Raw genomic sequence first — 133,658 nt, forward strand, 5'->3', positions numbered from 1 at the left:
AAGCGCTTACTATGTGCCAAGCACTGTTCTAAGCGCTGGGGGAATGCAAGGTGATCAGGTTGTCCCACGTGGGGCTCAGAGTTTTATTCCCCATTTTACAGATGAGGTCACCGAGGCACCAAGAAGTGAAGTGACTTGCCCCAAGTCACAGGGCTGGCAAGAGGCGGAGCGGGATTCGAACCCGTGACCTCTGACTCCCCAGCCCGGGCTCTTTCCACCGAGCCCCGCGGCTTCTTCCTTCCCTTGCCGACAGGGGAGGGGGGCGGGGCTCAGCCCTCCGGCCGCTTCTCGTAGCCTCCTGTCACTCAAGGAGGAAGAGCGGCGTAGGTCCCGCCCTTCTTGCCCGTTGACCAATAGGGATGCAGGACGCGGCCCCCGCCTCGCCCAATGAGGCGCTAGGGGTTCGGGGCTGGCCAATAGAAGAGGAGGGGGCGGGGCTTGTGGGGCGCAAGCGCGGTGCGGGGAGGCCGGGGTGGAGGGGCGCGCGCGCGGGGTGGCGGTCGGTGGCGGGTCGTCGTCGGGCCGTCGAGTTTCCGCGGCGCCGCTTCGTGGGCCTCGTCGTTGTCCCCCCCGCCATGTTCCTCACCCGCTCCGAGTACGACAGGTGAGTGCGGCGGGGCCGGGCCGGGCCGGGCCGGGGGTGGGGGGCGGTTGGGCCGCCTCACGCCGCCGCCGGGCCCCGGGCAGGCCCAGGCCCGGGCCCGTCGAGGAGGTGGCCGCCGTGCGCATGCGCACGAGCACGAGCTGCTGAGTCACCGGCGGGAAGGGGCGGGGCCTCGCCCGCCATCCATTCCCCCCCCCCCTTACTCAGCGCTTCGTAATGTTGGGGTTTGTTAAGCGCTTACTCTGTGCAGAGCACTGTTCTAAGCGCTGGGGGAGAGACGGGGTCATCAGGTGGTCCCACATGAGGCTCGCAGTCCCATTTTAATAAGAATAATAAATAATGTTGGTATTTGATAAGTGCTTACTCTGTGCAGAGCACTGTTCTAAGCGCTGGGGGAGATGCTGGGTCATCAGGTGGTCCCACGTGAGGCTCCCAGTTAATCCCCATTTTAATAATCATAATCATGTTGGTATTTGTTAAGCGTTTACTTTGTGCAGAGCACTGTTCTAAGCGCTGGGGGAGAGACAGGGTCATCAGGTGGTCGCACGTGAGGCTCCCAGTCAACCCCCATTTTAATAATCATAATCAAGTGGGTATTTGTTAAGCGCTTACTCTGTGCAGAGCGCTGTTCTAAGCGCTGGGGGAGAGACAGGGTCAGCGGGTTGTCCCACATGAGGCTCGCAGTCCCATTTTAATAATAATAAATAATGTTGGTATTTGATAAGTGCTTACTCTGTGCGGAGCACTGTTCTAAGCGCTGAGGGGGATTCAGGGTAGTTAGGTTGTCCCACGTGAGGCTCACAGTCTTCAACCCCATTTTACAGATCAGGCAACTGAGGCCCAGGGAAGTGAAGTGACTTGCCCACACTCACACAGCTGTCAAGTGATAATAATAATGTTAGTATTTGTTAAGCGCTTACTATGTGCCGAGCACTGTTCTGAGCGCTGGGGTAGACACGGGAATCAGGTTGTCCCACGTGGGGCTCACAGTCTTAATCCCCATTTTACAGATGAGGTAACTGAGGTACAGAGAAGTTAAGTGGCTTGCCCACAGTCACACAGATGCAAAGTGGCAGAGCTGGGATTCGAACTCATGACCTCTGACTCCAAAGCCCATGCTCTTTCCACTGAGCCACGCTGCTTCTCTAAGTGGCAGAGGCGGAATTCGAACCCGTGACCTTTGACTCTCAATAATAATAATGATGGCATTTGTTAAGCGCTTACAATGTGCCAAGCACTGTTCTAAGCGCTGGAGGGTTACAAGGTGATCAGGTTGTTCCACATGGGGCTCACAGTCTTCATCCCCATTTTACAGATGAGGTCACTGAGGCACAGAGGAGTGATTTGCTCAAAGTCACACAGTTCCCAAGTGGCAGAGCCAGGATTAGAACCCACAACCTCCGACTCCCACGTGGGACAACCTGATTACCTTGTATCTACCCCAGTGGTTAGAAAAGTGCTTGGCACATGGGAAGTGCTTAACAAATACCAATATTATTAAGTGCTCACTGTGTGCCAGGCTGGGGTAGATACAAGGTAATCAGGTTGTTCCCCCGTGGGGTCCACTGTCTTCATCCCCACCTCCTTATCGCCTTCCTTCATCTCCCTCAATAATGGTGGTATTTGTGAAGCGCTTATTCTGTGCCAGACACTGTTCTAAGTGCTGGGATAGATATAAGCTAATCAGGTTGCCCCACGCGGGCTCACAGTCTTCATCCCCACATCCTTATTTCCTCCCTTCGCCGCCTTCTTAATAGTGGTGGTATTTGTTAAGCGCTTACTCTGTGCCAGGCACTGTGTGCCAGCCCTGGGGTAGACAGAGAAGCAGCGTGGCTCAGTGGAAAGAGCATGGGCTTGGGAGTCAGAGGTCATGAGTTCGAATCCCAGCTCTGCCACTTGTCAGCTGTGTGACTGTGGGCGAGTCACTTAACTTCTCTGTGCCTCAGTTACCTCATCTGGAAAATGGGGATTAACTGTGAGCCTCACGTGGGACAACCTGATTACCCTGTATCTACCCTAGTGCTTAGAACGGTGCTCGGCACATAGTAAGCGCTTAACAAATACCAACATTATTTATTATTATCACGAGAAGCAGCGTGGCGCAGTGGAAAGAGCACGGGCTTTGGAGTCAGGGCTCATGAGTTCAAATCCCAGCTCTGCCACTTGTCGGCTGTGTGACTGTGGGCAAGTCACTTCACTTCTCTGTGCCTAAATTCCCTCATCTGTAAAATGGGGATTAAGACTGTGAGCCCCACGTGGGACAGCCTGATTCCCCTATGTCCACCCCAGCGCTTAGAACAGTGCTCGGCACATAGTAAGCGCTTAACAAATACCAACATTATTATTATTATTATTATTAGAAGAGAAGCAGCGTGGCTCAGTGGAAAGAGCCCTGGCTTGGGAGTCAGAGATCATGGGTTCTAACCCCGGTTTGCCACTTGCCAGCTATGTGACTTTGCACAGGTCACTTAACTTCTCTGTGCCTCAGTTACCTTATCTGTAAAATGGGGATTAAGACCCTGAGGCCTCCCCCCCCCCCCCCACAGTGTGATCACCTTGTATCCCCCCCAGAGCTTAGAAGGGTGCTTCACACATAGTAAGTGCTTAACAAATGCCATTATTATTATTATTACAGATCACAGTCTTAGTCCCCACCTCCTTATTTCCTTCCTTTCCCTCCCTCTTAACAATGATGGTAATTGCTAAGTGTTTACCATGTGCCATGCACTGTTGTGATCTCTGGGGCTCACAGTCTTATTCCCCACCTTCCTATTTCCTCCTTCCCTTCCCTCTTAACAATGATGGTATTTGTTAAGCACTACTATGTGCCCAGCATTGTTCTAAACTCAGGGGTAGATACAAGGTAATCAGGTTGCCCACGTGGGGCTTACAGTCTTAATCCTCACCTTCTTATTGCCTCCCTTTGTTTCCCTCTTAATGATGTCATTTAAGTGCTTACTATGTGCCAGGCACTGTTCTCAGCTCTGGGGTAGATACAAGGTAATCAGGTTGTCCTACCTGGGGCTCACAGTTTTAATCCCCACCTCCTTTTTGCCTCTCTTTGCTTCCTTCTTAACAGTGATGGTATTTGTTAAGCGCTTACTTTGTGCCAGGCACTGTTCTAAGCTCTTGGGTAGATACAAGGTAATCAGGTTGGGGCTCACACTCTTTTACAGTCGAGGCACGGAGAAGTGAAGTGACTTGCCCAAGGTCACAAAGCAGACCACTTGGGGAAGCTGGGATTAGAACCCACGTCTTCTGACTCCCAAGCCCGTGCCACAGGGCCGTGCTGCTTCTCCCTTGCCCCATGCTCAGACCCCAGATTCCTCCCAATCCATCAGTGGCGTTTATTGAACTCTTATTGAGTGCAGAGTACTGTACTGAGCTCTGGAGAGTATACGGTACTTAATAATAACGGTATTCTTTTAAGTGCTTACTATGTTCAGGCGCTGCACTAAGCACTGGGTTGGACGCAGACAAATCGAGTTAGACCCAGTCCCTGTCCCGTGCAGGGCTCACCGTCTCAATTTTACCGTTGAGGTAACTGAGGCACTGGAAAGGGAAGTGACTTGCCCAAGGTCACACAGCAGACTGACGGCGGAGTCGGAATTAGCGCCATCCCTGCCCGCATGGAGTCTATAGTGTAGCAGTTCTGAGGCTATCTGACCTGATTGAGGAGGAGGCATGTAAGTGCCGCTTGGGCAATAGGGTACTTTAAACTGCCCCTTTCCCCAGTAGTCCTCAGCAGTCCCAGAAATGTGAAAAGCGTCACCCGAGCGTGGGTCCTCGTCTGATCGAGACGAGACCGTGAACGTTGGGACCCCAGTCCTTGCAGGCCTCCCCCCCCCACCCGCGCCCCCGGCAAAAAACGATGAAAGATTCCAGGAGATGCTTTGCCCCACCCCATCCTGAGTTCTGATGGAAACTAAAAAATGCAATACTGACCTTGGGACAGGATTTTTAATCGAGCTGACGTAAATACACTTCCTTTTGCCTTGTAACTTAGGGATTTCCCCTAGAATGTAAGCTCTTGGGCAGGGGTTATGGCTACCAACTGTGTTGTCTTGTCCCAGTTGCTTAGTACAGCGCTCTGCACACAGCGCTCAAATATCATTGACTGATTAGGGATTACAGTGATGTGTCAGATTGGAGTATTCTTGTAAATTACTTGAAGTATTTCTGTGTCTGTTTCCTCATCTGGGAAATGGGAAGTGTCCCACTCCCTCTATGTAGACTCTGAGCCCTCCATGGGACCTGATTACCTTGTATCTACCCCAGCCGCTTAGTATAGTACTTAGCATGTAGTAAGCGCTTCACAAGGCTGAATTGTACTTTCCAAGAGCTTAGTACAGTGTTCTGCATACAGTAAACGCTCAATAAATATGATTGAATGAATGAAAGAATACCCCTATTTTTATTCTTATTTTTCTTCTTAAGATGATTTGGCCCAGGAAAGCAAGGTTTGCATTAGGACCTTTTAGGCTTCCAGAGACCCTTCCACTTTGGCACAAAGCAAAGGAGAAGCATATGTTTCTTTAGGAAGTTTGTCCATACAGTATACTAAAGGTTTTGAATTGTATTATATATTCATTGGGTTCACTGCCTTGTCAAAGCTTGCTCTCCTCTTTGATTTTTTTTTTTTAGCACTCTGAACTTTCAGGAATTCAGTACTTTCCAGGATGTTGGGAATAAGCGTATTATAAAGCACTGAGGAGGACGACATAGAGCTATGTTAGGGCTGCATATTGGGATTTCTCTAGGAATGGGTGTGAGAAATTTGTTAATAAGTGATGCCCACGGATGCTCTGACAACCAAGGGAAGAGGCAGGAGAAGAAATATAGAAGTAGACAAGTGGAGGAGGAAGTTTATTAAGAACCGAGCTCAGGACCAGAGTTATTGAGAAATCTTGACCCACCTTCGCCTCCCATTGTCTCATAGTGAGTGAAACTGGTTTCCAGTGTTCTTTTTGTTTTAAGGAAAAAGTACATTGCAAACTGATAACCTGATTTAATATGACAGTACCATGCCTCTGAGAGGGTGATTCATTTTGTCATCTGCTGACTAGTTTCCATTTCATGGTATTTATTGAGCACTTACTGTGTGCGGAATGGTGTATTTAGTGCTTGGGAGAGTACAGTACAACAGAGTTCATTCAGTAGTATTTATTGAGCACTTACTATGTGCAGAGCACTGTACTAAGCGCTTGGAATGTACATGGCAAGCATGTTCCCTGCCCACAAGAAGCTAATAGTCTAAAGGGGGAGACAGGCGTGAATAAATAAAAATATCATGGATATGTAGGTAAGTGGTATTGGGCTGAGTGAGGATGGGGTGATTATTAAGTGCTTAAAGAGTATGAATCCAAGGACATAAGTGATCCATAAGGGAGAGCGAGCTGAGAGAGAGAGAGAGAGGGCTTAAGTGGGGAAGGCCTCTTGGAAGAGATGTCTTTGGCAGAAATTTTTTTTTTTGTTTTTACAGAAGGATGGAGAGAATAATAATAATTGTATTTTTTAAACACTTGCTATAGGCCAGGCACTGTACTAAATGCAGAGGTAATTACAGGGTGATTGAGTTGTACACAGTCCCTGTCCCACATAGAGGTCACAGTCATAATCCCCATTTTACGGATGAGGTAACTGAGGCCCAGAGAAGCAAAGTGACTTGCCCAAGGTCACACAGCAGAAAAGAGGTAGAGCGGGGATTAGAGCCCAGGTCCTTCTGACTCCAGGACTGCTCTCTATCCACTGGGCCACTTGACATCTCTAAACGATGAACATAGTCGTGATGCCCGCTGACCTGCTACCCGTTTTACTAGCTGATGTAGGGGATCCAGTTTATCCTTGTTGGTATCTGACTGAGGGATCTTTGTTTATTGGTCTCTGACCATTCTCCTGTTCTCATATGTTGTTTGTTTGCAGGGGGGTGAACACCTTTTCTCCTGAAGGAAGATTATTTCAGGTGGAATATGCCATTGAAGCCATCAAGGTACAGTAGCGGTTAACGTCATTGACGAGATGTAGCTTGTAATGTAAACTATTGATTTTTTTGTGTGTGTGGGAGGGGATTGTGGAGAGGAGAGATTTAGTCAGCGTAATCGGTGGACTTTGCATTTTCTGAGGAAATAAATGTATCCATGGGTTTGAGGGATACAATCGTCCCAGGATTCTATTTCTTGGTAGACTGGCTGAGCAGCAAAGCATAAATGTCATAACCATTTTGACACTGAACATGACTTCTCCCTTCATTTTAAAAGGTCGTGTGAGCATCAGATAGGGACAACTTTGGGATATCCTGTGGAACTCCCTTGGCCCTTGAAGAAGGGTGTCTTCTCAGTTGGGAGTCGAGTCAGATGAGTTGAGCCTTAAGCTCATCATTTAACTTTTCAGCCTTGGCGGTCTTGTCGGGTAAAATTAATAAGTGTGACATATCACTTGTTAATCTTTAGCTCTGTTGTATGTTGCTCCTTGAGGCCCTACAGAGGAGATGGCGTATGTCACTCCTGGAGGTGCAGCTCACACTGGACTGGGGGCTGTGGTTGCCATGGTAGGCTGGATGGCCACTGTTGCTAGCCAGCCTGGCCCCTTGGGTCAGGAAGTGAAGCCAAGGTGGAGGTTCCACTTTTTAGTAGCCCTTGCCCAACTCTGGGACTAGAAGTGACCCTCTCTCCCCCTCTTCCCCCCCCCCACCTCACCATTTGGGGTGAGCAAAGGGCTCCCTTCAACTCTGTCAGCTCCTCTGGTGCCTGGTGGGCAACTGGACCTAGATGTGGCACCTTTACACCCTCTGCAGGCTGCAGAAGTGTCTGGGGACCTCTTGCACCATGCTGAACTGTGGTCAGCTGGTGGTAATATCTGAGGTATTTAAGTGCTTACTCTGAACTAAGCCCTGAGGCAGATTGAAGATAATCAGGTCAGACACCGTCCCTGTTCCACCTGGGGTTCTTAGTCTAAGTAGGAGGGGGAACAGGTATCTCATCCTCATTTTGCAGATGAGGAAAGTGAGGCCCAGAGAAGTGAAGTGACATGCCCAAGGTCCGACAGCAGGCAAGTGGCCAAACCCAGGTCCTTTGGCTCCCAGGCCTGTGTGCTCTTTCCACTCGGTTATGCTGCCACCGGGGGCCATGGAGGCTGGAGGGGAAAAGGTTTGCTCCTGGAAGCCCCATCTCTTGAATCCCTGCCCTGTAGACCCCATACTCCCTCAGAGTTGCACCCCCAGTTTGCTCCTGCTTTCCAAATGAAAAATTGGCCCTCTCTTTACTCCATACTTCAAAGCTGATGATCCTTGAAACACGGGATAATTAAAGATACTGGTGCTGAAGGATATGTGTGACAATGAAGTGTTCAAACCAAATCACCTCCTCCTGCTTTTCCTCCTACTCATTTTCCTCCTACTCATTTTCCTCCTCTTCCTTTTCCTCCTCCTCCTCTTCCTCCTCCTCCTTTTCCTTCTCCCTTCCCTTCCCTCTTCCTCCTCCTCTTCCTCCTCCTCCCTTGATGCTGTCAGGGAACTGGCCACCTTCCTTTCCATCCCCTTCCTTCCCCAGCTGTACATGGCTCATCTTCCTCATCATCTTCAGGTTTTATTGGGTACCTTACTGAGTTCAGCCCATTGAACTGGACTCTCAGGGCCAGACAGTGAAAGGAGACACGGTTCCTGCCTCCTGCCCTGATGGAGACAGGAAGAGAGTACTCACTGGGAACTGGAGAGAAAATGGTTCTGCTTCCAGTTGTAGCCCTAGGCAGAAATGAATATCTGAGGGAACAGAGGATGGGGGTAAGCAAAAAGCTGACGGGCTTGCCCGGGAGTGTTAAAGGAGGCTAAGCTGTGCTCTGCATGCAGTGAGTGCTCATTAAATACAGTTGACTAACTGAGTTGGCGTGATGTGGCAGGTGGGGACCAATCAAGGAATGCCCACGTTTTCTCTTCTTCCACTGCCTTCTGCATCGTCCTGACTTCCTCCTCTCATTCGTTGCCCCCCGCCAGCCACTTATCCTGACTTTATTTCAGTTATAACGTCTGGTTCCCCCTCTCCCCACCCAGACTGTAAGATCTCTGTGGGCAGAGAATGTGTCTGTTATATTGTTATGCCATATTTTCCCCAGTGCTCACTACAGTGCGTTGCACACAATAAGCTCAATAAATACGGTTGATTGATTGAAGGAGAGAGGTTTCTAGGTGTTTTGAAGCAGGGCCGGGGGCAAGGTTTGACCTCTTCTTGGGGGAGGGGGAGTTGTGTGCAGGGAGTCGGAGCCGCGAGAGCTGAGAGGGAAGTTAAGAAAAGGAGGCAGAGGGTTGGATCAGATGACCTCTTGGGGGCCCAGCAAAGATCCGGAAGCTGATTGAGAAGTAGCGTGGCCTAATAGAAAGGGCACAGGACTGGGAGTCAGGAGTCCTGGGTTCTGATCCCAGCTCTGCCCCCTTGGGCAAGTTACCTAATCTCTGTAGGCCTCAGTTTCCCCATCTGTGAAATGGGGATTAAATACCCATCCTCCAAGCCCACCCTTAGATCGTGAGTCTGCACGGGATGTGAACTGTGTCCTACCTGATTATCTCATATCTATCCCAGTGCTTAATACAGTGCTTGGCACATAGAAAGCCCTTAAATACCACAGTGATGATAACAGTCATCATCGTGGTCATCATTGTTCACAAAGAGTGCCAGCTGGGGTGTTGCCGGCTCACCTCTTCTCCCTATCCTGTCCCCGACAGGAGCAGATCAATCTGACAGCGGCTGGTGAAAAGACAGGGGCTCTTCCTGGTTGTCATGTCCTCCTCGTGCCTGCCTTGACCTCCCTGCTGCTTCTCTCCCCACTCCACACATCACTCCTGCCCTGATTGTTTTTCTAAAATGTCACTCTTCGTAGGTCTCCCCACTTCTCAAAAATCTTCCAATGGCTGATCCATGTCCTCAACAAGTAGAAACTTGGGACCGTCGATTTTCAGGCACTCAGTAGGTGCTTAATAGATACTATTGCTGCGACTACTATCCCTCACATCTACCCATCGCACTCATGTACGTGACCTCCCCGCCTCCTGTTTGTGCTGTATCATTTTTCTACCAAAACGTTGAGGACGTGACACCCCGCTCCTCAAAAAACTCCAGTGGGTACCCGTCCACCTCCACATTAAACAAAAACTCCTCACCATTGGCACTCCCACCTTATTCCCTCCCTTACTCCCTCCTTCTTTACCTCGCTACTCTCCTACAACCCAGCCCTTACACGTCGCTTCTCTAGTGCTGATCTTCTCACCGTCAATCGTGCTGCCGACCCTAGCCCACGTCCGTCCTCTGCCCTAGAACGCCCTCCCTCCTCTAATCCAACAATCAATGACTCTTCCCCGCTTCAAAGCTGCTTCAAAGAAGCGGTGTGGCTCAGTGGAAAGAGCACGGGTTTAGGAGTCAGAAGTTGTGGGTTCTAATCCCGGCTCTGCCACTTGTCAGCTGTGTGACTTTGGGCAAGTTACTTAACTTCTCTGGGCCTCAGTTACCTCACCTGTAAAATGGAGATTAAAGACTGTGAGCCCCACGTGGAACAACCTGAATAGCTTGTTTCGTCCCCAGCGCTTAGAATAGTGCTTGGCACATAGTAAGTGCTTAACAAATACCAACATTATTATTATTATTAAAGGCACATCTCCAAGAGGTCTTCCCAGATTAAGCCCCCCTTTTCCTCTTCTCCCACTCCCTTCTGCATTGCCCTGACGTGCTCCCTTTGTTTTTCCCCCATCCCAGCCCCACTGCACTTATATACCTATCTGTAATTTATTTGTATCGATGTCCGTCTCCCTCCATCTAGACTCTAAGCTTGTTGTGGGCAGGGAATGTGTCTGTTTATTTTTGTATTGTACTCTCCCAAGGGCCTAGTACAGTGATCGGCACACGGTAAGTGGTCCGTAAATAGCATTGAATGAATGAATCGAATGAAAGAGGTCATAAGTGCCGTGGGGTGAATATCAAAGCACTTAAGGGATTCAGACCCAAGCGCAGAGGTGATGCAGAAGGGAGGGCCAGTCCGAGGAGCTGGGGACTTAGTCATGGAAGGGATTCTGCTCCCGTGAGTACTGATTCCAGTGTTCAAAACGGAGTCAATGCTCAATAAAATACTCATGGATACTCAGGGCATTGAGTCGAGGGGCGCAAGCTCACTGCAAGGTGACTTGTCCACACCCTTTCAAAGACAGGACAGGGCCCTGTGCCGTGAGGAGGAGTCTGACATAAGAAAGTTGAGGGGCGGGGAGGGGACGGTTACTTCACTGTCTCCCATAGGGCCTCCGGGCTGGCCACGTCAGCCTCCTCTCATCCACCGGTTGCCCAGCCCACACACTTTGCTCCTCTAATACCAACCTACTCACTGTATCTCGATCTCATCTAGCTTTCTGCCAACCTCTCGCCCACATCCTACCTCTGGCCTGGAACGCCCTCCCTCTTCATATCCGACAGACGATCACTCTCCCCCGCTTCAAAGCCTTCTTGAAAGCACTTCTCCTCCAAGAGGCCTTCCCTGACTAAGCCCTCCTTTCTTCTTCTCCCACTCGCTTCTGCGTCATCCTGACTTGCACCCTTTATCCACCCTCTATACTGTAAGCTCGTTGTGGGCAGGGAATGTGTTTGTCATATTGTTATTTTGTACTCTCCCAAGCGCTTAGTACAGTTCTCTGCACACAGTAAGTGCTCAATAAATATGATTGCCTCACTGAGCCCAACTTGGGTTTTTTACTGTTGTACACTGCCAGGGCCTGGTTCTCAAGGCTGTGGTGAAACTACGGGTTTTGCTATGCTCCCAGATCTTTGTGTGCCCCGTGTAATCCCCCTGCTCCCCGTTTAAGCGACCTTATTTCCAACTGCCACAGTTTCTGAACTGCTTTTCTCTCCTCTGACCTGACTCTTTCGCATCTAGCCCAGCACTTTGTACAGTACTTGGCATAGTGCAATCTCTTAACAGATACCACAATTATATTATTTTTCTTATCACTGTCGCTCCTAATTCCACAGCCTGTCGGGGCAGCTGCCTGGGCTCCAGGCCTTGGTGAACTTCTTTCCGTGGAGCCACACTGGGTTGGGAGCACTTCCTTGCCGCTACCGGATGTGGTGGTGTGCTTGCCCCATAAAAGACAGGCAGTAGAGACCCCGGGCCGTGTCCACCCTGAGGTCCTCAATTCACCGAGTCACCTCTTGGGCTCCCTGGCGTCTAGAGACACCTCAGTTTGGGATTTGACAATTGCTTGGAATCCGGAGTCAGTGGGGAAGAGCAGGCGGAAGATTCCAGTCCTGGCTAATGAGAAAATCCCTGGCCACTTGGAAATGGATGATTTGGACTCTTTGTAGCTCTGGGTGGGGCCACGAGGAGGGCAGGTGGACTCACCTCGGCTGGCCCCGTGAGGCTATTAGTTAGCCTGGGTATCGCCCAGTTGCCGGTAGGCGACCAGAGAGTAGGAGGCCTGGTAGAGATGACTCACTGGAATAGTGTGACGGGAGACAGGGATCCATGGAATTGGGTGAAGGGGCAATGATCAAAGGAAAGGGCCCCTTGTCCGTGCCACCGGAGGGCCTAGGTGATGGTGTCAGGGGGATCGCAAGGGGAGAATGACTGTAGAGTAGGCGATAGAGGGATGGCCTTTTTGGCATTTGGTTTTATAGCAGTATTAACGGAAACCCTGGGTGTTGGAAACTCGGCTTGGAGCCTGTAGTTCCTCTAGACAGGACTTGTGTTTACCAGATCTATTGGACTCTCCTGAGCACTTAATACAGTGTTCTGCACACAGTAAGTGCTCAGTAAATACCACTGATTGATTGCACCTAGAGAGTTAATTAAAAAAACAAAACAGTTGCTGACCTTCAAGAATTAAATAGACTGCAGAGATCCGGCTATAACTAGCAGTTTTTCATCTGTCATTAAAAAATGCAGACAAGCTGAATTCTAATCAGTCCCCAGTGAAATGCCAGTATGCACAGCCAAAGATTGAAATTTCCGTGAACTTCCCTCTTGTTGGGCTGCTAACTTGGTGCCTCTCGAAAGCCTCCCAAGTGGAGACTACCCAGTCTGTAGTTGAAGTGCCAACACGGAAAAGGAACATAAATTGCCCAGGTGGCCCAGCAGATCCGACTTGGACGGAAACCCAGAATCCACAGTGCTTTTTTCCCCCCCAACTGGACATTGGTCTCAGTTTTTCTCTGTCTTTTGCCAGCGAGTCCTTTTAGAGGAAAATACCTTCCTCCTTTACCTAGTGGGTCTAGGTAATGTCAGCAGCGTGGCTCATTGGAAAGAGCACGGGCTTTGGAGTCAGGGCTCATGAGTTCGAATCCCAGCTCTGCCACTTGTCGGCTGTGTGACTGTGGGCAAGTCACTTCACTTCTCTGCGCCTCAGTTCCCTCATCTGTAAAATGGGGTTTAAGACTGTGAGCTCCACGTGGGACAACCTGATTCCCCTATGTCTACCCCAGCGCTTAGAACAGTGCTCGGCACATAGTAAGCGCTTAACAAATACCAACATTATTATTAGGTAGGGGAGGTGAAGCTTTGGTGGGGTTCACCCAATCCCTCTTCCTGTGCAACTTTGTGGTTTTCTTCACTACGGGTCTCTGAGTTGGTCTTTCAGCTCAGGGGAGCTGGGTACCCTGTTTCTGCCACAGCCGGAAGGTGGGAGCAGAGCACTCGTGGAGGCTGTCTTCTCTCTTCCCCCCCACCCGGTGTCCTCAACTATTCATGCGAAACTCCCACCGGGTCAGGGTGAATGGGGGTCGGGGGAGGTCGCCCCTTGGGGTGCCGTTGGAGTTGCTGGCGGTAACCGGGGCGTTCCTGTCTTTAGCTTGGCTCCACAGCCATTGGGATCCAGACGTCAGAGGGGGTGTGCTTGGCAGTGGAGAAGAGGATCACCTCCCCGCTCATGGAACCCAGCAGCATTGAGAAAATCGTCGAGATCGACGCCCACATAGGTAAGGGACCGAGGAAGACTGGCTCGCAGATGGGGTTAGTCTTCCCGAGTCGGCCGGAGGGGGAGGTGTCGTGATCCGAAAACCCTCGCTCCCTCCCACCTCAGGAAGCTCTACGTGGGAAGCCCCGGCTTTCTTGCGGGTGTGGGACAGAAATTCTCCTCCCAGAAAGCCCTGGGTTCCGATGACCAGTTTTCCAGGCGGCAGGCCAGCGGAGCAGAACTGCAGCAGGAGGAGGAGGAAGCAGCAGCTGCAAACACTCGTTGGGTGTTTAACCTACTCCCCAAAGTGCCCTTCTCCCTCAAATTTAGCTCTGGCAGGCGGGAAGGCTGTTGAAATGTGTAAAGACTTGGCCGGGAGCCAGCTCCCCATGGCGGCCGGGTCTTCGTCGGCGCATAATGTTCGCCCTGGACAGCGGCCACCTGCTCCCGGGCTGGAGGCCCGGAACGGGAGGGCAGGGAGACCCACTCCGCCACCCGGGTGCTCTCTCGGCCCCTAGAACTGAGAAACGGCACGAGAACGTGAGCCGAGCAGAGGAGAGGCGGTTTCTGGAGGAGTCGTTTCCCTCCCCACTGCAACCCCCAGCCTTTTTTTGGCCCCTGCTGGCATGATCCCCTCCCCTTAGCTGCTAGAGCCGGTGGTATTACGGGGTGAATAGTGCCACTTATATTTAGCCTGGCATTTCAGTTAGCTACCTAGAGGCAATTTTTTGTGGTGCTCTAGCTATGTCTGAGTAAGGACCGTCACCAGCAGAATGATAATTTGCCTGTATTACAGAAGGGTCTGGTGCCCTGTGGGTTTTCAGACCCCAGAAACATATTTGCCCCCCCCAAAGATGACACCCTCGATACTCCCTCCATTTTCCGGTTAGGGAAACCAGGACCCACAAAGACCCCATGTGCCTCAAGGTCACGCTAATGATTCAGTGATTCTCAGCTCCTCGCCTCTTCTCCCATTTGCCCAGTTACTCCTCGCCAAGAGTATCTTATCTGCGCTCTCTGGGGAAAGTAGCTTATTACTTCTCTGTGGAAGGTTGCACTGTAAGCTGCTTGTGGGCAGAGAACAGGTCCACAGACACCAGAATCTCCCAGGCGCTTAGTATAGGGCTCTGCAGTCATATTAAATTGACCTTACTGTATGCAGAGCATGGTAGAGAAGCAGCAGGGCTCAGTGAAAAGAACATGGGTTTAGGAGTTACGGGTCATGGGTTCTAATCCTGGCTCCGCCACCTGTCAGCCGGGTGACTTTGGGCAAGTCACTTAACTTCTCGGTGCCTCAGGTACCTTATCTGGAAAATGGGGATTAAGCCTCACGTAAATAAATTACAGATACATAGTCTCAGTAAATACCACTGATGGATTGGTTGACTAGAGGGCACCATCTGCAATGGATTGCAGCTCCTTTAGGCTTGGTGTTCTTGCCCGGGATCCCAAACTTCTTGTTTGGAAAGGAGCAACTTCTCAAGGAGCAATGTGGCTTTGTGGTTAGAGCAAGGGCCTAGGAGTCAGAGGACCTGGTTTCTCTGCCACTTTTTTTTAATGGTATTTAAGCTCTTACTGTGTGCCAGGCACTGTACTCAGCACTGGGGTAGATACAAGATAATCAGGTTGGACCCAGTCCATGTCCCATATGGAACTCACCACTTGTCTGCTCTGTGACCTTGGGCAGATTCATTCAGTTGTATTTGAACACTTACTGTGTGCAGAACACTACTAAGCGCTCGGGTAGTACAATTCAGCATTGTGAAGCACTTACTACATGCCAAGTACTATACTAAGCGACTGGGGTAAATACAAGATAATCAAGTCCCGCATAGGGCTCAGAGTCTACCTAGAGAGAATGGGACAATCCCCATTTCCCAGATGAGGAAACTGAGGCACAGAAATGCCTCAGGTAATGTACAAGAATACTACAATGACACATCATTGTAATCCTTAATGAGTCAATCAATGACATTTGAGCACTGTGTGCAGAGTACCATACTAAGCAATTAGGACAATACAACACAGTTGGTAGACTCATCCCCTGCCCATGAGTTTACGATCTAGGGGAAATATCTAAGTTACAAGGCAAAAAGAAGTATATTTATGTCAGCTTGATTTAAAATCCTGCCCCAAGGACGATAATACATTCTTCACTTCTCTGCGCTTCAGTTTCCTCAACTGGAAATGGGGTTCAATACTTAGATTGTAAGCCCCATGAGGGCGGGGATTGTGTCCAAGCCTATTGCCCTGTATCTACCCCAGTGCTTACAACAGTGTCTGACACATAATAAGCGCTTAGCAGATGCTGTTAAAAAAAAATAATAAGGGGTTTGAACAGGGACCTGGGGCCCAGGGAGAGCTTCGGGGCTTCCCTTCCTGAGTTTCCTGAACGGTTGGGGACAGGCCCTCCTCTCCTGTTCGGTTTTGCCAGCTGGAAGAGGGAAAAGGCGGGTCACTTGGCTTGCCTTGGAATTATCAGGTGAGAAACGGCTTCAGGAGTGCCAGGGAGTGAGGGAGGTGGGGAGGAGAATCGTCTGCTGCCATATGCCTTGCCAGCTGTGTTCCGATGTCATGTCTGGTCAGGAACTTACTTCTTGACAGCTGAGCAGCAGCCACTGGATTCGCGATTTGGTTTTTCAGTTATTTGCTACACGGTTTCACGTGAAGGTATTACCTGTCACTTCCAATCTGTCCGGAGGCCCACGGGACTGGCGAAACAGCGGCCGCCGTTCTGTCCCAGATGTGGGAACATTTTGGGCATGGCGAGCTGTGAGGCGACTGGCACAGTGGAGGATTTCACCCCGTCCCCCAATCCCCGCTTCGGGTCACAGTTTTGTCTCTCTCTTGCAGGTTGTGCCATGAGCGGGTTAATAGCTGACGCCAAGACTCTGATTGATAAAGCCAGAGTGGAGACCCAGGTAAAGCGGATTCCAGACAGCCCTCCTGTGTAGCATGCTGCCTGCGGCCCTTTCTGTAGTGCGTGAGATGCATGTCCTGAGGCTCAGTTTGAGCAGAACTCCCCATCATCCCCACCCCATTTAAAAACGCCCCGGACTCGCAGGCCAGCCCAGCTTAATGGAGCATGGTAGATCTGACATTTGCCTGGCTCTGGTTGACAGGGTTCCTTTGGACAAACAGCAGGAATGGCTCACCTCATTCCGGGACAAAATGGGTCTGGTCAACACTGACCCCCAACCCCCCGGGTTTCTGCAGCCAGAGAGAGTCCTCCTTAGGCTGGGAGCCCCATGAGGGGCCTGGACATCATCCGTGACTTTATAATAGTAATAATAATAATTGTGGTATTTGTTAAGTGCTTACTATGTGCCTGGCACTATACTAAGTGCTGGAATAGGTAACAAGATAATAGGGTTGGACACAGTCCATGTCCCGCATAGGGCTCCCAGTCTCAATCCCCATTTTACTTGATTAATTTGATTCCATCCCAGCTCTGAGGAGAGTGGTCAGCCGTTAGTAAGCGCTAAAGAAATTCCGTTCTTAGAAATGAAGTGAATTACAATTAGGCGAAAGGGGGATTGTCTTGCCCCTCCCCGCTGGCCTTCCCAAAAAGCTGTCCTTTACAGCGAGTCGGGCGAGTGGCCCAGAAGTGGCCGGATTTCATCTTTAGCCAGGGTTTCTGTGCTCTTGTTTCCGCCTCGGCAGAGGGGCGGGAGGGCGCTAATAAAGTGGCCGAGCTCAAAGTGGGGAGCCGCTCACAATCAGCGGAGCCCTGGGGGCGACAGACTGCCAGGTGACGGGCAACGAAACGTGCTGCCGAGGAGTCATGGATGCCCCTGTGTTCCCCCTGCCCGGCGGCTGAGCTACAAAACCCAAACCTGGGCAGAGAAAGGCTTTGCTCAGACCCGCAGGGAGCTTCCCAGTCTAATTTGGAAAGTCCAACTCGAACCCCAAGCGACTAGTGTTTTGGTCTCTCAGAGCGGGACACCCAGATTCGGGTCGGGGAGAGACCTTTGGGACCCATCCCCCCCCAAGCTCTGCTTCCTCTCGAGAAATTGGTCCAGAGACCCCGTGGGATCCATTCCCAGAGGTAGGGCTCTCTTTTGCACCCAACTCCTAGAGTCTGGGCTGCGCACACCGCTCTTCCAGCCTTCAGCCTTGGAAAGTACCTGAGGCAGGGAGTTGGGAGAGAACACAACCCTCAGTAACCTACCAGTCCGGCCAAGCCCAATTAGACCCTCCAGGCCTGTCGATTAGACTACAGCCTTGTGTGCCAGTGCAGACAGCCATCTGCTGAATGTCACTAGTGGGGGGAGGGCTCAGATCCCCTCTTTGCACTCCTTTTCCCCCTATCTCTAATCTACTTTAATGTCTGCATCCCTTGTGGACTGTAAGCTCCTTATTATTATTAATGGTATTTAAATGCTTGCTATGTGCCAAGCACTCTTCTGAGCGCTGGGGTAGACACAAGCTAATCAGGTTGGACACAATCCCTGTCCCACGTGGGGCTCACGGTCTTAATCCCCATTTTAAAGATGAGGTAACTGAGGCTCAGAGAAGTTAAGTGACTTGCCCAAGGTCACCCAGCAAACAAGTGGCGGATCCGGGATTAGAACCCAGGTCCTTCTGGCTTCTGGGCCTGTGCTCTACCCACTGGGCCTTGCTGCTTCATGCTACTCCCTGTGATCAAGGATCATGTCTACCAACTCTTGTACTCTAGTCTCCCAAGTGTCTAGTACAGTACTCTCCACACAGTAAGCACTCAGTAAATACCATTGGTTGACAGAGTGAAGAGGGTTAGAAAGTGTTTTCTTTCCCCCTCCCCCCCGTTCCTGGTCCATCTTGACTTCTTCCAACTAACAGTCCCAGATCCTGCGATCTTTGCTCGTGCAACCCTCTCTGTCCTTTCCGTAGAACCACTGGTTCACCTACAACGAGACCATGACGGTGGAGAGCGTGACCCAGGCCGTGTCCAACTTAGCCCTGCAGTTTGGGGAAGAGGACGCGGATCCGGGCGCGATGGTGAGTGGGTCGTCTGGCTCTCCTCCCTGCCTCTCCCCGCCCCCTCCGCCCCTCCCTCGGAGCCCTCCCCATTAAACATCCCTCCTCTCGTTTCAGTCTCGTCCGTTTGGGGTGGCCCTGCTGTTTGGAGGAGTTGATGAGAAAGGACCCCAACTGTAAGTCTCGTGTGTTTGATCGCTTCTCCTGGGACCCCTGCTTGTGGGAAGGGGCGGCCACAGAAAGTAACTTCAGATCCCTTGTGGGACAGGGACTGTTTCCAACCCATAGGTGGACTTGTATCCATTGCGGTGCTTAGTACAGTGCCTGAAACATAGTAAGTGCTTAACAAGTAATAATAATTATGATATTTGTTAAGCACTTACCATGTGCCAAGCACTGTTCTGAGCACTGGGGTAAATATGAGGTAGTGAGTTGTAACTTTTGTGAACCGGGGAAAACACGGTAACCTCCAAACGCTCACCCGCTTTTATTACTGCCATGGTCTTTCTTGCCTTGCTTTCTTCCCTTGCATGCCCCCCCCCACCTCCATAGCCGGGTATAAGGGGAGCCCGATGAAGACGATCCTAATCGACAGAAGGCAGAATCCAGTAGTTAAGAATGAGTTTGGTTAGGATGGCCATTTGAAGTGGAGAAGTTTGTTGGGAAAGATTTTTTCCAATGTCTTGGCTCTCCCAGGTTCCGTGGGTCTGCAAAGGGAATGACCCTGGGGCATATATATACCTCTGGAGATGGAGTGACGGTAGGGGGATGGTTTGAGGAGGGATGGTCTCTCCCCTGGCAGGTGGCAGGGCCTCTGGGACTGTTTTGATGTATTTTTGGGAAGGAGGGAACTTGAGAGGCCTCAGGGTAGAATACCTAAGAAGCAGCAGAGCTCCCCTAGAAAGAGCACAGGCCCAGAAATGAGGACCTGGGTTCTGATCCTGTCTCTGCCACTTGCTTGCTCAATGATCATAGGCAACTCTGTTAACTTCTTTGGGGTTCAGTTTCCTCATCTGTAAAATGAAATTCAATAGCTGTCCTCCATCTTTCTTAGACTTTAAGCCCCATGTGGGACAGTGTCATATCTGCTTATCTTGTGTCTGTCCCAGTGCTTGGCACATAGCATTTGACAAATGCATCAGTGATATAATTGTAAAGCTGCTGATGGGGTAGCTTGATTATCATCTTCAAAGTGTGCTTGGGAAGCTTCCCCTCTGGGAAGTTGTTCGTACCTTCAGTATCATAATAATGTTGGTATTTGTTAAGCGCTTACTATGTGCCGAGCACTGTTCTAAGCGCTGGGGGAGATACAGGGTCATCAGGTTGTCCCACGTGAGGCTCACAGTTAATCCCCATTTTACAGATGAGGTAACTGAGGCACAGAGAAGTTAAGTGACTTGCCCACAGTCACACAGCTGACAAGTGGCAGAGCCGGGAGTCGAACCCATGACCTCTGACTCCGAAGCCCAGGCTCTTTCCACTAAGCCACGCTGCATTATATCATATCATATCATCGCATAGCTTACCTTTAATAACCCTGTATGCTGTAGGCTCGTTGCGGGCAAGGAATGTGAAGCAGCATGGCCCAGTGGATAGAGCACGGGCTTGGGAGTCAGGCGGACCTGAGTTCTAATCCCAGTTCCGCCTCGTGTTTGCTGTGTGACCTTGGGCAAGTCATTTCACTTCCTCTGTGCCTGTTACCTCATCTGTAAAATGGGGTTTAAGACTGTGAGCCTATGTGGGTCAGGGGTTTTGTCCAACCCGATTTGCGTGTATCCACCCAAGCATTCGGTACAGTGGCTGGCACATAATAAGTGCTTAACAAATACCAAAATTATTATTATTTTCTCTGTTATAGTGTGCTCTTCCAAGTCCTTAGTACAGTGGACTGCACATAGTGAATACTCAATAAATTAAATACAATTGATTGTGTCCATAGGTCTTTGGAGAAGTCCTAGTCATCTCCCTGCCAAATGTCTACCATTAGAAGGTCAGCTCCATATGAGCGAGGAACATGACATGTCTTTGTACTTCCTGAGCGCTTAGTACAGTGGCTGCATCCAGTGTGAGCATAGTAAATGCCGTCACTGCCGCCTCCCACTGAGGTTGTTCTCGAGTTTCTGACACCTTCCACTCACTGAGCATCTCTTAGCAGCCTGTGAACCCCAGGCATTATTAAAAATAAAAAATACTAATGATGGTTTTTGTTAAGCACTAAGGTAGATACAGTGCAATCAAATAATACAGCCCCTTCACATGGGGCTCACATCTAAGGAGAAGGGAGAACAGCTATTTAATCCCTCTTTTACAGATGAGGAAACTGAGTCCCAGTGAAATTAAGGGACTTGCCTAAAGTCACAGAGTAAACTAGTGGTGGAGCTGGGATCAGAACGCAAGTCCTCTGTTTCCTAGGCCTCTACGCTTTCTGTTTGGCCACGCTGCTTCCCAAGCCTCTTGTCCTTCCACCTCATGGCTCTCGATCTTCTCCAGGGCGACCCACTCCCCATTTCCACAACACTCCTCCCTCCCCAGGTGAGTGTATTCTAATTTCCTTCCCTTTGTGTGTGGCAGGTTCCATATGGATCCTTCAGGAACCTTCGTACAGTGTGATGCTCGAGCAATCGGTTCTGCCTCGGAGGGCGCCCAGAGCTCCTTGCAGGAGGTTTATCACAAGGTATGGCCTCCTGCCCGGGGTGTATTCTGGCTGCCAGCACCCGACTGTGCTGAGGTCTCTGCAGCGGCTGTAAACCTGGCCACGAATGGGTACAAACAGTTGAGGTGGGAGAATGAACACATCCTACCTCCTCATCTTAAAAGAATCTTCACCTTATCTTCAAGAGAAATGATGAGATTGTAATGTAACTTAAGTGCCCAAAGGATGCTACAAGGCGGTCTGAGGAGGAAGAGCAAGGAAGAGAGAAGTAGGGGAAAGTAGCTGACTAGCCTTATTACTCCAAATGGTGGCCAAGGGATAGTCCTAGATGAGCTTGCAATTGCTGTCGTGGACTCCCCCTGCCAAGTTTCAGAGCGTTGGGGGCCAGAAAGTAGCACCTTGACCATACCGAACTCCCCACCAAAACACGTGCAGACATTCTAGGGGTGATCCCTCGCCTGTGTACCTCTGTTCTTCAGGGACATTTGTGATTTGGATGTTGACTTCAAGTGTCTTAATGCATGTAAGCCCCCTTTCTGCTCAGACCTTCTGGTGGTACATGTAGAGTCCTCTGAGCGCTTAATTTACATTACATTCTTCTCATTTCTCCTTGAAGAGGAGATGGAATTTTTTGGTTTTTTTTTAAGATGAGGTGGTAGGGTGTCTAAATCAGTGGCATTTAATTGAGCACTTATTAATAACAATGTTGGTATTTGTTAAGCTCTTACTCTGTGCAGAGCACTGTTCTAAGCGCTGGGGTAGATACAGGATAATCAGGTTGTCCCACATGAGGCTCACAGTTAATCCCCATTTTACAGATGAGGTAACTGAGGCACAGAGAAGTTAAATGACTTGCCCACAGTCACACAGCTGCCAAGTGGCAGAGCCGACATTCGAACCCATGACCTCTGACCCCCAAGCCCGGACTCTTTCCACTGAGCCACGCTGCTTCTCTGCAGCTGCCCTTATTACTTTGAGGGCACTATATGAAGTGCTCGGGAAGTACAGAATGGAGTGGGTAAATGCAGTCCTTGCCCACAAGGAATTTATATAGTCTACAGAGTGTCAACACATTTGACAGGGAATGCTGGAGGCGAAGGAAAAGGCCTATGGATGAGTTGGTAAAAAAAGAATAAATTTAAAAATCCAGGAAGTCACTGATGGATACGATGCTCTTACGGAAGAAAAAAAACAATCAGCCACCTTGGACTCTTCCTTCAGGCCATTGAGCTTAGATGAGAATGTTCGTTGGCGCTGTGAGTGGAGCAAGAGAGATTGGCTATAGTCAAGTAAACAGGCATTAACCACTCCTCCCCCTCTTTGTTTAAGTCTATGACACTGAAAGAAGCCATCAAATCCTCTCTCATCATTCTCAAGCAAGTAATGGAGGAGAAGTTGAATGCAACTAACATTGAGGTATTGTGATTTGATTCCTCTTATTTATCCCATGAGGAAAGCTCCTTGGTCTGAATGGCTGGGGTTTCTCTGTCTGCACCATCTGGCTCTCAAATGTGAAACGTTGATTACCTGGCAACCGTCTCTCTCCGTTGTGGAGCCTCGTGGAGCTTTTGGGGAACGGTACGTTGCGTTAGTGCAGCCGTTGGGGTGACATCCCTCCTCGGGCTTAGTGACGGGGGTGGGGGTGGGTATACTGTTAGGTTTAAGACGTGGCAATTCCAGGGCAGGTGATGACTGCAAGCAGCTCGTTGGCTGGTGTTTTGGGTAGCGGGCAAAGCTGGTGGCTAGCACCGAAGGGGGGGGCTCTTTGGCTGCCTTATTGGGTGGGGTTCCTGGTTAAAGAGCTAAAGAGCCTTTCAGGCCCGGAAGGAGGCCACCCTAAACCACTCCCTGGGGCACCTATTTTCAGTGTGGGAGGGTGTCCCTCCTTAAGGAACACACACACATACACACACGTCTCACTGCAGTAAATGATCAGTCAGGATGTCTCTCAGTCCACTGGTTCAGCCATTTGATGAAGTCCAGACCCCTTCCTCGCTCCTCTCCCCCCTGCCCCCCCCCCCCCCAAACACATGCACACACACCCTATCACTACCCTTGGAAATCATAGACCTGACCAAGTCCCCGCTTGGGCTTTGTAAAAAGTCCTGATAAAGCCTGTAAGTCTCTCGTCTACAATCATAAGATTGTAAAGTTAGAAAAGCAGGGGAGTCAGAGAACCTGGTTTCTAATCCCAGCTCTGCCACTTTTATTATTTAGGGAATTTACGCTCTTCCTCTGTGCCAGGCACTATATGAGGCGCAGAGAAGTTAAGTGACTTGCCAAGGTCACGCAGCGGGCAAGTGACAGCACTGAGATTAGAACCCAGGTCCTCTGATTCCCAGACCCAAGTTATTTTCTCTAGCCCATGCTGCTTCTTAGCACCTTTCCCTCCCTCCTCCTCCCAGTCTCCTTCACATACACTTCCATTCTCCCATGCTGTTCTTGCCACAGCTATAATGGCTCTATACCCAGGGTTTACGTGTATGTCTGGCCCATAACTTCTGCTTTGGTTAACTGTATGGTTTTTTTAATGAAAAGATAGGACGTTCTGGAGAAAATATATCCATAGAGTCGCTGTGAATTGGAAATGACTCAACCGCATTTGAGGATAATTATGGTTTTTGTGCAGAAAAATCATGGAGTCACATTTCATCATCAGTATTATTAAAGCACTTGGTATATGCAGAACACCTTACTAAGCATTTGAGAGAAATGCTTAGAAGCCAAAGACCCCTTTCCTGCCCTCTCAGGGCTTTCAGTTTATTGGGGGCAACAGGCAGACTTGGAAGTACTGACAAGAAGTGGGAACGGGAGGGAGGACCAGGCTATTACACAGGCTGAGAGAGGTGAATAAGCAAATGGAATATACAGATAGGCTGAGGATAAGTAGAATTCGGAAGGGCCAAAAGTGGGCTGACAGGTTTTGGAAGACTTCTTGGAAGAGGTGGGCTTTTAGAAGGACTTTGAAGGTGACCTGGTCTGGGGAATGGAGTGAACAAGGAGGTAGAGGCAGGAGCAGGTGCAGTTTGCCGAATGTGGGAGGGTCGAAGCGTGAGGTGGTGCGTAGCTGAAGCCTGGGTAAGGAAATGCTGGAGCCGCTCTGCTCTCACCCCACCAGAAAGGAGACACTGGGGAAGGATTTGTGGGGGTGGTGGGAGTGGGGGTGGTCCTCTGCTCAAAAAAAATGGCCACTCTTAAGCTTGACAGACTCTGCGGGTTCTGCAGGCCAGTCAAAGAGTGACTGGTGGATTCATTTCAAAGGAGGTTTGATGAATACATTTATTTTGGAGGCAGAGGGCTATTTTAGGGAAGCCCCGGAGCAGAAGAATGACAGCCTGGAAAAGGCATCCCTCCCTGGGACACAGATCCTGCCACCAGTAAAGAACAGTAAAGAACAGCTGCACCGTCCTCCTCCTTGCTATTCATTGCCCTGACCAGCGGACCGCCCCGCTCCTCCCCCTCCCCTTCAGCTCTCTTTTTAACCCTTTACCTCTTCCCCTTCCACATCAAACAGAACCTCCTTATCATTGGCTTTAAGGCACTCACTCAGTTCGACCCATCCTACCTCACCCCACTGATCTACTACAGCCCAGCCCGCACACTCCATTCCTCTTCTGTAGCACTCGTTTACTCCCTGTCCCCCAATCTCTACTATCTCCCTGCCGACCCCTTTCACGCGTCCTCCCCGTAACCTGGAACTCCCTCGCCTTCCGTATTCACGAGACCACCACTCTTTCCACATTCAAAGCATTAGTAAGGTCACATCTCCAAGAGACCCTCCTCCAATTTAGCCCTCTTTTCCCCGGCTCACTCTCCCTTCTGCGTTCTATATGTACTTGGATCTGTGGCCTTTGGACATTTGACATTCGCCTCATCCCAACCTCACAGCACTTATGAACGTGTCTTTGTATTATATAGTGTAAATGATTCCTATTAATGTCTGTCTCCCCCCACAAGATTGTAAACTCATTATGGGCAGGGAAAGTCTGCTAATTGTGTTGTATTGCACTCTTCCAAGAGGTTAGTATAGTGCTCTACACCTAGTAAGTGCTCAGTAAATACCATTGAGTGACTGACTGATGGATTGATTGATTCCCTTCCAGCTGGCCACTGTGGAGCCTGGCCTGAAATTCCACATGTTCACAAAGGAAGAGCTTGAAGAAGTTATCAAGGACATATGAAGGGAGAGAGTTTCACAGAGGAGTTGACCATTTATCCACAATTTTTATTTCGAGTCCCCGTTCTTTGGAGAAACGCTTCTGGCCGTGCCTGTGTTGTTGTTTTTTTACAAATCTGTGTACATAAGACAGTTCTGAAATAAAAGATGATGATAAAATAAATGTGTTTTGTTACACGCGGTCCGTTCTCTTGTAACGCAGCCTGGGTTTTGGAGCATCTATTAGGAGCTGATCTGATGCTAACTTGCGTGGCTGTCACATTGTCCTGAAAATGGAGATTTAGTACTGCTCTCACGTCGTCGTCCCCCGGGCCCCTCTTCCCATGCGGCCTGTGTGGGCCTGCTCGCCATTTAGGGCCACCGCATGGTGACTGCCCACAAGCGACCACACACTAGCCCAGTGCCCTCGTGCGACTGACAGTTGATAGCACCAGAGCAACCCCCTCTCGAATTTTTCCGCCATCTCCCCTTCCTCAGCCCCTCCTCTCTTTGAAATTCCTTCTTAGGTACGGTACTTATTTGGTCTTGCTGCCTATATACATTAGTGTTTGTAAGGCTGAGTTGTACTCTCCCTAGCACACAGTAAGCACCTTCTTTATGGTATTTGTTAACCTCTTACTACATGCCAGGCACAGTACTAAGGTTTGGGGTAGTTAGAAGACAGTCAGGTTGGACATAGTCCATGTCCTATGTGGGCCTCGCTGTCTTAGTCCACGTTTTATACGTGAGATAACCGAGGCCCAGAGAAGTGAAGTGAGATTTGCTTGAGATCACCCAGCTGACCAGCGGCTGAATCCAAGATTAGAACCCAGGCCCTTCCGACTCTGAAGCCCATACTCTAACCGCTAGCCTGTGCTGCTTCACAAATAGCAGTAGCATCTTTAGAGGATCCCACTTCATCGGGGATTAAAACAAACTGGGAAACGAACATGCGAAGCTTCTCGTTTTGCAAACTCTATGTCGAGTCTTACTGTAATAAATGTGTTCTCTTGGTTTTTCTTTTTTCATTATTCCTTCCTGAGAAATACTGTGGATAGGGCTTTGTGCCAAGCCCTGCACTAAGCCTTGGAGTAGATACAAGTTTATCAGGTTGGACACAGTTCCTGTCTTACATAGGAGTCACAGTGGAAGTAGGAGAAAGAAGAGATACCGAATCTTCATTTTACAGATAAGGAAACTCAATCAGCTCGTCGCCCCAACCTCACTAATCTCCCACTAAAACCCGGCCTGCATGCTTTGCTTCTATTAATGTCAACCTGCTCGCTGTGTTCTGAACCCATTTCTCTGGTCGCAAACCCCTTGCCCACGTCTTCACTCTAGCCTGGAACTCCCTCCTGTGTAATATCAGACGGACCACCACTCTCCCCATCTTCAGAGCCCTACTGAAATCATATCTTCTCCAAGAAGCCTCTCCTGACTGGCCTTTCTTTTCCCCACCCTATTCACCCTCCCTCTGAATGTCCTATGAACTTTACCCCTTAAACATTTTGTTTCTCACCCCTCCTTGGGGCCCACAAAACCTATGTCCCTATATTTATAATCAGTCATATTTACTGATGCTTACTGTGGCAGAGCCCTTGGGAGAGTACAATGTAACAGTTGGGAAACGTCCCCTTGCCCATACAAGCTGCTTCCCTCGTATGTCGTTTAGTTTACTGTCTGTCTCCTCTACTAGACTGTAAACTCCTTGCAGAGTGAGATCATGTCCACCGGCTGTACTGTACTCTTCCAAGCGCTTAATAACAGTGTAATTAGTGTAACTGTGTAATACTAGTTACATTACATTAGTGTAACGGAGTGTAACTGTAGGAATCTCTTGGAAGCAGCGTGGCTCAGTGGAAAAGAGCCTGGGCTTCGGAGTCAGAGGTCATGAGTTCGACTCCCGGCTCTGCCACTTGTCAGCTGTGTGACTGTGGGCAAGTCACTTAACTTCTCTGTGCCTCAGTTACCTCATCTGTAAAATGGGGATTAACTGTGAGCCCCACGTGGGACAGCCTGATTCCCCTATGTCTACCCCAGCGCTTAGAACAGTGCTCTGCACATAGTAAGTGCTTAACAAATACCAACATACCTATCCACAGGCTTATTGCATTAGAGATAGGTGAGAGATTATCTGGGGCCTAGGTGTACCAAGTCAGAAACAAAGAGAGCCTTTGGCAAGGTGTAGCACTTGGTTCCTGTCTGGAAGAGTAGCTAACATTTGAACTACCACTGTTGTAAGAGTAAAGAGTCAGAGGTCATGGGTTCAAATCCCGCCTCAGCCGCTAGTCAGCTGTGTGACTTTGGGCAAGTCACTTAACTTCTCTGTGCCTCAGTTACCTCATCTGTAAGGACTCCTTCCTCTTAGATTGCAGCCATCAGTCAGAACAACCTTCCTACTTTAAAAAGTGTTTCTATTGACTCATTGAAAAATCTTCTATTCTACTTTTTCTTTGGTGATGGTCTGAGACAGCACTGAGGAATTGTCCTGGGGTGCAGTGGGCTTCAGTTAATGGAGTCTTTTTTAATCCAAAGGCCTGACTGTGACTTTATCTCTGGAAAGGGAAGGTGTTTTTATAAGAGAAGTATTTAGGGAAGCAGCGTGCCTCAGTAGAACAAGCACGGGCTTAGGAGTCAGAGGTTATGTGGTTTGAATGCCGGATCTGCCACTTGTCAGCTGTGTGACTGTGGGCAAGTCACTTCACTTCTCTGTGCCTCAGTTCCCTCATCTGTAAAAGGGGGATTAAGACTGTGAGCCTCATGTGGGAGAACCTGATGACCCTGTATCTCCCCAGCGCTTAGAACAATGCTCTGCACATAGGAAGCGCTTAACAAATACCAACATTATTATTATTTGTAAATCTCTTGAGGGTGTAATTGTTGTGAAGGTTTGGTGGATCTTTGACAGACATTTTGATATTCTGTCCGGGATACAGAGTAAAAATCAAATGACAAAAAGATTTTGATATTTTCAAAATGAATATCCTACCTGGGCAAAATTTTTATGGAAATAAAGCTGAATTCTTTGGAATTATTGGTCCGGACATTATCTGTGCATGCTTATGATTGTCCACCAGGTGGCACTGCTTCACAGCGTGCGTCTGAGACAAGACAATGGGCCATTCATTCATTCATTCATTCATTCATCCATCCATCCATCCATCTTTGAGAATCATCCCAACAAAGAAATAATCTTTATATCCTCCGCTAATCACATGATTAGCATCACATGTCTCCTGATCAACTGTCCAGTTAAAGCAGATGAAAATGGATAAAGCAGCGTGGCTCAGTGGAAAGGGGACGGACTGGGGAGTCAGAGGTCATGGGTTCAAATTCCTGCTCAGCCGCTAGTCAGCCGTGTGACTTTGGGCAAGTCACTTAACTTCTCTGTGCCTCCGTTACCTCATCTGTAAAATGAGGATTAAGACTGTGAGCCCCACGTGGGACAACCTGATCAACTTGTATCCTCTCCAGCGCTTAGAACAGTGCTTTGCACAAAGTAAGCGCTTAAATGCCATAATTATTATTATTATCATAAACCTTCAACCCAAATGATTTCACGTGTTGACTATGAAACGGAAGGAATGTTTTAGCCTGTCTATCAGGGGGATGATCTCTTCGAGAAATCAATTTTACCCTGCTCAGGGATTTGAATCAAGGCTTTCCTTTGAAAATTCTCAACGGCGGCCTTCAGATCTCACTACTCCCTGGCCCTACTCTATCTGCTTCAACTTGGCTCAATTCCTTGGTTCCAACGAAGCTTCCCTTTTTTAATAATAATAATTATTATTATTATTATACTAGTTATGTATTTGTTGTGTTTACTATGTGCCAAGCACTGTTCTAAGCACTGGGGTCAAGATCAGGTAATCAGGCTGTCCCACATGAGGTTCATAGTCTTAATCTCCATTTTACAGATGAGGGAACTGAAGCACAGAGGAGGAAGTGGCTTGCCCAAGGTTACATAGCAGGCAAGTGGCAGAGCTGGGATTAGAACCCACGTCTTCTGACTCCCAAGCCCATGCTCCTTCCACTAAGCCATGCTGCTTCTCCCACAGCCACGCTGCTTTTTTTGTAAATTTCTGCCTCTAGATTTCCTCAAGCCTTGACCCAGACTGTATCTGAAATATGGAGTAATCACTCTGCTTCTGTAACATCTCTATCCCAGTCCTGGGAAAATATACTGGTTCTTTAAGACTGTGAGCCCAGCCTGAGACAGCGACTGTGCCTGATCATCTTGTATCTACCCCAGCATTAGCACAGTGCTTGACCTGTCCTAAGTGCTAAGGAAATACTATCATTATCCATCTCACACTGTGGGTTAAGCCCACCTCCTCAAAGCCTTCTGTGATCAATCCTGGCCATTCTAACATCCCGCACACCCACTACTTCATCTCAGATCCTTCTCATAATACACTGCACTTATGTCCTTTTTTCGGGATTCTGGGTTCATCTCGTCTCCCCTAACTGTTGTTCTCCTGGAGAAAAAGGACCGGGGTTTATTCTTAACAGACTCTCAAGGGCCTCAATCCGGCCTTTTGTCCCCGAGAATGTCACATAAGACCTGGTGAGGGGGAGGGCCATCTCCAGTGGGGTAGTTGTGTAGATAGCTTGGAGACACGACTTCTGCTTGAATCCTTTTCTCAAAGGATTTTAGGTGCAAATCCGGGACAGCAACTAGAAAGCATCCTCAATCTGAGGACTTGGTGTCCACTTGCGATCCAGCTTCCTCTTTGTTTTGTTTGTTTTTATGGGATTTGTTAAGTGCTGACTATGTGTCAAGCCCTGTTTTAAGGACTGGGATAGATACAAGTTAATTAGACCGGATACAATCCCCATCCCACATGGGGCTCACAGTCTAAGCATTGTTTCTGGTTTCTTTTTTGCCTTGGGTCTTGGCTGGAATGAACCCGCCTTTCCTAAATCTCTACTGTGAAACTGTCTCAGGATGGAGCAGAACCCTCAGGCCGGGATTATGAGTTCCGACCAGTTTATAGGTTTTAAGTTAAAACAGGAGCCTTCCCTTTCCAAGAGTATGCTAGGTGGCAAAAGGAGGGCGGGGAGAGGAGGGTGAGGGTCAAAGGTCTAGATTGAGCTTCCTCAGTTTTCCAGGCCCTTTTTTCAGTGCAACATTAAAGGCCAGTGCCTCAAGTTTCCTGTTCCCCTCGTGAGGGTATTAGGCCAGACGTTAATTGAAGGTTTTTCCACAGGCCTTTGCGAGGCCGGCGGGAGCTGATCTCTATCTGGAAGCGAAGGGTTGGGCCTAGGCGGCATGTTCCTACCGCGGCATAAAGTGGGTAGCAAAACCTGCAACCCGGGGCACGAGCCAGCAGCTCAACCAGGGTTGTCGGTTTACACTCCCCCGGAGGACGTGTGTGGCAGTGGTCATTCTGAGGTTTGTTTAATTTTGGAAAATGCTTTCCGAGGGCCGGGCTGCCCCTTCCAAGGGATGGAGCGCTCCATCACCTTGCCCCCTCTTACCTCAACTCCCTTTTCTCTTTCTACTGCCCACCCCGCAGGCTCCGCTCCTCTGCCACCCACCTCCTCACAGTTCCCGCCTTCCCACCGTCGACCCCTGGCCCACGATCAAGCGCTGTCCTGGAATGCCCTCCCTCCTCACCTCTGCTAAACTCACTCTCGTCTCCTCTTCAAAGCCCTCCTGAGAGCTCACCTCCTCCAGGAGGCTTTCCCAGACTAAGCCCCCTTTCCCTGTGCTCCTCCTCCCCTCCCTTCACACCCTCTGCTTCTCCCCTTTCCCCTCCCCTCAGCACTGTGCTCATTTGTATATATTATTTATTACCCTATTTATTTTGTTAATGAGGTGGTACATCCCCTTGCTTCTATTTATCTTGATGATGTTGTCTTGTTTTTGTTTTGTCCTGTCTTGCTCTGCTGCCTTTCTCCCCTGTTTGGCCTGTGCTCCCGTCACTGGGCAGGGATGGTCTCTATCTGTTGCCCAGTTGTCCATCCCAAGTGCTTAGTACAGTGCTCTGCACATAGTAAGCGCTCAATAAATACTACTTGTCAGCTGTGTGACTGTGGGCAAGTCGCTTCACTTCTCTGTGCCTCAGTTCCCTCATCTGTAAAATGGGGATGAAGACTGTGAGCCTCATGTGGGACAACCTGATGACCCTGTGTCTCCTCCAGCGCTTAGAACAGTGCTCTGCACATAGTAAGCACTTAACAAATACCAACATTTGAAGCAGCGTGGCTTAGTGGAACGAGCTCAGGCTTGGGAGTCAGAGGTCATGGGTTCTAGTCCCGGCTCTGCCACTTGTCAGCTGTGTGACTGTGGGCGAGTTGCTTCACTTCTCTGGGCCTCAGTTCTCTCATCTGTAAAATGGGGATTAAGGCTGTGAGCCTCATAGGGGACCACCTGATGATCCCGTGTCTCCCTCAGTGCTTGGAACAGTGCTCTGCACATAGCAAGTGCTTAACAAATACCAACATTATTACTATTACGAATGAACGAATGAATTCATTCAATAGTATTTATTGAGTGCTTACTATGTGCAGAGCACTGTACTAAGCGCTTGGAATGGACAAATCGGTGACAGAGAGAGATAGTCCCTGCCCTATGACGGGCTTACAGTCTAATCGAATGAATGAGTGGATGAATGAATAGCTGGATGGATGGATGGATGAATAGCTGGATGGATGGATGGATGAATGAATAGCTGGATGGATGGATGAATGAATGGATGGATGGAAGACTGACTGACTGAATGACAGAATGAATGAATGAATGCCGGCGGGGCTGCGGCCATCGGGCGCCCCCCCGTGAGGAGCTGCGCAGTTAGCGTAACCCCCCAGCGCTAAGTCCCTAAACCTCCGGCAGGGGGCGGGCGGGAGGCCGACTCGTCGATGACCTCACTCCATTCCCACCAATGAGCGGGGAGGAAAAAGCCCCCCTCCACCGCCCCCCCTCCCCCCCCCCGCCGCAGCTCGCGCCGCCGCGTGAGCCGCGAAGACGTTCCAGAGCCCCAAGCGACAGGGGCCGGGGAGGGGGGGCGGGGGGCGGGGCTAGGGGAGAAGGGCGGCGGGCGGAGCCAATGGGAGCGGAGGGGCTCGGCGGGAGCCGGCCAATGGGGGCGGCGCCCGGCGGAGGGGGCGGGGCGGCGAGGAGGCGGGCGGAGGGAGGGGCGGGGTCGGCGGCGTCGGCGTCGGCGTCGGCGGGGCGGACGGCAGGTGTCGGCGGGGATGGAGCGGCGGAGGGGCGGCGGCGGCGGTGTCGGCGGCGGCGGGGGCCCGGGGCCCGGCGTCCTCCCCGCGCTCCCCCTCCGGTGGGCTTGCTGCCTGGGGCTGCTGCTGCTGCTGCCGCCGCCGCCGCCCGGGGCGGGCGCCCGGAGGGGTCTGAGCGCGGGGGAAGGGGAGGGGGCGGCGGGGGCCGGCGGCGGCGGCGGCGGCGGCGGCGGCGGGGGGGGCGGCTGCCGCCCGCTGCGGGGCTTCGAGGCCGGCCTGCTCAACAACACGCACCAGGTCAGTGCGCACCGGACCCGCTCCCCCGGCTCCCCCCCGCGCCCCCCGCTCCAGCCCGGCTCCTCGCCCTAGACGCCTTCTCCCCGGCCGGACAAGGCGGGCGGGAATCCCCTCCTTCCCTCCTTTCTCTCGTCCCTTCCTCCCTCCCTCCTTCCCTCCCCCTTCCTGCCCTCTCTTCCTCCCTCTTTCCTTTCTCTCCCCTCTCTCCCTTTTCTTTCTCCATCATTTCCCCTCCCTTCTCTTTCTCCCTACTTTTCCCTCCCTCTGCCTCCCTTTTCCCTCCCCTGTCTTTCTCCCTTTTTTCCCTCCCTCTTTCTCCCTTTTCTCTCTTCTCTCTTTCTTCCTTCTTTCACCTCTTCTCTCTCCCTTCTTTTCCCTCTTCTCTATTTCTTCCTTCTTTTCCCTGTCTCTTTCTCCCTTTTCCCTCTCCCTCTTTTTCTCCCCATCTTTTCTCCCTTCTTTTCCCTTCTCCTCTTCCCTTCCCTCCCTCTCTCCGCTCCCTTCACTTCCCTTCTCTTCACTCTCCCCCCTTTTCTCCCCTTCTCTCCCCTCCCCTTCTTTCCCTTTTCTTCCCTCTGCTCCCCTTCTCTCTTCCCTCCCCTCCCCTTCTTTCTCTCCCTTCCTTTCCCTCCCCTTTCCTCTCTTCTCTCCCTTACCTTCCCTCCCCTCTCCTCCATTCTCTCCCTTCCCTCCCCTCTTTCTCCTCCCCCCTTCTCTCCCTTCCCTCCCCTCCCTTCTCTCCCTTCTCTTGACTCCCCTCTCTTCTCTCCCTTCCCTTCCTTCTTTTCCCTCCATTCTCTCCCATCTCCTCCCTCCCCTTCCCTTCCTTCTTTTCCCTCCCCTCCTTCCCCCCCTCCCCTTCCCTCTCTTCTCTCCCTTCCCTCCCCTTCTCTCTCTGTCCTCCTCTCTCTTCTATTTCCTCCCCTCCCCTCTCTTCTCTCCCTTCCCTTCCATCTTTTCCCTCCCCTTCTCTACCTTTCTACTCTCTCTTCTCCCCACCCCCCATTCTCTCCCATCTCTTCCCTCCCCTCCCCTCTCTTCTCTCCCTTCCCTTCCTTCTTTTAATAATGTTGGTATTTGTTAAGCGCTTACTATGTGCCGAGCACTGTTCTAAGCGCTGGGGTAGACACAGGGGAATCAGGTGGTCCCACGTGGGGCTCACAGTCTTAATCCCCATTTTACAGATGAGGTAACTGAGGCACAGAGAAGTTAAGAATCCCTCCCCTTCCCTCTCTTCTCTCCCTTCCCTCCCCTCTCTTCTCTCCCTTCCCTCCCCTCTCTTCTCTCCCTTCCCTTCCATCTTTTCCCTCCCCTTCCCTACCTTTCTACTCTCTCTTCTCCCCACCCCCCATTCTCTCCCATCTCTTCCCTTCCCTCCCCTCTCTTCTCTCCCTTCCCTTCCTTCTTTTCCCTCCCCTCCCCTTCCCTCTCTACTCTCCCTTCCCTCCCCTTCTCTCTCTTCCCTCCCCTCCATTCTCTCCCTCTCTTCCCTCCCCTCTCTTCTCTCCCTTCCCTTCCCTTCCCTTCTTTCTTTTCCCTCACCTCCCCTCTCTTCACCTGCCTCCCCCCCGCTTCCCTCCTCTCCCCCTTTACCCATCCAATTCCCTGCTCATCATCCATCAGCCCCCATTGGCAACACCTTCCTTGGGGAAATCATCCATTACGGCCTTGTTCTTCTCCAGCCCCTGAACCCTTAAGGACTTCGCTGCCCTTCCCTCAACACACTAGTCTACTCCTTTTCCATGGCATCACACTCACACTTCTCCAACCCTGGGTCCAAGGGGCACTCCCCACCCCGTTCCTATTGCCACCCCACCCCCTTTCCTTCTCCATTCCTCCTCCCCCACAGTCGTTCTTCCTTTTCTTTCTCCCCCATGCTCAATCCTCCTCCCACTTTCTCCTTTCACCGCTCCCCGGCCCAACGCACACACTCCAAACATTTGGGTTTCCAGGGAAAAGAGCTCCTGCAACCCACAGGAGACTTAGATGGTAGCCTCCAGTAGCAGATACCAAATTCTTTACCAAGCCACCCTGCCTTCCCCCCAACCCTCGTTTCACCCCTCTGCTCTTTGCTCTCCTTAATAGCCCCCTTCAAAGAATGTGGTGGAGAATGAGATGATGGCAACATACCAAGACGGTTGGGCTTTAACACTTTGTGTTTTATCATCAAACTGTGTCTGAGGGACTTTCTATTTTACCTTGTGTCTGTCTCTTTCTCCTTTTTTCTACTTCACCTTAGCTTTTAGACTGCACTCTTCTCCTTCCTTCTTGCATCTGTTCTCACCCCTTTCCTGGCATAAGCGGGAGAGCGGGGGCTAATGGAAAGTTGTGAGGAATGGAATCTCGAATGAAAATAGCTGTCAGAGTTGCAGAGTTCAATAGCCTCTGTTTGTACCTTGCAGTGCTTCTTATTAAAAAGAAAAAAAAGTTACTACTTCTGCCTGCCTAAGTGCCCAGAGGGCTGTTAAGTATGCATCTGCTCATTATTTGAAGTAGCTTTTAAAGTCCGTTTTTAGAAGTTGGAGGGAGAAAAGCTTCTTCGTGTTATGATGATGGTCCCCTTGGCACCATTCATCTTCATTGGAGCCCTCTTTGAAATCCTGGAGGTCTTGACTTGCATGCCCCAAGTCCTGATGTTTGCTTGCTTGCTATTCCATTTATCGAATGGATTATGAATGGAATATAGAATATGCAGGGCACTGTACTGTATACAACGGGGAAGAAACACTGAACCCGGGGAAGAAACACGATTCCCACATCCGCCAACAAGCCTTCCCTCGCTAACTTATCCACACTCCAAGTCGTGTCAACCCAGCGGCTGCCTCTTGCACTTAGAAATAGATACCCATCCTCAGCATCTGTATGTATGTTTTGAGTGAGCGTTGTGTTTTTTCTGACTTCCCTGTAAATATTTTTATCCTGCTGGATTGTCAACTCCCTGAGGGCAGAAATCATAACGACTAATTTTATTGCACTTCTCCAAGCACATAATACAGTGCTGTCCACACAGTCGGGTGCTCAGTAAATACTTTTGCGGTCTGTCTCCCCTGTTACTGTATAAGAAGTAATCATAGTACTATTTAGGTGTTTACTGTGTTCAAAGCACTGAATTAAGTGCTGGGCAGAAGTGAGAATTAGAGCCATCCCTAGCTCCCAAGGGCTCACAGGAGGGCTCCTGTTGTATCTTGCCAAGCACTCTGTACTGTGCCTGGTGCCCAATAGAGCCCGATAAACATCAATCAGTGGTATTTACTGAGTGCTTACTGTTTGAAGAGCACAGTACTAAGCACTTGGGAGAGTACAGTTCAACCAAAATGGTAGATACATTTCCTGCCCACAGAGGAGCTAACAGTCCAGAGGAGGAGAGAGACAATAATATGAATTACAGGTATAAGTGCTGTGAGGCTGAGGGTGGGGTGGATATCAAGTACTTAAGGTGCATATATGATGCAGATGGGAGAGAGAATAGGGAAAATGGAGATGTAGGGAAGACCTCTTGGAGGAGATGTAATTTTAATAAGGTTTTGAAAATGGGGAGAGTGAAGGAGGGGAGGGGGTTCTAGGCCAGAGAGAGGACCTGGGCAAGGGGTGGGTGGTGAGATAGATGAAATCGAGGTTCAGTGAGTAGGTTGGTGTTAGAGGAGTGAAGTAAGTGGGCCGATTGTAATAGCAAATCAGCTAGGTAAGGAAGGAGAGAGAGAGAGAGCTGATTGCTTTAAAGCCAATGGTAAGGACTTTCTGTTTAATGTGGAGGTGGGTGAGCAAACGCTGGAAGTTCTTGAGGAGTCGGGAGATGTCGACTGAACAGTTTTTTTAGGGAATTGATCCGGCCAGTTTAGTGAAGTGTGGACAGGAGGCAGGTAGGTCAGTGAGAAGCCTGATGCACTAGTCAAGGTAGGCTGTCACAAGTGCTTGGATCAGCAGAGTAGCAGTTGGGATGGAGAGGAAAGGGCGGATTTTGGAGGTGTTGCAAAGGTAGAAGAAGCTGCAGGATTTGGTGACAGATTGAATATGTGGGTTGAAGAGAAAGATGAGTTGAGGAAATTGCCAGGATTATGAACTTCAGAGTCAGGGTGACTTGAGAGTCGGGTGTTGTCTTGAATGAGACATGGCCCTTAACTCACAGGGACTTCAGATTTCATTCATTCATTCATTCAGTCATTTATTAAGCGCTTACTGTATGCAGACCACTGTACTTAGCGCTTGAAAAGTACAATTCGGCAACAGATGGAAACAATCCCTTTCCAACAACAGGCTCACAGTCTAGAAGGGGGAGACAGACATCAAAACAAAACGAGTGGACAGGCATCAGTAACATCAAAATAGATAAATAGAATTATAGATATATATGCATCATGAATAAAATAAATGGAATAATAAATAGGTACAAATATACACAAGTGCTGTGGGACGGAGAAGGGGGTAGAGCAGAGGGAGGGAGTAGGGGTGATGGAGAGGGGAGAAGGGGCAGAGCGGGAAGGGGACAGCCACCTAGGGAAAGAATTTTGGAGTAAATAAAGCTCAATAGCAACAACAAAATCAGCAATCCATTGCTCCTGGGAGGGAGGAGTGCCTAGATTCTGAGTCACTGCTTCAGTGATTTGTCCTTGGTACAAACTCACCATTTTTCTAGCACTCAAACAGTTGAGAAGGCAGCTCTCACCTCTTTGCTTGCTCTCCGCTCCACTGGAGCATGGGACTCTAAGCTTTGCTGCAGTGGAGCAGTGTAGGGAGGGACCTCAGGCAATGGAGAATCTCCCCCAAGCCCCTGCCAGCATCTCACCCTCCTTTTTATTTTTATTTTAAAAATATTTTTAATGGTATTAAATGCTTTCTGTCAGGCACAGTACTAAGCGCTGGGGTTGATACAAGTTAATCAGGTTGGACACAGTTCATGTCCCACATGGGGCTCATAACTTTTATTCACCTCACCCTCAGCGTCACAGCACTTTACAAGGGCAGGGATGGTCTCTATCTGTTGCCAAATTGTACATTCCAAGCGCTTAGTGCTCTGCACATGGTAAGTGCTCAATAAATACTGTTGAATGAATAAAGATCCATAATGTTTTTTAATGTCTGTCTCCCACTCCAGGTTGTCAGCTCCTTGTGGACAGGAAAGGTGTCTCCCAACTCTGTTATTTTGTCCTCTCCCAACTGCTTAATATGCTGTGCATGAAGTAAGCACTTAACAGATAGCAGTGATTGTTTGGCAGGGGCCTGGACCCGCCTCAGCTCCTGTTGGACTTCTTGACATAACCGTGAAACCTGGCAACCTGAAGTGGAAGGTGGTGCTTGGGAATTCTTTGGGGATCCATTATCTCAACTTAGAAATCAACAAAGACTCCTTAGGTTGTCCAGTTTCTTTGCCCACGGGGCAAGTTTTCTCAGCCTGAGTAAGAGCAGGCCCAAACCAGTCACACAGAGTCTGTTTATTTCAGATGCCATTGCCCGCGAGTCTATGTACATCGCTCTGTACATTTTAGATTTCATTTCTACAGGATTTTCCCTCAGAATCCCTTCTTGCCCCATTCCCCTTCCTCATATCCCCGGGGCGGGCGGGCAGACCTTTGTCTCAGATAGAACAAGTTCTCTGAGTAGTTAGTGCTCCCATTTTTTCATTCATTCATTAATTCAATTGCATTTATTGAGCACTTTCTGTGTGTAGAGCATTGTACTAAGCGCTTGGGAGTTTACAATACAGCATTAAACAGGCACATTTCCTGCCCGCTAGGAGCTTAGAGTTGGGTGGGGGTGGAGAAGTTTACAGTTTGAGGAAGGGAGGGGATTCTGTAACCCGCAAACCCTAAACCCAAGTAACCCCAAATAATCATCTCTCTCTCTTCATTTCATGCCCATCCTTTGTCCTGCAATTGGCTCCGTCCTGGCTGGATAATGCATAGGGTGACCTGCAGCATTTGGGTGGTATGTGTGATCCAGGCGACCCCTCTCAGTAGCCAGGGCAAGTAACAGCCTGGGTTGTGATGACTGATCTGAGGGAAAATTGACCTGTTCCTAAACCTTGTGTGTCTCCCTTCCTCTGAATGCACAGAGCACTCCAACCGGAAATGAAAGAGGGGCAGCGGTGCCAATCAGAAATGATATGTGTGAACCAGAAACCTGGGCTTCAGGGGTGGCCAGGTGCAATTTATGGAATCACAGATGGCTTTCCCAATGTCGCCAAGTTCCTGAGAGCCAAGTTGGGGCTCAGCAGGGGAGAAACTATGTGGCCTAGTGGAAAGAGCCTGGGCCTAGGAGGCAGAGGAGCTGGATTCTGATCCCAGCTCTGACACTTGTCTGATGTGTGACCTCAGGCAAGTCACTTAACCTATCCGTGCCTCAGTTTCCTCCTCTGTAAAATGGGGATTCAGTACATGTTCTACCTCCTGCTTACTCTGAGCCCCATGAAGGACGGGGACTGTTCGACCGGATTAACTTGTATCTACTCCACTGCTAAGTACAATACTTGGGACATGTAAATGCTTAAATACCACTACTGTCGTTATTATTATTATAAGAGCAGGGAGGCAGTAAGTCCCAGGATGTAGGATAGACAGCTAGGGAGATTTGAGAAGTCCTCAGGGACCAATTTCAAATCCTTCTTTCAGGTGAGGGCTGCTGATGAGAGTAGCTTTATATCCCTGAATTTTGCCTCATTTTAGACATTTTAGACACCTCCAGCGGTGTCTTTCCCAGGTGACCATTCCAACATCAAACCTTGCTAGTTAGTTTCCTCCACCGGCAGAGACTCCCTAACCTCCCTGACCAAAACTGCATAAGAATATTTCCTTTTCCCATCTCCTGTTTTCAGTACCATCTGGGCGAATGATGGTTCCAGGCAGCTTTTCGTTTCCAAAATAAATTTGGAGGTTAAACCATTAAGAACTGTGATCTCCCCCTCCCAGTGCGGTCACCCAGCACTTCGCAAGTTCACTAGGAAGCTAGGAGACACCGCAGTGGCTCTCCGGGCAGAAAACAAGTTGAGACCCACAAATTCTGAGTCCCTCCTGATCTTCTGATACCCTCCAGCCTGCCACAGAGCATTCCTTTTTCATTTCATTTTTGGGGGGTGGGGGAGCGGGGGGAATTTGGTAAGAGCTTACTGTGAGCCAGGCATAGTACCAAGAGCTGGGGAAGGTACAAGATAATTAGATTGGACACAGTCCGTGTCCCGCATGGGGCTCCCAGTGTTAATCCCCATTTTACAGATGAGGTAACTGAGGTGCAGAGAGTAAAGTGACTTGCCCAAGATCACACAGCAGACAAGTGGAAACCTTTGGAGCAATACTTTCAGCGCCAACAATCGGGCAGCCGATTTTAGGAGGCTGCTGCTGAGAGTTCTTTCCCTCCCCCACCTAGTGCATCTTCTCTCCAGCATCACTGAGCCCTTTGGCATTTAGCCGTGTGTTTTTCAGGCCAGATGGTTGGTTTTTTTTTTTCCATCCACTGCTTCATTGTTTTGCTGTTTAGTAAGCATCCTTGTTCTCCTTTTATTTTTGAATGGTATTTAAGCACTTACTATGTGCCATGCACTGTTCTAAGCCCTGGGGAGATACAAGCTAATCAGGTTGGACCCAGTATTAGTCCCACATGGGGCTCTCAGTCTTAATCCCCATTTTACCGATAGGGAACCGAGGCATAGAAAGTTAGTTGCCCCAGGTCATGCAGCAGACAAGCGGCAGAGCTGGGATTCGAACCCAGGTTGTTCTGACTCCCAGGCCTGTGCTATCTCCACTAGGCCACGTTGCTTCTCCTCTGTCAAGGAATTTCCCTGGAAAATGAAGCCATTGTGGGTGGCCTTTTGAAAAGTAGAGGTGATACCGTTGTACCTAATTCTCCTTCAGGCCCACTTTCCGGACTGGTTAGATAGGGTCCTCGAAGTGGTTTGATTTTCACTGTATTTTTGAAGTGTTTGCCATGTGAAGGGCACTGTAAATAAGGGAAAGAATACATGGGTGGAAATTTTGTCTGGCTTCTAGCCAAGAGTTGATGTGTGATAGACTTGCCTGTTTTGCTTTTCAATGTTTGAAGATGGAGAATATTGAATTAAATGGAATTGAAGTGCGTCGGTTCTTTGGTGCTTCGTGAGGCAGCAGGTGCGGAATAATAGCAGGGCTGCAGGAGAGCAGCTTTTCATCTGAAGTCCCAAATGCTTTGCAGCTAAGTAATATGGCCCACTTTTGTAGCCGAAGGGAGAGCAAATGCTATCCAGAGAGAGGGTTCTTACCCAGGAGTCCATTGATTTAGTGGTTCAGGAGGATGGAACCCCGAGCGCCAGGCTTTCTTCTCCAACCTGGATTGGAACATCTCGTGACTTATCTGCCATGGGCAAAAACAAAATGATCTGAAACCAGGAAAATGAAGTAAACACCCACCAAGGTGTTTATTTCCCAGAGTTTTAACATGTTACCTGCTGTGTGTTTTTGTTTTGTATTAAGCACTTACTATGTGACAGGCACTGTTCTGAGCACTGGGGTAGATGCAAACTAATCAGGTTGGACACAGTCCATGTCTCACCTGGGGCTCACAGTCTTAACCCCCATTTTACAAGTAATAATAATAATAATAATGATGTTTCTTCAGCACTTATTATGTGTCAAACACTGTTCTAAGTGCAGGGTTAGGTACAGTCCCTGTCCCACACGGGGCTCACAGTCTTCAAACCCATTTTATAGATGAGGTAACTGAGGCAAAGAGAAGTGAAGTGACTTGCCCAAGTCCACACAGCAGACAAGTGGCGGAGCCGGGATTGCATCCACTCAGCCATGCTGCTTATTATTATTTTTTAATCTGTTAGAAAAACCAAATCTTCAGGGCTTTTTAAAGAATCAAGACCTACCCTGTGTCATGTAGGAGTCTCTTATGAAACCTCCCAATTATTTTCCCTGAGTTTTCAATTCTCAATCAGCGATATTATTGAAGGCTACTGTAGGACACCATATTAAGCACTTGGGAGAGTACAATAAGATTTAGTTGACCTGATCCCTGCCCTCAAGCTTAAAATCAAGTGGATTTATACGCATGATTTCCTTCTGGAGAAAACTTTCCTATCCTCTCTTGGTCTTTTTACCTTTCCATTTACTGTGGGTACAAGCATTATGTTTTTTATTGATCACCTTTTCCAATTGGTTGTAAAAATCTCTTGTTTTCTCTTGTTGGAAATGAGACCCATATGATTTTTTTTTTCCTGTCTAGGTAGTTTTGGGAAGCTTTCTAGAGTTAAGTGTATCAAAGGAGGAAAGAGTGGGAAAGAGAGTGGAAACCTGGGTTACTTGGCTTAAGTTAGAAGTTTATTTTAAAGACATTAAGAAAGTTTGGGGGGGGAATACTGGGAAAGGTCTTTGCCCCAGAAGTGCCACAGAAAAACTCTGCCAGCCCTGGGCCGCCGCCTCGTGACTCATAAAACGTATGAGATCTGAGCTCATGGTAGATCCTGTCATGTCTGGCTTCATTAAGGAATGAAAGTCTAGGACTCCAGTTTCCAGGGAGTTGCATTAATGTAACTAATAGCCGTGATGATGATAGAGAGCCAGAGAGCCACAAGTGACCAAAAAAACAACAACCCAAACAACCCCGATAATTCCAAAAAGGGATCCATTTTTGAAGGTCTGCCAATTTGGTGTTTAAAACCTCCCCCTACTTCCTCCTTCCATTCCCTATCAGACCTACCCTCCGTCCAGCTATTCCTTCCCCCTGGCCTTTGCTCCCTGCCCCCTGAACGCATCCCTCCCACCTCTGAGGAATTAATTGGCCCGTTGGCTCAGCCTGGAATTCCCCTCCCCCACTGCTTCCTTCAAACCTCATCCCTCCCCCTTCTTCAAAATTGTATTAAAGCTCCGATTCCTCCAAGAAGTCTTCCCTGGCCCCATGGACTTCAGTAATCCCCAAATAGAAGCTCTGGAAATCGTCTTTGTATATTTTGTCTGTGTCTCTTTTTGGGAGGGTTTATGTGCTCCAATGTGCCTCGGGTTTCTTTTTGTGTGTGTATGTTAGTGTCTAAGAGATTTTAAACTCGCTGAGAGAAGGGAAGATGCCTAATTAATCCTTTATAACTCTTCAGAGTGCTGTAACGTGCCCAGTACCGTACTAGGTGCCTAAATCGGCTCCCCGTGAGTCCAGCAGAGTGACCGTCAGTGTAGTGAAGATCACATCCTCTTACTCTCTCCCCTGTGCTCAGCCTCTCCTTTGGGCTACCCCAGTGCTTGGGACAGTTTCTCCCTCCCTGCCCAAATGGCCACTGTGACCATCAACTGAGTGCCCAGCACGTCGTCAGCTGGCATCAGTTTATTATTGTTTATTTCAGGAGCCACGTTGGATGGTTCGTGACAGCGCTCCCTTCTGCCCACTCTTGGGGCAGGTATCGACCTCCATTTTACAGGGAAGTAGGGGTGCTAATGAGACTCACCCGAGGCCCCAGTCGTCGGAGAGAGGGACTCAGTAGCCTTCCATACTCCCCTCTTGCACTCAGACTATCGAACCATCTCCTTAAAGCCTGCCAGATGTAATTATAGCGTTGAGCAACTGCTGATTTTCTCCGTCCCTCCCTGCTCCTTCCTCCTCTTTCACACACAAGGACTTCTCCAAAACCATCAAAGTCCTTGGTTTCTAAAGTAAACAGGCCTTGCGGAGAAGCTATGTTTGGCGTCCCAGCCCCGAGAAGAATGCTTGTGATTGTTTGCCGGTGCTGGCAGGGTAGAGAGCCAGTCAGTCAGGGACTGAATGTCCCTTTTGGAGGCTTGAGGGACCAGTGGCCCTTTGCTTTTTATTAGGATGGATCACTGGCCCTCTGTGGGCCAGAACACCACTGTCTTCTGAAGTGTCCTTGGACCTCCTCCCTATCCTTTTTATTCTAGGGTTTAGCCTGTCCACCAGCCCAGGTTGTTCTCCTGAATTCTCTAAGCTTTTTCTCTTAAGATGTGGCTCAATCCCCATTCTTTTGTCTGAGAAATGGGAATTTCTGCCCAGTTATCAGATCTACTCTGTTGAGTGAAGGACTTCTGGTTCAGGAGGCCAGTGTGGCTCCTAAAGTCTTTGCTGTGGGTTAATAGTGCTGTGTGGGTAAACAGCCAGGGTCCCTGCAGGACTTCTCTCTGGGATTCTAGCTGAGAGCATGTCTGTTTATTATATCGTATCCTCCCAAGCGCAGACTACAATGCTCTGCACACAGTAAGCGCTCAATAAATGTGATTGAATGAATGAATGAATTTACTTTCTGGGGAGTGACTTCTCGTGTGGTGCGTTAGGGAAACAGCTTGGCTTAGGGGTAAGAGCATGGGTCTGGCTCAGAGGACCAAGGTTCTAATCCTGACCCCTCCCCTTGCCTGCTATGTGACCCGAGGCAAGTCACTTCACCTCTCTGTCCCTCAGTTTCCTCATCTGTAAAAATGGGGATTCAATATCTGTTCTCCTTTCCGTGTAGATCGTAGGCCCCATGTTCATTCATTCAGTCGTTTTTTTAGTCCTTTCTGTGTGCAGAGCACTGTACTAAGCGCTTGGAAAGTACAGTTCATGTGGGACAGGGACTGTGTCCAACCTGGTTATGTTCTATCTACCTCAGTGCAATACTTGACACATAATCAGTGCTTACCAAATACCATCATTGTTATTATTATTATTATTATCTTTGTTATTAATAAGCAAGGTGCACCAGTGGATTTAATGTTGTCTAGGATAAGTACTAGGATCTCATGAAGGTGAAGCTTGGTGCTTAGTAGATCAGTAGTTTTAACTGAGTGCCTCCTTGGTATAGAACACTTGGGAGAGTCTAATAAAATCAGTCAATGCTGAGCTAGGCAGGGATATATACACTAAAATAAATTGTAGATAGGAGGAAGTAATAGAGAATAAAGATATGTGCCAAAATGCTGAGGTTGTGAGAACCCAAGGGTTTCTTTGTTGTGTAAGTTCAGAAGCCACAGTTTTCAAGGGCGGGGATGTAGGTCAGGGAGATGAGAGATGAATCAGGGAAGGCCTCTTGGAGGAGATGGGTTTCCAGAAGGGCCTTGAACATGAGAAGCGGCGTGGCGCAGTGGAAAGAGCATGGGCTTTGGAGTCAGGGCTCATGAGTTCAAATCCCAGCTCTGCCACTTGTCAGCTGTGTGACTGTGGGCAAGTCACTTAACTTCTCTGTGCCTCAGTTCCCTCATCTGTAAAATGGGGATTAAGACTGTGAGCCTCACGTGGGACAACCTGATTCCCCTGTGTTTACCCCAGCGCTTAGAATAGTGCTCTGCACATAGTAAGCGCTTAACAAATACCAACATTATTATTATTATTATTATTATTATGGGGTGAGCGGTGGTCTGCCGGGTGTGAAGAGGGAGTTCTGGGCAGAAGGGAGGGTGAGAGCAAGAGGTTGGTGGTGGGAGAGATAAGAATGAGGCACAGTGAGTAGAGTAGGTTGACTGGAGAGGAACAAAGCTCACAAACAGGCAGAGAGGGAGGAGAGCAAGGGTGAGTAGTGGGGAGAAGAGAGCTGGAGAGCGCTTTTAAAATAGTTTCTGCTTGTTGGGACAAGGAAAGGGCAACTATTGGAGGTATTTTTGAGGAGCAGGGAAACAGGTGTAGAGTGATGTTTCAGAAAAATGGTCTGGAAGCAGAATGAAATATAGACAGGGGAGGGTGGGAGGCAGAGGTGCCTATGCTCGCCCTAGTTTTTTAAAAATGGTATTTAAGAGATTATCAAGTGTTTTTTGCACTGTACTAAGTGCTGGGAAAGATAGAAGGTAATCAGGTTGGACACGGTCCCACATGGGGCTGAGAGTCTTAATCCCCGTTTTACACGAGGTAACAGGTCCAGAGAAGTGAAGTGACTTGCCCACGGTCCCACAGCGGACAACTGGCAGAGAGCTAGGATTAGAACCCAGCTCCTTCTGGCTCCTAGGCTTGTGCTCTATCCATTAAGCCATTCTGCTTCTAGCTTGTTGATTGTTAGAGACTCTTCTTAGATGGTTAGATCTTGTAGTGAGCAAGTTGGGTATACGAGTGAGGGTAGAGTGTTTCATAGGACAGGCTTGCTTGAGCTGAAAACTGTGGGCCAAACCTGACCGGGCTTGAGCTCCCAAGGACAGGGTACATGTAGAGGTCGTCAGAGGCTGGCCAGTCCTCTGGAGCAGGATTTACCACGGGAGGGGGGTGGGGAGTGGGGAGGAGAGTGAACCCTCTCTCCCTCATTGATGGTCTGCTCTCACATAACGTGAAAGTGAGTGGGGTGTATGGAGGGCCTTGAATCCCCGGGAACTTTTAGGGTAGGTACTTCCATGACTTGGATTTATCATATTGGTTCATACCCACTCTCCTGTTGCTCATGCACCAGGAGGCAAGCTAAGAAATCCAGGAATTTGCAGAGCTTCTTGGTCTGAGTGGTTTTGAAAATTCCAATTCATTGTCCAGGTGGATGTTGTCCCAGGTACTTTAAAGAGTAAAATACAACAGAGTTGGCAGACCTGTTCCCTGCCCACAAGGAGCCTGCAGTCTAGTAGAGGAGCTTTTCACCTAACTTTGCTTTTCCAGTGTCCTTTTTAGTAAAGAGGGAATAATTGAGGTTGATACAGAACTGGCAGTCTATTGCCCAGCTTTCTGAATTTGAACCAAGGTGCATTTTCTCATTCACTTATTTGCTCTCCAGGTGAATTTTCAGAAAGAGATGGATTCTACCTCATAATCAACCAGTGGCATTTATCTAGAGCTTACTGTGTGCAGTGTGATATACTAAGATCTTGGGAGAGTACAGTGTAACAGAATTGGCAGTCATCTTCCCTGCTTCAAAAATAGGGATTTGACTTGTTCATCAGATGGTTCTTCATTTAGCCCATGTCCTCCCTCTGCCTAGAACTCCCTCCCGCTTCATATCCGAAAGATCGACCACTGCTCTGCCCAGCTTCAGTTCATTCATTCATTCAATCATATTTATTGAGCACAGAGTGTGTGCAAAACACTGTACTAAGTGCTTGGGAGAGTACAACAACAAACAGACACATTCTCTGTCCACAATTAGCTCACAATCTAGAGGGGGAGACAGACATTAATATACATAAATAAATTAGACATGTATACATAGGTGCTGTGGGGCTGGGAGGGAGGATGAATGAAGGGAGCAAGTCAGGGTGACGCAGAAGGGAGTGGGAGAAAAGAAGAGGACTTAGGGAAGGCTTCTTGGAGGAGATGTGCCTTTAAGGCTTTGAAGTGGATTTTGGGCTATCATTCAGTTGGGTTTATTGAGCACCTGTGTGTGCAGAGCACTGTACTAAGTGCCCGGAAAGTACAATAAAGAGAGACAATCCCTCCTCACAATGGGCTTACACTCCAGAGGGGGGAATGATCCCCAGTGATCTCAAAATGGACCCCTTAAAATCTCCAGGGTTCTGAGGCAGTTGTCCCCAGACGAAATGTAAATGCCACCTCTGTGCGTGATTGTCCCCAAAGGTTTCTGGGACTTGTGGTCTCAGTAAATGGACAGGAGTTTCCTTGTGTAATGGCTAGTGGTGATGGGGCAATTGCTGTTTCCAGCTGGCCCAAGATGGTTGGGGAGTGGGTTATCCCATCCCCGGGGCCTCAGGCCAGGACCAGCCCAGTGTCGGGCTCTGTCAGGAAGTGTGTGGGTGTGTGGGCGGTCCGTTAGTTTCCGCTCCCGATGGCCAAGCGCTAGGGCCAGGCTGGTTGCCCGTGTTGCCTACACGCGGGTTTAGAATCAATGACTTAACACCGATGTCGTAAGACATCGGGCTGCCGGCTCTTTGAGTCAAAAAGCCTTTTCTGGGCATTATTTGCGTCTGCCCACCTCATGAGAATACGTCCCCTAGGTTGAAAGGTTCCTGTCAGTGTCTTCGGCTGTTCAGAGGGCAACTATCCACCTGTGATCCTGTTCCCTGTATAGTGATAATATTCACCCAGCTGTTCTCTGAGAGAACCTGAATTTCAAGTTAGTAGAGGCGATCAGTCAGTCCTTTCCGGGGCCAAAGGGAGCTGAATGTCTGCAAAAGCTTTAGGCTGCCCAGCTTGGTTCCCAGTTTGCTCAGCCGCTCACCCCCAGAAAAGGGTATGGCCCATCAGCGAGATGAGAAGGGCAGCTTCTCCCCTCAGCCGATCTGTTTTATTTTGTTTAAAGCCCGGTAGCTCGGGCCATGTTTTAAGGGAGGAGAGGTCCTGGCCTGGTCTTGGCAGGATCAAGGGCTGTTGTCAGTCCAGGAGCAAACACTCCCTCCCTGTGTAATTATAGGAACAGCTTTGTCTGGAGAGGTCCCCGCCTCGCCCCGCTGACATCAGCACCGGGGAGTCTGAGGGCGTTCACGATAGCAACTAGCAACCGGCTTGCCAGCCATCTCCCGGTGGTGAGAATCCGCAATTATGAAGCAGGCAGAGTCTATCCTGCTTCTTCCCCTTTACTTTCTTTCAGTGAAAATCGCTCCATTTTGGCTTCTGTGGCATTTTCCCTCTGCCGTTCGTTGCCACCTACGTCCCGCTCGGCAGTGGGTGGGTGCAAAGCGAAGAAAGGGCCGAGTTCCCCGGGTTCTCGTACCAGAGGGAACAAAGCGATCATCCCTCACCTTCAGGGATTTGGGTGCTGGCAAAGAATGTGTCTTTGCACAGGGTCGAACACCGTCTTTTTTTAGATGTTTTCCCACTCATAGGGTGTACTGGGTTAATGCTCTCTTGTGCTATTTCAGAGGTAAATCACATAATGATTTTATGCTTTTTTTCCTCCATAAAGAAGTCCACAGGGAAAATGAAACCCTTGCCTTTATTATTATTAATAATAATGATAATAATGGTATTTAAGCACTTACATGCCAAGCGCTGTACTAAGCACTGAGGAAAATACAAGATAATGAGCTCCCCACAAGGGGCTCTGAGTCCTATTAGGAGGGACAGCAGGTATTGAGTCCCGATTTTGCAGCTGAGGGAACTGAGGCACCGAGAATTTAAGTGACTTGGCCAAGGTCACACAGCGAGGTGCATGACGGAGCTGGGATTACAACTCAAGTTCTCTGACTCCCAGGCCCTGGCTCTTTCCACTAGGCCTCACTACATCTCTACAAGTTCAAGTGGTAGTTGGCCAAAGTGATTTCTTTCTACAGTCAGAAGGACCTGGGTTCTATTCCCAGCTCTGCCAGATGTCTGCTGTGTGACCTTGGGCAAGTCACTTAACTTATCTGGACCTCACTTGCCTCATCTGTAAAATGTCAATTGAGAGTGAGTCCCAAGTGGGACAGGAGCTGAGTCCAACCTGATTAACCTGTATCTACCCCAACACTTAGAACAGTGCTTGGCACATAGTAAGCGCTTAACAAGTATCATTATTATTATTGTTCCCTCAAACATTGTTTGTTATCATCGTTGGAGATATAACAGTGGTCTGGGTGGACTAGCAACTGGTATGACCCAGGATGGTATACTTTATTTTCTTTCCTTTACCCTGATCTGGTACAACTTAGTAGGTTTCCCCGCTTGACTGCCTGTGTTCCTGCATTTCTGAACCCAACAGCTATTAATGCAGATTTACTTGTTTTGATGTCTGTCTCCCCGCTTGAAGACTGGAAGCCTGTTGTTGGCAGGGATTGTCTCTATTTGTTGCTGAATTGTACTTTCCAAGCTTTCAGTACAGTGCTCTGCACACAGTAAGTGCTCAGTAAATACCATTGAATGGCTCAGTAAAGGGAATGGGAATTAATGAGTCACTCAAGTCTCTCAATCTTAGAACAGTGCCTGGCACATAGTAAGTGCTTAACAAATACCATTATTATTAATTATTTTCTTTAAGGAAGACATTTCTCCCAGCATAGTCTGAATCCTCCTAATTTTTCACTCACGCCACACAACTCAGGACGGTAAGTTGTGATGCCACAAATTTGGTATTAAGCTCTCGCTCTAGAAGCAAGAATGGGGAAGTGGACAAGGAGAGAAAATATTTGACTTCAACCAATAACTGCTGATCTTAAGCAAATAAGGAGAAGGTGGAACGTCAACTGCACTATATCGTTTTTCAGGCTACCTATAATGAGAGACATCTAAAACTCTCGGGGACGAGGTTGAGGAGCGTATTAAAGGAAATCTCTCCTAACAGGCTGTCTCCCCCTTCCTCCCCCTCCCCCGGCCCATTCCTCCACTTCTGGGCTGACAGCATGCTGCAGGCAGTTCACTTGTGGCCCCTGAACAAATTCTTCTCTACTGGAATATAAATGTCGGGTTTCTAATGAACGTCACCCATGTATTTAGTAGTCCCTATTCTGTAAGTGAAATGAATAAGAGAAAAAGAGAGCTGTGACCCCAGAGATCTCTCCGGGCCAGCTTTCCTTTCTTCCTTCTGGTTCCAGGGTTACGCTTTTCATTTCCTCCTTCTGAATTCCTTGCTTTGTATTTCAGGGGTGGGGGAGGGGCTCCCTTGACTGTCTTTAATAGGAGATAAGACCTCCTTCCTCTTCTCCCACCCCCAAACCTCTTTTCATTTGCCTTTTGGACCCGAGTCTTCCAGGTTCCATTTCTGTGACTGCCAACTCTTAGCATAAAATGGAATTGTTCTTGAGGAATTCCTGGTATCTGGGGTCTCCTTTAATACTCAACCACATTCAAGCTGAAATGCACCCTTAATCACTCAATCACTGGCATTTATTGAGCGATTACTGTGTGCAGAACACTGTACAAAGCCCTTGGGAGAATACATTACAGCAGAGTTGGTAGACATGTTCCTTGCCCACAAAAATCTTAATCAGTGATATTTGTTGAGCACTTACTATGTGCAGAACACAACTGTACTAAGCACTTGGAAGGGTATAATTCGGCAACAATCTGATATTCGCCCCATCTTGACCCCCACAGCACTTATGTACAGAAATTTAAATTATGCATCATCAAGTACTTATTTAATCAGATTGATGTGTATCTCTCCTTCTAAATGGTATGCTCATTATGAGCAGGGAAAGTTTCTGCTAATTCTGTTTTATCATTACTCTCCCAAATGCTTAGTAAAGTGCTCTGCACATAGTAAGTGCTCAGTGAATACTATTGATTGATTTGAACAGAGGTGGTAGACCTCTTCCCTGCCCTCATGGAGCTTAAGGTCTAGAGGGGGAGACACATTAATACAAATAAATCATTTCTAATATATAATTTATAGAAATATACATAAGTCCTGTGGGATGACCATCAGATATCCCAAGGTCACAGATCCCAGCGCATAGACAACAAAAAAGGGAAGGGAGCCTGGGGGAAAGAGGGCTTAATCAGAAAGACCTCTTGGAGGAGATGTAACCTTATAGAGACTCTGATGGTGGAGAGAGCGGTGGTCTGGCAGATACGGAGGGGAGAGGGAGTCCCGGGTCTGAGGGACGTCGTGGGAAAGAAGTCACCAGTGAGAGAGATGAACAGTGAGTAAGCTGGTGTAAGAGGAGCGAAGTGTGTAGACTGGACAGTAGTATCATCGGTGAGGTAGGAGGAGACATGCTGATTGTTTTAGAGCTGATGGAAAGGAGGTTCTGTTTGATGTGGAGGTGGATGGGCAACCACTGGAGGTTCTTGAGTGGGGAGACATCAGCTGAATGGTTTTTTCTAGAAAAATGAACCGGGCAGCAGTGTGAAGTATGGACTGGATTGGGGAGAGACAGGAGGCAGAGTGGTCAGTGAGGAGGCAGATAATAATATTCAATAGTATTTATTGAGCGCTTACTATGTGCAGAGCACTGTACTAAGCGCTTGGAATGAACAAGTCGGCAACAGATAGAGACAGTCCCTGCCGTTTGACGGGCTTATGCTGGTATTTAAGCGCTTACTATGTGCAGAGCACTGTTCTAAGCGCTGGGGTAGACACAGGGGAATCAGGTTGACCCAAGTGGGGCTCACAGTCTTAATCCCCATTTTACTGATGAGGGAACTGAGGCCCAGAGAAGTGAAGTGACTTGCCCACAGTCACACAGCTGACAAATGGCAAAGCCGGGATTTGAACTCATGACCTCTGACTCCAAAGCCCGGGCTCTTTCCACTGACCCACGCTTCTAGTCAAGGTGTGGGATAGGTTAAGCGCTTGGATCGGCGTAGTAGGAGTTTGGATGGAGAGGATAGGGTGGATTTTTGTGATGTTGTGAAGGTAGAACCAATAGGATTCAGAGACAGACTGAATATGTGGGTTGAATGAGAGACGTGAGTTGAGAATAATGCCAAGATTACAGCCTTGTGAGATAGGGAGGATAATGGTTTTGTCTACAGTGATGGGAAAGGCAGAGGAAGAACAAGGTTTGAGTTGAAGGTAAGGAGCTCTGTGTTGGACTTGTTAAGTTTGAGTTGTCAGCAGGACATACAAGTAGAGATGTCCTGAAGGCAAGAAGAATTGCAGGACTGCAGAGAAGAAGAGGTCAGGGCTGGAGATGAAGATTTGGGAATCCCCCACACAGAGATGGTAGTTGAAACCACGGGAGTAAATGAGTTCTTTGAGGGAGAGGGTTTGGAGGGTAAATAGAAGAGGACCCAGAACTGAGCCTCAAAGGACTCCCACTGTCAGATGGTGGGAGGCCAAGGAGGAGCCTGCAAAGGAGACTGAGAAGCTCAGAGAGATAGGAGGAGAATCAAGAGAGGACAGTGTCAGTGAAGTCAAGGTTGGGTAATTTCAAGGAGAAGGGAGTAGTACTCGGTGTCGAAGGCAGCCAAGAGGTCTAGGAGGATTAAAATGGCCAGAAGATGAAACAATTGCCACAAAAATACAAATTGTCAACTCTGTGGTGTTTCCAGTGACAATGTATGGATCCCAAAGCTGGACAGTAAAAAAAAAAAAAAAAAAAGGGGATAGAAAGAACATCAATTCTTTTGAAATGTGGCATTGTAGAAGGCTTTTGCAAATACCATGGACTGCCCGAAGAATGGATTTTAGAGCAAATTAAACCAAAATGGTCCTTGGGAGGCCAGATGACTTAGATGAGCATATTTTGGACACATAATCAGGAGGACTGACCATACCAACGATAACAGAAGAATCGTTAGAAAGGTTGTGGATTATGGCAGAGGACAGGACGTTCTGGAGAAAGTATATCCATGAAGTCAGTGTGAAAAGGAAACGACTCGATGGCAACTTAATAATAAGTAATAGAATAATAATAATAATGTTCGTATTTGTTAAGCACTTACTATGTGCCAAGCACTGTTCTAAGTGCTGGGGGAGATACAAGGCAAGGTTGTCCCACGTGGGGCTCACAGTCTTCATCCCCAGTTGACAGATGAGGTCACTGAGGCACAGAGAAATTAAGTGACTTGCCCAAGGTCACACAGCTGACAAGTGGTGGAGCTGGGATTAGAACCCACCACCTCTGACTCCCAAGCCCAGGCTCTTTCCACTAAGCCACACTGCTTCTCGTAGAAGCCATCAGATTTAGCAAGAAGCAGGTCATCAGTTACCTTAGACACACATGAGGGTGAGAAATGAAATATTTAGGAGAAAGTGTTGTGAATGTTTCATAACCTTGGTGTTCCTTATTCTAGTCTAGCCAGAAAGCTTCCACTTTGTCCAAGGGCCACCCCCTCAGTCAGATGGAAAGCGTGGTTGGGCAATGCCAGGCTTGGGTTGGTTCAGCAGCCTCCGCAAGTCATAGGCTGCCAAGTTCGTGTTGCCCAAGTGGCCCGTTGACCTTTGTAAACAGTCGGGTTCTCCCTGGCAGCCCCGGAAGGATTTCAGAAGTCACTAAGGCTGAAGCCGGATGGGGTGATGCTAGAGGGACCGGGCATCTAGATGCTGCCAACTTCCTCCTCCCTCCCCCAACTTGATACCCTCTCCATGAGCGGTGTGCTACTGGGGTTACGGCACAAGAATTACATTAAAACTTGGCTCTTCTGCCACTGGCAGGGACTCATTGTAGAACTGTCAGCAGATCACTGTACCTCTAAGATCGCTGGGTTATTAAAACTTTACCAGCCGAACGGGTTGTCGTGTGGCTGAGTGGGAATGTTTGTGAAAGAACTTTGACCGTCACCATGTACAGTTCACTTGCTAATGTCAACAGTCTTCGGTCCTGTTTATTTTTCTTTTCTGTATTACTAGGTCCGTCCCACTTTGCATCAAATGAATGTCCCTTCCCTCCCCTTTTCTTGCAACTTTAATCTAAGGAAATGGCCAGGATCCTGGAATCGAAAGGGACTTGGAGAAGTCATCTAGTTTATCCCCCTGCCTGCTGCCAAGCTAACACCTAAATCATCCCAGAAAGATGAGAATATTCTATTCTGAAGAACTCCAAAAAAGAGGTTACTTCAGCCCATCTCAGTAACTCCTTCCAATGCTCAATGGCACTTGTGTCACGACAGCCTCCATAGATCTAACTTAAGTCCTTCCGGCTGCAGTTTTATTTCTTCTTCATCTGGTCTCGGTAGGAATATATAGAGATCAGACTCCGTATGAGAGCCTTTCATATACTTGGAAGTCTGTTATTAAACCATTCCTTAGTCTTCTCTCTCCAGGCTTAGTCTTAGTTCTTTTCACTTTTCCACATAGGCCAAATTTCCCATCCTTTACTCACTGACCTGGTTCTTTCTTCTGAATCCACTCCAACGATTCAACATTCCTCTTTAGTTGTGGAAACCAGAACAGGACTCAACTAAGGGATTGAATGGCAGGCTTCTGAACACAGAACTTCAATTTTGGCTAGTGGAGTGTGTGGGGAAGGAATAAGAGAGAAGGACCATGTCTGAGTAAAGGCAAAACCAATGTTAATTTCTCTAAATAATCCAAAATGTAGAATTTTACTGGAAAAAAATGAGTTCTTAATATGTATTATTAATATATATCAATATATATCGTTGACTCATATACCTCAATATATATCATTGATGTTCATCAATTATATCATAGATCATTAATGTGTAGCAATATATATCATTGATATGTATCTGTATTTTCAATATTTTCAGCCTTTTCAATATTGATATATATGCCATTGATTTGTATATAAATATATGTATCGGTGGTATTTATTGAGCATTTACTATGTGCCAAGCACTTAATATATATTTTTCTTAAAACAATCAGATCAGGGAGCAAGAAGTAGCCAGAAAGAGGAGGTGGCAGACTGAAGGGGAGAAAAGATGAGGTGTTTAGGAGATGAGATGGAAACAGGAAAGGGGTCGGGGAGGATTTCGCTCTGTAAATATTTCTGTCAGTCTCTCCTGTTGCGGGCAGGGAATGTGTCTCCAATATCTGCTGTACTTTCCCAAGCACATAGCACCCAACGGGTCATCAGTAAATACTGTTCCTACCACAACCTTCTCTGGTGCCCCTCTCCGCCTTGCCCCATTGCTCTTCCCAACAATTATATGAGCAGGGAATGTGTCTACCAACTCTGTTATATGGGGCTTGCCCTAGCGCTTACTGCAGTGTTCTGCACCCGGTAAGTGTTCAGTCGGTATGATTGATCATGTCAGGGTTGAGCTGCCGTCAGCCAGGCCTAATGCTTCAGATCGGGTGTGGAACAGGTGGCCGCCAGCCTCGTAGTCCCTTGAGTTGAGGTTGGTGATGGGTGGTGATCTCAGCTGGGCCCGGATGAGCTCTTCCGAACCCAGGACCGCAAGTGGCAGGAGAAAGCAACGCTGCCAGAAGCTGCCTATAGATTCACTTCATTGTATCCCGCCACCTTGGTTTTCCACTGCTACTCTCCCAAGCGCTTAGTACAGTGCTCTGCATGTAGTAAGCCCTCAGTAAATACCATTGATTGATTGTTAGGCTTCATTCTAAGAAAAATAGTATTGCTAATCGTAGTATTTGCTAAGCACTTACTAAGTGAAAAGAACTGTACGAAGTGCTGGGGTAGAAACAAGATCATCAGGCCCCACCATGGGGCTCACACTCTGAGTAGGAGGGAGAACAGGAATTGAATCCCCATTTTACATATGAGGTAACTGAGGCCCAGAGAAGTAAAGTGACTTGCCCAAGGTACCATGGCAGACAGATATTGGAACCGGGATTAGAATCCAGCTCCTCTGACACCCAGGCTCTTGGAACCCCAGCCCACTGGACAGTGGGGTGGAAAGGCAGTCCCGAGGGAGTGTCTGAGCCTCAGAGTCTGTGGCCCTTAATTTAGATCCATCTCCCTCTCTAGACCATAAGTTCAATGCGGGCAGGGAATGTGCCTGTTTATTCTGTTGTAGTCTCCCAAGCACTTAGTACAGTGCTTTGCACACAATAAGCACTCAATAAATACAATTGACTGACTCTGGTTCCTGTGGATTTGTTGCTGTCACAGGTCCCAGGGCTCTCTCTTTGAGTGTTGGACTAATATTCGTGGGGGACGCTCCGTGGGTTGAAAGAGATCATGATGGAATGTTTAGACCAGAAAAACCCGTTTCCAAAAATTTGCTAGGTGGGCTTCTAACTCTTACACAACAAAAGATCTTAGACAAAAATCCTTCACTTTTCAGGGCTTCGGTTTCTCCAAAAAGAAACCCGGCATAGTTGTTTTCTCTTGGTTCATCTACAGGAGTTAAATTAAAAACAAAACAAAAAACCTGTGAAGATTGAGCTAATGTGCGAAATATTTTTTTAAAAAGGTGTTGGTTAAATTTTAGCTCACGTTTCATGAGTAGAAGAGGCTTCTCTCTCGGCATGGAATTTTTGCAAAGAGAAATTAATTCTTTGCATCTTGAAACTCTGCTTTTCTTTCGCCTTTCCCCTCTCAGACATCCCACTTCAGTCTCCCGCTGTGCTGGAGTGTCTCATGAAAGGGAGTTGAGAGAGAAATAAGGAACTGGCGATCTTCAGGGAAGAACGAATTATTTAAATCTCCCAGGAAAAGGATAGTTAAGCATAGGGGGCTGTAAAGACTTTGCCAGACCTGAGAATAAAATTAGATAGTGTTGAACAACTAGAATTTTGGAGGACAATAAGCACAAGGAAGAACTGATCCCGGAGATACTGACCTGTGAAACCACTTGTCTACCAAAATAACTTAATGAATTGGTCAAAGAAGATATGACTGACCCTTTGGGTACCAAGAAGACCCTTGAGAGTAGTTTGTCCCTTTGTGAATATGGCTAGACTCCTGACAACCAGGAGGGGTCAAAGTTAACAAATCACCTTCCTGTTTCTCTACGTAGTACTTGACAAAATGGGAAACAAAATTATTTCCAAAATGTGAAAAACATTGCCCTTAACTTTAGGGCTACTGCTGGGAATTGTGGAGGAGAGGAAGGGAATATTTGGAAGAGGAGGAACCCCAGAATGCCTGAAGTCTGAGTCAGTGAGATGGGTGTACAGTCAAAGGAAAGGAAGCTCACTGTGGTCAGGGAATGTGTTTGTTATATTGTTATACTGTATTCTCCCAAGCGCTTAGTATAGTGCTCTGCACACAGTAAGTGCTCAGTAAATACAATTGACTAGGGCAAGAGGGCACACGGTCTCAGTGCTCTCATGGAGCATGCGACCCTCAACAAGGAGAGGAAAAGATCAAGGACCCCCGGGACATTCTCTGGAGATCCGAGGACCTGGTTTCTCCTAGAACTCACCAGCCAAGACTGCCTCAATTTGACTTCCAGGAACCTATTTTGCATGTGGCTCTTATTTGAGAAGCTTCACTAAGAGCCCAAGAGCGGTAAGCTGGCCTGGGGAGGCAGAGTGGCCTAGAGAAAAGAGCACAGGCCTGAGGATTGGGAGATTTGGTTTAATAATAATAATGATGGTGGTATTTGTTGAGCGCTTACTAAGTGCTGAGCACTCTTCTAAGCGCTGGGGAAGATACAGGGTAATCAGGTTGTCCCAGATGAGGCTCACAGTCTTAATCCCCATTTTACAGATGAGGTATCTGAGGCACCAAGAAGTGAAGTGACTTGCCTTAAGTCACACAATTGACAGGTGGCAGAGCCGGGATTAGAACCCATGACCCCTGACTCCTAAGCCCGTGCTCTTTAGCACTGCCCTTGGCCTGCCGTGTGACCTTAGGCAAATCATTTCATCAGTCAGTCAATATCAGTGGTATTTATTGAGTGCTCACTGTGTGCAGAGCTCTACTAACTACTTGGGAGAGTAGAGTACCACAGGGTTGGTAGTCACATTTTCAGCCTACAGGTAGTTTGCAGCCTAGAGTCTAGGCCTCAGTTCACTCATGAATAAATTGGGGATAAGATAGAGTGTGAGACCGCTGTGGGAGGGGGACCATGTCTGATCTGTTAGTCTAGTTTCTACCCCAGCTGTTAGCACATAGTAAGCGCCTTAATAAGTGCTGTTGTTGCCGTTATTATTATTATCACATCCTCACCAGTAGCTCTGCAGTTGACCACACACTTGGCGATCTCTCCGATTCCCTCTGTGTGAAACAGGGTTTCATGTGTACACGCTTCAAGGTCACGGGGTGAAAGACCCTGGATTGCGGAACATATAGGCCAGTTTTAACCCGAAAGGTTGATATTGCCTTATGACAGTCAGGGAGAAGCAAAATAAAGTGATGGAAAAAGATGATGAAACAGGTTTTGAGAAGCTAGCCTACCATCTAAATTCCTACTTAAAATTTTATTTAGCTTCTCTGTTTCTAAAATAGTTTCCATAAAGGGTAGAACAGAATCTGGGGTTTTATTTTTAGCTAATGTTTCAAGAACCTAACAAGGCCAAGCCATTTCCCGGCACTGGGTTCCAATATTAAAGGCAACTTTGTAGCTTTTTTTCCCCCCTCCTCGCTTTGCCACGAAGAACACCTTTCTGCCTTGAAACAAGAAGTTTCAGCCTTGGCCCATTGGCGTGTGCCCTCCTCCCACCAACCCCCAGTAGTTTTTCTGGGGCAGCGAAGCAGAGTTTGAAGAACGAGTTTATTCTGGGTCCCATGACAGTCCTCTCTCCACCATGGAAATACCCAGTCCCACTGGTTATATGCTCAGATCAAATGCCTCGGAGCTTACTGAATTACAGAATTCTCCCCACTCTCTCCACCCAAACGACTACCTTACTCCTACGGGCTCTCGTTATATCCCAGCTAGACTACTGTGTCAGCCTTCTCTCTGACCTCCCTTCCTCCTCTCTCGCCCCGCTCCGGTCTATTCTTCACTCCGCTGCCCGGCTCATCTTCCTGCAGAAACGCTCTGGGCCTGTCACTCCCCTTCTTAAACAACTCCAGTGGTTGCCTATCGACCTCCGCTCCAAACAAAAACTCCTCACTCTAGGCTTCGAGGCTCTACGTCACCTTGCCCCTTCCTACCTCTCCTCCCTTCTCTCTTTCTACCGCCCACCCCGCACGCTCCGCTCCTCCGCCGCCCACCTCCTCACCGTCCCTCGGTCTCGCCTATCCCGCCGTCGACCCCCGGGCCACATCCTCCCGCGGTCCCGAAACGCCCTCCCTCCTCATCTCCGCCAAACTGATTCTCTTCCCCTCTTCAAAACCCTACTCAAAACTCACCTCCTCCAAGAGGCCTTCCCAGACTGAGCTCCTCTTCTCCCTCTACTCCCTCTACCACCCCCCTTCACCTCTCCGCAGCTCAACCCTCTTTTCCCCCCATTTCCCTCTGCTCCTCCCCCTCTCCCTTCCCATCCCCTCAGCACTGTACTCGTCCGCTCAACTGTATATATTTTCATTACCCTATTTATCTTTTTAATGAAATGTACATCACCTCGATTCTATTTAGTTGCCATTGTTTTTACGAGATGTTCTTCCCCTCGACTCTATTTGTCGCCATCGTTCTCGTCTGTCCGTCTCCCCCGATTAGACCGTAAGCCCGTCAAACGGCAGGGACCGTCTCTGTCTGTTGCCGACTTGTTCATTCCAAGCACTTAGTACAGTGCTCTAGACATAGTAAGCACTCAATAAATACTATTGAATGAATGAATGAATGATTATGGAAGGAAGCTCATGACAATTTAGTTCACACACGAGGTCACTGCTCAGACACACGGTTCCTGTTCCACTGTGAGTGTGGTTGTGTCCAGGTTCTTGACAGACATCCACCCATGAAAATGGATACACTCCTCTCCAGTCTGGGCTCTTTTTAAGTTTCAGGTGTACAGGGGACGGTAAGCTCCAGGGTCTCATTTCCAAGTCCTCCCGGCTGCAGTAACACTTATTCAATTAAGCCTCTCGTTTAATTAGGTGATCCCAGCTGCTAAGTGCTTCATATGGAGGGTGCTGGTTTGGGGAGCCCTCAGCCTCTTGATATCATTGCTGAGTGGATCGATTCTCTGCCATGGCAGACATGGATGACTCTAATAATAGCCTCAAAATCTGGCATCTCCAGTGCCCAAAGGCAGCTCGGCGAGTCTCGCTCTGTGAAATCTTTTGAAATTAAAACAGACCGTCTCAGTGAACAAGGCCCAGGCCTTGGGCATTTAGGCCCTAATTTGGGCTCTGCCACTGATTTCCCAGGGCCAACTTAAGGAATCCATTAATCAGTCGTATCTGTTGAGCACTCACCGTGTACCGAGCGGTGTACTAAGTACTCGGGAGGGAAGAGTATGACAGATTTGGTAGACACGTTCCCTGCCCACAATGAGTTTTCAGTCTACAGAGGAGTGACCACATTTATAAAGTGCCTTCCCATTGCTCACCCAACTGAGCTCTGTAAATGCTACATTAGGTCTCTCTGAAGACAGCACAGGGAACATTTGGCAGAAGTGGGAGGAGCTGCCTCAAGGGAAGAACAGCTAAGAAAGTTAGGGGGACCAAGCCAAGTCAGCTCTGCACCTCCAGGGGACTGAATCACTTTTGTTATTTTGTGTCAAAGCAGCCTCGGCATCTGTATTTAATTCTCAAGCAGAGGCACCTGGCCAAGATAAAGGAGAAGGAGGAGGAGGAGGAGAGCTGGATGTCGCCCATAATGAATATGAGTAATGAGTCTTCTTGGAACTAGAGGTTATTTAATGCTCAGAAGCTCCTGGTAGAATGATGCTTTGCTGACGATTTGCAAACGTCTGGTTTCTGGCTGTTCCTCTCTACAGTGTGATTAGATTAACTAGGGTTCCTCTTCTCTCTCGCAGGTTTTCTCATCTCTAAGGGACTCATTTGTCAGAATATAGTGTTCCTGTTTCTTTTCATGTTCATGACATTAACAGACTAGACTGTAAACTCATTGTGGGCAGGGAACATTTCTATCAACTCTGTTATACTGATCTCTCCTTAACGCTTAGTATAGGACTCTGGACACCGTAAGCACTCGATAAATATACTTGATTGATATAGATTTGAGGGGGTGGATATAAATTAGCAGTTTGGGGACAGATTCTTTCTCTGGGGTGGTGGCTGGTACGTCCTGTTGCTTCAGCACTGATGGGTACCATGTATGATTTTATTGTTTGCTGTTTTTTTAGTGGTATTTGTTAAGCACTTACTATGTGCCAGGCACTCTACTAAGTGTTGGGGATGATACACACTAATCAGATTGGACACAGTCCATGTCTCACATGGAGCTCACAGTCTCAATCCCCACTTTACAAATGAGGTAACAGGCACAGTGAAGTGACTTGCCTGAGGTCACCCACAGACAAGTGGCAGAACTGTGATTAGAACCCAGGTCCTTCTGACTGTCAGGTCCTTGCTCTATGCAGTAGGGCACACATTGTGTTGTAGCCAACAAAGCTCTTGATAGGTGAAACAAATTAACACATGGTCTGAGAAGTTCAGAGCATTTTCTTTGTTGAGCCTCCTGTCCCCATGAATGTCATTAGTTCTAACCATTGCCCACATATCCTCTATACTCTAAGCTCGATGTGAGCAGGGAATGTGTTTATGGTTGTATTGTACTTTCCCAAGTGCCTAGTACAGTGTTCTGCACCCAGTAAGCACTCAATAAATACAGTGAATGAATAAATAATACTTCTGTCCTAAAACTACACAAACCAAGCCTGCCTTCCTTAGGGAAATCAGTAGTTTTCTCCCCTTGCTGGGTGTCCTTCGTGTTTCAGTTAGAGAGCTGGATCCCTGTCCTTATCTACTTCCCAGGAATGTTGGGAGAGATAGATAAATAATGGGAAAGCACTTTGAGCTGTAGGAATTCTGGTGGTGAGAGGGTTGTGGTTCTTGGATTAAAAAAAAATTGGGGCCTAATATTCTTGAATTTTATACAGTCTCAGATTCATCCTGCGGTGTTTCAGCTATTCGTTGTCTCCTCTTCCATTCTTCTTCCAGCCTTTTTATCCTAATATGGGAAGGGCATGACCATATCCATAATCTACTTTAATGTCTGTCTCTCCTTCTAGGCTGTAAACTCGTTGTGGGCAGGGATTGCATCTACCAACTCTGTTATTTTGTACTCTCCCAGTAGCTTAATACAAAGTTCTGCACAAAGTAAGCACTCAGTAAATGCTGTTGATTGATGTGCATGGGAGTCAAGATGGGCTTTAATCTCAGTTTTGCCACTAGCCTGCCTCCCTAGAGGCTGGCTTTAAAGATTTAGATGCAGGGGGAGAAGGGTGGTGGGGCTTTTTGGGGTGGAGGTAGAAGGGAAAACAAGTAGGAGGTGGCAGGTAGATCATGAAGACATGACCCTGGACTCTTTCAGTGATACTTGGAAGCTGTCATTTAGCTCCATGTAGGCAGAAATCATGTCTAAAACTATTATTATTATTATCGTCATCATTATTAAGCATTATGTGTCAAGCACTGTTCTAAGCACTGGGGTAGATGCAAGTTAATCAGGTTGGACACAGTCCCTGACCCCAAGGGGCTCACAGTCTAAGTTGGAGGGAAAACAGACTTTGAATCCCCAATTTACAGATGAGGAAACTGAGGCACAGAGAAGACAAGTGACTTGCTCAGGGTCACACAGCAGGCAAGTGGCAGAGAGAGGATTAGAATTTAGGAACTCTGATTTCTAGGCCAGTGCTCTTTCCATCAGGCCAAGCTGCTCCTTTTTCTACCTCTTCTCTTGCATTGTGTTCTCACAAGTGCTTAGCATAGTGCTCTGCACTTCAATATATATCACTGATTTATTGATTTATTGTTGTAGACAAGGGATGAGGAAAGCTGATAATTCAGGCAAAAAAAAACTGTGAGGGAGGGCAGAGACCACGGGGCACTAGCCCCTCCTCTGTGTTTATGGAATTGACCGCCTTTACATGGCTGCCGTTTCTTCCCACTTGACAGTGAGCTTGCGCCAACCAAATGAAGGCTGCCTAGAGTTTGGGAGAGGGCTTTTTTTCCCCCATTTTTAGCAATGTTTTACGTTGGGAGGAGGGAAGAAATAAAAGTGTCGGATGCCCTGGGTCATCATCAGGCTCAAAAGCATGGACGACACCAGCCGTTATGGCCTGAAACACTTGAACGAGGCCTCAAGGACAATTCTTTACCTTCTCTGGATTCGTTTCTTTGTCTGAAAGAGATAATATTGTCAATTTCTGCCCAGTGGCCACTATCGGTCAGATACCACTCAGGACATTCTGTGAAAAGAAGGTCGAAAAGACACTGCCCGTGGAATAATGAAGTTCTTATTTCAGTCAAGTTTGGGTTTGTTCTCCTGGTGCCTAATCCCTTGGTGGATAAGTAGGGCCCCTTCTGTAGCTGTGTTAGTTCTCTGGCCCACCAAGGTAAGAGCCAATTCATAGGAGTGGATGCTGCTTACTTAAATGGTGCAGATGTCCTCTCTGGTGGTGATGGTGGTCTTGGTGTGCAAGAATTTTTCAAGTGTGATGAAGCTTCAGATTAGACAGTTGGAAAGGGATTTCTTCTTGCTTTCTGCCCATAATCAGCTTGTGTTCTAAATCATCCATCCGTCCTCTACTCCCAGATCTCCCCCTCCCCGCCCCACTTGCCCTTCAGGACAATATTTCCCTATCCTTCAGCCCCTCAAGGTAAATATCGCTGTCCCTGGGCCTGTCCCCGTTGTGTGATTTGGTACAGTGCCCTGCTCCTTGCAGTTTTGGCCGTTAATGCCTTTTCTCTGGTTTGTTTTCTGACTCCTAAATGGGCCCTGGCTGCCCTCTGCCTGCACGTGTCTCCTGGGTCCATTTCAAACACTCTGTCATTCTCTCCAGAGTGCTTGGGGAAACTTACACTTCTGCCCCTTACATTTTTTCCCTTACTAAAGAAGTTCCCTTTCTGTCTCCTCACCCGCACACCCTCTCAGTAGTGGGTAGAGCATAGGCCTGGGAGTCAGAAGGTCATGGGTTCTAATCTTGGCTCTGCCACTTGTCTGCCGTGTGGCCCTGGGCAAGTCACTTAGTTCGCTTCTCTGGGCCTCAGTTACCTGTAAAATGGGGATTGAGATTATGAACCCCATGTGGGACAGAGACTATGTCCGACCCAATTTGCTTGTATCCACCCCAGTGCTTAGTACAGTGCCTGGCACGTAGAAGCGCTTAACAGATGCCACAATTATTATTATTATTCTGTGTTTACTCTCTTAGTCTGGTCCAGACGCTGTATGTAACACTGGGGTAGAAACAAGATAATCAGATTGAATACAATCCATGTTCCACATGGAGCTCAGTCTTAATCCCCACTTTACAGATGAGTGAACTGAGGAACAGTGAACCCAATGATTTTCACACATTCATTCAGGCAGAGATGAAGTTTAGATTTCCAAGAAGTTAACCGAGTGACTCTTTGTACTAATCAGTCATCTGCATACATCCCCTTGTGTGAACATGGCAGACTTTCAGATTGGGGATCCTTGGCAATACTCAGGGCCAGTCTTCCCAGCAAGTGCAGCTCCCCACCCACCCCCACCAGTCTTGCCCTGCCCAATTCCCCAGGCCCATGTAACAGAATGACAAACTGAGTCCTCGTTTTCCCTGACCTGAAGCAGTGTTTTGGTAATATGGTCCGCTCAGTAGTGGATGATCCTTTTAATGAGACAGGAATGCACCTCTCAGACCTTTCAGTGTATCGTGGGAAACCTCCATGTCATTCCTCCACTCGCATTTTCCTTCCATCTCTCTAGATCTTCCTTGATTAGGATTCTTGAGCCCTAACTCACTTGCTGATTATGTTCAAGTGTGCATTTAGATGTCTCTCTTCTGTGTGCTGGTCTTGATTGAGTAACCTGGTGGCTTCATCTCCCCTTTCTTCATGTCTGTTCTGGGCAGCAGAACTTTTCTTACACAAGAGATGCCTCCCCAGCACATCTCTCTTCTCCTTTCTGTGCTTAGTCTCCCTTTCCATCCTTATTCTCAAGATGATCTCCATTTGGCCCTGCAATTATCCGATTCCAATATATTCACCTTTCATTCATTCAATAGTATTTATTGAGCGCTTACTATGTGCAGAGCACTGTACTAAGCGCTTGGAATGAACAAGTCGGCAACAGATAGAGACAGTCCCTGCCGTTTGACGGGCTTACGGTCTAATCGGGGGACACGGACAGACAAGAACGATGGCAATAAATAGAGTCAAGGGGAAGAATATCTCGTATAAACAGTGGCAACTAAATAGAATCAAGGCGATGTACATTTCATTAACAAAATTAACAAAATAAACAGGGTAATGAAAATATGTACAGTTGAGCAGACGAATACAGTGCTGAAGGGATGGCAAGGGAGAGGGGGAGGAGCAGAGAGAAATGAGGGGATAAGAGGGTTAAGCTGCGGAGAGGTGAAGGGGGGTGGTAGAGGGAGTAGAGGGAGAAGGGGAGCTCAGTCTGGGAAGGTCTCTTGGAGGAGGTGAGTTTTAAGTAGGGTTTTGAAGAGGGGAAGAGAATCAGTTTGGCGGAGGTGAGGAGGGAGGGCGTTCCAGGACCGCGGGAGGACGTGGCCCAGGGGTCGACGGCGGGATAGGCGAGACCGAGGGACGGCGAGGAGGTGGGCGGCAGAGGAGCGGAGCGTGCGGGGTGGGCGGTAGAAAGAGAGAAGGGAGGAGAGGTAGGACGGGGCAAGGTGATGTAGAACCTTGAAGCCTAGAGTGAGGAGTTCACCTCCCACCACCTCCACGGTAACCCTGCACCCACTAACCATTCAGTTTTACCTATTGGAGAGCCTCATCCCAGCTGCAGAGTTAGGGTCGCTCAGATCCCACCCAAAGCAAGCTTCATCTCCAACCTTCTTCTGGCTCACACCAACCCCAGCGAATGTTAGGGATGCCAGTGCGGACAAGAGCCCCAGGTACTTCTGGGATCTGTTATTGGGCTGGAGGATAGAGAAGGCCCAGTAAAAACTGCCTGACCTTCTCACTGTGCTTAGTTCTCACCTGTCCCGCTGTCGGCCCCTGGCCCACGTCCTACCTCTGACCTGGAATGCCCTCCCTCCTCACATTCGCCAAACTAACTCTCTTTCCTTCTTCAAAGTCCTACTGAGAGCTCACCTCCAGGAGGCCTTCCCAGGCTGATCCCTCCCTTTCCCTCGGCTCCTCCTCCCCTCCCCATTGCCCCTACTCCCTCCTTCTCTACCCTCTTCCCCTCCCCACGGCACTTGTGTATATTTGTACACATTTATTATTCTATTTTATTAATGATGTGTATATATCTATGATTCTATTTCTCTATTTTGATGGTATTGATGCCTGTCTATTGGTTTTGTTGTCTGGCTCCCCCTTGTAGACTGTGAGCCCTTTGTTGGGCAGGAAGCAATGTGGCTGAGTGGATAGAGCCTGAGCCTGGGAGTCAAAAGGACCTCAGTTCTAATCCTGACTCCACAACTTGTGTGCTGTGTGACCTTGGGCAAGTCACTTCACTTCTCTGGGACTCAGTTTCCCTCATCTGGGGATTAGGAGTGGGAGGCCCTGGTGGTACGGGGACTGTGTCTGACCTGATTAACTTGTATCTACCCCAGCGCTTAGAACAGTGCTCGGCGCATGTAAGCATTTAACAAGTACCATTATTATTACTACCAACCCTGTTGTATTGCAGCAGTAATAATATTTTTTAAGTTCTTTAATGGGAAGAGCCCCATACTAAGCACTGGGAGAGAATTCACAGTTGGGAGATAAACACAGTCAGTCCCTGACCGTCAGGGAACTCGGTGTTTCCCAGGGACTTAATACAGAGCATTGCACACAGTTAATACTCAATAAATACCCTCGAATGATCTCCCAACCTCCCTGTCTTTCCAGTTTGAGTACTCTTTTGTGTACTCTGTAGGAGAGGCAGAATATAGTGGCGGAGTGCCAGCCTGGAAGGTGAAGGATCCGGGTTCAAGTCCGGGCCTTGGCCACTAGCCTGCTGGGTGACCGTGAGCAAGTCATTAACCTCTCCGGAGCTCAATTTCCTCATCTGCAGAATAGGCGTGATGATACCGGCCTTTTTGCCTACCTCAAGAGAGTTATTGCGAGGGCAAAAAAATTAGAGATAAGTACTGGAGAGCGCTTTGGGGAATCACGGCACTAGACAGATGTCAAGGTATTATGACTATATTGTGAATGCAGAGAGCTGTTACTTGCCACCCTCCAGCCCCCCCCCCCCCCCCCAGGTTGCCTTAGAAATCAAGAAGAAAGAATGATGGAGTGGCTAAGGTGCTGGTATAGAGGTCACATCTGAAACTATCCTAGTTTCACCCCCAAGTGAAGTGTTTTCAAGCGCGAAGTGCTTTTTAGTGACCAAAGTGCAGGTCTCTCTCCTCCACCTCTTGTTCACGCCCTTCCCCACGTGAAAGTCCTTCCCCCTTTACAATCAAAAGACTGTAACTCCCCTCATCTTCAAAGCCCCCCTGAAGTCACATCTCCCCCATGAGGCCTTCCCTTGATAGGTCCATGTGATATCCCCATTAACTGCCCCATCAGCACTTCTCCCCCACCTACACTTTTTGTTCATTCAGTCCTATTTATTGAGCACTTAACTGTTTGAAGAGCACTGTATTAAGTGCTTGGGAAAGTACAATAAACAGACACTTTCCCTGACCACTATGAGGATGAGCTTACAGTCTCCTCCAATCTCCCTTTGCAGTTATTCGCATATCTTACTCTATTGCTTAAGCATATCCTTTTTATCAGGCACTCAGTGGTATTTACTGAGTGCTTACTGTGTGCAGAGCACTGAACTTTAACACTTGGGGGGGGGGGCCCAAGAGAATAGGTAGATCTGATCCCTGCCTTCAAGGAACTCAGAATCTAGTGAGATCTTATAATCATTCATTCAATCAATTGTATTTATTGAGCGCTTCCTGTGTGCAGAGCACTGTATTAAGCACTTGGAAAGTACAGTTCAGCAACAAATCCCTCCTCATTCTTCCTTCTCTCTCTCTATTACTTTAATGAACTCCCCTACTAAATTGTCATCTCCTTGAGGGCTGGGATCATACCTACTATAGTCTGCTCTTCAAATACCTAGCACAGTGTTCTGAGCATAGTAGAGGCTCAATAAATCCTAATAATTGCTGGTTGCGGGTCCATCTCAACCAGCTGATATTATCAGATATATCATAGATGGGAATAGGTGGTGTTTTTTCAATTAGGTGAAGATATTAAAAATCATTTTTTTTAGTTTGGCTCATTGTGAGACAATCCCGATGGTGAGGTTTTTTGCCATGAGCATGGGTGTGCCTGACTGGCAGACCCTTAGGTATCATGGCCATGCAAAGATTGCCCATTCTATGCTATTGCATTAGAGAAGCAGCGTGACCAAGTGGATAAAGCACGTGGCCTGGAAGTCAGAAGGACCTGGGTTCTAATCCTGGCACCACCACTTGTCTGCTGTGTAACCTTGAGGAAGTCACTGCACTTCTCTGGGCCTCAGTTACCTCAGCTGTAAAATAGAGATTAAGACTTTGAAACCTGTATGGGATCAGGACAGTGCCAAGCGCTTGATACAGTGGTAAGCACTTTGAATGGACCCAAATACCTTGCATCTACCCCAGCGCTTAGAACAGTGCCTGGTACGTAGTAAGCGAAATGTGTGGGTTGGGCAGTAGTATCAGACTAGTGAGGTAAGGTAGGAGGGGACAAGCTGATCGAGTGTTTTTAAGCCGACGGTAAGGAGTTTTTGTGGATGCAGAGGTGGATGGGTAACCACTGGAGGTCCTTGAGGAGTGGGGAGACATGGATTGAACTTTTTTTTAGAAAAATGAACCAGGCAGCATGAAGTATGGACTGGATTGGAGAGAGACAGGAGATAGGAAGGTCAGCAAGGAAGCAGATGCCACAGTCGAGGCAGGATAAGTGCTCGGATCAGGATGGTAACAGTTTGGTTGGAGAGCAAAGGGTGGATTTTAGCGATGCTATGAAGGTAGAACCGACAGGATTTGGTGACAGATTTAATATGTCCGTTGAACGAGAGAGATGAGTTGAGGATAACGCTTAGGTTCTGGGCTTGTGAGAAAGGGAGGATAGTGGTATTGTGTGGAGTGATGGGATATACACGGGGAGAACATTTGGGTGAGCTTCTTGGAAGTCAGATAAATCCTCTGCTTTGGTTGCTCCACCTGTAGAATGAGAAGTTTCAACAAGTTATTTAACAACAATGACCTGCGAATTAAATTATTGTTTGAAAGCTTGGAGATTCCAGGATGGAAAATACTTTTAAAAATAAGCTTGTTGGCCAGCAAACTTCAGCCTTTTTCATTTTGGAGTCTAGTTTAAAGCAACTTTTATTCATCAGATCTCCTTGGACCTATCTATTATTATTAATATTAGGAAACTATTCATTAGGTACACAGGTCCAGAGAGATTTGATGAAGAAAAGTTGTTTTAAACTAGACCCCACATGGGGCTCATAGTCTGAAGAGGAGAGAGAACAGATAAGAATCTCCACTTTGCAGATGACAGGACTGCAAGAAGAAAAGTCAAGTGACTTGTCCAAGGTCACACAGACAAGTGGCAAATCTGGGACCAGAACCCAGGTCTTCTGACTCCCAGGCCTGGGCTCTTTCCATTAGGACATGGTGCTTTTATAGTCCCTTTCACATGCTGCTTTTCCTTCCTCTTCTATTCACCCCTTCATCCATTTAGGCACAACCCCTTTGCATGTCTGTGCTTTGTTCATACTTTCTCCCTGCCCCACCCTGCCTTGTCTGATCTCTAATCTGTTTCTGCTCCCATTTGAATCTCTCTTGCTGGGCAAAACACCCAGGCCTCATAACTCCTCTGCTCTTCCCTCAACTTCGAGCCCCCATGCCCCATTGCCAACAGAACAACATAATTGGCTCAGTGGAAAGAGCACGGGCTTGGGAGTCAGAGGTCATGAGTTCGAATCCCGGCTCTGCCACTTGTCAGCTGTGTGACTGTGGGCAAGTCACTTAACTTCTCTGTGCCTCAGTTACCTCATCTGTAAAATGGGGATTAACTGTGAGCCTCACGTGGGACAACCTGATTACCCTGTATCTACCCCAGCGCTTAGAACAGTGCTCTGCACATAGTAAGCGCTTAAATACCAAATACCAACATTAATATTATAATGGGCAGGAAATGTGTCTTTTTATTGTTATATTACACTCTCCCAAGTGCTTAGTACCGTGCTCTACACCCAGTAAGCGCTGAATAAATTTGATTGAGTAGATGGGGTGTTAGCTGCCTAGCTAGGACAACACTCATTTCTTTATTTGGGAGCTACATTTTTCAGCACAGAGTTTGCTTTTTAAATTGTTACAATACAAAACCAAATAAAGCTCCTCAAACAGCAGCCCCTCACAGGGTCCCAAAGAGAGAGGTGCTGGATATCTCCTCATTCTCCGGCTGGGTAATACATTCAGTAGTATTTATTGAGCGCTTACTATGTGCAGAGCACTGTACTAAGCGCTTGGAATGTACAGTTCGACAACAGAAATCCTAAATGGTACACAGAAACGGTAATCCTAGGCTCCTGCCCGTGCTGGTGTGTGAAGTGGAGATAGAAGCACGTGGCCTAGTGGAAAGAGCACCGACTGGGAGTTGGAGGACCTAGGTTCTAATCCTGGCTCCACCACTTGTCAGCTATGTGACCTTGGGTAAGTCACTTCACTTCTGTCTGCCTCAGTTATTTCATCTGTGAAATGGGAATTGGGATTTGTTGCCCCACATGGGACATGGACTGTGTCCAACCTAGCTAACTGTGCCCGGCTAGCTCAGTCGGTAGAGCATGAGACTCTTAATCTCAGGGTCGTGGGTTCGTGCCCCACGTTGGGCGCAAGTCTTCCCCGATTAGACTGTAAGCCCGTCAAACGGCAGGGACTGTCTCTATCTGTTGCCGACTTGTTCATTCCAAGCGCTTAGTACAGTGCTCTGCACGTAGTAAGCGCTCAATAAATACTATTGAATGAATGAATGAACCTGATTATCGTGTAGCTACCCCAGGGTTTTAATACAGTGCCTGGCACATAGTAAGTGCTTAGCTCAGTGCCTGACACATAGTAAGCGCTTAGCGCAGTGCCTGGCATATAGTAAATGCTTAGCACAGTGCCTCGCACATAGTAAGTCCTTAAATACCATCATATTGTTTAAAAAAAACAAAGTAGCCTCCTCTAGAATGTAAGTTTGTTATGGGCAGGGAACAAGTCTGCTAATTCTGCTCCATCGTACTCCCCCAAGCATTTAGTAGAGTGTGCTGTGCATAGTAAGTGCTCATAAATATCATTGGTTAATGAGATGGATGGCACCACCCCCTTCTCCCCCCACCCTGCAAACACTTAGATATTTGTTAAGCACTTACTAGGAAGTGTTCTAACCCCCCGGGGAGATAGAAGGCAGTCAGTTTGGACACAGTCCCTGTCCCCCATGGGATTCACTTTTCCTAGACTTTCCCTGCTTGCTAGTGTCACAGCAACGCGACATCTGATGGTCAGGAGACAGGCTCCAAATCTGACCGGAAGGGCTACTTGACAGCCAAACTTTCAACTAGCAGGGGTGGAGAATTGGGTTGCCTGCCAGACATTCCTTTTTAACCGTAGGGCCTCCTTCTGGCACTGGTTTGGAGCTCCTTCTCAAAGCAGTGCCAGGCCGGGCCCTGCCTACCTATTAGCCTCCAGCTGGAGTCAGACGTTGTCTCGAGCTGCGCCGTGACTCACATCTGCCCTGGGCCACGAGCCCGGCCGGCCCAGGGGTTGGGTCAGCTCGGGGCAGAGAGTACCTCACCGGTTTGGGCCAGACCCCGAGAGCTAGGGAGGTCGAGGCGTGGGGAATTGGGCACCGTGGCAAGCCGAGGCCGTGACTGAAGGAGAAGCAGCGTGGCTTTGCGGATGGAGCACGGGCCTGGTAGTCAGAAGATCGTGGATTCTAATCCCGGTTCCGCCATTTGTCTGCTATGGGGCCTTGAGCAAATCACTTCTCTGGGCCTCGGTTACCCCATCCATAAAATGGGGATTAAGACTCTGAGCCGTATGTGGGATGAGAATTGTGTCTGACCCAGTTATCTTGTATCCATCCCAGCGCTTCAGTACAGTGCCTGGTACATAATAAGCGCTTAACAAATACCACAGCGTGGCTTAGTGGAAAGAGCATGGACTTGGGAGACAGAGGTTGTGGGTTCTAATTCTGCTCCACCACTTGTCAGGTGTGTGACTTTGGGCAAGTCACTTAACTTCTCTGTGCCTCAGCGACCTCTTCTGTGAAATTGGGATTAAAACTGAGAGTCCCACATGGGACCATCTCATTACTCATATCTCCCCAGCGCTTAAAACAGTGCTTGGCACATAGTAAGCGCTTAACAAGTACCATCATTATTATTATTATTAACTTGCTCCATCTAGTCAGTTGTCCTTCTCCCCTGCCCCCTCCCACCCATCCCATCCCTCCCTTCCTCTTCCCCGCAGGGAGACCCAGGATACTTTATGTTGGGCCAGATCGGGTCACCCCCCCCAAAGCCGGGAAGGTTAGATAAGGCAGCCTGACGGCAGGGGCTCTGAAGAGAGAAGCAGCGTGGCCTAGTGGATTGAGCACTGGCCTGGGATGTCAGAAGGACTTGGGTTCTAATCCCGGCTCCACCACTTGTTGGCTGCATGACCTTGGGCAAATCACTTCACTACTCTGGGCCTCAGTAACCTCATCTGTAAAATGGGGATGAGCCCCATGTGAGACAGGAACTGTGTCCAACCCAATTTTCCTGTATCTCCCCCAGCTCTTAGTACAGTGCCCGACACATGGTAAGTGCTTAACTTACCATCCGGAAGTGGGTGCTCTTGCCAGCCACCGATCGGTTGGCATGAGATTGTACCCTGCTTGCGGGAACAGGAGATGAATTTCTTCAGCACACACTGGAGACTCCATGACTGAGCTAACCACAGAAATTTGTTTTTTTGCCATCTGGGAGGGAGGTGGTAGAGGAGAGCACAGCTGAACTGAGTTTTCAGTTTCCAGGGACAACCGTACATTTTAAGCTCCATTGTGAGCATCCCTAATGTGATAATATGCAGCTATATTTTTGGCTTTTGATTCGAAATCTTTCTTTCTTTAGTCCAATTCTGACTTATTTGGGGCTTTTATACTTTCCAGGCCCTCAGCCTATCGGCCCATCTAAGTTTGCAGGACTGGAATTCAATTGAGGTTTGCTTCCTTTTCCTTATCTTTGGTGCTTGCTTCGTCTCTTCAAGTGTTTTACAAACTGATTATGCGCTTTCACCGCCCCCCCAACCCCCCACACTTCATCAGTAAGCAGCCGGAACTGATGGGGGCTAGTTTGCTCTTAGTCTTTTGGAAAAAATGGAAATAAAATGCATTCACTCGCTGAAGGAATTCAACCATTCTAGTGTATGTAGAAACAGTCTGAAAATGGACTTTTTCCAGATCAATACCTTCGGCTGGGAGAGCTCACCCTCCAGGCCTGGACTTTGTCATCCACAGGTTATTACCACCACCCAAAGTAAAACGAGGGCGAGAATGAGTTTGCCATCTCCCCCATTCCGCTCACCTCTTCTACAAAACCGTCTCCATCACTCTAGGCAGGCCATCGTTTAATCGGTCCTCCAGCATTATAATTTGCAATCATAAATAGAGTCACACATGGCTCCTCTAAACCATTTGCTTCCCACAGTCAGGCCACTACCCCATCACGTATGAACCACGTAGAGAAGGGGAGAGTGAACGTGTATGTAGAGAAGCTTTGTGGCTTAGTGCCATGGGCCTGAGAATCAGAGGACTTGGGTTCTAATCCTGGCTCTGCCACTTGTCTGCCGTGTGACCCCAGGCAAGTCAGTTCACATCTCTGGGCTTCAGTTTCTGCCTCTGTCAGATGGGGATTCGGCTCTGACACCTGTCTGCCCTGTGACTTTGGGCGAGTCACTTCACTTCTCTGGCCCTCAGTTACCTCATCTGTGAAATGGGGATTAAGACTGTGAGGCCCATGTGGGTCAGGGACGGTGTCCAACTTGATTAGCTTTTAACTACCCCAGGGCTTAGAACGGTGCTCGGCACATTGTAAGTGCTTACCAAGTGCCATTCATTCACTTAGTCGTATTTATTGAGCACTTACTGTGTGCAAAGCACTGTACTAAGCGCTTGGGAGAGTACACTATAACAACAAACGGAAACATTCCCTGCCCACAACGAACTTGTTATTATCATTACATATTAAGCACTTAAATGCTATTATGATTATTTGGTCGCTTTCATTTCCATGCTGTTGTCTTGATTTGCTCCTTCCTCTGTCAGGTCATGGCTGTCTCTCAGCTGGGCTATTGTGATCTTCTTGCTGGCCTCCTCTCTGCCGGCTTTCACTCCCCCAACCCTTAGTCATGGTCCCCGGAACCATTTTCAGTCAGCAGTTCTCCTGCCCCGTCGCTGTGTCAGAACCTCACAATGGATCCCTGTCTCGCTCCACGTCATCTCCTATTGTGGGACTTGCAGGGCAGCCAGTAGCTGGCTCCACCCTAGCGCGTGACTTTCTCTCGCCACCAGCACCGGTGACAAGTGGGTACAAGTGCAACGGATGACTGGGTCCAGAGCCCCCAGGCGCTTCCAGGGTTTGCTGCCTCTGACCCGATAATAAAAAAAATAATAATAATTATGGTATCTAAGTGCCTCAGTTACCACTTCTGCAAAATGAGGAATAAGACTGGGAGTCCCATGAGGGACAGGGACTGCGTCCAACCTGATGAACTGATATCTACCCCAGCATTTGCTATAGTGCCTGGTACATAGTAAGGGCTTAACAAATACTTTAAAAAAAAGAAAAGGATGGGACTGGGAGTCAGAGAACCTGGGTTCTAATCCCAGCTTCATCACTTCCCTGCTGTGTTTGGACAAAGTACTTAGCTGCTGTGTACCTCAGTTTTCTCAGTGGTCATATGGGGGGTTCAGTACCTCTTCTTCCTCTCAGTCTGTGAGCCCCATGTGGGACCTGATTATCTTGTATCTACTCCAACGCATAGTAAAAGGTAATAAAAAGTCATGAGTTCTAATCCTGGTTCCACCACTTGTCTGCGGTGAGACCTTGGTCAAGTCACTGCACTTCTCTGGGCCTCAGTTCCCTCATCTATAAAATGGGGTTCGAGACGTGAGCCCCATGTGGGTCAGGGACTCTGTCCAACCTGATTTCCTTATAGTCACCCCAGCACTTAGTACAGTTCTTGGAACATAGTAAGTGCTTAACAAATACCATAATTAGCATGGCTTAGTGGAAAGAGCATGGGCTCGAGAGTCAGAGGTCGTGGGTTCTAATCCCGCCTCTGCCACTTATCAGCTGGTACATCACTTAACTTCTCTGCACCTCAGTTACCTCATCTGTAAAATGGGGATTAAGACTGTGAGCCCCACATGGGACAACCTGATTACCTTGTATCTACCCCACTGCTTAGAATAGTGCTTGGCACATAATAAGCGCTTAACCAATACCATGATTATCATTATTATTACAATGCATGGCACATAGTAAGTGCTTAACAAATACCACAGTTATTGCCATTGTGCTTATTTATGGCATCCTTTTTCACTAGGGTAGACACAAGTTAATCAGGTTGGACACAGTCCCTGTCCCACATTGGGCTCACACTCTTAGTCCCCATTTTTTTTTTTTTAACCAGTGAATGAACAAGCACAGAGAAGTGAAGTGAGTTGCCCAAGATCACAAAGCAGACTAATAGTGGAGCTGAGATTAGAACCCATTACCTTCTGACCCAGGCCCAGGCTCTCTCCACTTTGCCAAGTTGATCTGGACCGTAGAGCTCCGTCAGGTGATTCATCCGAGTGGACCGGCTCTCTTCAATGTTTGCGGTTGTGTAATAGCATCGATAAATGCACAGAGGGGTTGCTTCGACAACTTCCGCATGTACAGGAACGGGTTGAGCTGGAAGCTGTTGCCTGAGTGAATCAATCAGTTGTGTTCATCAAGCGCTTAACTAGGTACAGGGCCCTGCTGAGAGCAGGAAAATCAAGACTGATGATATCGTCACGTAACCAAGACAGCCTGGACCCCACATACAAGGCTGATTGTATGGGTTTTTGTTTTTTAATGGTATTTGTTAAGCGCTTACTTTATGTTCAGGCACTGTACTAAGCGCTAAGGTGGATGCAAGTTAATCAGGTTGGACACAGGCCACGGCGTACAAAGAGCTCTTAGTCTTAATGGTCATTTTACTCATGAGGGAACTGAGGCACAGGAATGTTAAGTGACTTGCCCATGGGCACACAGCAGACAAGGGGCGGAACTGGGATTAGAATGCAGGTCCTCGGACTCCCAGGCTCAGGCTTTTTCCACTAAACCGGGCTGCTTCTCATCCTAATGAGGAGTTATTAAAAAAAAGCCTGGGCTGAAATTGGTTCTAATTCATGTTGTCTGCTGGTTTTACTTGACCAGGTCTCCAGGATGTTTGCAACTGCAAAATAGCCTTCATATCTTCCTGTTAAAGTTCAACCTTCACAACACTGCTAAAATCTGCCCCTTCCTCCTTTTCCAAACTGTTACTGTGTTAACCCAAGGACTTACCCTATCCCACCTTGACCTCCCCATTTGCTTCCTCACTGACTTCCCTCCCTCCTGTCTCACCCCACTCCTGTCCATATTTAATAATAATAAGAAGAATTATGGCATTCGTTAAGCGCTTACTATGTGCGAGGCTCTGTTCAAAGCGCTGGGGTGGATACCGGCAAATGAGGTTGAATACAGTCCCTGTCCCATGTGGGCCCACAGTCTGTCCCCGTTTTTATAGATGAGGGAACTGAGGCACAGAGAAGGGCAGGGACTTGCCACGGTCACATAGATGAGTGGCAGAGTCGGGATAAGAACCCACGACCTTCTGACTCCCAGGCCCATGTTCTATCCACTACACTGCTTCACTGTTCTGCCCAGTTCATTTTTCCACAAAACCATCCAGTCCATGTTTCCCCACTCCCTCTGGACTGTGAGCTCATTTGTGGACGGGGAACGTATATATCAATTCTGTTATGTTGTACTCTCTCGAGCGCTTTGTACAGTGCTCTCTGCACACAGTAAATTCTCAATAAATACCACTGATTTATTGATCCTCAAGAGCCTCTGGGAGAGAAGCAGCATGGCTCAGTGGAAAGAACCCGGGCTTGGGAGTCAGGTCATGGGTTCGAATCCCGGCTCCGCCGCTTGCCAGCTGTGTGACTTTGGGCAAGTCACTTAACTTCTCTGTGCCTCAGTTACCTCATCTGTAAAATGGGGATTAAAAACCGTGAGCCCCACGCGGGACAACCTGAGCACCTTGTATCCCCCCAGCGCTTAGAACAGTTCTTTGCACATAGTTAGTGCTTAACAAATACCACATTATTATTTAATAGTAATAATTGTGGTATTTCTTAAACGCTTACTATGTGCCAGGCACTGTTCCAGGCGTTGGGGTGGATACAAGCCAATTGGGTTGGACACAGTTCCTGCCCCACATGAGGCTCACAGTCTCAATCCCCATTTTACAGATTAGGTAATCGAGGCACGGTGAAGTGAAGGGACTTGTCCAAGGCCATATAGCAGACGTGTGGCAGATCCAGATTAGAATCTGTGACCTTCTGACTCCCAAGCCTGTGCTCTATCCACTATGCCATGCTGCTTCCTGAGTTTCCCACCCAACTCCTCATCAAACAGAAACTCCTTACTATAGGCTTAAAGCACTCAGTCAGCTTGCCCTCCCTGATTTCCTAAAACCCAGCCCGCACACTTCATCTTCTAATGCCAGGCTCTCTCTTTGTGCCTCCATCTCTTCTATCTTGCCACTGACCTATCACTCACGTCCTGCCGTTGGCCTGGTGCCCTACCTCTTCATTATCAGGCAGACGATCACTCTCCCCATCTTCGAAGCAGTATTAAAAGCACATCTCCTCCAAAAGGCCTTCCCCGCCTAAATCCTCACTTTCTTTTCTCCCACTCCCTTCTGTGTCACCCTTGTGCTTGGATTTGCACCACCTTTTATTCACTCCTCCCTCAGCCCCACAGCACTTATGTACACATCTGTAATTTATATTAATGTTTGCCTTTCCTCTAGACTCTAATGTCATTGTGGGCAGGGAACAGATCTACCAGCTCTGTTCTGATGTATGCTGCTAAGCACTTAAAAAAGCACACACAGAAAGTTCTGAATAAATGTGATTGATCGATTGACCCTTTGGGCCCAGGATCATCTGTGAAGGCCCATGTGACTTTCAGTCCTCAGTGACTTGGCTGTAAGAAGTACTATTTCTGGAAAAGGTACATATTGCTGTGAACCTTGCTAGCTTTCGGGTCAGGGCGACCTAAGGCATCTCTCCCTTTGTTTATTGCAGGCCTCCTGGCCCCGGAAGAAAGCCAGCAGGTATTATGGGGCCAGGTTAGGTAGGGTTTTAAGCACTGTGGACACTTTGAGGCACATTGTTCCTGCCCTTAAAACGATGACTGACAGGTGACCCCACTCTGAGATGAGCTGGGGAGAGAAAAAGTTAGGGAGCTCCTTGTTGAAACATGATTTAACATCAAAATTTCCTTTGACAGCTAACATGTGAAGGGAGCAACACTGTTTACCCCTACATGTCTATCTTCAAATGCGCAGAGGAATGGTTACTCTTTGTGGAGGAAGAGGGTCGAAAGGAAATGAGCACGAGGAGAAGCATGGCCCAGCAGAAAGAGCACGGGCCTGGGAGTTGGAGGACCTGGGTTCTAATCCTTGTTTCACCACCTGGCCGCTGTGTAACCTTGGGGAAGTCATTTCAGTTCTCTGAGCCTGTTACCTTATCTCTAAAATGGGGATTAAGACTCTGAGCCCCGTGTGGAACATGGACTGTGTCCAACCTGATTAGCTTGTATTTACCCCAGCACTTAGTTCAGTGCCTGGCACATAATAATGATAATAATAATGATGGTATCTGTTAAGCACTTGCTTTGTGCCAAGCACTGTTCTAAGCGCTGGGGTTGATACAAGTTAAACAGGTTGTCCCTAAGCGCCGAAGAAATACCATAAAAAAACAAGGGGTAGTTATAGGGAACGGATGTGGCCCCCAAGGATAGTTGCAGTCAATCAGTGGTATTTGAGTGCTTAATATGTGCAGAGCACTGCACTGATTTCCAATGCCTCAATGCTTAGTACAGTGCCTGGTACATAGCGCTTAACAAATATAATTATTTATCATTATTTACAATATAGCAGATTTGGCAGTCCTATTTAAGCTCGCCACAACTCCTGCCAAGGAATGACTATTTTGGATTGGAGGAAAATGTAGATCCAAGTCCCCAGAATGAATTTAGTGTGAACCAAGGCAAGATCTCCTAGTAAGTATTTCATAGCTCCCCAAGGACTCTTCCCTCTATCCCAAGTAATTTTCAGGCAGGTAAGAAGCAACAAGAACTCTCTGGGAACAAGACACCTTTGTAACCAAGGCTGTTCTTTTGAACCTTCAAAACAGTGGAAGCCTGTCCAGTTTTCTACCGGTCAAATAGCCCCCTTAGTTCTGCCGTTTTCAGGAGACTGTGCGAGTGTATGAAAGGTTCTCAAATTCCATCACTGCAAATGACGCACTGTGGTTTAGTTCCCATATATATTCCAAGCCTCAGAGGGTAAACCCGGCCAGCCCGGCCTTGACTGATGCTCAGATCAGTTGTATGAGAAGTTGACCATGCATGAGAAGGCAGGAAAAGAGTAAAGTTTTGAATGAAACACTTGCCCTGAAATTGCACTTGAGTGGGATTTGTTGACATTTCTGTCGTCATTAGGATTTAAGTATTTTGTAACCCCATCCCTACAGCACTTCTGTACATAGCCTGTCTGTATTTTATTTTATTAGTAATAATAATGATAACTGTGGTATTTGTTAAGCAGTCACCCTGTGCCAGGTACTGTTCTAAGCACTGGGGTAGGTACAGACAATTTAGGCTGGACCCGGTCCTTGTTCCACATGGGCTCAGTCATAATCCCCATTTCCTGTTGAGGTAACTGAGGCACAGAAAGGTGAAGTGACTTGCCCAAGGTCACACAGCAGACAAGTGGCAGAGCAGGGATTAGAACCCATTAGGACTCGCAGGCCCGTGCTCTATCCACTAAGCCAAGCAGTTTCTATTGTTATCGTTATTATTAAAGGAAAGGATGCCATTTTAATATCCTCCTCCCTCACTAGACTATAAATAATTTGAGGGCAGGGATTGTGTCTACCAACTCTATTGCACTGTACTCTCCCCGGTGCCCGGTGCTTGGGCAGAGCAGCGTGGCTCAGTGGAAAGAGCCTGGGCTTCGGAGTCAGAGGTCATCAGTTCAACTCCCGGCTCTGCCACTTGTCAGCCGTGTGTGACTGTGGGCAAGTCACTTAACTTCTCTGTGCCTCAGTTCCCTCATCTGTAAAATGGGGATTAAAAGTGTGTGAGCCCCACGTGGGACAACCTGATTAGCCTGTATCTCCCCCAGCGCTTAGAACAGTGCTCGGCACTTAGTAAGCGCTTAACAAATACCAACATTTATTTGATTTAGTACAGTGTTCAGCACACAGTAAGGGCTCACTAAATTCCTTCGGTTGATTATTGAGCACTAAGCGCATAGGACAGAAGAACAGAAGTAGGAGACCTGGTCCCTGCCCTCAAGAATCTTACAGTCCAGTGTGGGCAACCTGCAGGCACAAGTTCATTGCAAATAGGGAAGCAGAGGGACTCAATCAATCATTGCTATTACTGAGCACTTACTGTTGCAGAGTAGTGTAGTAAGTGCTTGGGAAAGTACTGTACAACAGAATTGAAAGACGTGATCCCTGCCCACAAGGAACTTAAAGTCTAGAAAGAGAGGCAGATATTCAAATAGATTACTGATAGGGAAAAGTAGAGAAGGTAGATATACAACTGGTATTAATATGGGCCGATGAGTGACCTAATAAACAATTGAATAAATAAGCAGAGTCCAGGAAACACTATGTACATTCAGTGTTGCCAGATTGTGTACCTTCAGTACACATCTTGGCAGTCTAGCCCAGTGGAAAAGATGATAATGACAGTGGTATTTGTTAAGCGCTAACTATGTTCCAGGCACTGTACTAAGTGCTGGGATAGATACAGGCAAATCGGGTTGCTGTCCCACGTGGGGCTCACAGTTTCAATCCCCATTTTGCAGATGAGGTCCCTGAGGCCCAGAGAAATGAAGTGACTTGCCTGATGTCACACAGCAGACAAGTGGTGGAGCCAGGATTTGAACCCATGACCTTCTGACTCCCAGGCCCATGCTCTAGCCACTGTGCCGTAGCACAGGGGACCTGAGTTCCAAACCCCCTTCTTCCACTTGCCTGCTGTGTGACCATGGACAGATTATTTACCTTCTCTGGGCCCCAGATTTCTTCATCTGTAAAATGAGAATGAAATCCTTAGACAGTTAGCCCCATGTGTGACGGAGACTGTATCTGGCCTGATTATCTTGAATCTACCCCAATGCTTAGTAGAGTGCTTGGCACAGAATAAGCACTTAACATATACCAGAATTGTTATTATTAGCATTACGAACACAACAAGAGAATTGGGGAACCCTCTTCCAACAACGTACGTCTTTCTGGGGCCGGAGCAGTGTGATGTTGAACACGTCCTCACGGCATCGGGTGTGGGGTGAGGCTCCTCCGATCTGCAGATTTTTCTCAAGGTTGAATGTAGGAATGTTACTGCCACATCCTAGGCAAGGTGGACGTTCATAATAGCTAAGAGAAGCAGTGTGGTCTAGTGGAAAGAGCACAGGCTTGGGAGTTAGAGGACCTGGGTTCTCATCCGGGCTCTATCACTTGTCTGCTGAGTGACCTTGGACAAATCACCAAACTTCTCTTTGCCTCAGTTACCTCATCTGTAAAATGAGGACTGTGAGCCCCACGTGGTACAGGGATTGCGTCCAACCTGATTTGTTTGTAACCTCCTCAGCGCTTAGTACAGTGTGTGGCACGTAGTAAGTGCTTAACAAATACGACTGTTCAAAACTGTCATGTCTAAAACTGAGCTTCTTACCTTCCCTCCCAAGAACTGTCCTCTTCCTGACTTGCCTGTCACTGTGGATGGTACGACCATCCTTCCCGTCTCTCAAGCCCGCAACCTAGGTGTCATCCTTGACTCGGCTCTCTCGTTCACCCCACACATCCAATCCGTCACCGAGACCTGCCGGTCTCACCTTTACAATATCGCCAAGATCCACCCTTTCCTCTCCACCCAAACGGCTATCTTACTGGTACAGGCTCTCATAATATCCCGGCCGGATAATTGTGTCAGCCTGCTCTCTGATCTCCCTTCCTCCCTTCTCTCCCAGCTCCAGTCTGTTCTTCATTCCGCTGCCCGGCTCATCTTCCTGCAGAAACGCTCTGGGCATGTCACTCCCCTTCTTAAAAACCTCCAGTGGTTGCCTATCGACCTCCGCACGAAACAAAAACTTCTCACTCTAGGCTTCAAGGGTCGCCATCACCTCGCCCCCTCCTACCTCTCCTCTCTTCTCTCTTTCTACCACCCACCCCGCACGCTCCACTCCGCTCCTCTGCCGCCCACCTCCTCACCGTCCCCCATTCTCGCCTATCCCGCCGTCGACCCCTGGCCCACGTCCTCCCACTGTCCCGGAATGCCCTCCCTCCTCACCTCCGCCAAACTAACTCTCTTCCCCTCTTCAAAGCCCTACTGAGAGCTCACCTCCTCCAAGAGGCCTTCCCAGACTGAGCTTCCCCTTTTCCCTCTGCTCCCTCTGCTGCCTCTTTGCCCCCCCTTCACCTTCCCTCAGCTAAGTCCCCTTTCCCCCCCTTTCCCTCTGCTCCTCCTCCTCTCCCTTCTCCTGCCCTTAGCACTGTGCTCATCTGCTCATTTGTACATATTTTTATTACCCTATTTATTTTGTTAATGAGATGTACATCCCCTAAATTCTATTTATTGCTATTGTTTTTGTCTGTCTCCCCCGATTAGACTGTAAACCCATCATTGGGCAGGGATTGTCTCTATATGTTGCCGAATTGTACATTCCAAGCGCTTAGTTCAGTGCTCTGCACATAGTAAGCGCTCAATAAATACTGTTGAATGAATGAATGACTGTCATTATTATTATGAGTGGCTGGTGGGACAACACATCTTGGGGTGCTGGGTTGTAGTTGGCAAAATCTTCTTGGACTAGTTTCATCGTTCTGTCTCTCTCTCTCTCTCCCTCCCCCATTCTGCTTTTTTATTTACAGCACGTGTTTGATGATCTGAGTGGCTCCGTCTCCCTCTCCTGGGTTGGAGACAGCACTGGGGTAAGTTATACTCTGCATCCGTTAATGTGGCTTGGCAAAAAAAAAAAAACATGTTCTGTTTCTGGTTTTTCAGTAAAAATGTCACTCTGTGTCCCCACATCTCCAGCCGTAGCCCTGAATATAAACAATTCCTCCTCCTTGGAGAGCAGGGTAGCTGGAAACTTCCAGGGCCCATTGCTCAGGAAGCTCGGAAGAGGCTGGAGAGCAGCCTCGGAGAGATCATCTAGCTCCTCTGCTTCCAGAAACCACGGCTCCAGTAGTAATCACAGTCATAGTATTTACTTGCTCCCTTCATTCATCCCCTCCCTAGCTCCATAGCACTTATGTATGTATCTGTAATTTGTATATATTAATGTTTGTCCCCCCCTCTAAACTGTGAGCTCTATGTGGGCAGGAAATGTGTGTTGTATTTTTCTCTCCCAAGTGCTTAGTACAGTGCTTTGCACACAGTAAATGCTCATTAAATACTTTTGAATGAATGAATACTGACTGCTCCCTGTGTGCAGAGCACAGTGCTTCGCTCTGGGAAAGAATCCATAAGTTGGAATTAGACAAGGTCCCTGTCCCTCAACTAGCCAGGTATGTAGCATTGTTCAAAAGATGGCCCTCGGCCACCTTTTCCAGTTCTGTGGTCTCAGGAGTCTGGGATCCACCCGACTGCACACTTCGAGGTCATCGTGACCTAGGGATTAACCCTGGGAGAGTTGGGGTGAAGAGACCCCCCCCCACACACACACACACACCCATCCACAGCCCCAGATCAGAACTAGTTTCCCCGGCCCCTTTGGCTTTTTGGGAATCGGAAAGAGCAGGAGAAAGATGGGGATAGCAGAGGAAGCAGTGGGGGCCGAGGGATGAGGGGAGGAGACGGTTGCAAGATCTGTCTGCCATTGAGACTCCTGTGATCACATTTCCACAGCTCCTGTTGAGAGGTTGGGGTGGGAGCAGCGAGGCATCCCTCCTTCACCTCCATGACCTTAGGGGGCTTGGCAGAATTCTGCTTTGCAAGAGCTAGAGGAGCGAGTCGAAGTGGCTTCCGGGGCTGGACCAGCCTGTAGACGAAACAATTTGCATGAGTTATGTTCCTCATTCCTCCTCCCTCCCCTAGTTAAGTCCAGGAGAAAACCTCTGCAGCCGCCTCCCTTAAAATGGGAGTGGAAAGCAGTGAAGAATAATAATAAGTATGGTATTTAAGTGCTTACTTTGTGCAAGGCACTGTACTAGGTGCCGGGGCAGGTACAAGTTAATCAAGTTGGGCACAATCCCTTGTCCCATGTGGGCTCACAGTCTTCACCCCATTTTACAGATGAGGTAACTGAGACACAGAGAAGTAAAGTGACTTGCCCAGGGTCACACAGAAGACAAGTGGTGGAGCCAGGATTAAAACCCACACCCTTCTGGCTCCCAGAACTGTGCTCTAAGTTTCTCCTCGGTTACCACTGGTTCCTTGGGCCAGTGCCTTGGGGATAAAGCCAAGGTTGTCCGGACGTTGGTCCGTAACATTGCATGCTCCCCAGTGGCTTGTTGGTTCCTTAACTCGTTCTTTTAGTGCCTCCAGTGCTCAGATTGACTCTGGGTCCCCTCCATCCTGCCCCGGAGACTTTGGTGCACCTGTCCACTCCCTGGCTCGGGCCATGACTTCTGGGATTTGTGCCAAGTTTGAGGGGTGATGTAGCACCCAGCAGAGAGGACAGATGTTAGAGGAGGTGTCTGAAAGGGGAGAGAAAGAGAGAGGCTAGGGGAAGAGGGAAGAGACAGGAGGAGAGTGAGAGGGGGAAGGGCAGGAGGGAGAGGGTGAGAAGGGGAAAGAGAGAGGGAGAAAGAGAGAGGTCAGGTAAGGGTAAGACCCTCCAACCCATGTTTTTGGCTTTGATGCTGCTCCTAGAAATTCTCTTTCTCATCCACTTCTTCCTGGCTTCTCCATTTAGGGGATTTTGCTGTCGGGCAAAGGCACGTAGAGGCCTTTGTTGGGGAAGCTCTTACTTAGCTAAATTTAGTGCCAAAATTGAATGTAATCATTGCCCAACATTTTGTGCATAAACTTTGAATCTCATCCTCCAGACTAGGCTTTTACACATCAATTTCCCCTCCTGTCCAAAACCACGGGGCAGGAAAGAACTGGCCTCCAACTTGCCCCTGGACTTCTCCGGCCTTTTCCCGGCCAGGAAGCCAAGGAGTTGGCCCGTCTGGTTGGGAGGCCCATGGAATCATCCACCTGTCTCTGTTTGTTTCTTGGACCTTCCACTCCTCTCTCTTCATTCACGTCTGTAACCAGTCAGTCACTGAGTCCAGCTGCTTCTTCCTTCAAACAACATACTTTGAAGGTCCCACCCCCAGAACTTGACTTTATCAGGTCTGAGTTGCTGCTACTTACTTCTTTTTAGCTTTTGCGCCTTTAACCCATCTTCCTGCTAGTCAGTCCCCAAGGCAGCGGCTAACATTATTTTTGCCCGTGGCCGCGATTGTGGCATTCCTCTCAGGAAGAATCACAGGGCTTTTATTGGCCCTATCAAAGTCCAAGTTAACCCCCCATGACTTACCTCCCTGTCCCTGACTTCTTCACCCCTTATCAACTCCTTCTGTCCTGTGACTGCTTTTTATTTGGTTCGCTCCTACTTCTAGATCTATGTTTTTCCCCAACTGTTCTCTGTACCTGGGTTGGTCTTCTGCTGACTGACTGGCCCTCTCCAAGACCCAGTCCCAATTCCCATCTCCTTCAAGGGAGCCTAGCAGGACTGTCAGAATGTCACTCTCCCCACCTTCAAAGCCTTATTAAAAGCACAGCTCCTCCAAGTGCCTTCCCTGACTAAGTCCTCCTTTCCTCTTCTCCCCCCCCTTCTGCGTTACTCTTCCGCTTCAATTTGCACCCTTTATTTGTTCATTTGTATTTATTGAGTGCTAACTGTGTGCAGAGCACTGTAATAAGTGCTTGGGAGAGCACAATACAACAATAAGCAATGATGTTCCCTGCCCACAACAAGCTCACAGTCTAGAGGGGAAGACAGACATTAATATGAATAAATAAATTATAGATATTCAGTTCAGACACAGTCCCTGTCCCACATGGGGCTCACAGTCTAAGAAAACGGGAGAACAGCTTTATTCACTCCTCCATCAGCCCCACTGCACTTATTTGTAATTTATTTATATTGATGTCTATCTCCCCCTCTGGACTGTAAAACTGTAATTGACAGGGAACGTGTCTGTCAGCTCTGTTATATTGTACCTTCCCAAGGCCTTCCCAGACTAAGCCCGCTTTTCCTCTGCTCCTCCTCCCCTCCCCATCGCCCCTACTCCCTCCCTCTCCCCGCCCCACAGCACTTGTATATATATGCACATATTTGTTATTCTATTTATTTTATTAATGATGTGTATATATAATTCTGTTTATATTGCTGCCTTTGATGCCTATCTACTAGTTTTGATGTCTGTCTTCCCCCTCCTAGACTGAGAGCCCGTGGTTGGGTAGGGATTGTCTCTGTTACTAAATTGTACTTTCCAGGCACCTAGTGCAGTGCTCGGCACACAGTAAGCACTCAATAAATACGACTGAATGAATGAAGTGCTTAGTACAGCGCTCTGCACACAATAAGCGCTCAATAAATATGAATGATTGAATTAGGGGGTCCAGTTCCCCCTGGATTTTCCAGGATTCCTCTCCCTATTTCCTATCTTCCATCTCTGCCTCAAACTTTCATTAAGCCAGGGACAAAGCAGCTTAACCTCCCACTCTTCCTCTTCCCCTCCCCTCCCACTTCCCCCACCGTCACCTTACCTGAGTCAGAAACAAATTTGACCCTTTGCAAACTTGGTGGCAACTCAGCTGTTGGAGTGGGAGAGGCTGTCGGATACCCCAAGGCAAGGGAGTGCTGGGGCTGTGTTGCTGGGTGGATCTCTGACTTCCTTTTATCTTCAGCATCCAAGACTGTAAGCTTATTGTGGGCAGGGAATGCGTCTAATATTGTACTCTCCCAAGCATGTAGATTAGTGCTCTGCCCCCAACGCTCATTAAATCCGATTGGATGATTGACTGGCACTGGGATGGAGGAAATGGGGAGGGCTTCTGTCTGATATCTGTCTTCTCAAGGTTTGGAGGGTGCTTAACTGAGAAGGGATAGGTGGGATCATGCTTTGAGGATGCAGAAAAGTCAGCGAGGCATGTGGGAAAGAGAATGAACATATTGAGGCGGGGGGAAGGGGCATGGTGGCTGGGGATTTGGTCCCGCAGGATCTCGGCTGGCACCGGAATTGGGTGTGGGCGGGCTCGGGCAGATGCAGGGTTCAGCCAAGCCTTCACTCCTGGGTGTTGTTTCTCTCCAGGTCATCCTAGTCCTGACCACGTTCCATATCCCTCTGGTGATCATGACCTTTGGACAGTCCAAGCTCTATCGAAGGTGAGACATGCAGGACAGCGTCCATGCTTCTGCAGATTTTTTGACTGAGGAACTCTTTAATCAGCAAAAGCATTCTCGTATTCTAATGCAGCCTACTCTTCTAGTCACATACATAGTCACTTACCAACATGCCTTCAGCAGTTTTATCAAAGGGGCAGCCTGGGTTATAAAGCTAATCTTCTCACAGTGCCCTACGCTGCCCGGAGAACCCAACTGAACTTGGGGGAGAGAGGAGAGAAGAGATTGACCAAGTCAGGGTCACACTGCAACCCACCCCTTCGATTGAACATTGCTTAATGTCGCTCCAATGCAGTGGGTGGCCATGGTGTTTATATGACTATGAATGCATTGTACGTGTATTATTAATATACTCCTTTTCCTCCAAAATTCCTTCCATCTTTATCCTCCTGTGGGACTGAAAAAGACCTTCAGTCCCCCTCTTGTTCCCTTTCCCCAACTCCTTGGCTGTTCCTTCTTTGCCTTAGTTTCTCCCACCTCCAAAGCCGCCCCTTGTTGCCCCTCTGAATTATTAATTAATTGTGGTATTTAAGTGCCTACTCTGTGTGCCCAGCCCTGTACTAAGCACTGGGTTAGATACAAAATAATCAGGTCGGACACAATCCCTGTCCCTCATGGGGCTCACAGGCTAGGCTTTGCCTCACCTCCCTCATCTCTGTTTTCTGTGGGAGTCGGCTTCACTGCTATCGTGACGACTCGCCGGGCTAATGCTGGCACCTCATACAGATCCATTGTGGATTGGAATTGAGTCTGCATTGCAACAGGCACAGTGACTCTTTCTCTGTCTCTCTTCAAGTTCCCACACCCCAACAGAGGCATAATCCCTGTCCCTCGTGGAGCTCACACTCTTAACCCTCATTTACAAATAAGGTAACAGGTACAGAGAAGTACATCGACTTGCCCAAGATCACACAGCAGACAAGTGGCAGAGCCGGGATTAGAACCCAGGTCCTTCCGAATCCCAAGTTGTGGTCCTTGACATCTGACTTCATCGATTGTTTCCTTGACATCTGACTTCATTGATTGTTTTACCACTATCAACCCCTTCCTGTGATGGAAATTCGCACAGTTATTTGAAGCCATCAGCAAACTTAGAGCACAGTCCCTTTTCAGTCAGCTAGAAGGCCAGAGGCATTGAATATTGGTCTTTATTATGGGTTGTATTATTTAACACCTGCTTGACACAGGCATTTCAGTGCCCATTTCCTCCTTCTCCCTCCCACTCCAGGCTCACAAGGTCATAATCGGGGATTTTCCTAGGGGATTTTCCTAGCCATTTTACTGGCCTGACCTGACCTGGGCCCTTGTCTAGAGCCAGTGACAGAACTCTTTATCTTGCCATTATTTCAAATAATTTTTGGCAGCTGTGAGGTCAGGGTTCACCCCATGATAACCACCGGGCTCGAAATATTTTGTCCGCAAAGACTCGCCCTCAGCCCGATCAATCAGTCGGTGATATTTATTGAGCACTTACCGTATGCAGAGCCCTGTATTAAGCTCTTGGAAAAGTATAATACAACAGAGTTGGTAAACATGATCCCTACCCACAAGGAAGAACGTACAGACTACAGGGGCAGACAGACATTAAAGTAGATTAGGGATAGGGGAAATAGAGCATAAAATATTTTACATAACCGTGGCATAGTGGATAGAGCACGGTCCTGGGAGTCTCGAGGTCAAGGGTTCTAATCCCGGCTCTGCCACTTCTCTGCTTTGTGACCTTGGGCAGATCATTTCTCTGGGCCTCAGTTACCTCATCTGTAAAATGGGGATTAAGACTGTGAGCCCCATGTGGGATAGGTACTATGTCCAACCGGATTTGCTCGTATCCACCCCAGTGCTTAGTGAAGTGTCTGGCACATAGTAAGCACTTAACAAATACCACAATTACTATTGTGGGGCTGGGGTGAGCATCAGAGTGCTTACAGGGTACAGAGCCTTTTCCTGCCAAGGTAAGCATAAACCCGGGAATACCAGAAATTTACTCTTTCCTAACCTGGCTTGGATGTTGCAGGAAAAAACACATCCAACTCCGTTATAGAGTATTCTTCCAAGCACTTAGTACAGACTTGTGGCTGCAGTAAGTGCTCAGAGAATTTGATTGATTGATTAATTGATCTTTGTTGTTGGATTAGGGTCTAAGCCAGTTTAGCTGTTACTGGTCACACCCGTTTGCTCCAGCTTTCTCACCCAATGAACGGGGGCTGAATACTCCTCACGACACTATCACAACCTCAGAAATCGCAACCTAGACATCTTCTAAGGATTACTGTTCAGTACAGTGCTCAGCCCACCAGGGCTCAGTGAATAACGATGACGCGGAAAGCTGTGTTCTGCCCTCTCTTCTTTGCTATCCGTGATTTGGACGTGGGCCGAGATGGAAGTCTTTCGCGTGACGCTTGCTACCTTCATTTTGCTCTTAATCTTTTCCATAGGCTGGATCTAAAGAATGTTTTGTTTTCTCTTCTGACAGCGAGGACTATGGCAAGAATTTTAAGGACATAACCAACCTCATTAACAACACCTTTATCCGGACCGAGTTTGGCATGGCCATTGGACCCGAGAACTCTGGAAAGGTGAGAGCCTTGTCTTTCTGTCGTTGGCACCCCGGACTGCTTTTGGTTGGGCACCTTTTAAGCCCTGGGGAAGGGGGCTAGGAAGTGTTGGCTAAGAGATGAACAAATGGATGATTTTAAACAAAGAACAATGCAGGTGCTCAAGCTAACAGCCTCAGTTTTTTTAATGGTATGTGTTAAGCGCTTAGTATGTGCCAGGTACTGTGAACATAGCTGTAATTTATTTATCTACTTAGTCATATTGTCTGTCTCCCACTCTAGATTGTAAGCACGTTATGGGTGAGGAATGTGTCCATTTCCTGATGTATTGTACTCTTGCAAACACCTAATACTGTGCTTTGTACACAGTGAGTGCTCAATAAATACAATTGAATGAATGTACTAAGTGCTGAGGTGGATACAAGATCATCAGGTTGGACACAGTCTGTCCCCCACATGTCAATCCTCACTTTACAGATGAAGAAACTGAGACAACAGAGAGGTGACTTGCCTTTGGTCAGGCAGCAGATTTAAGTGGTGGAGCTGAGATTTAAACCCAGATCCTTCTGGCACTCAGGCCCATGCTCTATGCACTAGGTCATGCTCCTTCTCAATTGACCGGGGAGAGCTTAGAAATCCTCTTGAAGTGTAATTCTAGGATCAAAAGAAGCCAGATTTAACAGTTCTGGAAGCTGCAGAGCTCATTTGGGCAGGGAATGTGTCTGTTTATTGTTCTGTTGTACACTCCCAAGTGCTTAGTACAGTGCTCTGCACACAGTAAATGGTCAATAAATATGATTAATTCAGTTAATTGAATCTTCAAGAGTTCAGGATCTGTGAGAAAACAGCAGCCTGGCAGGGGAGTAGGGCTTGGGACAGATGAGCTGGGCACTGCTTCCATGAGCTTTTCCCTCCCAACTGCCCACAAAGGTCACAGAGTTTTTTATTTCCATTATCTCAGCTCTCATTTCAAGTGGGAACCAAGTGGAGACCCACAAAGAGTGTTTCTTCAGGAGCTCCACTTACAGAAGTTGCAAGACACTTAAAAAAGTTTCAAGAAGTAGCGTGGCCTAGTGGATAGAGCACAGGGACCTGGCTTCTAATCCTAGCTCTGCCACTTGTCTGCTGTGTGAGCTTGGAAAAGTCACTTAATTTCCCCCGAACCTCATCTGTAAAATGGAGATTAAGACTGTGAGCCCTTTGTAGGATAGCGACCATGTACAACCTGATTGATTTTACCCAATTGCTTAGTACAGTGTCTGGCACACAGTAGATACATAACAAATGCCATTATATATAAAAAAGACCTTAAACCCCAGTGTTGCCTTCTCCTTTTCCCTCCTCCTTCCTCCTTTCCCATCACCTCTTTTTATTCCCTCTCCTCCCTACTCCTTCCCCATCCCCTCACCCTCCCTCCCTTCTTCTTCACTCCTCCCCTCTTACCTGCCTTTCATCTCGGTGAACTGTTACCAAATCTTAATTGTTCATCTAACCCTTGCCCCTTCCCCTTGTCCTCCAGGTGATTTTGACAGGGGATGTGTCTGGAGGAAGCCGTGGAGGAAGGATCTTCAGGTCATCTGATTTTGCAAAGAATTTTGTTCAGACAGACCTGCCTTTTCACCCTCTGACTCAGATGATCTATAACCCCCAAAATGCAAACTATCTGCTGGCCCTCAGCTCTGAAGTAAGTATCCTCTGCTTTCTATGATCTCAGAATGTGGTCTCTAGACTGTAGGCTCATGTTGTGTTGTTACTCTCCCAATTGTTTAGTACAGTGCTCTGCACACAGTAAGTGCTCAATAAATATGAGTGAAGAATGAAGCCAAACAGACTTGGTGCCTGAGTATTCATTCCTCTGGTGCCGGACTTTCCCCCAGTGCCCCGATGAACTGAAAGACATCTTTCCACCCCGCTTGTTTTTGGTCGAGGGCATGATCAGCGAGCACTGGGCCCTCTTACCAGGGTGGATGGAGATATCGGTCCCATTATAAACAACGTTACACAATTCATCTCGACTCCCAGAGGAAGTGGTGATCTTTTCCAGCCCAAGGCGATGTTCCTTTTTTTTTTTCTGGCCCAGAATGATGGGGCCAGAAGCGCAAGTGGTAACAGACACAACAGCACAAGAGAAAACCAGACTTGTAACTAAGTCATTTGTAATCTTTCAGAATGGCCTGTGGGTGTCCAAGGACTTTGGGGGAAAATGGGAAGAAATCCATAAAGCGGTGTGTTTGGCCAAATGGTGAGTAACTGAGCACTTCCTCTCTGGCAGAACTCTGCCTTTTCTGGCAGGGAAGGGAAGGCGGTGGTGAATGTTCTCGGGTTAAGGACAGTGGCCACAGGGTCAGTGAAAGGTCCAGCTTTTAAAGTTGGTATTTTATTCATTTTTTGGTGTGTGTTTCTTCTGAGGAGACCAATCATTGCTACATCTGTAATGCTTATTTTAAAGAATTCTCTTTCTTGGGTGCTCTCACCCATGGCTGATTTGAATCCCAAAGAGCACAGTCTCATAAACCTGATAAGCAAATATTTTCAGTTATCTGCCGAAAGGAATGTGTAGCTCCTCCCGGAATGAATCGGGTATGCTGAGCTTACTTGTCTCCTGCCTGCAGTCCTCTTAATCATTCTTCATCTTTAAAATCAAGATGCCAGTATTTTTAAAAATATGCTGTTGTTTCATCCTTGGGATCTTAACCAGAGTTTGGAAGTTCCTCACTTATTACAATGACTAGCTGAGGGCTAGGTTTCTGAATGTGAGAATCATGTAGGCTGTAAACTTGTTGTGGGCAAGGAACATGTCTTTCAACTCTGATGTAGTCTCCCAAATACTTAATACAGGGCTCTGCACACTGAAAATGCTCAATAAGTAATAATGTTGGTATTTGTTAAGCGCTTACTATGTGCCGAGCACTGTTCTAAGCGCTGGAGTAGACACAGGGGAAGCAGGTTGTCCCACGTGGGGCTCACAGTCTTAATCCCCATTTTACAGATGAGGGAACTGAGGCACAGAGAAGTTAAGTGACTTGCCCACAGTCACACAGCTGACAGGTGGCAGAGCTGGGATTCGAACTCATGAGCCCTGACTCCAAAGCCCGTGCTCTTTCCACTGCGCCACGCTGCTTCACTTAATAAGTACCATCGATTGCTCCTGGAGTGGTTCAAAGAGTACAGGCCTGGAAGTCAGAGGACCTGGATTCTAATCCCAGTTCTGACACTTGCCTGTTGTGTGACCTTGGGCAAGTCACTTCACTTGTCTTAGGCCCCATTTTCCTCATTTGTAAAACAGGAATTCGTGTCCTCCCTCCCTCTTAGACCATGTGGAACAGAGACTGTCCGACTTGACTGTCTAGTGTCACTCCCGGTTCTTACTGTGGTGCCTAGTATCTGTTAAGCACTTACTATGTGCATTATTATTTTTTATCCTGACTTCTGCTTTATAGGCTCCCTTCACCATAGTCTATTTTTATGCTCTTTCCCCTGGAATCTTGGAGTTTGCTGCAAATTCCAAGGTTTGCTGGGAAAGAGAATCAAAATGTTTCTTGTATATGTTCAGCACCTGTTGCTGGGGGCTTCTCTCTAAGCAAACGTGATCCCAGTTCACCACCTTATAAATTGGTGTCATGTAAGCAGAATCAGCTGTCCATTTAAAATGAAAAACCAGTGCTTTAGTGGATTAAGAAGCCTGAATTTTTTAATGATAATTCTTAAGTGCTTCTACGTTCCAGGCACTATACTAAGGTCTGAGGTAGTTACAAGATAACAAGTGGGACACAATCCATGTTTCACATAAGCTTGCAGTCTTAATCCCCAGTATAACTGAGGCAAAGAGAAGTGATGTGACTGGCCCAAGGCCCTACAGCAGACAAGTGACAGAGCTGGGATTAATAATAATAATAATGTTGGTATTTGTTAAGCACTTACTATGTGCAGAGCACTGTTCTAAGCGCTGGAGTAGACACAGGGGAATCAGGTTGTCCCACGTGGGGCTCACAGTCTTAATCCCCATTTTACAGATGAGGTAACTGAGGCACAGAGAAGTGAAGTGACTTGCCCACAGTCACACAGCTTTTCTGTATCACCGTGGATGGCACAACCATCCTTCCCGTCTCCCAGGCCCGCAATCTCGGTGTCATCCTTGACTCGTCTCTCTCGTTCACCCCACACATCCTATCCGTTACTGAGACCTGCCGGTTTCACCTTTACAATATCGCCAAGATCCGCCCTTTCCTCTCCACCCAAACGGCTACCTTACCGCTACGGGCTCTCGTTATATCCCGGCTAGACTACTCTGTCAGCCTTCTCTCCGATCTCCCTTCCTCCTCTCTCGCCCCGCTCCGGTCTATTCTTCACTCCGCTGCACGGCTCATCTTCCCGCAGAAACGATCTGAGCATGTCACTCCCCTTCTTAAACAACTCAAGTGGTTGCCTATCAACCTCCGCTCCAAGCAAAAACTCCTCACTCTAGGCTTCAAGGCTCTCCATCCCCTCGCCCCTTCCTACCTCTCCTCCCTTCTCTCTTTCTACCGCCCACCCCGCACGCTCCGCTCCTCCGCCGCCCACCGCCTCACCGTCCCTCGCTCTCGCCTATCCCGCCGTCGACCCCTGGGCCATGTCCTCCCGCGGTCCCGGAACGCCCTCCCTCCTCACCTCCGCCAAGCTGATTCTCTTCCCCTCTTCAAAACCCTACTTAAAACTCACCTCCTCCAAATGGCCTTCCCAGACTGAGCTCCTCTTCTCCCTCTACTCCCTCTACCTCCCCTTCACCTCTCCGCAGCTAAACCCTCTTTTCCCCCTTTCCCTCTGCTCCTCCCCCTCTCCCTTCCCATCCCCTCAGCACTGTACTCATCCGCTCAACTGTATATATTTCTGTTACCCTATTTATTTTGTTAATGAATTGTATATTGCCTCGATTCTATTTAGTTGCCATTGTTTTTACGAGATGTTCTTCCCCTTGACTCTATTTATCGCCATCGTTCTCGTCTGTCCGTCTCCCCCGATTAGACTGTAAGCCCGTCAAACGGCAGGGACCGTCTCTATCTGTTGCCGACTTGTTCATTCCAAGCGCTTAGTACAGTGCTCTGCACATAGTAAGCGCTCAATAAATACTACTGAATGAATGAATGAATGAATGAATGAAAAGTGGCAGAGCTGGGATTCGAACTCACGATCTCTGACTCCAAAGCCCGGGCTCTTTCCACTGAGCCACGTTGCTTCTCTGGCTAGGTCCTCTGGCTCCCAGGCCTGTGCTCTTTCCACTTTCCTTTGCATTTGCCTCTCATCTTTTCCTTATGGTTCCACTAGATGAATAAGGAGGTCACTGCCCAGGGAAAAGCTCTAACTGCTCACATCTATGGAGAGCTGCTGAGTAAGCACCTAATAAATACTGTTACTACTGGCTTATCAGTTAATCAGTGGTATTGATTGAGTGTTTACTGTATAGAGCACTGTACTAAGCGCTTGGGAGAGTACAGTGCAGTAGAGTTGGCACAAGTGTCTGACTAACGTGCGTTCCTGCCTTCCCTTATTCTAGGGGATCAGAGAGCACCATCTTCTTCACCACCTATGTGAATGGCTCTTGCAGTAAGTACATTTTCATTCAGAAAAGAATATAATGGGCCTCTGGATGGAAGAGGCAGAGATTTTAGTAAAGGAACTTCTACCGAAAGTTGAATATTGTATTGGTTCCTAGGTGCTAAGATCACTCTGGAACTGGGCATACCTATGTGATTTTGAAGGAGAGAGTTATTTGCTGTGTTGTTTTTTTCCCTCTTCTCCCACATGTGAATGCTTCTAAGAATTAGGAGTTCATTCCCCAAAGTGAAGCCCCGTGGTTGAAACAAGATCTTAAACTTGCATTGGTATAGAATTGTCACAGGTTTAGATTGTTCCGGTCACAAGCGGGACAAAACTGCACTTGCTGTGAAAGTTGAGGGGGGGGGGGGGCTTTTAAAGGGGAGTGAACCCTAGCCCGCTATCTCAGACCCTTGGGCTCGTCCTGGGCCCCACATTGCTAAGAAGCTTAATAAGCAGCAGTCGACTGGTAGAGAAGGCTGTTGGGAGATGTGGCCATGCCATCGTCCAATGAAGTGACAATCCAAAAAGAAAGGAAAGAGGTGGTCTCTCAGATCTCCTCACCCTAGCGCAGACCCAAAGGGAGAGCTCGCAGTCTTGCACATTGGCTCTTCTTCCCCATTTGGTCTCCTCCTGGATTGGCGTCCAGCGACGGTGGGAAGGCTGCTGCCGACAATGTTCTGGGAGCCATCGGGACTGGGATTCTCTGGCAGCTGGATGTTGGGGTGTAGCTGAGGGAAGTCCTCAATTCTGTATGCGTATTGGACAGTTGTTGCCCGGCAGGAATGTTAATTCACATTTTCTGTCTTTAAGAAGCTGACCTTGGGGTACTGGAATTACGGAGAACCTTCGATCTTGGCAAGAGCTTTAAGACCATCGGAGCCAAAATCTACTCCTTCGGACTTGGGGGACGTTTTCTTTTTGCCTCTGTGATGACTGAGAAGGTGCGTCTTTCCTTCTCCTCTGACAATGTGGAACCCGAAGCTTTCAAGTGTTTTAGGATGCAGAAACCTTTCCCAGTAGATCTATCCAAGTTGATGAAAATCTTGGAGGGGAGACAGGGGTCTCAGGCTTATCAGGGACCATCCTGAGTCATAGGAAAAACCCGAAATAAAGACAGAAATTTTGACTCAGAAGAATGTGGTTCATCCTCTTTCTCTCCTCCCCGCCAAGCCCCCACTGCAGTTGGAGATCTGTTAGACCTTGAAATACTCATCTTGGTTGGCTGCCGGTTTGCCCTCGTAGTCGCCTTCCACCTGGATGAACGGGATGTACCCCGGCATAGACGGTGAGGGACTTTGAAAGAGTCAAGCGCCCAACTGGTTCTTTTCATCTTCCAGGGAACAACAAGAAGGATCCATGTATCCCTTGACCAAGGAGAGACATGGAGTATGGCCCAGCTTCCCTCAGTGGGACAAGAACAGTTCTACTCCATCCTAGCGGCCAACGATGACATGGTGTTCATGCACGTTGATGAGCCCGGGGGTAAGAAGCTGTGGGGAACTGGCTCCTGGTTGCCTCAGCCCCACAGCACTTACATATTTCTCATTTATTTATTTTAAATTATTTATATTAATGTCTGTTTCCCTCTCTAGACTGAAAGCTCATTGTGCATAGGGAACTTGTCTACAAACTCTGTTCTGAGATACTCTCCCAAGCACTTAGTAGAGTGCTCTCCCTACACTAAATGCTTAATACATACCACTGATGATGATCATTGCAGGATTCCTGGTGCCAGGAGAAGTTGTTCGAGAGGCCCTCTACCTGCCCTCTGGTTGTTTCCTACCATATGACAGAACCACGCCCTGTCTCTTTCACGTCATTCTGTTTCATCTTCAGTTCCACCCTGGCTGTTCTATTGCAGGGAAACCAGGGAAAGTGGATTGACTGTGGTGGAGATCCTCGTACATATTCAGCATCATGGCTAGATATTGCTTTCGTGTTTCAGCCTGTCGGTAGCATGGCATTAGTTGTGGTCTTCTAGACTGTGCACAATTAGAGATGCATTAGTTAGTCTTCGCCATTAAAAGAATGACAACTTTTGAAGGGGAATTATGGGCTGTGTTTCTAGCATTCTCAGTTTGAAGGGGAAGGACTCACTTGTCCTTCTTGTGGGCAGGGAAGCAGCATGGCGTGGTGGATAAAGCACGGGCCTGGGAGTCAGCAAGTCATGGGTTCTAATCCCAGCTCTGCCACTTGTCTGCTGTGTGACCCTGGGCAAGTCACTTCACTTCTCTGGGCCTCAGTTACCTCATGTGTAAAATGGGGATTAAGACTGTGAGCCCCTCCCTATCCTACCTGATTACCTTGGATCTACCCCAGAGCTTAGAACAGTGCCTGGCACATAGTAAGAGCTTAACATATCCCATCATCATTACTATTTTAAGTTGGCAGCAGTGTGGCCTAATGGAAAGAGCTGTGGCCCAGGAATCTGAGGACCTGAATTCTAATTTTGATTCTGCCACTTCCCTTGTTTGTGACTTTGGGCAAGTCACATGACTTCTCCGTGCCTCAGTTCCCTCATTTGTAAAATGGGGATTCAATACCTGTTCTCCCTCCTACTTTGACAGTGAACCCAATGTAGGGCAGTGACTACGTCTGTTTTGAGGATCTTTATATCTCCCCCAGTGCTTATTAAAATGGTTGGCAAATAATACATACGTGACAGACACAATTATTATTATTATTGTTATTGTTGTTATTGATCTTCCTTTCTGAGAGAAAGTCCCTTTGACTTGGTTTCCTGTGTTGCAGACACCGGATATGGCACAATCTATACCTCCGATGATCGAGGCATTGTCTACTCCAAGTCCCTGGACCGCCATCTCTACACCACCACCGGCGGGGACACAGACTTCACCAACGTGACCTCTCTCCGTGGGGTCTACATGACCAGCGTGCTTTCTGAAGGTGGGTGCTGCCTCCAGCCACCTCCCTTACCAACGAGAGACAGATGGGGGCGAGGGCTTTGGGGAAAAAGACATTCAAGTCAACTTTAAACCTCAAACCTAGCTGAACTCTCTTGCCGCTGAAGTCTAATTTGATTTCTTCCAGTTAGAGTCCCTGTGGAACGTATTTTTTTCCCATTACCTGCTGTGGTCTGCAGAAGTGGGGTTGAAAGGGAACACAGGCTGTCGCTTCCCTCCTGCTTAGCTCCCCCGGGACATGTAGTGACCTCAGAAGTAGAGCAGGGCTCCTCAGGGGAAGCGGGAGCCCTGATTTCCTCTTTCCTGAAGTGGGCCGAGGCAGTGAGGAGGGAAGGCAGAGCAGAGCCCGTTTGGTTCCTACCAGGGTTTTCTGAGGTCAGGGCTGACTGAGCCTTGTAAACCGAAGACAGAATGCGGCCCAGAGGCGCAGGCAACGAGGAGTCCTTCCCCAGTGGGGCCGGGGCAGTGGTAAGCCTGCTCACATGGGTGCTCCACAACCGGCCACCCGGAACGAGGGGCCGGGGCGAGGGACTCGTCCCAGGACTACAGGATGGGGATAGCTCTGCTGGGGCAAAAGGGGTTGGAATGGCATTCTCCTGCAACCAGCTGTCACCGTCGCCACGGTTGAAGAATGAGTCTCTGTGTCATGATGAGGCACTGAGCAAAGGAGCAAGAGTAGCAGGTGGCTGGTCTGGCTTGAGCCATCCAGGCAAGCAGTTGTCTGCAGGCCTCCCTTTGACCTCTAGACTGTAAGCTCATTGTGGGCAGGGAATGTCTGTTATATTGTACTCTCTCTAGTCCCTAGTACAGTGCTTTTCACACAGTAAGCACTCAATAAATATGGTTGACTGACTGGCCCACCTGATGTCTGCATTGCTCCCTTGAGGAAATGTGTGGTGACTAAGCTTCGGTTTTAAATACTTTGTTCTTACAGGAAAAATAATATGATGGAATAAGCCAATCAGAGGAGTGGCTCTTAAAGGCCCTCTTCCTTTTTTTGAATTGATTTAGACAGGTAGCACCTTCTCGTCCAAACGGTCAAGGAACTAGGGGCCCCTGGGTCCTGGGGCTCAGGCTGGTTGAAGGGTTTCTCGGAAGCCACAAGACTTAAGACTTGCCTTTCCCCAAACAGATAATTCGATCCAGTCCGTGATCACTTTTGACCAAGGAGGAAAGTGGAGGCTCCTGAGGAAGCCTGAAAACAGCAAATGCGACTCCACAGCCAAGAATAAGGAAGAGGTTAGCGTTCCCCAGATCCCACTGTGAGGCTGGACTCCATCCTATCTCCGCTAATGAGAGCCCTGAACTCAGCAGCTCAACATCTCAGTTTCATCATCTGTAAAATGAGGATTAAGGACTTTGAGACCCATGTGGGACCTGGACTGTGACCTACCTGATTAGTTTGAATCTACCCCAGTACTTAGTACGATGCTCTTAGTACTTAGTATTCTGCTTCTTAGAGAAGCAGCGTGGCTCAGTGGAAAGAGCACGGGCTTTGGAGTCAGGGCTCATGAGTTCGAATCCCAGCTCTGCCACTTGTCGGCTGTGTGACTGTGGGCAAGTCACTTAACTTCTCTGTGCCTCAGTTCCCTCATCTGTAAAATGGGGATTAAGACTGTGAGCCCCACGTGGGACAACCTGATTCCCCTATGTCTATCCCAGCGCTTAGAACAGTGCTCGGCACATAGTAAGCGCTTAACAAATACCAACATTAAATACCAACATTAGTATTCTTAGTATGGTGCCTGCTACATAGTAAGCACTTAACAAATACCATTTAAAATAAACCACAAAAAACACAGACGTGGACAGTTTGTAGAGATGTGATGGAAATGGGTTCAGCCTTGGGAAGAAAAGTTTAAGGCTCTGGGGATTTTCAGATTGAAGAAGAGAAGTTCAGAACTTCTCTTCCTCAATCTGAAAGTTTAGAGCACAGAAACTGCTCTCTCAGAGGTCACCAGTGATCTTCTTACTAAATCTAATGCCTTCTACTCCATCCTAATCCTCCTCATCCTCTCAGTTGCCTTCGACACTGGCTATCATCCCTCCTCCTGGAAACATTACCCATCCTTGACTTAACTGACACTGTCCTCTCCAGGTTTTCCTCCTGTCTCTCTGTCAACTCATTCTCAGTTTCTTGTGTGGGCTCCTCCGCTTCCCACCCCCTTAACGTGGAATTCCCTCAGAGCTCGGTTCTGAGTCCTTGTCTATTCTCCATCTATACCCATGTCCTTGGAGAACTCATTCTCTCCCATGGCTTCAACTACCATCTCCGCATGGATGATTCCTCAATCTCCATCTCCAGCCCTGACCGCTCTCCTTCTCTGTAGTCTTGCATTTCCCCCATAGACTGTGAGCCCCCTATGCAGGGATTATCTCTCTTTGTGCTGAATTGTACTTTCCAAGAGCTTAGTGCAGTGCTCTGCACACAGTAAGCGCTCAATAAATCTGATTAAATGAATGAATGAATGGTCCTACCCGACCTTGATTACTATATGAGCCTCCTCATTGACCTCCCTGCCTCCTGTTTCTCCCCACTCCAGTCCATACTTCACTCTGCTGCCCAGATCATTTTTCTACAAAACCATTCAGTCCAGGTTTCCCCACTCCTTAAGAACCTCCAGTGGTTTGCCCATCCACCTCCTCAGCAAAGAGAAACTCCCTAAAATCTGCTTTAAAGCACTCAGTCACCTAGCTCTTTCCTACCTTTCCTCACTGCTTTCCTGGTACCATGCAGCCTGCACACTACACTCCCCTAATGCCAGCCTACTCACTGTACCTTGATCTCATCTATCTTGCCACCAGTCTCTCGCCCACATCCTCCCTCTGGCCTGGAATGCCCTTCTTCTTCATATCCGACAGTCGATCACTCTCCCCATCTTCAAATCCTTACCTAAAGCACATCTATTCCAAGAGGCCTTCCATGTTTAAGCCCTCATTTCCTCTTCTCCACTTCCTCTTGCATCACTCTTGCACGTGGATTTGCACCCTTTATTCACCCCTCCCTCAGCTCCAAAGCACTTATACATATCCGTATTTTATTTATATTCATGTCTTTCTCCCCGTCTAGACTATAAACTCGTTGTGGGAAGGGAATGGGTCTGTCAGTTCTGTCATATTATACTCTCCCAAACGCTTAGTACAGTGCTCTGCAGACAGAGCTCGATAAGTGATCGATTGATTTAGAGAATGTTTTAGTAAAGGTATTGAAAGCGATTGGACAAATCTTTTGGTCCAATTATTTTTTTAATGGTATTTGTTGAGCACTTACTTTGGTCTAGTCACTAAACAATGGGGTAAGTACAAGATTATCAAGTTGGACACAGTCCCTGTCCCACATGGGACTGATAGTCTTAATCCCCATTTTACAGATGAGGTAACTGAGGTGCAAAGAAGTTAAGTGACTTGCCCAAGGTCACACAGAAGAGAAGTGGCAGAGCCAGCATCAGAACCCGGTCCTTCTGACTCCCAGGCCCATGCTGTATCCACTAGACTATGCCGCTTCACATAGTCTGCTTTGTCATCTGCCCCCCACTCCCAGGGTGGGGAAAAGAGAAGGCTCTCTTTACTCTCTGCTGTCTTTGCTATGTTTGGATAAGGTTGGCAACCCTGCAGGTGGTTATGGAGAGCTTCTAACCTTTTGGCCCACCGAGACAGCAAGCTGAGTACAGGAAAAGCCTAAATCCTGCAGGGGTCTTGTCAAAGGCTGGGGTAAATGGAAAGCCTTTTCGAAAAATTCTAGGAAAGGGACAGGACAGTTTTAGCCCCAGTCTAAGTTGTGTGTTCTTCTGGATCTCTTTTACAGTGCAGCCTTCACATTCATGCCTCCTACAGCATCTCCCAGAAGCTGAATGTCCCCATGGTGCCGCTGTCGGAACCCAACGCCGTCGGAATCGTCATCGCTCACGGTGAGGAGGAAGATTGCTCTGCCCTTCTGTCTGTTTCTGCCTCTGCTCCCCTCCGTCCCCTGGGGTCTCCTCTCTAGGGGGAGGAGAGGTGACTGCGGTCAGTAGCCCCATGAAGTCTTTTCGAGAGGATCTTGCGTGCAAAGCAACGAGGTCACAAGTTAAAGCCCTCTGCTCTTCTCCCTCCCCCGCTTCGCTCTTCCCTTTTTTCGTGGGGAATGTTCGCTCTTCCGCCTTGGGTTAAATTCCTGCATTTCCATTCCGATTCATTTCCAAACACAACTGTGAAATGGGATCTGGGCACACAGCCTTAGTTAGATTACCCCTCCAAACTTCCACTTCTATGTGGTGAGAATGTTTTTCCTCTTATTTTGTCACTGCCACTTGGCATTTGGTCCTCTGGCACTTTTATTGAGTGTCTATATCACTCTTCTAATGCTAAACTTCTCACTGTACCTCGATCTCACCGCCAACCTCTCACCCACCTCCTGCCTCTGGCCTGGAACGCCCTCCCTCCTCATATCCTAAAGATAATTAATTACTCTCCCCCGACTTGAGTCTTATTGAAGGCACATCTCCTCCAAGATGCCTTCCCTAATTAAGCCCTCTTTTCCTTTCCTTCAACTCCCTTCTGCATCGCCATGACTTGCTCCCTTTATTCATCCCCCAGCCCCGCTGTACTTATGAACTTATCTGAAATTTATTTATTTATATTAATGTCGGTCTTCTCTTCTAGACTGTAAGCTCTGTTACACTGTATATCGTACTCTCCCAAGAGCTTCGTACAGTGCTCTGCACATAGTAAGAGCTCTAAAAATACGATTGACTGACTGAGGTTGGCACCCATGGTCTCCCTGCCAACTCTTAATCTCTTCCCTTGCTATAGCTTCAGCAGGACAGTCCCCAGGAGCTTTTGATTTTGGGCTTGAGGTGTCCCTACAGCTCCTCTCCCCTTCCAGGACCCAATGGAGGCCACCCTTGAGTGCTCCTCCCCAGTTCATCCTGCCCTTCCCTGCCCCTTCTGCCTGGGTGTTTGTTAAACACTTACTATGGGCCAAGCACTGTACTAAGCGATGGGGGAAATACAAGTAGGTCGGGTTGGACACAGTCCCTGTCCCACATCAGGCTCACAGTCTTAAACCCACTTTACAGATGAGGGAAATGGGACACAGAGAAATGAAGTGACTTGCCCAAGGTCACACAGCAGACAATGACAGAGCCAGGATTAGAACCCGTGACCTTCTGACTCCCAGGCCCATCCTTTGTCCACTAGGCCATGCTGCTTCTCACGCTGCCCAGGATACATTGATTCTGGTTGCTTATGCTACACAGGGCACAATCATCTCCTCCCTAAAGTAAAGTCTCCCTTTCCTTTCCCCCGTTCTTCAGGCCCATCTTCGAGCTGTGAAAGAGTGGTCTTCCCTTGTCTTTTACCCATTCTTTTTATTTTTTGCATGGAGTTGTTTTTTTCTAACTCGCATCAAGAAATAACCAGTCCATCCCCCTCCCGCCGACTTCTTCCCTCCTTTTCATAGAGCTAGTGTTGCTTCTGGAGTTTTCCTCCTGTTTCCATAATTCGGCTACCCCCTTAAAATGAACTTGCATTCTATTGCCAGCTCTTCCTCCTTTCCTTGAAACGGTAGGGCTTCCGGTCAGAAAGGCGACTTAGTTTTGCTCTCTCCTGAGGGCCCGCATCTCCTGAATCCCAGGCTAGTGCCCTTTCCATTCATTTTGCTGCCGCCTCCCCTCCCCTCCACCCCCAACTCCTCTTACTGTGCTGCCACAGGGTCCCACAGGTGGTCCAGTGGGGAAGTAGTGAAATTGGACTTCGTTGGAGTTGGCTTCTTGTGCTCATGTGTTGGGTGGTCCGTGTTGCAGGCAGCGTCGGGGACGCCATCTCGGTGATGATCCCGGATGTTTACATCACCGATGACGGAGGCTACTCCTGGGTGCGGATGCTGGAAGGGCCCCATTATTACACCATCTTGGATTCGGGGGGCCTCATCGTAGCCGTGGAGCATGGCAGCCAGCCAATCAATGTGATTAAGTATGCATGAGCTCAACTACCCTCACACTGTTCCCATACAGGGCAGAAGTGGGATATTGGGGTGGGAAAGATGGGTAAGGTCCGGGAGGCCCATCCCAGCTCTCACAACACAGAGAGCTGTTGGCAGAGTGCCCGAAGGTGCCTTGGATTGAGAAGGCTGTGCTTGTTTTCCCCACGCTCCCTCCCTTTCCTGCCTCCCCATTGCCCACTTTCCCAAATAACCTCCTCTCTCTCCTCCCCTCCTGGGTTCAGTCAGCCTCGATCGGGAACGGCTCTCGTGGGCGACTGGAGGTGCCCCAGTCTCCACTCTGCTTTTCCATCTCCTACTGGGGACGAGGGGGATTGGAAACTGGTTTTCGGGTCTGGCTCCCCACCCTTCGAGTGGAGAGCTGAACCTGGCAGTGGGGGAGGGATTCCCTCCCCCTGTTCCACCCCAGTAACCCTGGGCCGAAAGAATGACTGGAACATGAAGTGAAGTGGCATGACGCATGAGCCTTCTCTTAATCGGGGGTTACCCTGGTGGCATCAGGTCTACCAGGCTAGGGTCGCCATTACTTCCCAAGCCACCTTGGTAAGCCCAATCCTCTCACGTGCTCAGGTTCTCCACGGATGAAGGACAGTGCTGGAACCTGTATACCTTCTCCAAGGAGCCCATCTACTTCACCGGCCTGGCCTCCGAGCCTGGAGCCAGATCTATGAACGTCAGCATTTGGGGTTTCCGAAAATCTTTCCCATCCCAGAAATGGGTCTCCTATACCATCGATTTTAAGGAACTCCTTTCCAGAAACTGTAAGTTTTCCTCCTCCTCCTCCTCCTCACCTACCTCCTTTCCCTCCCTATCTTCTTCCTCCTCCTTTTATTTGCCTCCAGCCAGAAATTACAAGCCCTGTCTTCCTTGTTTTTTTTAATGGTATTTGTTGAGCGCTTACTCTGTGCCAGGCACTGTTCTAGGTGCTGAGGTAGATGTAATCAGGTTGGACACAGTCCCTGTCCTACATGGAGCTCAAAGTCATAATCCCCATTTTACAGATGAAGCGACTGAGAGTCAGAGAAGTTAAGTGACATGCCTGCAGTCGCACGGCAGAAGACAAGTGGTGGAGCCTGGGATTAGTGTGTTCTATCCACTAGGCTAACTGCTCCCTGGAATTAAAGAACCAATTAGGGGAAGTGACTTTCCATGGGAACTTCTCCATGCAACAGAAACTACCTGATCATGTTATCGAAGGAGAGGGGAGACTTCACAGCCATAAATAGAGCAAAGCGTGACCTGTTCTGTTTTGGAGAAGGAGGAGAGATGTCACGGAGCTAAGTGATCTGTGACTAAGCGGGAGGCCCAAGAAGTCCCAGCTTGCGTCCCACCTGCAAACAAGGCACCGTAACCAAGGAGATTGTTTCATTAAGGTGCTTCTGTTCTTTAAAAATATCAGCACTTATTTCTACCTTCTGGAGCCCTTTTCCGTTAGTGATCTCATTTGTCTCTCCAACATACCTGGGTGGAAGGGGGAAGCTGGCATTTAACAGAAGAGGGAATTAACCCATGGGGGTAAAGGAGTCACCCAAGGCCCTCCAACAAGATGTGAACTGAGCAGAGAGGTAGGACCAGATCCCACGACTCTGAGTGCCACGTTTCCTCCATGGGACCACCCCCTTCTGTTGAGTCAAGGTGGTCCTAGAACAGTAGAGAGCTTTCACAGGAATGAGAGCTGTGAGGTGCAGACAGGCTTGATCGCAAAGCTGCAGTGTGTTGCCTTTTCCTCAACATAGCTCATCAGACACTGAGAACAATGTCCCAGGCTCTAACAAATGTTCCCATCTTGGATGATGACAGTATTAATATTGGTGGTATTTGTTTTAAATGCTGACTCTGTGCCAAGGACTGTATTAAATGTAGAGGTTGATCCAAGATCATCAGATTGGACGTAGTCCCTGTCCTACATGGGACTTAGAGTCCTTAGGGGAGCAAACGCTGGTAATGAATCACTCTTTGACAGAGAGGAAACAGAGACCCAGAGAGGTTGTGACCACCCAGCGTCACCCACCAATGTCACCCAGCAGGCATGGGGCAGAGCCAGGATTCAATCCCAAGGCCTCTGCATCCCAGGTCCGGGCTCTCTCTGATGGGCCGTGCTGCTTCCCAGTGATGAGAAAAGAGTAATTAGCCTCTTCACACTTGAAAAGAATTTCACTGGATTTGCCTCCTGATTTTTGAGAGATTTTTGACATTATTATTGTTGTTATTGTTGTTGCATATTGAGCCCTTACTATGTGTCGAGCACTGTTCTAAGAGCTGGGGTAGATGTAGGTTTATCAGGTTGGACACATTCCTTGTCCCACATGGGGCTCACAGTCTGAGTAGGAGAGGGAATAGGCATTGAGTTTCCATTTTACAGATGAGGAAACAGAGGCTCAGGAAAGCCATGTAATTTGCCCCAGGTCACACAGCAAGCACTTGGCAGAGCTGGGACTAGAACCCAGGTCCCCTGATTCTCATGCTCTCCCCACTAGGCCATTTTGCTTTGAAAAATAACTATGGCCCAAAGGTGTGGAATTAGCCTCTTTGGTTTTCTCTCCCTCAGTTAAGATTGCAGATTCCCTTCGCATGAGTATTTTTCTGTTTGGACTGGAATTCCAGTGGAGTGTTTTCAGCAAGTCCGGTAAAAGAATGGGAATTTGGTATGCATTCCCTCACTGGAGAAATGAGATGGAGCTCTGAAGAGGAAGAGTAAAGAAAACCGGATGAAATTTCTAATTCATCATTTGTGACTTGGAGTACATTTTCATTTGAATATTTTTCCAAGCAAAATATTCTGGTTTAAATACCAGCTAATGAGATAGTCCACAGGAAAAGACTTGGTCTACATTTGAAACCCTATTGGGAAGCTGTTTGGGGGTAGTTTTGTTTCCATAGTAACACTCTCGGGATATCCACAGACAAGAGGTCTGCATATGTTGCAGGCCCAGAGAATGATTTCAGAAATGACCTAAGCATCACAGCAGGCTCAGGAAATCTTACCAGTCAACTTCAGAGCAGGAACCTAACCTATTCAATCCGATGGCTGTGAGGCGCTAGGAAGTTTCCCCTTTCAAGAATAAGTTCAGAGAAAAACATGACTGGTATATAATAAGCGTGACTGTCGATATACCATGAGGTAGGACTGACTTTAGTCGATCCAAATAGCAGATGAACCCTCTAAAATGTCAGGATGCTGCACTCCCTAGGAGAAGCAGTGCGGCGTAGTGGAAAGAGCACGGGAGTCAGAGGACGTGGGTTCTAATCCCGCCTCCGCCACTTGTCTGCTGTGTGACCTTGGGCAAGTCACTTAACTGCTCAGGGCCTCAGTTACCTCATCTGTAAAATGGGGATTGAGTGTGAGAGTCGTATGGAACGGGGACTGTGTCCAACCTGATTAACTTGTATCTACCCCAGCACTTAGAATAGTGCTTGGCCCATAGTAAGCACTCAAGTACCATATTGTCATTGTTAGCATTTCTATTAGTATTAGACTCAGGCATTGTCACCTAAAGTGTGTTTTCCTCCTGCTGTGCTTGACCAGAATTTGCAAGTTGCTTAGCAGCAAGAAAATGAACCACCCCACTCTAGTGTCAGATCTAGGAGCTGAAACGCATAACCGCACGTTTGACCTGACATCTTAGTGAAACCGTCTTCTGCGTGTCTCTTCTGTGGAGTTATGAATGTGACCATCCAAGTGTAACCTGGCTTAGACTTGACCAACTGGTTTGTTCTGTGTCTTGAAAGTTGGGAACTGTGGCCTGAGAACTTTCCCCACTCTCCACTCTCCCCAGCGCGGTGTTCTGGTCCCCCAGCCTGACCGGCCTGTTCCTCTCCCCCCCACTGTCCTTTAGGCGAAGAGAAGGATTACACCATCTGGCTGGCTCACTCCACCGACCCCGGGGCACAAAACGACGGCTGCATCCTGGGCTACAAAGAGCAATACCGGCGACTACGCAAGTCCTCCGTCTGTCAGAATGGCCGAGACTATAGGTTGACCGGGCAGCCCGCGGTCTGCACCTGTACCCTGGAGGACTTCCTCTGGTATATGAGTCTGTCTCGGGTCCAGCTTTCCCGCTCCCCTCTCCCTCCTCCCCTTTCGTGCTTTCGTGCTTGGTGTAGCTCCTCTCCAGAGCCGGCCCAAACCCTTAGCAGATGTCAGGGCGGTGTTCTGCTTTTCAACCTGAGGATGGGGATGACTAATAACAATAATTGTGGTCTCTGTTAAGTGCTTTCTGTGTGCTGGTACCCCAGTACTAAGCATTGGGGTAAATCAACTAATCAGTTGTATTTATTGAACACTTACTATGTGCAGAGCATTGTACTGAGCACTTGGGAGATTACAGTTCAACAGAATTAGCAGGAGAAGCAGCGTGGCCTAGCTGATAGAGTGTGGACTTGGAAGTCAGAAGGATCTGGGTTCCAATTCTGACTCCAGTTGTCGACTGTGTGACCTTGAGCAAGTCATTTCACTTCTCTGTGCCTCAGTTCCCTAATCTGTAAAATGGAGATTAAGAACGGGAGCCCCATGTGGGACGTGGACTGTGTCCAACCTTGTATAATAATGATGATAATGTTGGTATTTGTTAAGCGCTTACTATGTGCAGAGCACTGTTCTAAGCGCTGGGGTAGACACAGGGTAATCAGGTTGTCCCACGTGGGGCTCACAGTCTAAATCCCCATTTTACAGATGAGGTAACTGAGGCACAGAGAAGTTAAGTGACTTCCCCACAGTCACACAGCTGACAAGTGGCAGAGCCGGAATTCGAACCCATGACCTCTGACTCCAAAGCCCGTGCTCTTTCCACTGAGCCACGCCGCTTCTCTACCGCAACGCTTAGTACAGTGCCTGACACATAAGCATTTAACAGATACCATAAAAAAATTAGGCACATTCCCTACCCATAACAGGCTTACAGTCTAGAAGGGAAGGCCGACATTAATATGAAAAAAATGGGTAAATTATCATAATATAATTTAAATATGAGATTCAAGGTAATCGAACTGAACATAGACCCTGTTCCACATAGGCTCACAGTTTCAGTCCCCATTTTACAGATGCGATAACTGAGGCACAGAGAAGTTAAATGACTCACCCAAGGTCATATGGCAGACAAGCGGTGGAGTTGGGATTAGATCCCAGGTCCTTCTGACTCCCAGGCCCGTGCTCTATCCACTAGGCCACGCTGCATATCTTCCTTGCCTTCTTGAGGGAGAAACTGAGATTCCCAGGGAGAGGGAAGTGAGATTGTCCAGGATTGCCAGAGAGTTTGATTCAGTTGCCCTGAAGAGGACCCAGGGAACCCTGCTTCCAGACTCTGGTTCACTTCTCTGGATAGGTGATTCTAAAGTAGAGTTGTGGTAGTCATTTGTAGTCCATTTGCATTTTTGTACACCCAGATGGCCCTGTTTCTTCTGCCAGAGTGACAGGGCTGGGAGAGGAATAGGGGTGGAGGGAAGTAACCCAAGAGTGCATCATCTCCATCATTAGCAACCTCTCCCTTCATATGTTGTTGCCACTCTTCCCCACTCCTAGCAACCTTTGGAGGGAGGCCTCATTTTCTGTCTCTTGCAGTGATTTCGGCTACTTCCGACCAGAAAATGAATCCAAGTGTGTGGAGCAGCCGGAACTAAAGGGCCACGATCTGGAGTTCTGCCTGTATGGAAGAGAAGAGCATTTGACCACAAATGGGTAAAGCAGTGTCCCTGGTCTTGAGAATGATAGGGGGTTGGAAATGAGCAAATCAGACAATCAGTGGCATTTACTGAGCGCTTACTGTGTGAGGAGCACTGTGCTAAGTGCTTCTTCAAGTCCCCCAAAAGCTGAATCCGTCTGCCCCAAGTTTCCTCTAGAGAGTTAAAGACTTTCCTAGAGGCTATGTGTGTTTATAAGTCTGCCTCAAGGTTTTCTAGAAGCTTCCTAGACTTAATAATAATAATGATGATGATGATGGTATTTGTTAAATGCTTACTATGTGCCAAGCACTGTTCTAACCGCTGAGGTCGATACAGGTAATCAGGTTGCTCACCTGGGACTCACAGTCTTAATCCCCATTTTACAGATGAGATAACTGAGGCACAGAGAAGTTAAGTGACTTGCCCGAAGTCACACAGCTGACAAGTGGCAGAGCTGGGATTAGAACCCACGACCTTTGACTCCCAAGCCCACGATCTTTCCACTAAACCCCTAAACGACGCTGCTTCTCAGCATGCTTGATAGCTGATGGTGTTTTGGAATAGTATCCCTGATTGGAAAGGCAGCGACACACACACACACACACACACACACACACACACATCTTCTGGCTGGGAACAGAGCTGCCTAGTGATGCTCCAGGAGAGGCATTCATAGTTTTCTGGTAGACGAATTCCAGTGTACCTCATCCCCAAATGGTAGAGACATTGGATCAGCCCAAAGGGATCGGGTCCGGGTTTCAAAACCTTGGAGTGACCTGCTTAAGAATTTGGCTCCTGGAAAGATCTGTGACTACTTCCTCTGATTGGATTGTACTGAAGCGGTGGGCTTCTTCTCTGGAATCCCAGGTACCGGAAAATCCCGGGCGACAAGTGCCAGGGGGGCATGAGTCCGGATCGAGAGGAAAAGGACCTGAAAAGGAAATGTAGAAGCAACTTCTTGAGTCCAGACAAGCAGGTTTGTTGAGTTTGAAGATGAGGGGGATTTTATTGACCAACCAGAAAGTTCAGGGCCAGGAAACAAATCGAATGCATAAAGGTGACTTGTTGGCAACTCAAGGCTCAACGGTCCAGTTGTTGAGAAAACTCATCCTCTGCACCGAACCCTTGCCCCAAGGCTGTCTTTTGGATACTTGAAATGGACATTGGTCCCCTTTCAATTTTGGAAATATCGACCAGTGGAATCTCTGAGCAGCTGGACTTGAGGAGTTTGGGATTTAGGTGGTTTGTTCACAGAGGCAGGCAGTATTGGATCCTGGAATTGCCTATAGTCTCATGGGGGAGAAAGGTCAAATACAATTAATTATATTCACATAAGAAACAAAGATAATAGTGTGTGCCATGCATCAGAGCACCAGTGATCGACATCACTGACAGATAAATGATGGAGATCTTGGGGCGTGCCAGATGTCTCCAGTCCTAAGTAAGGCCTAATTGGGAAGGCTTCCTGAAGGAGGGTCTTCCCTAAAATTCTGAAGGAGGGTGGGGAAGCATATACTAAAGTTTTAATCATGATAGACTCACTGAGTTGAAAAAGATTTAACTGTTGCACCGAAAGGAATGGGAGTGAATCAGCAGAAGCTTGGGTGGGGAGTTGCTTCTGGTGAAGGGTCCACCGATCGAACAATGTTAAGAAGGAAAGGGGTGGAAGGGGGTGCGGGTTGGAGCTTTGGCCCAGAGTCAGGAATGATGCGCATATCTCTGTTTTTCAAGAAGGCCTCGTCCAACCCCGCCGCAATCATCCTGGCAGTCGTGGGGCTGATGCTGATTACAACCGTAGCAGGCGTTCTCGTTATCAAGAAATACGTCTGTGGAGGCAGGTGAGGATCAGGAAACTGTTGCCTATAGGCATCACCGGTTTGGGAAGTTGGGCCAAGGATTGCCTGAGCTGGCTACGTGAGAACCGGTCCATCCAAGCAAGGTCTTCCTGGAAAATAACAAGCTGGCGGTTGCCGCACCCAAAGCCCCTGCTTGCCACAGGGAGCCCCAAGAGGACAAACACACGCACACCCACTAGAAAAGCAACTGGGCTGGGGCCTCTTCCTCTCACTGCCATCCCGCCCCTGCTGCCCTGGAAAACCCAGTCCCTACAAGTCCTGGATAATAGCCAAGAAGGCCAGGTTGTTGTGGGTGGGTGGCGCTAGACTGGGCATTCAGGCTGCTGGTGTGGATGTCCCACCCCTGCAGTAGTGGGAAATCTGGCAAAAAGCCAGGGAGGGGAGGGTGGGCCGGGGACCGCCTCCTTCCCACCGCCTCCTTCCCAGCCACCAAAGTGGAAGTCCTACTGCCTGCATGACTGCCTGATTTCCCAGGGAGTCCTCTTTACCCGTCACTGAGGAGCAAGCAGCCGAGGTGCTCCAGGCAGACGGTGGCCAAGACCTCTAGGAGAGAAGTGACCTGAGGAATATCAGAGAGAAGAAAGGGAAAGGGGAAGAAGAATGGTTGGAAGAAGGAACCAGAGGGCAGAGAGGGGGAAAAGGGAGGGAAAGAGAGCTTGGCCTTCGAGGTGGTGTCATCTCTACTGCCAACCCCAATCACTGGACCACGAGGTCATGGTACGTGCCATTCCCAAGAGGTCTGACTGTCACAGTGATGAGCTTCCCCTCAGCCCAGGTCTCCTCCAAGGCAGTTAACCCCCTCCTGCTCCCTTTCTCCCTCTGAATTTTTCCCGAGATCAAATTCCTGAGACCTAATGGGCCTCTCCGCTCAAGAGTGCTGATCGAGGTGGCTGTTTATCTCCCTGCAGGTTCCTAGTGCATCGCTATTCTGTCCTGCAGCAACACGCCGAGGCCAATGGTGTGGAGGGAGTGGATACGCTGGATTCAGTCTCCCATGCCAGTAAAAGCGGATACCATGATGACTCGGATGAGGTGAAGCCAGCTCTTACTGCTTAACTAAAAATTGTAATAATTGGTGTATTTGTTAAGCGCATACTGTGTGCTAAGCTCTGTATTAAGCGCTGGAGTAGATTGGACCAATCAGATTGGACCAAGTCCCTGTCTCACATGAGGCTTGCAGTCTAAGTAGGAGGGAAAACATAAGGAAACTAAAGCACAGAAAGGTTGAGGGACGTGCCCCAGGTCACACAGCAGACAAGTGGCAGAGCCTGGATTAGAATCCAGGTTTCCTGATTCCCGGATCCTGGCTCTTTCCGCCAGGCCACGCTGCTGTTCACATTTATCTGTCAGCTGCAAAAAGGATGAGGAGCAAAGTGGGACGGGTGGCTACTGGGCCACTGAGAGGGTAACCCCCTGAATCTGGGCACTGCAGGAATCCTCCGGTTTTTAGAGGGGATGGTGGTGTGGTGACCATTGAGGCTCAGAAATGGGAGATCTGGTGGTTTTGAGGCAAACCTCGCTTTTGTTATCCCGTCGGTAACTGTCTGTCCTCTCAGTAGCAACAGATGGGGCTGTTATCACTGGAACCGCTTGCTACCAGTGCCGAGAGCGAGAGAAGCCAATGGAAATGGTACCTTCATACTCTAGTACAGGGTGGGGCAGAAACACCGCCCCCAACCAAAAATGCTTGTGCCTCCCCTTTCTTCCCCCCCACCCCTCAGCCTGCGATCCCCACTTCCTGCCTCCCTGCCCCCACCCCCATGCCCTCTAAGAAATGGAAGGCAAGCTGGGATAGGTAGAAGACGGGTGGGAGGATTGGACTTTTTATATATATATTTAAGTGCTTACTATGGGCCAGGCACTGGACTTAGTGCTGGGGTAAGTACAAGCTAATCAGGTTGGACACAGTTCATGTCCCGCGTGGGGCTCCCAGTCTCAATCCCCATTTTACAGATGAGGTAGCTGAGGCACAGAGAAGGTAAGTGACTTACCCAAGATCACACAGCAGACAAGTGGTGGAGCCGGGATTAGGACCCAGGTCATTTGTTCTTCCAGGCCCGTGCTCTATACACTAGGCCGCACTGCTTCTCAACATCTGGTTGCATGGCTCACCCCAGGCTTGGGAAATTCACCTAGGCCTTGGGAGAGCAGGGTCTCCCACCTTGACCCTGGCCCCTTGCTGAATCTCCTGCCACTGGTTATTTTCCTGGGGGATCCCCAAGGTGGCAGCAGCTAAGAGGCGCAGGGTTGGTGGGGCATGAGGTTGGTGGGGCGTGAGCTGGGCCTCAGGTCTCAGCCAACCCGGCGGCGTCTCCCTGCAAGGTAGAGTAGCTTAGTGGAAAGAGCATGGGCTTGGGAGTCAGGGGTCATGGGTTCTAATTCCAGATCTGCCACTTGTCAGCTGTGTGACTTTCTAACTTCTCTGTGCCTCAATTATCTCATCTGTAAAATGGGGATTGACTGTGAGTCCCACCTGAGACAACCTGATAACCTTGTATCTCCCCCAGCGCTTAGAACAGTGCTTGACACATAGTAAGTGCTTAACAAATATTTATTCATTTAACTGTATTTATCGAGTGCTTACCGTGTGCAGAGCACTTTACTAAGTGCTCGGGAAGTACAACAGATAGAGACAATCCCTGCCCACAGTGGGCTCACAGTTTAGAAGCGGGGAGACAGACATCAAAACAAGTAAACAGGCAAAATACCATCATCATTATTATTATTCTCCAAGCCCTGGAGTGGGGACCACAGGCAGTCTCCTCCTCTGACTCTGCTTCTGCACAACTCTGAGAAGGGGGCCGGAGCACGGAACGAAGACAGAGTTGGGATGGAAGAGGAGGAGGAGGAGGAGGAGATGGTGGTGTAGTACAGACAGAGAGAGAGAGAGACTCCCAGCCCCTAGCTGAGCCCTTTCCTCCATCGTGCCTTGGTTGGTGCCTACCTCCAGGGCCTACTTCCTGCATTGATTCCTCTGCTCTGGCTCAGGATATCAGTCCATCATTAGTATTTACTGAGCACCATCTGTGTTCAAAGCACCGTAAGGGCTCGGGAGAATACGATAGACTTAGTAGGCATGATCTCTGCCTTCAAGGAGCTGACAATCTAACAGGGGAGATGGACACTAAAATCAGTTCCAGGTTGGGAAAAGGAGCGGATTCTAAAGATACACACGTCAGTGGGTAGGAGTACTTCTGTCTACCCCAGAGTATGCAAGTGGGAATTAGGCATGGACCTTGCCCCTCAAAGAGCTATAACAATCTAGTTATATCTAGTATCCCTGCACTTCTACAGCTTATGAGCTGTTAGCTTCTTGTGGGCAGGGTTCACCTACCAGCTCTATTGTACAGTACTCTCTCAAGCACTTAGTATGGGGTGCTGCACGCAGTAAGTGCCCAGTAAATGCCACTGATGATCGATTGACTGTGAATGCTGAAAGGACAGTATCCAGCTCTGGGGTTTTTATAACTCCTTATCACCCTGAAGAGTGCCCAGGTCTTAAGGAGTGGTTGATTTGACAGAAAGTGATCTTTATTTTGTTGTTTCTCTCCCCCACCCCCAACTTCAGGATCTCCTGGAATAGCTGGGAAGCGGAGCTGGGACAGACTGGCTGAGCACTGATGACTGGAACCCAGTGCCTCCCACCTGGTGCCTGCTCCTCTGAAACGGAGAAACACATTCCTCCCTTTCCATTTTGAGGGGCCGAGCTCTGTTTCTGCCGCTTCCACTGAGACTGAGAGGACCCAGATGCTACCGAACCACGGGGTGTGCGGGCGGCAGCCGGGGCACCCTGCCAAGACGTAGAGGCTCAGAGAAGTGGAAGAAAACATTCTTCTTAACTCATTTTAACTTTATTTTAATTTCTGTCCTCCTGCTGAGTGTGGTGGGTTTCTTAAAGGAAAATGGACTAAAATGTGAAGGGGACATTTCGCTAAAGCTAGGGTCACTCTGGATGCTTCACCCTCTTGCCTAAGGTCGCCGCGATTGCCGGCACCAACTCTCTGCCCCGTGTCCTAAGCCGGGTCCAGCCTGCAGCGAGCACCACAGAAGTGCAGCGAAGGGGGGGAAGAACAGCCTCCGGTGCCACCAGGGTGGCTGATCCCGGTCTTCCCAGTCTGGGGGATATGGGGGACTCTCCCGGAGTTCACAGGCTAAATTAGTTTTCACTTCTCCCTCTGTCATCAGTAGAGGAGTCAGGTGTGTCTCCCTCCGGGCTGAAGTGAGCCTTTGACTACTGGACCCCAAAGTTATAAAAACTGGATCTCAGCTTCTCAAAGGAAAAAAAAAAATGAAGCAAATCTGAATCTGCGTGGGGCTAGAAGTAATAGGGTTAGGATCAGGTACAAATGAAAATCTTTTTCTGATCAGGGCACCTATAAGGTTGTATGTGTGCGTGTGTGTGTGTGTGTGTCAGATATGACCCTCTTGTGCAAGGACGTGGTATGTATGTTTATGTGTGTGTCTGTGCTTGATGAGATCCTCTGAGCAGAACAATTGACTTCCTTTTTATGTGAGCTGGTTTGGCAGGAGAGGAGTGGGCACAGTTCGGGGGTCAAAGCCGGGCAAACTGCATCTTTGTCTCCCGACGCCATACATCGCTCTGATTAACCCGTTGGCATTCTCTAAACTCTCCACTTGGGCCGGTTTGGGTTCAGCCGGACTCCCAGGCTTTTGAGTGTTTTAGGCTTTAACCAAACCATAGAGCACCCCTGCCGATGCTCTTCTTTGGTTTTCCCAAAGAATTTGTAGCCCGGCAGGACAAGTTGGACATAATGTTTCCCATTTGGAAGTTTGCTGCCTTCTAGCTACCGGATACACTGTGGGCGCGTTCAGTTATTTTGAAAGCACCTAGGGGCTCTTCCCATTTTGCGACGCTTGCGTATTAAGTCTAGCGACAGTCTCTAGATGGGTGAATTTAGGGGTTTACAGTAATAGGAACTGCAGTAATCAGTTCTAGCCTAGCATAAATGCTTGCTGTTCTTGATAATAATACGTTTAAAAGTTAGGTGGATTGTGCCTGTCATGGGGTCTCATCGTTCTCAGTGTCTCTCAATTGAGGGGACACAGGTCTCTGGGGTGCTGCCTGTTAACTGATGGACCACAGCCTGAGGAGACGCTCGAGGTGAAATGTGCCAAATTAATTTTTGTAGAACTGTAGGAACTGATGTTTTGGGGTGCCACTGTGCCTCTGGTTGCAGGATGAGGGAAGACTGTCCTGAGAGCTGAATGTTTGGGGAAGGCAGATGGAGGAGTCCCCTCCCGCTCCCTTCCCGACTCCCACAGCTGAGGCAAGATTTAATATATCAGGTGGCCCGGGCAGACTATCCGAGGGAGAGGAGAAGAGGGGAGAGTTGTTGCTCTGGGGACACCTCAGGGGACTTTGGTGGGCCTGAGAGGCGGGTGCCATAGGACAAATGTGGGAGGGGTCTCGTGGGCACCTGCCCTGATTGAGGGAAGAGTTCCGGGCGAGAGCGAGGTTGTGGGCAAGTGGTCAGCCGTAAGATAGACAAGATCAGGGTAAGATTGCATTAGAGGAGCTGAGTGTGCGGGTTGAGTGGTAATAGGAGATTAACCAGATAAAGTAGGAGTCCCTCAAAGCCTGTGGTGAGGAGTTTCTGTTTGATATGGCGATGGATGGGCAACCGTTGGAGGTTTCTGAGGATTGGGGAGACACGGACTGAAAATCTTTTTATAAGAATGATCTTGAGCAGCAGAGTACAATATGGACTAGAGCAGGGAGAGACAGGAGGCAAGGAGGTCAGCGAGGAGGCTGATATAGTAGTTAAAGCAGGATATAAGTGCTTAGTAGCGCTTGATACTTACAAATAAGTAGGAAAAACTCAAGTGCTATTTATCATGGCAGTGATAGCACTCCACAAAGGCATTACGAAGCAAATGAGAGCAGAGCGGTGGCTGTTGTTGAGGGAGGACTGATAATTGTGTCCTTGGGCAACAGACTACATCCCAAACTTTGGCCTTCCATCCAGTGATGTGTGTGTGAGAGAGAGATGCCCATCGCCACTATTGGGTGATACTGTTTAAGAAAAAAACCCAAAAAGCTGTGCAAGTAGGTGGCCCAGGATGTTAATGGTGTGGTTGATTAGGAAGTAGCAGAACCATTCTGCAGTACTCTAGATGTTTGGTTTCTGAGTTAGGGACATGCTGCTCACCTTGAAAGAAGAGGCTAGGATAAGCACCCTGAAAATGATCAGGCTCTCAGGTGGTCTTCACCTGGTAAGCTTTAATGTGGTGCAGAGACCAGTAAAGAAAACCTGCTTAATGCATATAAACAATTGTGTTGTGAAACATCAGGCTAGTCCATGCTACCGAAGGTTGTCCAGAGGAAAGAGAAAGGTTCTGGAGGTAGGCGGGCGAGCCGCATGCAGGGGTGTGAGATTGAGGCACTGAGTAAAACAAGACTCCACGATGACAGCTCGTGGGAAGGATGACTTGATTCTGTCGCTGTGTGAAGGCGTCCCCGTTGAGTGAAGGCGCTCAGATATCAGCTCTGGCTTTTCAGTCACTAGCCTCGAGGCTTCCAGACTTGCTTGGACACATCGATGAGAATCTTGCAGCCCTGTGCTTTCCCTCTAAGACTCTATCATCATCGATCTCTCAGTATCTGGGCTCTTGCCATGGTGGATACTCGAGAGAGTAAGAGCAAGAAAATTCTACAAGGATCGGGATCCAGAAAGTTCAACAGAGACCGCCACAGGGCTGACATCTGCTCGCCTGTAGGGACGAGGGCCTTCCTACACATGGGTAGGCAGTGTTGCTGGAACATGGAGGAAAAAAATCCCACACCACCCAGAATTGGAAAACTGAGTGGCAATGTTCTGTCCCAACTCAGGAGCTTTGCAGTTTCCCACACCTTCCACTACTGAACGAGAGAAATACTCCACAGACACCCAGAGTTTTAGCTGTTGTACCTTTTTGACTGTAGCATTACTCAGCGACTAGGATTAAATGGTGTTGATTTCACCACTGCTGTAGGTGTGGCGCCGAGTGTTCATTAGAATTGCCCAACTCGATTCAACCTTTAATTTTTACACTGAAGCTATGACCCCCCCGCGGCACAGCTGTGTTGGTTGCGTGAGGAGAATCGAGGATGGCAGAGAACCTAAACAGCTACTCCGCGGAGAGCTGAAATTAGGAAACCTCAAGGAGAACAGAGGAAGAGTTTTAAGGATCCAGCTCATCCAAGCCTCGGGCAGTGTTGCATCCTGGCTGAAAGCTGCAGCTACAACAGACTGGTGCACTGCGATCAAGAAAGTGGGGAAAGCTGTTTGAGAGGAGAAGCTTTTTGAGGATCGTGGATGAGGAAATGCGCAGAAGCATCAGTGAGTGTTGCGGAAAGCAAACGAGACAGCCGAGTGAGGGGTAATCTTTATGTGTACACAGTGCAGTCAGGACCGTAGGGCCCAGATTGGCCTTGTCGGTCACACATACACCCAATTTCACCATCTCTATATGTGTACAGACAAATCCCTCTCTATATGTATATGGAGGTATCCTTTGTACTCGAAGATGGCACACATATACATGACATCAGTGGCATCTTTGAATACAAAGGAAACCTATATATATGTATAGCTAAAGATTTATATATAGTATTTTCTGAGTTCCTGCTTTGTACCACCTGCCACTCCTAACTAGCAGTTGGGTAGCTCTAAAAAAAGTAATACCACCAGGCAGCCAATGCTAACTTGATTGAATGAGTGATTCTAAGACCAGAGGTACTTTAAGCGAAGTAAGTAATGCACCGTGAGTGTACCTCATGATCCTGGTTAGGACTGTCTATCAAGACCCGATGCTGAGCCCAACCCTTCAACACTCCTCTTAACACACTCCTTTTCCTCTAATCCCATTAAAAAAGAAAATAGAGAACTGGCCAGTGCATGAGGATGAGGCTTTTGGTTCCAGTTTGCTAGAAGCAGGCACTACAGTCATCCTTAGAAAATGATAAAGCTCCCCGTCCCACCTGGGGCTCAGAGTCTTAATCCCCATTTTACAGCTGAAGGAACTGAGGCCGGAGAAGTGAAATGACTTGCCTGCGGTCACCCAGCAGGCAAGTGGTGGAGTCAGGATTAGAACTCAGGTCCTCTGCCTCCCAGGCCCTGGCTCATTTTACTAGACCATGACGCTTCCCACTAGTTCACGCTGTAGGATCACAAACAGTGAGGACCTAGAACAGACTCTCAGCACTGAAGTGGCCGGTGCTGTTCAAAACGACCTTATTGGGTGAAGTGTGTTCTGAATGGACGAGAGGAGGGAAGGATACTCGGGTAGCTGCTCCGTGGTGAACTGAAGTGGACTCTAATGGGGAGAACAAATGAAAAGGATTAAGGAAAATGAAGCACAATCTCAAATGATGTCTTCCAGGAGCTCACAGCTCTGCTTGTAACAGCTGCAGCTCCAACAGTTTAGCATACATCTGCCGGGCGGGAGGGTGTAGAAACGTTTGGAAGATAGTGAAACCAAGAGGGAGAAGTTGAGACCCGGCCCAGGCTCTACAAAGAGCAAAGCACAATGGAGAATGATCTTTATGTGTGAAGAAAGTGTCACTTGGGCAATGATCATTCCAGTCCCACCCTCGCCCCAAAATAAAACCTCAGTGTCATCTTCAAACCCATCTAACTACAGAACTATCTACACACACATCAGGGATAAAGGAGATACTTGAGAAGATTGTTATAGCTGGAAAGAAAATTTTATTCAGTCACGAAAGAAAAGAACACTTCCTCCAGTATGTATATATTTGGAGAGTTAGCATGCGTATCAGAGCAGATAGCTTTTGGCAACGTTACAAATAGTTGGAGAGGCTGCCAGCCTACGACCGTGGTCTCAAGACCTCACTTGTCAACTGTCCTCCCCATGCTACTTTTAGGGCCCAGAACAGTACGTATTTCTCCAATTCCTTCCCACCCTAATCCATTCTAAACAGATCGAATCTGCCGTTCTCTTTTGATTCGCTGACTAGCAGTTATTAGAGATGTGTCAGTCATCTGGAGAAAAAATGAGTTTCTAGCCTTTTAACCAGCCTGATGGACTGAGTAAATCTTGTAGGTTGTTCAGCAGCCTGTTTATTTCTAAAGCTTTATGGCCCTCACGGTGTCTTCAGCTCCTGAATCTTTCTCAGTCAGCTGCACCCTCGGCCTTACAGGAAGTTGAAATCGACTTGTCCCAGAATTCTGCATCTAGCAGAGGTGTGCCTCAGCCAGCTCTGGGCTTCATAGCTTTGGTCTTCCTGGAAGTTGTGTAAGAGGGATCCAGGAGTCAAATCTGCCCCGAACCCTGGGTGCATTTCCTCTGAGTAGGTCAATGGCTGGAAAGGCGAGGATTAGAACCGAGGGGTTGAATCTTGGTTGTGGCATCTTTGGGAAGTAAGGGCTGATGGGTGTGGGAGTGCGGTGTCTGGCTACCAACCGGGTTAGCGAGCCCTCAGGATCGGGGGACGAATGAGGCAACTTTGCGAGGGCAGGCAGGGCCCTCCGAGCAGAGGAAATCTCCACTCCGAGGCCCGTCGGAGGGTGAGATCGTGTGTTGGTGGTGGGATTGTGACCAGGTGCCTGTGCCCTGAAGGTGGCATTTTTGTCAGGGCAGGATGGCTGAGAGGGGATGACTCTCACTGCCGAAAGTAGGCAGTGCTGCTAAAGCTTCTGGACAGACCTCAGTCTGCAGGATGCAGAACACACTAAGCCAAGACCAAGGTGCTGGTAGCCACTGGTCCCCAAGTCCCCATCCCAAATGGGCCAGAGGGAGAACCTTCAGAGTGGAACTTGATCTCAAGTCTGCTGTCCTTTGCTCAAGAATTCAGCTGAAAGGCTGGCTGTGAGGGTCCCTGAGGGGAAATGGTTCAGGAAAACAGGGATCTGCTGAGACTTTTTTTTCTTCCCCTCTTAGGGTTTTTTTCTCTTTAATTTTCCATCTTTCAAAATTGAAACTGGCCGTGGGCGAAAACAACTTCCAGAGTTCATTTTCTCAAACCAGTTCTTCCTTTCAGAGCTCTCGATACTTAACAGTACAAAGGATGGGTGACTCCGTGTACCTTTATATACATAACGTGTGTGTATATGTATATAGTTATAAAAGCCCTGTATATTCTAGCAATGACGTAGTGCCGGGTTCCAACTCCAACACAGCTCCCATTGCCGACGAACTGTTATCGGTCGGGCCACTGAATCGCTCCCCGTTGCCTGCCCACCCGCTGCCGCTGACCTTCTGCCAAGGATCAGCTCGGGAGAACTGTCATACGGTTCCCCACGTGCCCACTGCCCACTCAAAAGGTCAGGCACACCAGGTGGTTTGGCCTGCCTGGAGGCAGGGGATTAGACCAGAAGACCTCAAGTCCCCCTGCTTCTCCAGGATTTCAGGACACCTCAGAGGCCGAGAGCCCGTGGGGCCTAACTATGGGCCTTGGCTGACCACGGGGGCAGTGATCCGTCCTGGCGACCTCGCTCCCTGCATGTGCTCCCAGAAACAGCATCTTCTGTGCCCTTGAGGTAGCAAGTTGCATGCAAGGCAGGACAATGAATTGTCCGTTGCATTCACAAAGCCATAGCCCACCGCCTCCACGCTCGGTACCTGTAAGGTAAGGTTTCATAGACGTGAACATGCAAAAAAAAAAAAAGTCTTTAGCATTATGTAAATAAATCTGGATGTGTCCCTTTGTACTGGTATTTTTCTGTATATTTGCAGTATTGGGGCTAGAAATAAAAAAGACCTGACTTTGTGTGACTTGATCTTTTTAGGCGACTGGGGTGCTGTTCCCTGAAATTCCATTTCTTTCCCATTCATTGTTGAAGGGTGTCAGAAGGAGGGCCCCAGGACAGTAGCTTAAGAGACACAGCGTTACATTAATACCAATAAAAGCGTGAAATGAAAAGCAAAAAGTTTCCTTACCCAAACTGGTTTTCCGGAGCTTTAGAGCGCTTGGCCGACTCGCACCTTTCCTCCGTTCCTTCGGTTGTTTTAGGCTTCTGCGCGCTCTTTTCCCTTTTCCCTGGACTCGCTCTCTCCACCTGCTCAGGTCCCCTCTTTCCTGGCGTGCTGTTGGCTAGATCCCATTCCCTGCAGTCACCCCATTCACAGATGTATCCCAAGCTTCTGATCCAGTGGCACCTGCTGGACTAAGTTTGTCATGGGCAGAGATGTCCGTCACCTCTCATATTTTCTGAAGCACTCATTCAGTGCTCTGCACACAGTAGATGGTGAGCTCAATGTGGGCACGGCCTGTATCTGTTGTACTCTCCCAAGCATTTAATACAGTACTTTACACACAGTAAGCACTCAATAAATATGATGGAATGGAACAGTAAGCACTCAATTGGTATGATTGATGCCAGCACTTTCCCTCCTCAACCCTGGAGCCATTTCTTCCCTGAGGCAGCTCCTTTTAAGGGGCCACTCGAGAGAAACCTAATCCCATCCGACTGCCTCTGTGTCCTCCCCCCAGCCACAGCCCAACTGACCCCACTCAGTGCAGTGTATTATTTACTGTGTGCAGAGCACTGTACTGGGTGATTGGGGAGTACAGTATGACAATAAACGGATACATTCCCTGCCCACAATGAGCTTCAGTCTAGAGAAAACAGTTCCAGAGCTGCTTTCTTGTTTCCCACCCCAGGAGCCACACCCCAAGGTGTAGCCCACGCCCAAAATAGGTGGGTGGCAGGACTGTAGATTGCTCAAGTCACAACTTCCCAGTGCCTCAGTAACCTCATGTATAAAATGGGGTTTAAGACTGTGAGCCCCATGTGGGACATGGATTGTGTCCAACCCGATTAACTTGTATCCACCCTAGTGCTTAGAACAATGCCTGGCACATAGGAAGCACTAAACAAATATCACTGAGGGGGAAAAAAAAGCGTGGCCTAGTGGAAAGAGCCCAGGCCTGGGAGTAAGAGGACCTGGGTTTTAATCCTGGATCCACCATTTTCCTGCTGTGTACCCTTGGGTAAGTCACTAAGTGCTGGGGTAAGTACAAGTTAATTAGGTCGGACACAGTCTAAGTAGAAAGAACAGGTATTTAATCCTATTTTACAGCTGAGGAGACCGAGGCACGGAGAAGTTAAGTGACTTGCCCAAGGTCACACAGCAAGCAATTGGCAGATCCAGAATTAGAACGCAAGTCCTCTCGCTCCCATGTCTGTGCTCTTTCCACTAGGCCACACTGCTGCTCTGGGTAAAGAGGAAAGCAGTCAGCTCTGCAGGTTCTCAGGCCCCAGGATGCCTTTTGTTCATCCCGTTGTCCCAAACTTAAAATGCCTTAAAAGATGTGTATGGGCAGAGAGCAGCACTGACAGATCTCTCACTGCCCAGAGAAAAGCCCAGTCAACCAGAAAAGAAGCTAGAGCTTGGGACCTGGAGATGGGCCTACATGTGGCCTAAAAGGAGCCTGGGGAGGGTCAGAGGCAGCCCAAAAGCCAGTGGGAAGGGAGCAGAGGGGGAAGGGGAAGGTGTGAGTAGACCCTTCCCGCCCACGCTCTCCCCTCCCAGGATGCCCTGTGAGGGACAGCCGGAGGGAGGGCAGCTCGCGCCGCTCGGCAGTGAGACTGGACGGTGTTGGCTGTGCAGAACTCACTTGGGCCCAGCCAGCCCCTCCTCCTGGAGCAGCTATTCCTGGCCTGGGCCCACCCACTTTCACAGCCCTGCAGCCACACAACCCTACAGCCCTGCTACTGCACCTGGAAATAAATAATTATGTCCGGCAGCTCAGAGCTCCATAAATCTGATAGACCCAAAGCTCTCTGTGAGCAGGCGATGTGTCCATTACGTTGTTATAATGTACTCTCCCAAGCCCTCAGTACAGTGCTCTGCGCACAGTAAGCGCTCAATAAATTATTGACTGATACCAGAAGACCAGGGAGCCCAGGGACTCGGGCCCTCTCCTCTACTAGCACACCTGCTTCCCCGAGGACTCCGGAGCCCTGACTCAGCTTGCTGAAGCCGTGAACGATGAAGCTGCTGGGGGACCCCGGCGCTGGCATTCAGACCAGAGCCAGGGTGGAGAAGCTGATTTGGAACAAGGAGGAGCCTGTGGTGGCAGCCAGTCTGACACTGGACCCTGCTTCCCAGGGGCTGGGTGGCTCAGTTCCCCAGCCCCTTCGACCTGAAGGTGAAGGGGAGACTCAGGTGGAGCTTTGTGAAGGAGAGGATGTAGTCCCCTCATCCACCAGGGGTATTCTGGACTCATTACTTAATAAGTGGGGTGAAAAAAAGAAGCAGGGCTTTCCCGTGCGATGGGGTGAATCCTGGGAGAGCACGCTGAATCCCAGGCTGGTTGTTTCCCTCCCACAGGCTGGTGGCCCCTGACAGGGAGGGGTGAGTCTGGTGCTCTGTGGGTTGAGGAGTGGACAGTCTGGTGTGCTGTGGGTTGGAGTGCGGAGAGTCTGGAGCTCCATGGATTGGGGAGAATAGAGTCTGGTGCTCTGTGAATGGGGGAGAAGAGAATCTGGTGCTCTGAGGGTTGGGTAGGGGACAGTCTGGTGCTCCGTGGGTTGGGGAGAGGAGAGTCTGGAGCTCTAGGAGTTGGGGGGGGTGGAGAGAGTCTGGTGCTCTATGGGTTGGGGAGGGGACAGTCTAGTACTCCATAGGTTGGGGAGAGGAGAGTCTGGCGCTTTGTGAATTGGGGAGAAGAGAATCTGATGCTCTGCGGGCTGGGGAGGGGACAGTCAGGTGCTCTGTGGGGTGGGGAGAGGAGAGTCTGGAGCTCTAGGAGTTGGGGAGAAAAGAGTCTGGTGCTCAATGGGTTGGGGAGGGGGCAGTCTAGTACTCCATAGGTTGGGGAGAGGAGAGTCTGGAGCTCTATGGGTTGGGGAGGGGTGAGTCTGGTAGTCCATGATTTGGGGAGAGGAATCATTCAGTGACCAGGCAGGAGCTGCCCTCTCTGACACTCCTCTCACCTGCCCCACCACCTGCCTCTGCCTGCAAACCCCGCAGCTTCCCTCTGGGCCTGACCTTGGAGAAGGTGAGCGGTAGCTCTCTGCCCAGGAACAAGACACGATGGAGTGGAGTCCCCTAGATGCCCCGAAAACCAGGTATGGTGGGGGTCAGTAGGATTGCAGGATGGTCCCGCCCATCCATGCCCTATGTCCCACCTCTCTGCTTGGGTGGACAGGGACCAACACTGAAACGGTGTGGCCTAGATGAAAGAGCAGAGGCCTGGGAGTCAGGTGTCCCAGGTTCTAATCCCAGCTCTGCCACTTAATAATAATAATAATAATGATGATGGTGATAATGGCATTTAAGTCCTTGCTATATGCCAAGCACTGTACTCGGCACCGAGGTAGATACAAGATGATCAGGCCCACTTGGGACCTACATTCTTTTTCCTCACTTAAAAGAAAATGAATGCAATCCCTGAGACCATTAACACTGAACTAAGCTTATCTTTTAAAGAACAGAAAGCTATTCTAAGCTATGTTTCGGTCTTAAAACATGTAGAATATAGTTTTAGCTCAAAATAGCCTTCTTAGAACAGGCAAACTTCCAACAGAAGTGATAAGTGATATGTGATTGAATTTTAATCAAAAGCTAATTAGGATCAGGGAGTTGTTTTAATAGGGTATGCTAGAAAAATAGCTTGTTCTACCCCCCAACATAGGTTGTACATTTTATATACATATGTATGTAAATATATATACATACATATATATATATAAATCTAGGTTTATAAAATGTATGTTCTATATATTGATATAGATATATGTTTGTATATACTGCTAATCCTCCCATCCCAACAGCACATATGTATATGTTAATAATAATAATAATAATAATAATAATAATAATGATGATGGCATTTAAGCGCTTGCTCTGTGCAAAGCACTGTTCTAAACACTGGGGAGGATACAAGGTGATCAGGTGGACCCACGTGGGGCTCACAGTCTTAATGCCCATTTTACAGATGAGGTAACTGAGGCAAAGAGAAGTGAAGTGACTTGCCCAAAGTCACACAGATGACAACCGACAGAGTCGAGATTTGAACTCGTGACCTCTGACTTCCCAGCCCACTTCCACTTCAGAAGCAGTGTGACTCAGTGGAAAGAGCACGGGCTTGGGAATCAGAGGTTGTGAGTTCTAATCCTGACTCTGCCGTTTGTCAGTTGTGTGACTTTGGGCAAGTCACTTCACTTCTCTGTGCCTCAGTGACCTCATTTGTAAAATGGGGGTTAAGACTGTGAGACCCACAGGGGACATACTGATCACCTTGTATCCTCCCCAGCACTTAGAACAGTGCTTGACACATAGTAAGCGCTTAACAAATGCCATCATTATTATATGTTGTAGATATCTATAATTTGTTTATGCATGTATGTTTGAATATTAATGTCTGTCTCCCCCTCTAGACTGTGAGCTCATTGTGGACAAGGAATATGTCTGTTTGTAGTTATATCGTACTCTCCCAAGCACTTTATACGGTGCTTTGCACACAGTAGGTGCTCAATATGTACAAATGAATGAATGAATGAATAAAATGTTTGACCTATGATTCTTGGTAGAACAAATAAACCCATGTTTATATACATGAAAGCTATATATATGCATTTGTATATAAAATGTAAGATCTATGATTTGGGGTACAAAAAATGATTACATATACAAATGAAAGATATACATAACTTTTATATACATAGCTTTCATGTTTGTAACTATATATTTATATATATGTGTATGTCTTTCATGTATATAATTATGGGTTTATCTGTGGGGAGCTTCCCATAGCCCAAGGCCTTGGACCGCAGCCTCTAAGCACCCAGGTTAATAGGGTCTGGAGTCCATCCTCCTGCGTTCAGGCAAAGTCATATTGTTTACATCTGAAAGGTGGTCTGAGCCCTGCCGAGAGAAGCCCTAGATTGCTTCAGGAAGAAAACCCAGGTCTATATGTTGGATGCTAAGGAAAGACCTGAGTCCGAATACTGGATTGGATGGGCCTTTTATGCTCATCCTGTTCTTAGGATCGTTTGATCTGCTCGAAGATGAACCTGAGAGCGGTTGGTTTCTGTCCTGGTTTGATCTCCTCCTCCTCCTCCTCTTCCTCCTCCTCCTCTCCCCATCCCCGAGACAGATCGGCCGTTGCCTGGAAACTCTGGCACGGTTCTTGGGCAAGTCTCCGTTCCCAAAGGCTCACGTGTTTCCCATTCCCCAAACCAGATGTATTGTTTTTGTCTGTCTGTCTCCGCCGATTAGACTGTAAGCCCGTCAAAGGGCAGGGACTCTCTCTGTTACCGATTTGTACATTCCAAGCCCTTAGTACAGTGCTCTGCACATAGTAAGCACTCAATAAATACTATTGAATGAATGAATGGAGGTTCTTCCAGCCCCTTTCCCAGACATCAAGTTAGGGATAGTCCTTTTAGGAGAGCAGGCTGGCTTAGTGAAAAGAGCAGGGACCTGGGAATCAAGGAATCTGGCTTCTAATCCTAGTTCCACTACATAATATAATAGTGGCATTTGTTAAGTGCTTACTGTGTGCCAGGCACTATACTAAGCACTGGGGTAGATACAAGCAAATCGGGTTGGACACGGCCCCTATCGCACATGGGGCTCACAGCCTCAATCCCTATTTTACCGATAAGGTAACTTGCACCACTGCCCAAGCTAGGAATGGAATGGGTATGCCTCTGCTTGACTCTCCCTCCCAGAGCCAAGACTGGTAGAGGACTCTCCAGATGTGGTCCTGAGACGGGGGCTTAACAAATATCATAACTATTATTTCCCCCATGAGTTGTCCATCCTGTTCTTTCAACTAACGCCCCTTTCGCCCTCACCCTGTGCTTCTATCAAAGTCCCCCAGGGTCACCCATGTCACCTGGGCAAGCTTCTCCTGGTTCTGGTCTGGGGCAGCCTGCATCCACCTCTTCTCCCAGCTAGACTCTCCTAGTCTGCTGAATCAGTGGGAAAGCGAGGCCACTGGGGCTGGAAACTCCAATCAGCCGGCCGGGCCCCAGATACCCCATCTTCCCTGGCGCTGAGGAAGGAGAGAATCTGCTGAATACTGGGAGAGGCTAGCTGGGCAACCCAGTCAGCACAATTATTACCTTCCTCCCTGCCCTTGGCATTAACCTTGGCATTAGTCTTGACTCATCTCTCTCCTTCAACCCACTTATTCAATCTGTCACCAAATCCTGTCAGTTCTGCCTTCGCAGCATCGCTAAAACCCGCCCTTTCCTCTCTAGCTAAATTGTTACTATGCTGATCCAAGCACTTATCATATCCCACCTTAACTATGGCATCAGCCTCTTCACTGACCTCCGTGCCTCCTCTCTCTCCCCACTCCAGTCCACATTTCACTTTTTTTCTTAAAAAACGTTGAGTTCACATCTCCTTACTCCTCAAGAACTCCCAGTGGTTGCACCTTCACATCAAATAGAAACTCCTTTGCCTTTAAATCACTCAATCAGCTCGCCTCCTCCTATCTCACCTTGCTGATTTCCTACTACAACCCAACACACACATTTTGCTCCTTATTCAGTGTACCTTGATTTTGTCCATCTCACCATTCACCCTTGCCCACATCCACCCTTGGGCCTGGAACTCCCTCCCCCTTCACATACAACAGACCACACTCTCTTCACCCTCCAAGCCCAACTAAAATCACATCTCCTTCAAGAAGTCTTCCCTGACTAAACCCTAAGAATTTCCCCAGATTCTTCTTCCTTCTGCATCATCCATGAACTGGGGTCTTTCCCATTTAAGCATTTGATATTCACTCCCTACTCAGCACCACCACATTTATGTCCATATCCATAATTTATTTTCATGTCTGTCTCCCCTTCTAGACTGTAAGCCCCTTGTGAGCAGGAAATGTATCTAATAATAATAATAATGGTATTTGTTAAATGCTATATGCCAGGCACTGTTCTAAGCGCTGGGGCAGATTCAAGATAATTGGGTAGGACAAAGTCCCTGTCCCACATAGGGCTCACAGTCTTAATCCCCATTTTACAGATGAGGGAACTGAGGCACAGAGAATTGAAATGACTTGCCCAAGGTCACCCAACAGACAAATGGCAGAGTTGGGATTAGAACCCCTGTAGGGATTGTCTCTATCTGTTGCTGTATTGTACTTTCCAAGCCTCAGTACAGTGTCTGCACGCAGTAAGCGCTCAATAAATATGATCGAATGAATGAATGAATGAATGAATAAATGACCTTCTGACTCCGAAGCCTGTGCTCTATCCACTAGATCACGCTGCTTCTGTCTTGTACTCTCCCCGGTACTTAGTACAGTGCTCTGCACATAGTAAGTGCTCAATAGATACCACTGATGGATGGATGGCTGAGACACAGCCAAGTGAATTAACATTCTAGCTGGAGGGTGGCATTGCTCTCGTTTGTTGAGATGGATGAGGACAAGTGTCAGCAGCAGGAGAACATGCTGGGAAGCAGCTGGAAGAGCCCATTCCTTCCTCCCGGAGCCGGCCATCTGGGGCTGTCAACTGTTCTCTGCCTCCCTCCAGTCCCCGCCAGCTGCTTCACCCCACTCTCCTCCCTCCCATCCCACCCCACCTCTGCCTCACACCAGGCCCAGACGCCCTGCTGACAGTGTCTCTCTCTCGCTTTTTATCCCAAGAGCGAGATTGAAACAAAGATTTTTTTTTTTCAGAATGCCAGCATCTGAGGGAGCTGTCAGTTAAGCACCCAAGTACTGCAGCAGCTCCAGGACTCTTATTGCCACCAGAGCTCCATCTGGCAGGGTTGGGGGTTAGGGGTGGGAAGGGGTTTGCCAGTTTTGCCCCAATCTGGCCCAGCCCCCAGGGCCCCCAAGGGCTAGAAGAACCAATAACTTGGCTCCAAGGGAAAGAGTGAGCTAACTCTGGCCACCTGGTCATCCTGGCCAGAAAGCTGTGGCTTTGTTCCCTTCATGCCAATTTTTTTTATTGTATTTGTTAAGTATGTACTATGTGCCAGGCATTGTACTAAGCGCTGGAATAGATACAGGCTAATCAGAGTGGACACAGTCCATGTCCCACGTGGGGCTCACAGTCTTAATCCCCATTTTACAGATGAGGTAACTGAGGCACAGAGAAGTGAAGTGATTTGCCCCAGGTCACACAGCAGACAAGTGGTAAAGCTGGGATTAGACTCCCGGGCCCGTGCTCTTTCCATCAGGCCACACTGCTTTCCACAATTCTGCTTCTACCCCTACTGCCAGAAGTGGTGAATGAGCCTTGGGTTCATCAGTAATGCACCAACCTTCAAACAAAACTCAGTCAGTCAGTCAATCGTATTTATTAAATGCTTATTGTCTTCAGAGCTCTGTACTAAGCGCTTAGGGGAGTACAATATAACAATGTAACTGACACATTCCCCACCCACAATGAGCTTACAGGCTAGAGAGGGAGACAAATGTTAATATAAATAAATAAAATTATGGATATGTACAGAAGTGCTGTGGGGCTGGGAAGGGGGAATGAATAAAGGGAGCAAGTCAGAGGGATGCAGAAGGAAGTGGGAGAAGAGGAAAGGAAGGCTTAATCTGGGAAGGCTCCAGAATCCCTAATCCCTTACCTACATTTTCCAAGTATTATGCAATTTAAATTATTGGAATATCAAGGGTTTTGGAGCACTTACTATAGGCAGAGCACTGTACTAAGAGCTCGAGAGAACACAGTACCACAGAGTTGGTAGACACATTCCCTGTCCACAACGACTTTACAGTCCAGAGAATGATCTTACAGTCTAGAGTATTGGAAATAGAGTTATTTTGGCCAAACAGCATTAAGGTAGCTGAGTCGGCGGCTGAACTAGTCCCATGACAACTCATCAATCCCAACTTCCGTGCAGGTGCCAGCCAGCCCATGACTTGCCGACTCCTCAAGGTCAGGGACCTTGACTTTTCTACTGCACATTCCCCACTGCCTGGTACAGAGCTCTGCCCCACGTAAGTATCAATTAATCAATCAATCAATAGTATTTACTGAACACTTACTGTGTGCCAAGTACTGGACTAGGTGCATGGGAGAGAAAGATAAAGTTGATATAAATGTTCCCTGCCCACAGTGAGTCTAGAGGGGGAAACCGACATTAAAATAAATTACTGATAGAGAAAATGGGGGAGTACAAGGATAAGTAAATAAAAGCCGTGGGGCTGAAGGTGGAGTAAATATTAAATGCTTAAAGGGTACAGATCTGAGAGCTTGGGTGATGTAGAAAGGAGGATGAATAGGAGAAATGAGGGAGGGGCAGGAGGAAATGAGAATTAATCGGGGAAGGCTGCTTGGAGGAGATGTGATTTAGCTTAGTGCAGTTCACTATATTCATATTCAGTGTTTAGGTCTTGGTGTTAGAAGTCTTTTATACCTGCATTTCCCAACGTTTGGACTGGGACTTACCACTGTCACACAACTGGCCCTGGAGAGGTGGGCTCCAACAATAGAAAGTATATTTATTAAACACCAACTGAATGCAACACACTCCACTAAACACTTGGGAAAACACAACACAAGCACCGTATCAAGGCTCTGGGTCTCCCATCAGGTGACACTTCTGGAAATCTCCACTCCTTCCAGAAATCTTCGGTGATAACAACTCAGATGTATCATACTCTCCCAAGCACTTAGTACAGTGCTCTGCACACAAATAAACACCACTGATTGATTGATCGATTAATTTCCTGATTTATCGTGTTTATCAGGTTGTCTGCCAAACTTTTGCCTCCCAGCTTAAAGCCACCATTACCGGGCTCAGGCTGGATGCTCTCACGGGTTGGGAAACTGCGAGGCTTCGCCGAAGCAGCGTGGGCTAGTGGATAGACCATGGCCCTGGGAGTCAGAAAGACCTGGGTTCTAATCCCAACTCTTCCCCTTGTCTATTGTGTGACCTTGGGCAAGTCACTTCTCTGTGCCTCAGTTACCTCACCTGCCAAATGGGGATTAAGGCTGTGAGTCCCATGTGGGACAAGGGACTGTGTCCAACCCAATTTGCTTGTACCCACTCCAGTGTTTATTAATAATAATAATAATGTTGGTATTTGTTAAGCGCTTACTATGTGCAGAGCACTGTTCTAAGCGCTGGGGTAGATACAGGGTAATCAGGTTGTCCCACGTGAGGCTCACAGTCTTCATTCCCATTTTACAGATGAGGTCACTGAGGCACAGAGACGTGAAGCAACTTGCCCACAGTCACACAGCTGACAAGTGGCAGAGTCGGAATTTGAACCCCTGACCTCTGACTCCCAAGCCCGGCTCTTTCCACTGAGCTATGCTGCTTCTCTAACAGTGTTAGTCCAGTGCTCGGCACACAGTAAGCACTCAAAAAATACGACTGAATGAATTTTAAATGCTTAGAATACTGTTAACCTAGTGCTCTGCACATAGTAAGCGCTTAAAAAATACGATTGAATGAATGTTAAATGTTTAGTATAGTGTTAATCCAGTGCTCTGCACACACTAAGCGCTCAAAAAAGACGATTGAATGAATGAATGTTAAATGCTTAGAACAGTGTTAGTCTAGAGCTCTGCACACAGTAAGCACTCAAAAAATACGATTGAATGAATGAAAGTTAAATGGTTAGAAGAGTGCTAGGCCAGTGCTCTGCACACAGTGCTCAAAAAATATGATTGAATGAATGAACGTCAAATGTAGCGTGG

At 48.3% G+C, this 133,658-nt stretch overlaps 2 protein-coding genes and 1 non-coding gene across 4 annotated transcripts; all 3 read left to right on the top strand.

Annotated features, from left to right (window-relative positions):
- The first annotated feature begins 472 nt into the window (after positions 1-472).
- On the top strand, positions 473-25,484 carry PSMA5 (proteasome 20S subunit alpha 5). Its single transcript, XM_029069510.1, has 9 exons — positions 473-604; positions 6,527-6,593; positions 13,416-13,542; positions 16,374-16,441; positions 18,393-18,500; positions 18,597-18,655; positions 21,051-21,153; positions 22,462-22,548; positions 25,236-25,484. Exons 1-9 carry the CDS (start codon positions 576-578, stop codon positions 25,311-25,313), a joined length of 726 nt encoding a protein of 241 aa, XP_028925343.1. The 5' UTR covers positions 473-575; the 3' UTR covers positions 25,314-25,484.
- Positions 25,485-32,704: 7,220 nt separating this feature from the next.
- SORT1 (sortilin 1) lies at positions 32,705-119,423 on the top strand. 2 transcript variants are annotated; one of them, XM_029069407.2, is made up of 20 exons: positions 32,705-32,767; positions 83,044-83,103; positions 87,424-87,497; positions 89,989-90,091; positions 91,590-91,754; positions 92,239-92,312; positions 95,601-95,650; positions 96,455-96,585; positions 96,982-97,126; positions 98,396-98,551; positions 99,701-99,807; positions 102,374-102,476; positions 104,352-104,520; positions 105,119-105,309; positions 108,385-108,574; positions 110,106-110,222; positions 111,074-111,182; positions 111,938-112,044; positions 112,971-113,094; positions 115,631-119,423. In XM_029069407.2, the coding sequence occupies exons 3-20, from the start codon at positions 87,466-87,468 to the stop codon at positions 115,643-115,645; spliced, it is 2,088 nt and encodes a 695-aa protein (XP_028925240.1). In that variant the 5' UTR covers positions 32,705-32,767; positions 83,044-83,103; positions 87,424-87,465; the 3' UTR covers positions 115,646-119,423. The 2 variants fall into 2 exon arrangements, with proteins under 2 accessions (XP_028925240.1, XP_028925241.1); XM_029069408.2 differs by lacking the exon at positions 32,705-32,767 and having other exon boundaries at positions 83,050-83,103; positions 96,458-96,585.
- TRNAK-CUU lies at positions 70,588-70,660 on the top strand. Its single transcript has one exon. It is a non-coding gene; the product is annotated as a tRNA-Lys (tRNA).
- Positions 119,424-133,658: the final 14,235 nt, after the last annotated feature.

Source organism: Ornithorhynchus anatinus, chromosome 7 (assembly GCF_004115215.2).
Source record: "Ornithorhynchus anatinus isolate Pmale09 chromosome 7, mOrnAna1.pri.v4, whole genome shotgun sequence".
Lineage (NCBI taxonomy): Eukaryota > Metazoa > Chordata > Mammalia > Monotremata > Ornithorhynchidae > Ornithorhynchus > Ornithorhynchus anatinus.

Excerpts from the sequence above, each read along its gene's own strand:
- PSMA5 (XM_029069510.1), top strand. The coding sequence starts at position 576 with ATGTTCCTCACCCGCTCCGAGTACGACAG. Across the intron at positions 18,501-18,596 it reads ACGCGGATCCGGGCGCGATG|TCTCGTCCGTTTGGGGTGGC; the intron begins GTGAGTGGGTCG and ends CTCTCGTTTCAG. Across the intron at positions 22,549-25,235 it reads TGAATGCAACTAACATTGAG|CTGGCCACTGTGGAGCCTGG; the intron begins GTATTGTGATTT and ends ATTCCCTTCCAG.
- SORT1 (XM_029069407.2), top strand. The coding sequence starts at position 87,466 with ATGACCTTTGGACAGTCCAAGCTCTATCGAAG. Across the intron at positions 90,092-91,589 it reads GACCCGAGAACTCTGGAAAG|GTGATTTTGACAGGGGATGT; the intron begins GTGAGAGCCTTG and ends CTTGTCCTCCAG. Across the intron at positions 112,045-112,970 it reads AAATACGTCTGTGGAGGCAG|GTTCCTAGTGCATCGCTATT; the intron begins GTGAGGATCAGG and ends ATCTCCCTGCAG.